Genomic DNA, 104,898 nt, shown 5'->3' on the forward strand with positions numbered 1-104,898 from the left:
TTGGTGGCCCTCTCACCCCTTTTCTTCTCCTCTTCCACTCTCATGAGCTGTCCATCACCTCTGGTTCTCCTCTTCATTCCCTTTATTCCAGAGTCCACTGTCCTCTCAATAAGATTCCACCTTCTTCAACCACTTAACTCTTCCACTTTTCATGACATAGCTTCTTACATCATTCCCTATTCTCCCCCCTCCCCTACCCACCAACCTTCCCCTTCACCCATCACCTGCAAGTTTGTAATCCTCCCCTTCTTATTCAGGCTTCTTTGCTTTCCTGTCCTGATGCAGGGTCTCAAACTGAAATGTTGACTGTTCATTTCCTTCCATTGACACTGCCTGATCTGCTGAATTCCTCCAGAATTTTGCAGGTCTTGCTCAAAATTTCCAGCATGTGCAGAATTTCTTGTGTCACCTCTGCATTACCGTGCCACATTTTTACAACTGTTCTTTGAAGGAACAGAATGTAATACTGGGAGTGCAAAGCTCAGACTCACTGGGTGTAACATATTAATGTAGAATTATATCTCACTCCAATAATAATCAGGGACCAAAGACTAAATCAAGTATTTTTGACTTATACCTGGAAAATCTATTTCTCATCTCTACTATAACTGGATAGTTAGCACAGCTGCATAATTCTTTCTGGAAAACAGTCCCTTATTTTCAACTCTCCTTTTAATGATTCCTATATCTCTCTGTGCAAACTTCACATTTAAGTTTTATAGGACAAATCTGAAAAATGCTTCAAACTTATTTTCAGTCTTCTCTTCAATTATACTACTATATAATAAAAATTCTTTATTTGGCACCAAGGAACATGATCAATATTTCTGTTTTTAGTTTTCATATCAACAAAAACATGGATCTTAATAATATGACCAGCAGGCTATATATCACTTCCAATTACTGTATTTAATTTTGCTTGAGAGTCATAGAGTCATACAGAACTGCAGCACACTTTCCTGAAGGTAGGTGACCAGAACTGCAAGTAACACTATAAATTAGGCCTCTCCAATTTCTTAAACAACTTCAACATAATATCTCAACTCCTTTACTCAATACATTGATTAATGAAGGCCAATATGCCAAAAGCAATGTTTACGGCCCTGTCTACCTATGACACTACTTTCAATGAGTTGTGGATCCGAATTCCAGATCGCTCTGTTCTACCGCACCCCCCTACTATTTACTGTGTAAGTCCTACACTGGTTTGTCCTCCCAAACTGCAACTCCTCATACTTAGGTTCATTATTTTTAGAAACAAAACTAAACACTCATAGTGTACTGCAAAAGGCTTCCAGAACTGATTTGTTTTGAAATAATTTGCAAAAATGTACACTTACTCCTATGAATACGCAGAAATGTTATTAACTGCCATTAGATGGCAGAATGTGTAAGTTATGATGTCTACATCTATGTGTCTGTAGTTTAGTTTCTTTTTTATTAATTCAAACCCTTTCTTCGTTATTTGTAATCTCAAAGCTTGGAGTTGTAACTGTTTTGCAGTTAGGAAGTTTGAACCAACCAATATAATAACACACTAATTCCAGTATCTATGCGGGTGGTACAGTTGAGTTTCTAGTCAATGGTGATGGGGATACAGTGATGAAACTGCAACTGAATGTCAGAGTTTTGTGACTGAACTCTGTGCTTCTGAAGAGATTATCTGCCCAGCTATGGGTATATAGCCCCACTGCCTTGTGGGCAGCTTCAGGAGAGACAAAGGCTAAGGGAGTAAACCCAGACAGCAAATTCGCAGTGGAGCCCTTAAAGTGTCTGGACGTCACTGAATATCTTTCCAGCAGCCCCTGAAGCTAAGCTGGTGCCAAACATAATGCTTCATAAGCTTTCCTTGGACTACACTGGTGAGGCCGAGAGGGGGATCTTGATGACTGGGCATCTCAGGATCTCCATACCTTCTGCCCAGGATTGTGATGATGATGATTATCATCACCCATTGCCCCTCAAGACAGATGGATGCCAACCATCTGTCCAGCACTGCTGGATTGTAACTTCTATTTGCAATGGAAGGAGAGAGTGGAAGAAGGAAAGTATACGCCTGAACATCATTTGTGGGAAATTAGCAGATTCAGCAACAGGACAACTTTTCATCTGAGCAATAGATAGAAGGAAATCATCAAGGACTTATAGGTCATGTTCAACCACTCAGACAACTTTTATTGGAGAGATTATTCACTAAGTGTCTATATATTTGAGATAATATCGTCTCCATGGATCTTTAGGAGGCACCTAATGAAGCTCAACAGAAGAAATCATTAGCAGAACTGCTTTTGTTGAACTGGAGTGAGTGAACCTTATGGCATGGCTTAATTTAACAGGAGACATGGTAGATAAGGATATTAACTGTTAGGATGAGATACATGGTGATGACACAGAATCTGTTCTGGGGTTTCAGAACTTTATCATTGACATTAATTAATGATTTGAATCAAGGAACTGAGAGTTCTATAGGGAAATGCACAAATGACATTGTTAGAGGACACAACAAATTGTGTGGAAATGAGCAGCAAGTTATAAAGGTACACCGATAGATGAAAGATAGAAACAAGTTATAGAAAAGATTACCAAAATTCTGTCTGGCTCTTTGTTGTGTTTCATTATGTAGCCCACACCTTTGGAGACGGTGATGAATCTCTGCAGTTGTGGAGTTAGATAATTCCTTGGAAGATCAGGGTGGAGTTAAAGCCAGTGTAGTTCGGCTATGATCATATTGAATGGCAAGACAGGTTTAAGGGGACCAGAGGCTTATTTCTACTCTTGTTTTTGCTGTGCTCTCAAGGAAAGATGTCAAATTCTTGGAGTGGATATAGAGTAGGGTGGAAGAGAAGCAAGAATGAAGGGCCACTTATGAAGACAATTAAGAAACTGTGGTTGTTCACATTAAAGAGAAAGTTAAAAAGATGCTTGATAAAGTAAATAACAGACACTTTCCAATAGCTTAAGGCACATTCAAGATGCTGGGCAAGAGAACCAGAACTGATGCAAATATCGAGTTTTAAACAGCAAATGGGGTGTGAGGGAATAGGAAGAACATTTGATAGCTACTTTCAAAGCAGAATAGTATAAATATTTGAAGGAAAAAAATGAAAAAAGCAATAAAGAAAGAGAAAGGGAGAAGGATCACTGGGAAAGCTCCTCTATAGAGGTGGGAAAGGCTGTTCTTTCTATGATTAACACACTTCCAAATTCTGTTCTCATGATGGTGTTATAGGGAAAGGTAAGGTCATATTTATAATAATTATGAGTAACTGGAGAGTGAAAACCTACTTTTACACAATTCCACCAGTCAAAACCTCAGTACTAGACTTCTACCTTGCCTTAGTAACTAATCATCATTTGCTTTCTATCGCTAAACCAATATTCAATCCATGGGATTATGTGTTAAGGATTAGACTAAGAAAGTTTTTATAGAAGGAGCTTCTCCTTATCACCTTAAAGAGAAATAGCTAAATGGGCAGTTGATTTAAACAGCCATGCAAATGTTTTGAAGACTATTAAGTTAATGGAGCGAATTAAGTATTTTTGTATCTATGGTCAAGATTATTTATTGTCACACTTAAAATCTACCCTTCCTTAAAAACCTCTGTAAGAAGTTCTCAACTCCCATCGTTGCAACTCACTTAAGCTCAACAATGAAAGAGTATCCCACTGTTAACTAATGTATTGAATTTAGCAACAAATCTGCACAAGAAGTTCTTTAAAAAGCACAGCACTAAACAAATATTTTCATTAATTTAAATATGTGCTCACCAGAGTTATCTTCCCATAAAGTCAGATACATTATATGAAACATGATGTAGAACAAACATGTGGTACTCAATAACTTTTCTTTTCTAATATGAAGTTCCAAGGCCATAGATATGTTCAGTGAGTCTTAGACTTGAATAATTTATAACAAGATGGTGAGCAGGCACAAAATTGATACGGAAGGCTTTCAGTATTAAAAGTCATCTTATATGGTCGGATCAGACGAAGTCCTGAACCAAACAGAGGTCCCTTGCAGCAGTCGCAAACTGAAGCACTATTTCACACATTAAAAAGAAAAATAAAATTAGATTTTAATATAATTTCTACAAAGGGGTGGGATTTACTTTCACTTTGTATGTGACTGTCATGAATAATAGATTTTTTTCATTTGTCTCCCTTCCTCAGTTGGCAAAATGTTTCAAAACACTTTTAAATCACAGCCACTATTTATGCCTAAGAACTGGGTAAATAACTCTAGAACTGAACAAAACGTGCAATCTGTGTAATATATTACATTTATATTTATTTCACTGATTATTATTTCTTTTTTTCACATTTTTATTAGTCAGCTAAAGAACTGAAAAGATGGACACCATACTGGAGCAATTTTGAACAGAAATCAGACAAATATTTTACTTGCAAATTATAATTATTAATTAAAGCTTCAAAAATTTCAAAAATTATGAAAGTGCAATGTACAGTTCTGACAGCAAAATATTATTGAGTTGTGTTCTTCAAAAATGTGATGTGCATCAAAGTGAACAATATTTTACTAAAGACCACAACCGTTTAGATCCAGAGACTGCTTTAAGAACCCTTGATTAGGAAACAATGTGGGAAACAAATGCATACTGTGGAGAGAAGTTGTTGAATGAAAAACTTTAGAAAGGGGTAGGGACACTACAATCTAGAAATAAAGTAAGGATGACCAACAGCTTAAAATGCTGAGACTTCCCCAAAATTTAACAATTCATACTGGAGATAACCTGATTCATGTTACCAAGATAGGACAATGGGAAGCCAGGAATACTGCAAACCATTCTTCTATCATTGCTGATTTGCTCACTGGAACTCTTGCAATAGGGATGACGTGTAGTTAAATCTATAGAGTACAATTTCTGGTCAAGGCAATTGCTACCTCAATGAATCAGTCACAGGGCTTGCACATAGAGAGATTCTCCTGCGTTATACATTGAACATTGCCCAAAGATTCACATAAAAGACTGGCAAACATTTCCAACCTTGCAGTTCATAGGACAACTCTCCCACCCTAAAAATCAATTTTGTCAATATCCATTGCTTCCTTTTTTAAGTGAATGCACCAAAGCCCTTCCCTAAACTTTTCCTCGTATGCAGCAAAACATCCTTGCTTTTGTAATCCCTTGCTGTCATTACATGTTGCAATTGCCTTATTAATTATTTTTTATCTTTGGACTTTAAATGCAAAAAGATGCAAAGTTCCTTGAAAATTAACAGCTAATAATTTCTCACACTTAAAAAATGTTTTTCAGCTTTTACTATTAAAACACTCAAATTTCTCCACTTTATGCTTACCTTCCACCTTCTTGCCCACCTCTTTATATCCCTCTATGGACTGCTTATATCCTCCTCAAAGTATATTCTCCCACCCACCTTTGTCTAAATGGCTGATGAAGGGAAAGGATAAAGGATTTGCTATTAGTATATACAGTACTGTACATTAATAATAGATTTTACATAGATAGGGGTAACCAGCACTGAACGTTTTGGCACTCATGTAAACTTAACCTTCTAACCTAACCTACTCTTGTTTTAGGCTTATTTAGCATTCAACAGTTCCCCTTAATAAGCCAGCTATTCAAAGGTTTGCCAAAGAATATTTTCCTTTCACAAAATCATTTTCACTGTGGATAACCTTATGATTTTAAAGCACCCTACTGTCACTTCTTTAACAATAGATTTCAATACTTTCCCAAATCTTTGAGATTGGAAGTTGCTGTCAAGGTCAACATTTATTAATCATCCCTAACTGTCCTCAAGAAGGTGGTGGAGAGTTGCTGCTTGAACTTAGTGCAATCCTTGAAGGGATTGGTTTCTCTTCTCAATAGCATTGTTAAACCCAGTGATGATGATGGAGCAGTGACATGTTTCCATGCAAGGCAAATATCTGACTTGATGATGTCCTGATATACCTGCTGTCCTTGTCCGTCCTGAGTCTCCTGACATTAGAATGTGTAGCCTCAGCTGATAATTAGTAATCATTAGATGGTATACACAGTGATCTGGTTGCTGAGGGAATGAATGTTTAGGGTGATTGAGAGGGTGCTAATCACTTCTCAACTGCACTGGCCAGAATTGTGCCATGCTTCTTGAATGTTGTTAGAGTCAAAGACATCCAAGAATGTGATGATGTTTCTATCACACGCCTCCTTTGCAACTCTCAGACAGTGGAAAGTTTTGGACTGTCAGGAGTATTTGCTTCTGATCTGCCCCTTTGGTCCGTAAGAACTTATGTAGTTGAATTTTTGGTCAATGACAAGGTCCAGAATATGGTGATGGAGGACACAGGCAGGATAAGTGATCATACTCCTTTTGTATTAGAGATGTTTATAGTCTGGAATGTGGAAGGAACAGTATCCCGACTGATTCACACACTATTAATGTCACTGTCCTTTCTGGTTACGTATTTTATCAAGAAAATGCAGACCCAGGCCACTCTATCTTCAACTTTTGATTGTGAACTGGATGTAGAATTGGCTGTGGAAATTGACACATTTGCATAATGGACACAAGTAAAAATAACTAGAGAATCCAGAATTCTAACAGACATCATTGCCCCATAAAAAACATCAAATGTTTTTGTAGAAAACTTAACCTGAAGTGTAGTTGGCAAGAGAACCCAGCTCATTATCTTAGTCCATTGAACAGTGAGATACTTACTTGTTCAGTATATGTTGTATCTCCTCGGGTACATTAAAGTGGTGCTGATGCAAATTGTTCTTAGTAAAAGAGAGAGCAGCTAGATCAGTCAGGTGCTGTGGTTGGTTCTGTATATTTTCTTCCCAAAACAAAGGATGCATGTAATTATTATACACGCGTATATGCTTCAGTGGGAGTTCAAGAAGGCCACATGGCAGTGAACCTAGCTCATTTCCTTCAATGTTTAGAAACCGAAGTTCTCTGGATAATGTCAAAATTAAAACAATAAATGCTCCATATATTTGATGTTAACGTAAAAATATAACTTCAATTTCAATTAATATTAGAGGTACAATATTATGTACAATTCTCTCTATCTCTCTCTCCATTCCACTTGCTTTCACAATTACTTCTTGAAATGTCAATTACAAGAACCAGTGCACCCAGACCTCACTGCATAGTAATATGTTGTGATCTTCAATGTTTTCTCAATATAATTTTGAAAGTTACTCGCATAAAGCTGCAGTTTCTCTCCCTTTCCTAATAGGCAAAACATTTCTACATTGTTTTTTAATATAAGAACCAGGCTGAGGACAATCCTCCAAGTGTGGTCTAACCACAGTTCTGTTCAGGATGTACAGAATTTATTTTCTGTTCAGTTCTATTTCTCTAAAAGTTACATCCAAGTACTCTGTTTGCATTTCCCTTTTATCATCAACATTAACTCACCTACCTGATATTTTTGTAAGCATTGTGTGGCACCATTCTTCTTACAAAAATGCTACCTCACAGCTATGAAGAAAATGATTTTCTTTATAAATGCATAGTACATATTTACTATTGCTTTCCAGCATTTTGGTACAAATCTTCTAAATTAATTTTATCAATTTCTCAAATCCCAATTTCTTTTCTCAATTGTAAATGAAATTTCCATGGCATTTAAAGTAACTGAAAATCAGATTCCTCACTGAAAACTAACCTCTATTAACATAATTAAAATCCTAAGAAAGGAAAAGTGGTGCAGTTAAGTCCAAAATTACTGATCACTAACCTGAGATTTCTAATATCATTGGGAATGAAAGAAATCTTGTTGTAGGCAACATTGAGTGACTGAAGATGTGGTAAGAGGAATAGTCTGTGAAGAAAAAGATCCACACTTTTTTTAAAGAATGAATCACTCTAAAAACAATATAAGATTGCTAGACTGGAGCTAGAGCAAGGTTAAGTACTATTTAAAGGAAGTAAAATCCCATTTGCAAACTGCTACATAGTGTGATGCAGTACTATTGCATTTAAGTTTTCACATTAGAATCCAGGATATAACAATGAATGAAGGCAGGAGGACAGAGAGCAGCGCGCCTGCGCGTGCGCACTCCTCCGGTGAAAAATGATATTGTATCTGTTAAATAGGGGCCATGGACAATTCTGATTTGATGGAGAATGGACGTGAAAGCACAGAGGAACATCTGGAGAAACTTCTGAAACACTCGTTCGCTGCTGTCGTTACTGCGTGGTCGGGAATCTTTCGGAGGGTAGGCCTCAAAATCCCCGGCTTTGCCTGCTGTTGGCAACCAAGGTTGAGGTCGAATTGTTCGGACAGAGATGGCACTCAGTACTCGGTGTTGTAGAGCTGATCAGAGCTCGAAGTTTTCGGATGACTCAGAGTCGGACTGTGGTCGGCATGGCAGGGAGAGTTTTTCTTCCTTCTCCCGTCTGCGTGAGATGTGGGACATTTGAGAGACTTTGAACTTCTACTGTGCTCATGGACTTCTTCAACAAGTTATGGTATTGTTACACTGTTTGTAACTATATGTTATAATTATGTGGTTTTGTCAGTTTTTTCAGTCTTGGTCTGTCCTGTGTTTTGTGATATCACACCGGAGGAAATATTGTATCATTTCTTAATGCATGCATTACTAAATGACAATAAAAGAGGACTACATGTCTTCATAATCTAAAATAAAATTTTGCTAATGATCTCTTTAGTATTACACTAACTGCCTTTTATGCATTCTCAGTTTTTAATATTATGATTATGATTATGACACGCAGTCCCCTTTTATTGTTATTTAGTAATGCATGCATCAAGAAATGATAAAAATGTTTTTCCAGAATGATATCATGAAAACACATAACAAATCGACTTAAAAACTAACAAAAACCACATAATTATAGCATACAGTTACAATAGTGCAAAGCAATACCGTAATTTGATAAGAACAGACCATGGCACAGTAAAAGTCTCAGAGTCTCTCGAAAGCCCCATCATCTCACGCAGACAGTAAACCTCCAGCGCCGCCAACTTGCTGATGCAGCATCCCGGAAGCATCCGACCACAGTCCGACTCCGAGTCCGTCCGAAAAACTGTGAGCCTCTGACCACCTATTCGGCACCGAGCACTATCTCTGCCGAGCGTTTCGACCCCGGCCCCGGCAACAGGTGATACGCAAAGCCAAGGATTTGGGGCCTCGTCTCCGGAGATTCTCGATCGCACAGTAGCAGTGGCAGCGAAGCAGGCATTTCAGAAGTTACTCCAGATGTTCCTCTGCGCTTCAAACGGCTGTCCCCATCAAATCCGATTGTGCACGGCCCCCTAGTTACACATATCGATATTCATTCAGAATGGCCGCGCGCGCTGCGTTGCGCCGCCATCTTCTCCTCCCTTCTTTCACTGTTAGCAATTGAGACTTCAAAGACTGAGGTCCAGATTCTCCAGATTTAACTCCAGAAACTCCAAATTTAGCTTTCTTAAGACTCTCCTTAGAGAGGTAATTTAAAGCTTTGACCAAGCTTTTTGCTACTTCCTCTAAAATCTTCATGTGGCTTATATGACAATAGACAATAGACAATAGGTGCAGGAGTAGGCCTTTCAGCCCTTCTAGCCAGCACCACCATTCACTGTGATCATGGCTGATCATCCACAATCAGTACCCTTTTCCTATCAATAGGAATGGAAAAGGATGACAGAGAATTAAAAGTGCACATAGAGTTCTATTTCAATGAGCTTAAAGGAGGTCTAGTCCAGGTAAATTGTAATCAACAATTAACATGTTACGTTATATATGCAGAACAGGAGGCTTTCAAAGAGGTTTGGATACAGATTAGACATATTCAACAAAGAGAAAAGATGCAAACAACAGGAATTCTGCAGATGCTGGAAATTCAAGCAACACACATCAAAGTTGCTGGTGAACGCAGCAGGCCAGGCAGCATCCCTAGGAAGAGGTGCAGTCGATGTTTCAGGCCGAGACCCTAGGGATGCTGCCTGGCCTGCTGCGTTCACCAGCAACTCTGATGTGTGTTGCTTAAAGAGAAAAGATAGACCTTTTCCTATGTTAGAGTTCCTGAGATGAATATTAATAATTATTTTCATCACAACCTTCTTTCTTGGCAGTCTCTTAAGGTTAAGGATGTCTTACTGGAATGAAAAGGGCAACTTGTCTCTGTGTGACTTAAAAAAATATGGGTGGTCATTGCACATTAATGCAATGGAAATAAGGTCCACAATGATTGGAGACCAGACTCTGATACATGGACTTAACTTACATAGAAATGCATGTACCACACATACGTCTATCCACAGATGTAGATGTACTTTACATGTACAAGGGTAGAGATAAATAAGGAATAAAAGCAGTGCAGGTAAAGAAACTTATGACAATCCTAAGGTTTAGACCAGGTGGGAATACAGTAAGTCTACTTAGGTATATGTTACAAGATCTGATAAAGAACATAGTACTGTATTAAGAATACAGTATATAGTGCCATTAATCTTTGATCCAGTGACACCTCAACTGGGAATTTTAAATTCAATTAAATAAATCTGGAATTAAAATCTTAACGGTAATTAATGTAACTGAGAAAGATTACTGGATTGTTGTAAAATAAATCCATCTAGTTCACTAAACTCCTTGAGGTAAGAAATCCTGTCATCTTTACACATCCGCCAGTATGTGACCATCCATTAAACTGCCTTAACCGCATCAGATAAAAGTTTACAGACCTATTTCACTCTCCTGATCTGCTATTTCCAGCATTTTGTGTTTTATTCTGACATCTATGGTATTATACTTATGTATCACATATTAATGATTAATAATTGTTATTAACTAAAGTGAAATTAAGTAATGAAATTAAAGTTGATGGTGGTTGTGTACAACAACATTAGCTAAAGGATAGAAGACACTGATTATAGGCTGTTTTTCAGAGTGGAACAAATTTGCAGTTATGTCCTCAGAGATGATGTTTTGAAATCACTCTTCATTCCGATGGAAAACTAAAAAGGTAGAGTGATCAACCCTTTGAGCCTGATCTGCTGTTCAAAATGATCTTGGATAAATACCATTTTGCTACACAGGGTAACTCCTCATCCCAGTCTTAGATGTCTTGTTCCATATTCAGAGACTTCTCGTTTTAGACCATCCAAGGCAGAAATATTCTCTTGGCATCTTTTTTGTCCAGGCCTGTCAGAAATGTGTACTTTCATTGAGGCCTCTTCTCATTCTTCTGCCGTATAGTGAATCTATGCCTAGTCAACCCAATTTCTCCCCGTATGACTGTCCTAAAATACCAGCTATCAGTCTGGTGACCCTTCACTGCACTCACTCAGCGGCAAATATGTCCTTTCTTAGATAAGGAGAACAAAACCTCACACAATACTCCAGGTTTAGTTTGATCAAATTCTTGTACGCTTGCAGCAAGACAAACTTATTGCTATATTCAAAATACTTTGCAGTGAAAGCCACTTGCCTTCTTAACTATCTGCTTGCTTTCAGTGACTTGTGCACAAGGACACCCAAGTCCCCTTTTACACCAACAGTTCCCTATCTTTCACCATTGAAATAACACCATATTTGTGCATTTTCTGCTTTAGTAGACAAGCTCACGTTTAATCAGGTTATACGACATCTGCCATGTACAGTGGATTCTGGTTAATTGGGCCATCGGTTTATCGGGGCTGCCACTTATTTGGGACAACTCTTAAAGAACAAAAATAAATTGAGCAAATAGCTAAGATTCCCCTTGTTTATTTGGGGCATTATGCCACTTAATTGGGATAGGAAATTGTTGCCCAACAGTTTCTAACTAGCTTCAGTCATGTGCACTTGCGTGGCTGTTAGACACAACATCGTGCTTCTAGTTTTGTGTTTTAAATAACATCAGTTGCGTGTGTCTGTTCAAAAAGCAACAATTTTTGTCACTGATATTTGGCAAGAAATAAGTCAATTCAGAACAGTTTTGTTCACTGTGGTTTCAAATATTCAAGGTTGGAGATGCCAGAAACAGCTGGGAGTGAAAATGAAATGATTTCACTATTTCAACAAGTCAGAAACTATAGAGAACTTGAAGATATCGACAATCATCTTGAATGTTACAATGAAAATTAAGATTTGAAGGATGCAATCATTGTCAGCATTGTATGAAAGCAATCCATTATGTCCAGCCGATATCTGTGCTGATTTTGTTAATTTACAGTCAAAAGAATTTGACGTGGATGAATTCTTCCATCATTAAGTATTAGGAACTAATACACAGTTCTATAGTACTGCAGTAGTATTGGAAGTGTTCAAATTTATTCTGTATATCATTTAAATACATAATTTGTTACTCAGTTTGTCTTTTTATACCTTTTTAACTATTTCCATGAAACTTTGGCTAATTGGGGCAGCCACTTAATTGGGCCAAAATGTACTGGTCCCAATGTGTCCTAATTAACCAGAATCTACTGTATTTGTTAAACTTACCCAAATGTCTTGAAGGCTCTTTATGACCTCCTCACAACTTCCTCTCTGACCCAGTTCCATGTCACTGGGAAACTTAGAAATAATGCATTTAGTGACCACATTAAATTATTGATGAATAATGCAAATATCTGGGGCCCAATACGGGTCCCTGCAGTACCTTAATAGTCACCACCTGCCACCCCAAGAAAGCCCCATTCATTCCTACGCTGAGTTTTCTGTCTGTCAACCCATTTCCAAATCATGAAAGTATACTACCTCCAATACCACATGCTCTAATTGTGCAAACCTATCTCCTATGTGTGACTTTATCAAAGGCCTTCTGAAAATCCAGATACAGTATGCACACTTACATCCTCAAAACACTCCAAGGGTTTGTCAAATAAAAATTCCTTTCATAAGTCTCTGTTGACTTTGTTTGATCCGTTAACATTTTCTCACACATAATAGAGACTAAATTTTACCAACTACTGATGTGAAACTAATCAGTTTAAAATTCCATTTTATTTCCCTCTTTTATAAACAGTGGAAGTACATTTGCCACAGTCCCATTATCTATAGAATTTTTGAAGCTGACAACCAAAGCCTTTTCCATGGCTGCTTCTTTTATTACTCTGAGATGCAGATCATTATGGTCGTTAATCAACTTTCAGTGCCACTTATTTCTCCAGCACTACTTTTCACTTTTATACTCATTTACTTTAATTCCTCCTTTTCATTGGGCTCTTAGTTCTCCAACATTTCTGGGAAGTTGTTAGTGCTCTTTTCTGTGAAGTGAGAACTGAAGTATTTACTATTGCTCTGCTACTTCTTTGTTCCTCATTCTCCCATTTCTGACTGGCATTAATGAAAATGGGTTGTATAAATAATGCACAATTTCTCTCAGATAGCACACGACAATATAGTAACTAATGAGGAAGACAGAAGCAAATTTCAGGAGAGATTGACTGATGAAATAAGTGGAAACATGGCAAGTTAAACTTAATGCAAGGAAGGCTGAAATAATTAAGTTTGATGAGGTAATGAAAGGCAATTTTAACTAAATAGTACAATTTTGTAGAGGAAATAGGAGAGAATTCATGGGGAAGGAAAGTTGAGAAGGCTATTTGAAAGGGTTCCCTAGATTTATTAACATAACAGCAATGAAGTTGCACTAAACTTTTATAAAACATTCCAGCAGTATTATTGTGGCCAAATTCAGGTGATACTGATGATACAGAAGAGATTTATTAAAATGGAATGTGGATGGGATTCTGTTACACAAGGATTAGAGAAACTGAGTGTTTACAGTAGACTAAAAAGTTAAGAGAGATTTGAAAATGTCTTCAAAACAAAGTAGGAAGGATAAATGTTTCCAGTGGCACTGGAGGAAGCAGATTTAATGCAACAGATGAAAGAAATGGAGGTGACATAAAGATTTACTTTGAGAGTTGTTACAATCTGGAAATTACAACCCAAATCTGTGTAGGAAATAGATTCGGTAGTCTATTTCAAATGAGAATTGAATAAATACCGTAAGGGAGCAAATTTATAGAGTAAGGGATTAATTTTGTTGATTTTTCCCAAGAGCCAGTGTAGGCAGAATGGTCAAATGGGTCGCCAAGGTGTTTAAATGAAAGATCATTGACCTGAAACATTAATCCATTTCTATTTTCACAAATGCTGCCCTACATGTTGAATTGTTCCAGTAAGCCTTGTTCTTATACAGCTGGAAGGAAGTTTTAATGAAATATTTGTAGATGTAAGAAAACTGCATCTGAAATTTCACAAGTAAGAAAATAATCTAAACCATATTATGCCTCCACTATCCTACAGCCACCTCTCTAATCATGGGAGCTGTTTATTTTTTCGCTTTAACCACTAATCTTGGAAATCCCACGGTTTTGTACAATGCACAGGATTCCAATTTCTCTTTTATACTTCTTACATTTATTTTTGTATCCACAGCATATTATTCTAAATTCCTTATTGATCAACATTTTACTTACAGTATGTCTATCCATCCCTGTCTAATACTAAGCACTTATCAATCCTCTTTGAAATCCTGCCTGCATTTGTTCTTTGTACTTCATCATACCAGACAGCAACCTAATAAATCTGCATTGCTCTCTATAGAAAATCTCAATAAGAACAACATAAGTTTTACTGAATGATGGCTTCTTTAACTTAGATATACGATAGGTATGAAGTACATATATGAAAGGATAAAGAATGAAGTATTTTAACCACTTAGAAACCAGTTCACAGTAAATATCTATTACAAAGCAACACACAGAATGTTGGAGGAACTCAGCAAGTCAGGCAGCATCTGTGGAAAAGAGTAAACAGTTGATGCTCTGGGCCGAGACCCTTCTTCAGGACCACGAACATCTATTACAATTGGTTTAGAAACCACAGCAGCTAAAATGCACGTTTGCATTAGGCTATGCTCTTTCCAAATTAAACTTGCAGAATGACATGCTTGGTTTCACTTCATTTCAAATACATTATGCACAAACGTTCTGTTTCCTCTTTAAAAGGCTATTGTTTGCGAACATAGGAACAGAAGTAGGAAACTCAGTTCCACCAAACTGTTCAAGTAAATTGTGGTTGTTCTTAACTCAACATTTTTAGAAGTCATTTTTTATTGCCATTGCAGCCCAAAGCCAGCATTTATTAGCATATTTTTGCCTTGATCAGATGGTGGTGTGTCTTCTCCTTCAACTACTGGCAATAGCCTATGTCAATCTGATACAACCAAGTTCCTACTGGGCCACTTTAGAGGGAAGTTAAAAGGCACTGAGACAAGAGTCACATGTAGACTCTACTCAGGCAAGGATATTAGATCCCTTTCTTGAAAGAACTAGAGTAATCAGCTGGATATTTATAGTCATCCCAAACCTTGATGCTCACATATATTATCAGTTTTTTATTTGCAGAAAAATTAAATTCAAATTCTCAAACAAAAAATACAGAATTATTCTATCCAACTATTTAGTGGCATGAAAAACATTTTTCTTGATAACTGTGTCAATCTAAATCTTGGAACCTCCAATGGTTGAGGCATTCACACCATTTTGAAAATTCTAGGAGTGGGGATATAAAAATCTGTCTCCAGACATTTACACAAAACTAACAGGTGTAGTGCTAGCTGTAACTTGACTTGGGCCTCTGAAGCTATGAGAGAGTTGCATTACCACATCCCCATTTATCCTCCAAAGACCTGCAAAGACATAGTATCCGGGACAAATCAGAACGGAGTTCACCTTAAAAATGCATTTCAAGGACAGCACCTCCAACGGTTCAATAGCAGGAGACGGAGGAACCCAACTATAATTTTAACCTAAACAAGACTCATAGCCATAAAGTTGTCATCAGAGTAAAATAAAGTAGTTCTTTCAAAATGAGACAGAAATGAAAATATTCTCTTGCAGATTGCCTTTGCAATGTTTGAGAAGTTCTCTGCAAATATAAGTTAAAAAGTTGTTTTGAGAAATTCTGTCTCCTATGTTTAACCCTACCTGGTTAATTACTGAACGTGACGTTGCCAAATAAGTCTGGGATTCAGAAATTTTATTATTGTGCAGGCAATTTCAACTCCTGTGAGTAGACAGGTTTGAGATTTGGCGGGAGGGCTTAATGCATAAAATCAACACTGTGCTAGGAACCTGATCCCCTCTGGCAAATTTAAACGTGATAATTGCTCATTAAGATTGATTTTAACAGCAATCTTCAAATTCGAAGATGAATAGATTGTTTAGGCTTTCTAGACTTAGCAGTACAACTGTAGCAAAACCTAATGATAATGGACAGGGAGGGCTGCTGAGTAAATCTGACAACAAACTCTATTGGCACAGCTATCCCTCATGTCTCTGTGAGTCCTCCACTTCGTCACAGACAAATCCCAATTAGTACGGATTGGCAACAATATCTCTTTCATGGCTGCGTGCTTAACTGCCTGCTCAACTCACTTTATATTTATGATTGTGTAGCTAAGTACAGCTTCAATGCCCATGGTCCATGAGCCAGTCCTTGCTAGTGGAATGGAGGTGGAGAGGGTCATTAGCTTTAAATTCTTTGGTGTTAACATATCAGAGGATTTTAATCATGGACAAGCAAGATAAAAGATCAGCTCTCAGCTTGGATGGTGCAACTCTCAATCCCCACCTAAGGCAACACCTGTCAAGGGCCTGTACTGGTAAAATGGGGAACTGGGCTTTCTGATGCACATTCTATTTTGAGTGGCCATGTAGACTTGAGATAGCGTAGGGTCTTTTCTGATTTGTCTTTGGATCATATCTGCCATAATAGGAAGATTTTTGATTTACATTAGGACAAATACGTCAAGAGGAGTCTCCTCTTTTATAAAGTTTCCGGGTATTTCCTTTTCCAAGGGTAAATGGGACAACCCATCAGCATTTCCACAATTAGTTGTCCTCTTGAATTCAATCTTGTAATTTTGTCTTCCAAAAAACAGAGCCAATCTCTCTATTCGTGCTGCTACTGTTAGTGGAATGCCCTTCTGTGGATGGAAAATGGACACTAGTGGTTGATGATCAGTAATGAGGGTAAACTCTCTCCCATCCTGGTACTGGTTGAAATGTTTTTCACCCCAAACCAGACTGAAGGTCTCTCTGTTAATCTGTGGAGTTAAGGGAACATGATGCAAAGCCTATGGGGCATTCACTTCCATCACTCATAACATGGCATGACTGCACCTAGGTGAAGCATCACAGGCAAGCTTCACTGGACGATGTGGATCATAATGTGTGAGTATAGAGTCTGACATCACCATTTTGTTTACCTTTTTGAAAGCCACCTTAGATTGCTTTGTCCTTTGCCATTTCTTCCTGATTTGCAGAAATGAGTTCAAGGGTGGAATACAGTAGCCAGGTTTGACAGGAACCTGTTATAGTAATTGACAAATTCTTAAAAGGACCACAATTGTGACATGTCCTTTGGTCTTGGGGCATCCATCATTGCTTGAATTTTCTCAACACACTTGTGTAATGCTTGTGTGTCATAGCTTCCTGCCAGAGTGCAGGTGCCGATCCTACTCTGAAAATCAGCCTATAAAAGTGATAAAACCCTGTGTGAGTGCTTACGGTGAGAAACACTTTGGACTCTTCTTTCATCTCCATCTGTAGGTAGGCCTCAGCTCAGTCAACTTTGCTGAAGTGTTTTCCTCCATAAAGGTTTGCAAAGATATCGTCTATCCTGGGCAGAGAGTATTGATCTACTTTCAGTACTGGATTAATGGTGACCTTAAAATCATGACAGATTCTGAAAGACCCATTCTTCTTGGCTACTGGGACCACTGCCATCGTCCATGGGCTCCACTCAACCTTGGAAAGAATTCCTCCAACCTCCATGCGATCAAGCTCACTGGCTACTTTATTACGGATGATATGAGGAACAGGACGAGGCTTTGTAACTTGGGTATGGCATTTTCATTTAGCACTATCTTACTCTTGAGTTTTCCAATCTCATCCATGAACACTGCTCTGGCATCATCCAGTACCTTTCTTAATTTGCTTTCAGTTGACTATTGCAGGGGATTCAGTATGCAAATGATGGATGAATCTCCAATCAAGTTGTACTTGTCTCAGCCAATCATGGCCCCACAATGCTGGCCTTCCTGTATTTAACACATACCCAATATGGCTTGTTGGATATTGTATTTCACTGTTAGGAATGTCATTCACAGAGGAGCTATCTTTTCTTCAGTGTAAGTTCTTAGCTGTATATCTTCAGTACCTTTGAAATGCCAAATTAATCTTGTGTAATGACTGAAAGAGCTGAGCCAGTGTCCAATTCCATTTTAATTAATTTGCCATTCACTTCTGGTGTAAGCCGTTTTGCTTGTCTCCTGTTAGTTTTCATGTAAGCTTTAAGGTTACCCAGTCCTATGTCACTCTCATCATTATCAGACTTTTCATCCTTCCAATGTACCCAGCCATTTCTGCTTTTTACTTTTATTTATTTACTATTATTATCACAATGAGTATATTATTATTATATTCAATGTTTATGAACCCATGAATTTTGTCCGGGTTCTGCAGTTCTTTTAACTTGATTATCTCTCTCCTTTTCCAAAGAAACACGAGCTGGCCTTTTTTTTAAACTTGATTGTTTCTCTCTCTCTCTCTCCCCTTGCGAAGAAGGAAAGTGACGTGCTGCGCTTCAACCAGTAAATAGGCATCTCGGGTTCATTTTAAAACTAACTCGTCACTACTTACGTTTTGTAACTTCAAAAATAACTAATCGAAAGAAAAACTGGGAGCCCAGGAATAAATATGTGTCGACTTTGTTTTTACTTTAGTGAGACTTGCACTTTTACTTATTACCTGTAATGAATTATCTAAACAAAGAATGCTTAAACAACTATTTACAGTATTACCAAAATATTTATTGCACAACAGCTGGCTGTCACTCAACTTCTATTTGCAACCATTATTTATGCCATTCCTAACAACCAATTAGCCAACAGAACTGACTAAATTCAGCAAGCTTACCCTATGGCATGCAGGGTAGTCATGTTCTTGACCCTCATGCACTCTGCTGTTGATATCAGCGCTACGTTTTAGACCCAAAAGTTTATTTTCCAACTTTCAACAAGCTTCTACAGTCAATTCTGTCCAATTTTATAACTAGAATAATTTAAATTGTAAGTTCTTAGGTGCAACCTAATCAACAAATCCCTCTGAAAAATCATCCACCAATGTACATCCAATGTAGAATTTGTAGTGGGAAATACATGTAGAAAACATTTAATTCCTTGGGAAGAATAACATTCAGAACCAACACATAAGTAAGATATGAAGGAGGAAGAATCAGACTGAAAAAGTGTATGGTTGCAGGATATCTTGAAGCAAGGTTAGTTATGGCCCATAGAAACAGAAAAACACAGAAAACCTACAGCACAATACAGGCCCTTCAGCCCACAAAGCTGTGCCGAACAGGTCCTTACCTTAGAACTACCTAGGTGTACCCATAGCCCTCTATTTTTCTAAGCTCCATACATCCATCCAGGAGTCTCTTAAAAGTCCCTATCATTTCCACCTCCACCACTACCGGCAACCCATTCTATGCACTCACCACTCTCTGCATAAAAAACTTACCCCTGACATCTCCTCTGTACCTGATTCTAAGCACCTTAAAACTGTGCCCTCTTGTGCTAGCCATTTCAGCCCTGGGAAAAAAACTTCTCACTATCCACACGATCAATGCCTCTCATTATCTTGTACACCTCTATCAGGTCACCTCTCATTCTTCATCGCTCCAAGGAGAAAAGGCCAAGTTCACACAACCTATTCTCATAAGGCATGCTCCCAATCCAGGCAACATCCTTGCAAATCTCCTCTGCACCTTTTCTATGGTTTCCATGTCCTTCTGGTAGTGAGGCGACCAGAACTGAGCACAGTACTCCAAGTGGGGTCTGGCCAGGGTCCTATATAGCTGCAACATTACCTCTCGGCTCTTAAATTCAATCCCAAGATTGATGAAGGCCAATGCTCCGTATGCCTCCTTAACCACAGAGTCAACCTGCGCAGCAGCTTTGAGTGTCCTATAGACTCGGACCCCAAGATCCCTCTGATCCTCCACACTGCCACAACTACAATTAATGATATATTCTGCCATCATATTTGACCTACCAAAATGAACCACCTCACACTTATCTGGGTTGAACTCCATCTGCTACTACTCAGCCCAGTTTTGCATCCTATCAATGTCCCACTGTAACCTCTGACAGCCCTCCACACTATCCACAACACCCCCAACCTTTGTGTCATCAGCAAATTTACTAACCCATCCCTCCACTTCCTCATCCAGGTCATTTATAAAAATCCCAAAGAGTAGAGGTCCCAGAACAGACCCCTGAGGCACACCACTGGTCACCAACCTCCATGCAGAATATGACCCGCCTACAACCACTCTTTGCCTTCTGTGGGCAAGCCAGTTCTGGATCCACCAAGCAATGTCCCCTTGGATCCCATGCCTCCTTACTTTCTTAGTAAGCCTTGCATGGGGTACCTTATCAAATGCCTTGCTAAAATCCATATACACTACATTTATGGCTCTACCTTCATCAATGTGTTTAGTCACATCTTCAAAAAATTCAATCAGGCTCGTAAGGCACGACCTGCCTTTGACAAAGCCTTGCTGACTATTCCTAATCATATTATGCCTCTACAAATGTTCATAAATCCTGCTTCTCAGAATCTTCTCTATCAACTTACCAACCACTGAAGTAAGTCTCACTGGTCTATAATTTCCTGGGCTATCTCTACTCCCTTTCTTGAATAAGGGAACAATATCCGCAACCTTCCAATCCTCTGGAACCTCTCCCGTCCTCATTGATGATGAAAAGATCATCGCTAGAGGCTCAGCAATCTCCTCCCTCACTTCCCACAGTAGCCTAGGGTACATCTCATCCGGTCCCGGTGACTTATCCAACTTGATGCTTTCCAAAAGCTCCAGCACATCCTCTTCCTTAATATCTATATGCTCAAACTTTTCAGTCTGCTGCAAGTCATCCTTACAATCGCCCAGATCCTTTTCCATGATCCACTCCAGGACTGTATTTGTTTTCAGCCATCCACTTCATATGTAGAGGTTCAACATATCTATGAATTTTATTAAATAACATCAGAAATAAAATCTTGTAATGAATAGTTCCAAGGAAAATGTAAATGATTCTAGTCATAAAATTAAAAACCTTTCACATTGCAAAGAAGTGTGGGTTGGTAGACATACAGCCTGTTACCATGCTATATCTCTAAATAACTAAATAAATAAAATAATATAGGCCAAGACTTGACTAATAATTATTCAATTAACCTTTACAATTTTTTGAGACTTGGCCACATTTTTTTTAAACAACGCAACCATCTAAGCACTAGAAAATAAGGCTGTTGTGCAAAGGTGAAAAATGTATTGTTATTATGCTATATATCCCTAGAGTCTTGCATAGACCTAGAAAGAAAAAATGCATCTTGAATCACGGTAAAAATCTTACTTATGTTAACTATGCCCTCAGCTCAAATCCCTCGCTAAATAATTAACTACAGAAAACCAGTTCAGATATTGTAAGCATTTGCTAGAATTATCTATCACCATCTTCAGCATACCAATTTTAGATAGCCCTCTATCTATGCTGAGACTTTGATTCCTTTAAAGCAAGCATTTCATATTTGGATGCTTTCTCAGAGGTGGGAGGAAGATATCAAAAAATCCTGATTGATGACAAAAATCTTATTTAACTATACTCTCGGTTCAAATACATTACTAAATAACCGCAAATTCAGTTAAACTATCAATTGATGACAAAATTGCACAGCTGAACAAAATACTTAACAGTTTGTGGAAATGGCCTTCAGCTATATCTTTTGCTCCTGACTTGGGTCCGTGATACAACAATATACAGTACACCATGTAATGAAACTCATTAGGATATTCCTTATTTTTGTGCTGAAGTGCAACGCCACTAAATTATAGTGTTAATGAGTCTCTAAATTATAGTGTTAATGAGTCCATGCAGTGTACTCAAAACCAGTCAGAATACAATTAGCATCTGCTCAACAAATTCAATGGCTAACAGATTTGCTCATACAGTACCAGCCTAATGACAGCATGGGCAAAGTTTACGAATCAAACATTGTCAGTAACATGGCAGAAAATTAATTTATTGTTGTAATTGCGTAAATAACAGAAAAAGGAATGCCCTGGAAAGATTGAAGGAAGAAAATCTGCCACATAAATGGAAAATGAGATCATCATTAAGGTTTTTGCAAAGTGGGGAACAGCACAAATACCCACCCCACCTCCAACAGCCACTTCAATATATCTTTAACACAAGATTATGAGTAAATTGGATTAAGGATGTTCACTTAACACCCCCCCCCCACCCCGAGATTATTGCAAGTCTAATTTCCTGTGCCCCAAACTTTATCAGTCAACAGATAACAGTTTACAGATTAAAAACTAAATGCTGCCCCAAGGACTGGAATTCCTGGAAGACCTGCAGTGTTTCCATATGCTTTCAGAATAGTAACCTTTGTATCTCAAGTTCATAAATCTATTGAAAATGCAAATGTAAATCATATTTTTGTAGTGAGAAATGCCTTTGGCCTGATATTTGGGGAAGTGAATGTTGGAAGTCTAATGCCACCCAAATACTTAAATTCAATCACACACTCAAAACTTAATTTTAATCATGACTCGTGCACTTTGAAATGTTAATATTAGATTCTGTAAGAAATTTGGATCTCCTTACCCAACAGGTAGAATTGAAACGATGCAGAAAGAAATGTTAAAAATTCTCAGGTTGGTCAATTTCTCAATATCAGGAGAAATTTCTGTAATTGGATTATCTCTTAAATTCAACATTTCAAGGCAGGAGAATTGACAAATCTTGAGGAAAAAACAGACAATATGAAAACATATTGCACATTTTTAAAATGTTTTGAAGTTCAACAACAGTTTCTGTCAAAATGGTAACACTTGGTAATAATCAAGCTATGAAATAAGCCAAGAGAGAGAAGTATAATAAATGCTGGGAATATGTCTGTAGAAGGTGGATTATTAGAATTAGATATAATAGTCTGCAAAACTCAATATAAAGAACGGAAAAGCCACAAGAGAACAGACATAAAATCATTATGGCCAAACATTTTCTCTTTCCAGGCATGATAAGTTTCACTTTCTGTGCATTCTGCTTTATTTTTCTTATCCTGCCAAAGCAAAGCAATGAAAGAGTGACCTCATCATGATGAAAATAACAAAATAATCAGTTATGAACAGAAACCTTCCACTTCTGGCAAAATGTTCTCTTGGAAAACCGAATAATTTAAAGCTAGTTTATAGCATGAGGTAACAAATTCTGTGAAACCAAAAATCTTCCAATCAACTACAATTTTTACTGATATTTTAACTGCTTAAATATCTTGCATAATCAGATGGGTGAGCATTTCGGAGACAGTGACCACAACTCCCTAACCTTTACTATAGCCTTGGACAGGAATCAAAGCAGACGGTATGGGAAAGGATTTAATTGGGGAGAATAAATTTTGATGCTGTTCAGTAGGAACTTGGGAGTGTAATTTGGAACGGATGCACTCAGAGAACTGTACAATAGAAAAGTGGAGGTTGTTTAGGGAGTACTTTGACAGGGGTCTGGATAGGTTTTTCCCATTGAGCCAAGGAAAGGATGGGAGAATTAAGGAATCATGATTGACAAGTGATATGGAACCTTTTAGTCAAGAGGGATAAAGAAAACTATTTAAGGTTAGGAAGCAAGGATCAAACAGGGCCACAAACAGTTACAAGGTAGTGAGAAAGGAGTTTAATAATAGAGTTAGGAGAGCTAGAAGGGGTCATGAGAAGGGGTTAAGGAAAACCTCAGGATATTCTACACGTACATGAAGAACAGCAGAATGACTAGAGTATGGGTAGAAACAATCAATGATAAAAACAGAAACATCTTCCTGGAGTTGAGGGAGGTAGGGTCGGCCCTTAATGAATACTTTGCTTCAGTATTCATGGAGGAGGGGGACCTTGATGAATATAAGGTCAGCATAGAACAAGCTGATATGCTGAAACATGTCAATGTTAGTGTCAAGCATGTGCTGAAAACTTTGAAAAACATTATGATAGATAAGTCCCCAGGGCTGGACAGGTTATACGGCTGTGCCTTTGGCAATAAATTTTACGCCCCACCCCCCACCCCCGGCCACAGGAGTAGCACTAGAAGATTGGAGGGCGGCAAATAATAATCCTTTTTCAAGAAAGATGATCGAGATAACTGTGGATTTATAGACTAGTGAGCCTTATGTGAGTGGTGGACAAACTACTGGATACGATTCTTAGAGATAGGACTTACAAGCATTTATAGAAACATAACCCAATTAGGAATAGTCAGCATGGTTTTGTAACAGGCAGGTCGTGCCTCATGAACTTGACTGATGTGACAAAACAATTTTATTAAGGTTCAGCAGTGGATGACGTGTATACTAATTTTAGTAAGGCGTTTGACATGGTTCCCCATGGTAGGCTCATTCAGAAAGTCAGGTTGCATGGGATCCAGGGTAACTTGACTGCTTGGATTCAGAATTGGCTTGCTCACTGAGCAGAGGCCGGAAGTAGATGGAGCATATTCTTCCTGGAAATCAGTGGCCAGTGGTGTTCTGCAGGGATCTATTCTGGAATCCCAGTTCTTTGTGATTTTTATTAAATGACAGATGAGGAAGTGAAAGCATGAGTAGTAAGTTTGAAGATGATACAAAGGCTGGTGGTGGTGTGGATAGTGTAAAAGGTTGTCGTTGGCTACAATGGGACATCGGTAGGATGCAGAGCTGGGCTAAGAAGTGGCAGATGGAGTTCAACATGGAAAAGTGTGAAGTGATTTACTTTGGAAGGTCAAACTTGAAGTCAGAATATGCAGAGCTGGGCTAAGAAGTGGCAGATGGAGTTCAACATGGAAAAGTGTGAAGTGATTTACTTTGGAAGGTCAAACTTGAAGTCAGAATATAGAGGTAATGGCAGGATTTTTAACAGTGTGGAGGAACAGAAGGATCTTGTGGTCTATGTTTACAGGTTCTTCAATGTTGTAGCACAAGTTTATAAAGGGTTAGGAAAAGTATAGTGTGTTGGCCTTCATTAGTCGGGGCACTGAGCTCAAGGGCCATGAAATGATGTTGCAGCTCTATAAAACTCTGGTCAGACTACACTTGGAGTATTGAATTCAGTTCTGTTCGCCTCATTATACTAAGTATGTGGAAGCTTTAGAGAGGATGCAGAGGAGATTTACCAGGATGATGCCTGGATTAGTGAGCATGTCTTTTGAAGATACATTGAGCATGGTAGGGTTTTTCTCTTTGGAGTGAAGGAGGATGAAATGTGACTTGATGGAGATGTGCAAGATGATAAGAGACATGGATAGGGTGGATAGCCAGAGACTTTTTCCAAAGGCGGAAATGGCTAGTGTGAGGGGGCATAACTTTGAGGTGTTTGGAGGAAAGTATAAGGGGGATGTCAAAGGTAAGTATTTTACACAGAGAGTCTTAGGTGCTTCGAATCTAATAAGTGCTATATATAGGTGATAGGTGCTAGGGATAGTAGTAGAGGCAGATATATTGGAGACATTTAAGAGACTCTTAGGCATATGGATGGAAGAAGAATGCAGAGTAATGTAGGAGGGAAGGATTAAAATGATCCTAGGCTAAAGGGTCGGCACAACATCATGGGCTATGGGGTCTGTACAGTGCTGTACTGTTCTATGTTCTATCATGTAATTTCTAATGTATCAGAAATATTTCATATCATCTTTCTCAAGCAAAATAGTTGAAAAGCTACTTCAGATTTGGATTATTAACAAAGAAAAGCAAAAACAGGTTACCTTAGGTCTTGTTAACACTTATTCCGGTCAGCTAACTTAAGTTGGGTAATTAACAGCACAAGTCCTAATTAATTCAAACTAGCAACTTAATCAACTTTTTTATATTAAATGCAAATCTCCACATAAATTATATTGAATATGGATCAACAATTCCGGAATGCTGTTTTTCCTTTGGACCAGTACCCCTCTCACAACACCAAACAGGGAATCTCCCACTGGCCGAATGATTGATCCTCTTCTCCTTGCCCCCGGCATGGGGGTCTTCCTTGCAATGTTGGTTTCCCCGGAGTTCTTACTTGTTAGTCCCCTAAGTTATCACTGTTCAACCTCTGAAAACCTTCATTATTATTCTTTTCCTTTAGCAGTTCTGCACCATTATATTTCGACCCTGTTGGCTTTGGTTCATCAGGCCTTCCTATGTCCACCCCTCACTCTGGCCCAAGGCTACATGGGGCACCAGCTCTCCCCTTTTCTCTCAAATGAGAACATGCCTCTGATGTCATTCCTTTGCTTTTGTTGCCATATCGGGTTATTTCACACCAATTATAGCCAGTTCAAGTCACACACTGAGCTTGGGCAACTCCATTTCTTGGACACAGACAATTTTTATAATCCTTTGTTGATTCTTCTGCCTTATCAAATAGTACTCTACAAATAACTTCTTATTTGGAAATAATCTCTGAATACCAGATTACACTGGACAACAAAGATTTTGCTTCCTGAATAACTTCAGGTGTATCTTACGAATTTTGGGCTACTGATCATGAAAATCATCATGAAATTTCCCTATCACGCACCATTTTTTAAATAAACTTCTGTTTATTATTTCAATTCATAATTCAAGTCAATTAAAATGTTGCCTACAATGTAAGCTGGAAAGTTTCCTATCTTGTCCAGGCACGTTTGAGCATGCTTAGGCGGTTCGGCTGCTGCATGGCAGGACAGGTTTTAGTAATAATTATTGGGTTCAGGACTGTAAGGATGGAATTTGCTATCACCAGGCACAAAAATATCTATGAAGGATTTTGATATTTGAGACAGATGCTTCCCAGAATAACTGATGCCAAGATTAAGGAAAGCATTTTTGTTGGTCCACAAATCAAACAGGTCATCAACGACAGGCAATTTGAAGAATTTCTGGTGGGACCAGAGAAAATCACATGGAAGGCATTCAAGGAAGTTGCTGAAATTTTTCTTGGCATCTACAGAGCACCAAATTACATGCAGCTGGTTGAAAGCATGCTTCAAGCATATAAAACCATGAAATGCAACATGTCACTAAAGATTCATTTTCTGCACTCCCATTTAGACTTCTTCACTGGAAATCTTGATGCTGTTAGTGATGAGCATGGTGAAAGGTTTCACCAGGACATTGCGGTCATGGAGAAAAGATACCAGGGCAACTGGAATCCATCAATGCCAGCAAATTATTGTTGGACACTTAAGCAAGAAGCCTCAGACACTGAGTACAAATGAAAATCATTAACAAAATATTTTTAACTGAGTTGAACTATTGCAAAGCATCAGCACCATTATGCAATTAAACACATTATTTTCAATAAAAGTTAATTCGTTGTTTCTCCAAATTCCTATGTGATACAAGTAGTCTGAAATTATATTTGTGTTCATCTTCAAGCAGTCTATCATAAACAAAAAAAATTCAGAGCAAGCAACACTTTTGAAAAAAATTGTTGTCCAGTGTTATCAGTGAGGCCTTTATTATGTCTACTTTTTAATTACTTCAGTCTAGTAAGAGTTAGTTCAGAAAATGACAGCCTCCACTTCCTCTCTGCCATGGCAAGATTTAAGACATTTGTTTTTTCTACTCATCCACTGACCTTGATGAGTTCCAGCTAGTTGTTTCTAAAGATTTTTTAAATTTCTTTGGGCCAAGAGTTTTATGTAGCTTTATTTTTGTTTTCAGTTTTATTCTTTGAAAAAGAGTTGGTATGTCAGCTAACATAACAATGTCAAAGGTTGACTACACTATAAACTCTTACCAAATTTGAAAGTACAGTACCTATTGTGTAATAAGACACTATTTGTTTTATTTCATTCATGTTTACAGCATCTTTAATGATGATATTTTGATTATTAATCTAGGCATGGCAATTAGCCAAGAGGAACTTTACTACAAAACTCATAACACTCAGACCTGAAAAATTCAATGTATGGATTACTTAGTAAATTGTTCTCACCTCATTTGGAATGACCCGAAAGTTATTGAATGACAGGTTCAGATACTTTAAGGTGAAAGTGAGCCTTGTCAGGTCGGGAAGCTGATGAATAAAAAATCCCTAAAATAAAACACATGAAGAAAAACGGATGAGAAAATTACGTTCAACAATTTAATAAAGTAATTACATTGTTGCAAAATGATACAGCTACTGTATTTTGAAAAAGACATTGTTATCAAACTTCATGTAGATGTTTTAGATATGCAGTATATTGCCTTAAGAAACGTTCTGAAGCATGGTTAAAAAGCTGCTGGAAAAGAAGTTTTTCTATTGTACATTATAACTAAAATATGAAGCTGTTGTGAATTGATGCACACGTCATTCAGATCAACCATTCTATCTGTGAATTATTCTTCTAGTAACAAAATGAAACGTGAGAATAGGGTTGGATAGGAAAATGTAGTGAACTTATGACTGAGCCTGATCACTAAGGACTGAATCGCATTTCAGTTAGAACAACTATAATACAACACTGGGTTTATTTTATGCAGTTTTATCAGAAATATTTCCATTCACCCATTATAAAACCTTAAGCCTGTTCAAGACTTTGATTATGCCAAGTTAAAAAAAATACTTGCGTGTGTCTGTAAAAGTGGCAATACAAGTATGTGAATTTACTCACCGAAAACAGAGGTCCAAATCATGAAAGATAAAAGCATATTACAAATGTGCAGCTCACACCTAACCTGCCTTCGATAAATGGAGATAGGATATGGACAAACAACCACCCAAGTGGCTTAGTTGCTTTGCCATATCCTAAGATAAATTGTAATATACAACCACCTTAATGTACTCTTGAAACTGCCACTGAAGTATTAAAATATGGATTGTACTGACTGTTTGCCAACAATTGACAACTATACTATGATGATTCATCAGCAAGCTGGTATTGCAGTCTACTTGTAATGCCCTAGAGCTTTGCTGCGTAAAGCACAATATATAGAGAGAAAAGTTTAATGTGCTTGTAACTGTCCATATTAAACCTTCTGAATACACTTGATCAAAGATATTTCCTTTGTTCTACTGATCCTTGCCCCACCTTCTCTCCTATTAAAAACTAATTTGTTGTTCTCTATTTCCTAGTTCCGAAGAAGGGTCTTTGACCTGGAATGTTAATCGTTTCACTTTCCACACATGCTGCTTGAGCATTTCCAGCATTTTCTATTTGTATTTCAGATTTCCAGCATTTTCAGGTTTTTTTAAATTTTAGATCATAAGACCATAAGATATGAGAGCAGAATTAGACCATTTGGCCCATTAAGACTGCTCCACCATTACATCAAACCTGATCCGCTTCTCCCTTTTCCTTTGATTGTAACCCTACTTATAGTGAACATATTTATCATTATTGATGATGGAGCAACATCAGATATTATCGGGCAAAACGTATGATTATGATTTACCTGGCAATAAAAAAAATCACTTACAAGAACATTTTATTTTGACAAGTTTCAAATCTAATTGTAATTAAAGTCAAATGTCATCACGTTCTATTTTAATTCCAGAGGGACTTCAGTTAACAATAACAGTGCTTCCAGAAGCATAAGCACAAGAGACATTTTATATATTGCTGAGATGCTCATAATCGTATCACTTCACGTATTTGTATTTTCTTTGAGTTTCTACATTAGTAATAGCTCTGAATTCACAACAAAGATGGTGGAACTCACAATAAGGTTTGAATATTTAATTTGCCTAAAAAATTGTAGAAGCCTTTGGAAATGGCCAACAGAAAATGAATTCTAGATTCAGATAAAAATATTAAATTTAAGGAGTACAATATTGCAGGTCTGTGACATTGTAAATTTATAACTAAAGATGGTGAAATGTTTCCAAATCCAATAGTTTGAGAAACACAATTTTTTGAAGTTTGGTGCAAGAAAGCCAGCTAACAGGAACAGAATTAAAGGCAACAAATTACATTTTAACAATGGTGTATTTCTGCAAGTTCCCTGTAGCAAGACCGTGTCATTGCAAAACCAGTATGGTGAATGCTTACTGCACTTTCCCAATAGCAAGTACATCATTCTTCAGCATCCTGAGACCAAAACTGTACTTAATGCTGCAGGTATGATCTCATAAGGTCCTATACGATTGCATTAAAACTTCCTTTATTTTGTTCACTCTTTAAAGATCATCCTCAAAATGCCAAATGGAAGCTGACAATAGAATGAGATTACAAGGCATATTCAAGTTAATTTAGAAGTACATATGTACATCATTTTGGAAAGCTGTAATTTCTATGAGAAATAGTAGGTAATAAACATTATACTGCATATATCCTTTTAATAAGCAACTCTGTATATGAGAGAACATTTGAAAGTGTGCAAGAACTAAGGGTCAATACGTTTAGGCTCGTGGAACAAAAGTGACTGTAAGTCAGAGGTATATTAATGATCAACAAAATTAAACAGCAGAAAAAATAGTCACACTACTTCATCCGCATATTAAGACAAAATGATTTTGAGATCAGAAGCCAACTCAGGGGAATTACATACAAGGTTGGAACAATTAGTTGTGGTGATTTACTACAATGACAACTGTGATGTTTTCTTCCACAGAAAGATAAGCTGATAGTTTTCAAAAAGAAGTGCTAATTTTGCAGATATTCATGATCTTAAGAATTGAAAACAGACTACTCTGCTGGAATTTTGCCATTTTGTGCTGATATTAGTATTCCTGGCAGCAAATCATAAACACAAGAGATTCTGCAGAAGCTGAAAATCCAGATTAACACACAAAAGTGCTGGAGGAACCCAGCAGATCAGGCAGGGTGAATGATCTCAGCCCAAAGCAACAATTCTCCATTTCTTTCCACAGATGCTGCCAGACCTGCTGAGTCCTTCCAGCATTTTGTGTGTGTTACATATCATTTCTGGCAGACAAACCATGATCCTAATCAACAAGAGAGTAAATTTCAGTTAAAACTGGGAGCAAACAGACTGAATATTGACTGATTGAGAGGGTTACACCATACATTTTTCCTAACTGTATGTGCAGGACATCCATTTCAAATGATCCTTACTCAAATGTGCCTGATATTGTGGTTCATCTTGTAAATGAAGTCAGTCTTTAACCAGTTTTCTTATTTTCTCTCTCTAGTGGTTCAGGATTGTCACAATTGTTTCATTTTATTTTTCCCTTCAGTATCATTTCTGGTACCAATGAAATTCCCAAAGGGATTAATGTGCTCACAAGTTTGGTTAGTGGAGGGGTGAATAACTGAGGTAAAACAATGACCTTATTGAATGGAGAAGCAGTCATAAGGGTCTTCTGCAGCATTTGTTGTTAAGGATTACTCTGGAGTAATGAAATAATGGATAGCATAATAGATACTCATTAAAGTGAGAATCAGTCTTCAGAAAGTGCAACCTTTTCACAATTTAACTTTTAACTGATGTTTCGGGATCACTGACATCAATCACTGGGTGTAGGACATTCAGATTCCGTACAACTGAAACCACATAATGAAAGATAAAGGTTCATGTTAATTGGTGGTATTGAAAACTTCAGGATGAAATTAGGGAAGGCTTTAAGTAGCCATCTTCTGTTTAAACACATTGTTAAAGGTGGATATCTGCCACTTAATGTATAGTTTAGGACAAGTCTGCTTTGTCACTTAATATTGTTCCTGGATGTATAGTCAGGGAGCCATCTATTTTTGGTGCTGGAACTTGTGCTCAGAAGCTTTCGGCCCAACCACCAGTATTAGAGTATTCAAAGGTTCTGTTAGGTGAGATGTGCTACTGTTGTAAATATGCAATTCTGCAAAATTACCTGTATTCAAAATGCTAAAATGATAGATGATTATTGAAACCATAGTTTATCATGTATTGTTGTCTTTGTGTTTAAAAAAGTATAAAATATACTGTGAGGTGAAGGGAACTAGATTCTCGCTTGAAGATCAGCTGTGTTGAATGAAGTTCAAAGTTCAAACTTCCCGTAAGATGACACTGCATTGCACGCAGTGGCCTCTCAGGGGCCAAACAAAGGTGCTTTTTCTTTTTTTAAATATGCTTTTTATGATTGCAGGACAATTCTACTTCAAGAACTTAGGGTACTGCAGGGCTACTCTATTAGTCAACTGTTTGTTGACTGGAGTAGCCAGACTGGTGTTAGCAGCAGAGTCAGCTGAGCTGTCGAAGGGGCCAGCTGGGATGTTGGAGAAGGAGCCAGTCGGGATGTCAAAGGAGCCAGATTGGAGTCGGAGGAACTGACCTGGCTGTAGACTGTGTTTCTGCATGCTACTTGAAGGCATCAGAGTTGGTGCATGAAGGCGACGTGCAGTATGACCATGTGAGTTTGTCTCAGACACTTCACTTGCAATCACAAGACTCGGTTGGACATTGATAATGTAAGTTGCAGCAGGCTTGTTACCCTTGTTTGATGGAATGACAGACGACATGGAAGCTGTGTAGCCTTGGTCGTATTGAGGACTAGGCCTCGAGCTATGGGCTTACCTGCTGCTGCAGACCAGGTGAGGGGACGCCGGAGATGGCACAGCATGACATCTGTGTTTGGCTGAGGGTTGGTCTCTCTCGTCAGTGCTGTCCTCCCATGTTCGAGCGGTGGAATGACAGGCTGGTTGCGTGCATCTGTGCACTGCTGGGAGACTGTACCATCGGTTGCAGGGTATGTCGCTCAGGGTCTTGGGCTATATATATACTTCTTTCCGCGTGAATATGCTCTTTGCTCGCTATTTTTAATGTGCTATTTTGTATGTTTTGCACCTAGACCCCAGAGAAACACTCCTTCCTTCGCTGTGTCTATGTAAGGTTGAATAATACTTAAACTTGATTTGATTTGATTTATTATCAAAGTATGTATAACCTTGAGATTTGTCTCCTTACAGAAAGCCACAACATAAAGAAAACCAAGAGAACCAAGATTTACAAGGATGTTGCCTGGATTGGGGAGCATGCCTTATGAGAATAGCTTGAGTGAACTCGGCCTTTTCTCCTTGAAGCAACGGAGGATGAGAGGTGACCTGATAGAGGTGTACAAGATGATGAGAGGCATTGATTGTGTGGATAGTCAGAGGCTTTTTCCCAGGGCTGAAATGGTTGCCACAAGAGGACACAGATTTAAGGTGCTGGGGAGTAGGTACAGAGGAGATATCAGGGCTAAGTTTTTTAGTCAGAGTGTGGTGAGTGCGTGGAATGGGCTGCTGGTAACGGTGGTGGAGGGGAATACGATAGGGTCTTTTAAGAGACTTCTGGATAGGTACATGGAGCTTAGAAAAATAGAGGGCTATAGGTAAGCCTAGTAATTTCTAAGGTAGGGACATGTTCAGCACAACTTTGAGGGTCTGAATTGTGCTGTAGGTTTTCTATGTTTCTATGTTTTTAACCCATTAAAAAAAGTCTGCCAAATACTCAATGTGCAGAGAGAAAAAAAAACAAATTGTGTAAATAATAAAAGTAAGCAAATAACATTGAGATCTGAAGTTCACAAAAGTGAGTACACAGCCACAGAGCCAGTCATCACTGCAGCTGACTCAGGAGTCCATTAGTTGCAGGCCACAGCCTCAGTTCTCCGCAGAGACAAGTAAACCTCGATCAGCAGCAAGCTGAACCGGCCTGTCCCTCGTCTCTGGCCCCGACACCCTGGCCTTTTCAACCTGGCCTGTGTTAGGACATATTCTGGAGCTACAGTATATAGCAAATACTAATTTCAACAGCAGCCAGTCTTTAGACCTGAACGCGGGTGTAGATTGAATTTTAAGTACAGCTCTGAACAATGGTCTTCTTGAAGCTGCAGATTGGGGTTGATTACAGACCAGGAAACACCATTTACTTGATGTCTGCATATCTATGATAGAAACAATGCTGAGTTCTGAAGGAGGGTCTCGACCCGAAACGTCGACTGTTTACTCTTTTCCATAGATACTGCTTGACCTGCTGAGTTCCTCTAGCATTTTGTGTGTGAATGCTGATTAACATTCATTTTGGGTGTCTGGAGTGTGGGTGTGAAGAAGAGGTGTTTGAAAATTATATGCAGTTTAAAGGAAGCATTGTAGATACATTGTAACTATAGAATTGTCCTGCTGTTACCTTTGATCTTTAGCATATGAAAATATCATGTAATAATGGGTCAGGCACTCTTAGGTCTTCTTCCAAGAGTGTCTTGAATGTGATACCTGCTGTGCATTTTGCTGAATAAAGGCTTCTGTATCCACTAGCTTCAGTGTTTCTCAGGTGACTTTGTTCATAGTCACACCAGCCCAGTGCTTACATCGGCTAAACAGCGGGTCAGTCCTCACTCTCAGATCTGGGTCCTGCCACTTTGATATACTCTCGGGCCTGGACCCCACCACCTCAACTCTGCCTCACCTCTGCTCGTCTTGCCTCTGTCCTGTGGCATTGAATCATCCCCAGTCCACTCCAGCAATGGCCAAACATTGGCTCATTCCCTGCTCTCCAGCCCAGGCCCTACTGCCCATACATGCCACGCCATAACCGTCCTGCAACTCCGAGATTTCAGTTCCCACTGCAAAAGTGCCAGGTTGTACAGGCAATTCAAAAGCTCAACTCCGAAAGGGATGTTACACGCTCTTGATGGCAGTAACCATGTGTGAGAGAAGGTGTGATTAATACAGTAATTTATAGTCTTCTTTGTTTTGTTTGCTACTAGCAAATTGTTGCTGTGCTTCACCAGCACCATCTTAAACAGGAATTATCCGGATAAAAAAGGCTTTTATATCACCAGCTTCAGTGTCTTTCTAGTATCTTAGTTCACAGTCACAATATTTCTTAAAGCTATGTTCAAGTACATTGCTTTTGCATGGGGTGTAGGGAGTGTCCAGGGAGGGGTAACACCTGTGGTGAAGAGGCTTGTCATGTCCATTCTAGGGAAGCTCACTCACCCTTGGTACCCACCAGACACTCAGCTCTCACCTGTGGCTCTAAATAACTGTTTGGATGTAACAGCAGGCAGATCCTAGAACACATGTTTCAATAGGCAGATTAAACCAGGCGAGGGAAGCCAGCAGGCCTCATGCCCGATGATACAGGGCTATGCCTACCCTAGCATGCAAAGTCAGTTCTGGTGAGCTGGAAGAATGAGATCCCCAGTGAGATCCAATGGAAGGTGGTTCTGCAAAGCTTCATATAGAGTGAAGGGCATACCAAGGCACAGAAGAAGTCATGGTTATCCACTACAACCAAGAAGACCCCAGCTGTGACGACCACTGCGACCACTGGACTTGGAATTCCAAGGTTGAGAGAGTGGATTAGCCCCAGTGTAACTGCTTTTTCACTTTAAAAACTTTCCTGCACAGATTTCCTTGTGCTGTCATCGGATATGACTGACAACCAGGCAATCAATCATCATCATAATAGTGTGGCTGATTGTGCTGCATTTTTTTCCAGTCAACTACAGGTTTTCTAGACTCTGCTTGCAACATACTCTGAAGTTTCCGTTCTTTCATCAGTTCCATGAATTGCCTGCAATTAAGTGGAATTGGTAATTCTGCAGTACTCACCTCAATTTATTATAGTGCAGAACGAACATTCGCTGGTAATTGCGATACTTCATGAAAATAGATTTTTACACCACTTACCCTCAGACTTAGAGACTTCCCTCCTGCTATAATTGATCTTACAATAACAATTTCAAATGGCTTTACTTGCTCCTCTTCTTCCTCCTCCATTGTGGATTCAGAGTCTGGGGATTCAAAACACTGGGCACTTTCTTCAAAATTCAGTTCGGCTCCTACAGTTAGAAAAATATGCATATTAGAACTGCTCTGCCCATGAACACAAGAAACTACAGGGAGCTGTGGACGCAGTTCAGCACATCATGGAAACAAGCCACCCCTCCACAGATCTTGCCTGTAGCCTCAGTCAAACAGCCAGCATATTCAGAGATTATACATACCCCAGTCATTCTCTCTTCTCGCCCCTCCCATCGGGTAGAAGATACAAAAGCCTGAAAACACATACCACCAGCCTCAAGGATATTTTCTATTCTGCTGTTATAAGATGATATCCTTGACCTCACAATTTTCCTGGTTATGATCCTTAGTATCTACCTGTACTGCACTTTCTCTGTACTGTAACATATTATTCTGCACTCTGTTATTGCTTTACTTTGTACTAGCTCAATGCACTGTTGTATTGATCTGTATGGAAAATATGCAAGACAAGTTTTTCACTGCTCCTCAGTACATGTGACAATAACAAACCAATTTACCGATTTAATTTACAAAAGACAAATTCTAATCATGTCTAATCACATTCAGCTGAGTTTTTGTAGTAAATGTTCTATCGATATTGTGAATCAGCATTACATAAATCTTATGTTACCTGGGTATATGGGCAATTCTGGGGAGATATGATAATTTCTGGAAGCAGCAATCATTTCTGGAAAAATAAAGTAATTAATGATTAGTGCACAGTAATATGAAGGCAGACTATGCATGTTACAGCCCTCAGATCCCAAACACAAATACAGCAATTTCAGATAATCACCTTTCAAATTAGCATCAGAACTGCTTTTTCTTCACTTCAACATAATTTATCTCCTGTTGATATCTCCCCTTGACTGATCAGTTGCACTGACCAGACATTTTCCACCCTCTTTCAGCTGGTATCATTTATAGCTATTACCCTCTAAAGCAGGCAGCATCTCAGAGGATATTAGCTATAACTAATACCCTCTAAGGTATTGGGACCTCTTTGGGGGCAGGCATGACCTGTACAATAAGGACTGGTTGCACTTGAATCTGAGGGGGACCAATATCCTGGCAGGGAAGTTTGCTAAGGCTACTGGGGAGAATTTAAACTAGAATTGATGGGGGTTGGGAACCAAACTGAAGAGATGGAGGAAGGGGAGGTTGGCTCACAAATAGAGAAAGCTTATAGGCGGTGTGAGAGGGAGGATAGGCAGGTGATAGGGAAGGGATGTGCTCAGATTGATGGTTTCAGATGTGTCTATTTTAATGCAAGGAGTATCATGAACAAAGTGGATGAGCTTTGGATCAGTACTTGGAGCTATGATGCTGTGGCCATTACAGAGACTTGGATGGCTCAGGGCAGGAATGGCTACTTAGAGTGCCAGGATGTTTCAGAAAGGACATGGGAGGAGGCAAAAGAGGTGGGGGCATGGCACTGCTGATCAGAGATAGTGTCACTGCTGCAGAAAAGGAAGAAATCATGAAGGGCTTGTCTACTGAGTCTCTTTGGGTGGAAGTTAGAAACAGGAAGGGGTCAATCACTCTACTGGGTGTTTTTTATAGACCACCCAATAGTAACAGGGACATCAAGGAGCAGATAGGGAGACAGATTCTGCAACGGTGCAATAATAACAGGGTTGTCGTGATGGGAGCTTTTAATTACCCCAATATTGATTGGCATCTCTCCAGAGTAAGGGGTTTAGATGGAGTGGAGTTTGTTAGGTGTGTTCCGGAAGGTTTTCTGACACAATATTTAGATAAGCCTACAAGAGGAGAGGCTTTACTTGATCTGGTATTGGGAAATGAACCTGGTCAAGTGTCAGGTCTCTCAGTGGGAGAGCATTTTGGAGATAGCGATCACAATTCTGTCTCCTTTACCATACCATTGGAAAGGGATAGTAGCAGACAAGTTAGGAGAACATTTAATTGGAGTAAGGTATCAGGCAGGAACTTAGAAACGTAAATTGGGAACAGATGCTCTCAGGGAAATATATGGCAGAAATGTGGCAAATGTTCAGAGGATATTTGCGTGGCATTCTGCATAGGTACGTTCCAATGAGACAGGGAAAGGATGGTAGGGTACAGGAACCATGGTGTATGAAGGCTGTAGAAAATCTAGTTAAGAAGAAAAGAAGAGCTTACGAAAGGTTCAAAAAACTAGGTAATGATAGAGATCTAGAAAATTATAGGGCTAGCAGAAAGGAGCTTAAGAATGAAATTAGGAGAGCCAGAAGGGGCCATAAGAAGTCCTTGGCAAGCAGGATTAACGAAAAGCCCAAGGCATTCTACCAGTATGTGAACAGCAAGAGGATAAGACGTGAGAGAATAGGACCAATCAAGTGTGACAGTGGAAAACTGTGTATGGAACTGGAGAACGTAGCGGAATACTTTGCTTTAGTACTCACTATGGAAAAGGACCTTGGCAATTTTAGGGATGACTTGTAGTGGACTGAAAAGCTTGAGCGTGTAGATATTACGAAAGAGGATCTTCTGGAGCTTTTGGAAAGCATCAAGTTGGATAAGTCACTGGGACCGGACGAGATATACCCCAGGCTGCAGTGGGAGGAGATTGCTGAACCTCTGGCAATGATCTTTGCATCATCAATGGGAACAGGAGAGGTTCTAGAGGATTGGAGAGTTGCAGATGTTGTCCCCTTATTCAAGAAAGGGAGTAGAGATAGCCCAGGAAATTATAGACCAGTGAGTCTTACTTCAGTGGTCAGTAAGTTGATGGAGAAGATCCTGAGAGACAGGATTTATGAACATTTGGAGAGGCATATTATGATTGGGAATAATCAGCATGGCTTTGTCAAAGGCAGATCATGCCTTATGAGCCTGATTGAATTTTTTGAGGATGTGACTAAACACGTTGATGAAGGTAGATGTAGCGAATATGGATTTCAGCAGGGCATTTGACAAGGTACCCCATGCAAGGCTTATTGAGAAAGTAAGGAGGTATGGGATCCAAAGGGACATTGCTTTGTGGATCCAGAATTGGCTTGCCCACAGAACTCAAAGAGTGGTTGTAGACCGGTCATATTCTGCATGCAGGTCGGTGACCAGTGGTGTGCCTCAGGGATCTGTTCCAGGACCCCTTCTATTCGTGATTTTTATAAATATCCTGGATGTGGAAGTGGAGGGATGGGTTAGTAAATTTACTGATGACACAAAGGTTGGATGTGTTGTGGATAGTGTGGAGGACTGTCAGAGGTTACAGCGGGACATCAATAGGATGCAAAACTGGGCTGAGAAGTGGCAGATGGAGTTCAACCCAGATAAGTGTGAGGTGGTTCATTTTGGTAGGTCAGATATGATGGCAGAATATAGTATTAGTGATGAAATGCTTTGAGAGGTTAGTCATGACTAGACTGAACTCCTGCCTCAGCAAGGACCTGGGCCCATTGCACTTTGCCTATCGCCACAATAGGTCAATGGCAGACGCAATCTCAATGGCTTTCCACAAAGCTTTAGATCACCTGGACAACACAAGCACCTACGTCAGGATGCTGTTCATCAACTATAGCTCCGCATTTAATAACATTATTCCCACAATCCTGATTGAGAAGTTGCAGAACCTGGACCTCTGTACCTTCCTCTGCAATTGGATCCTCGACTTCCTAACCAGAAGATCTCAATCTGTGCAGATTGGTGATAACATATCCTCCTCGCTGACGATCGACACTGGCGAACCTCAGGGGTGTGTGCTTAGCCCACTGCTCTACTCTTCATATACACATGACTGTGTGGCTAGGCATAACTCAAATACCATTTATAAATTTGCTGACGATACAACCATTGTTGGTAGAACCTCAGGTGGTGACAAGAGGGCGTACAGGAGTGAGATATGCCAACTAGTGGAGTAGGGCTGCAGCAACAACCTGGCACTCAATATCAGAAAGAGCTGATTGTGGACTTCAGGAAGGGTAAGACGAAGGAACACGTACCAATCCTCATACAGGGATCAGAAGTGGAGAGAGTGAGCAGCTTCAAGTTCCCGGGTGTCAAGATCTCTGAGGATCTAACCTGGTCCCAACATATCGGTGTTGTTATAAAGAAGTCAAGGCAGCGGCTATACTTTATTAGGAGTTTGAAGAGATTTGGCATGTCAACAAATACACTCCAAAACTTCTGTAGTTGTACCATGGAGAGCATTCTGACAGGCTGTATCACTGTCTGGATCACTGCACAGGACCAAAAGAAGGTTGTAAATCTAGTCAGCTCCATCTTGGGTACTAGCCTACAAATTACCCAGGACATCTTTAGGGAGTGGTGTCTCAGAAAGGCAGCGTCCATTATTAAGGACCTCCAGCACCCAGGGCATGCCCTTTTCTCACTGTTACTATCAGGTAAGAGGTACAGAAGCCTGAAGGCACACACTCCGCGATACAGGAACAGCTTCTTCCCCTCTGCCATCCGATTCCTAAATGGACATTGAATCTTTGAACACTACCTCACTTCTTTTTTAAATATACAGTATTTCTGTTTTTGGACGTTTTTTAAAATCTATTCAACATACGTAATTGATTTACTTGTTTATTTATTATTATTATTTTTTCTCTCTGCTAGACTATGTATTGCATTGAACTGCTGCTGCTAAGTTAACAAATTTTACGTTACATGCCAGTGATAATAAACCTGATTCTGATTCTAATGGTAAGACTCTTGGCAGTGTGGAGGATCAGAGGGACCTTGCAGTCTGAATCCATAGGACACTCAAAGCTGCTGCACAGGTTGACTGTGTGGTTAGGAAGGCATATGGTGTATTGGCCTTCATCAGCCATAGGATTGAGTCCAAGAGCTGAGAGGTAATGTTACAGCTATATAGGACACTGGTCAGATCCCACTTGGAGTACTGTGCTCAGTTCTGGTCACCTTACTACAAACTATAGAAAGGGCGCAGAGGAGATTTACAAGGATGGTGCCTAGATTGGGGAGCATGGCTTATGAGAACAGGTTGAGTGAACTTGGCCTTTTCTTCTTGGAGTGACGGAGGATGAGAGGTGACCTGATAGAGGTGTATAAGATGATGAGATCATGTGGCAGGTCAGAAGCTTTTTCCCAGGGCTGAAATGGCTAACATGAGAAGGCACAGTTTTAAGGTGTTTGGAAGTAGGTACAGAGGAGATGTCAGTCGGGGTAAGTTTTTTTTATGCAAAGAGTGGTGAGTGCGTGGAATGGGCTGCCAGCGACAGTGGTGGAGGTGGATACAATAGGGTCTTTTAAGAGACTCTTGGATAGGTACATGGAGCTTAGAAAACTAGAGGGCTATGGGTAACCCTAGGTAATTTCTAAAGTAAGTACATGTTTGGCACAGCATTGTGGGCCGATAGGCCTGTATTGTGCTGCAGGTTTTCTATGTTTCCATAACTGAAATATGAATGATGAAAAATAAAGTTAAATCAGCTATTAATATAAAAGTGGACATCAAAAGTTTTTTTTATCAGATATATAAAGAGTAAAAGAGAGGCAAAAGTGGATATTGGACCACTGGAAAATGAAAGTGGAGATGTAGTATTAGTAGGCAACAAAGAAATGGCAGATGAACTTAATAAGTATTTTGCATCAGTCTTGAATGTGGAAGACACTTGCAATGAGTCAGAAATTTGAGAGTGTCAGGGCAGAGATGAGTGAATCATAGACACAGGAAAGTCTGCAGATGCTGGATATCCAAAACAACACAAACAAAATGCTGGAGGAGCTCAGTAGGTCGGAGAGCATCTATAGAAATGAATAAACAATTGATGTTTTGGGCCGAGACCCTTCTTCAGGACTGAGAACTAATGGGGAAGATGCCAGAATAAAAAGGTGGGGGGAGGGGAAGAAGGCTAGCTAGAAAGTGACAGGTGAAGCCAGGTGATGGGAAAATGAAGGGCTGGAGAAGAAGGAATCTGACAGGAAAGGAGAGTAGACCATAGGAAAAAGGGAAGGAGGGGACTTGGGGGAAGAGGTAAAAGACTAGTGTGGGGAACAGAGGAAGTGGGGGGAAATTTTACTAGAAGGAGAAATCAATATTCATGCCATCAGGTTGGAGGCTACCTAGATGGAATATAAGGTGTTGCTCCTCCACCATGAGGGTGGCCTCATCATAGTACAAGAGAAGGCCATGAACCAACATGTCGGAACAGGAATGGGAATCAGAATTAAAATATTTGGCCCCCAGAAAGTTCTGATTGTTGTGGATGGAGCAGAGGAGCTCAATGAAGTAGTACCCCAATTTACAACAGGTCTCACCAATATAGAGGAGGCCACACTGGAAACACCAGACACAGTAGGTGACCCCAGCAGATTTGCAGGTGATGTACTGCCTCCCCCACCTGGAAGGACTGTTTGGGGTCCTGACTGGAGGTGAAAGAAGAGGTATATGGGCAGGTGTAGCACAGGCCACTTGCAGGGTTAACTGCTTGGAGGGAGATTAGTGTGGAAGGATGAATCGACAAGGGAATCGTGGAGGGAGCAACCCCTGTGGAAAATGGGGGGGGCGGTGGTGGAAGAGTTGGGGAGGTAAATATATGTTTAGTGGTGGGATCTCTTTGGAGATGGCAGAAGTTGCAGAGGATGATATGTTGGATGCAGAGGCTGATGGGGTGCTAGGTAAGGACAAGAAGAACTCTATCACTGTTAAGGTGGTGGGAAGATGTAGTGAGCGCAGATATTCAGGAAATGGAGGAGATGCAGGTGAAGGCAGCATCAACATTGGAGGGAGAGAAACCTCATTCTTTAAAGAAGGAGGAAATCTCTGACATCCTGGAATGGAAAGCTGTGTTATGGGAACAGATGTGGTGGAGATGAAGAAATTGAGAAAAGAGAATAGCATTTTTACAGGAGATAGAGTGGGAAGAAGTATAGTCAAGATAACCATGAGCATCAGTAAGTTTATAAAAGATGTTGGTTGACAGTTTGTCTCCAGAGATGGAGACAGAGAGATTGAGAAAGTGGAGGGAAGTGTCAGAAATGGACCAAGTGAATTTAAGGGCAGGGTTAAAGGTAAAGTTGATGAAATTGATGAGCTCAGCATGGGTGCATGAAGCAATGCCAATGCAGTCATCGATATATTGGAGGAATAGTTGGGGAATATTACCAGGAAGGCTTCGAACATGGACAGCTCTACATAGCCAACAAAGTGGCAGGCATATTTGAGGCCCATGCAGGTGCCAATGGCTACCCCTCGAGTTTGTAGAAAGTGGGATGAGATGAAGGAAAAATTGTTCAGGGTGAGGACCAGTTCTGCCCAATGGAGGAGTGTGGTGGAGGAGGGGAATTAGTTAGTTCTTTGTCAAGGAAGAAGTGACGAGCCTTAAGGTGATAGGGGTTAGAAGTGTATAGGGACTGGGCATCCGCGGTGAAAATGAGGTCATTATGGCCAGGGAGTTGAAAGTTACCGAGAAGACCAAGGGCATGAGGAGTGTAGTGGAGGTAGGTGGGAAGGGACTGAACCAAGGGGGATAGAATGGAATCGAGGTATGTGGACATGAGTTCAGTGGGCCAGGTGCAGGCAGAAACAATAGGTCTATCTGGACAGTCCAGTTTGTGGGTCTTGGGTAGGAGGTAGAAGTGAGCAAATGTGGGGTAAAGGAACTATGAGTTTGGTGGCAGTGGATGAGAGTTCTCCAGGATAGATGAGATCAGTGATAGTGTCAGAGACAGATTTCTGATGGGCTGGAGTGGGGTCCTCTTCAAGGGGTAGGTATGAGGAGGTGTCTGAGAGTAGCTGCCTGGCCTCAGCAAGGTAGAGGTCAGTGCGTCACACTACAACAGCACCCCCTTTGTCAATGGGTTTGAAGGTAAGGTTGGGATTAGTGCAGAGAGAGTGGAGGGCAGTGCATTCGAGGGTGTAAAGTTCAAGGAGACATGATGTGTGCTGAAGTTGAGCCAGTTGATGCCTCGTCGGCAATTCGAGATGAAAAGACCTGGAGCAGGCAGAGAACCAGAGTGAGATGTCCAAGAAGAAGAGGAGGGTTGAAGACAGGAGAAGGGGACATCCATCCAGGGTGTGGAATTCTTGCTAAAGAAGTAGGCTTGGAAATGGAGACAACGGAAGGACAGCTCAATGTTGTGGTAGGCATGGGACTCACTGAGGTGCGGGTGAAGAGAGCTAGAGATGAGTTGCTTGCTGAGGACAGAAAATTATGCCCCAGAGGGGGGAAGGTTAGAGGGAATGGTGGATACATGGCAAGGATTGGAGCTGGGATCAGAGGATGGAAGAGAGTTGGTGGTGCCAGTGGAGAGAAGAGGTTTGAGATGTTCAGAGAAGGTGGTGTGGGAGGATGATGGAGGTTCCGAGTACCCAAGAAGTGAAGGTGGGACCTGAGAGACACAGGGTCGGAGAGTGGTGATGGGAGAAGGCGAGAATGGGGTATCAGCCACAGCAAGTAAAACCACGGCCTGGAGGTGCTGGCAGTCAAGGTACAGGCTGAAGCTGGAGCTAGAAACAGCACAATTTGCAGTCTGAACATGTCCAGTGTCTGGGAGTGAAAGAAGTTGCTATTACTAGGGAGAAGATGCTTGGGAAATTGAATGGTCTGAAGGTAGGTAAGTCATCTGGACCAGATGGATTATACCTCAGGATTCTGAAAAAGGTAGCTAAGAGATTGTGGAGACATTAGTAGTGATCTTTCAAGTATCACCAGATTCAGGAATGGCTCCAGAGTACTAGAAAATTGCAGATGTATTCCATTCTTTAAGGAGGAAAGGAGGCAAAAAACAGAAAATTATAAGCCAGTTAGCCTGTCTTTAGTGGTAAGTAAGATGTTGAAGTCCATTATTAAGGATGTTTCGAGCTACTTGGAGGCACATGATAGAATAGGCCATATTCAGCATGCTTGCTTTAAGGGGAAATCTTGCTTGACAAATCTGTTGAAATTCTTTGAGGAAATAAACAGGCAGGATGGACAAAGGAGAGTCAATGGATGTTTATTTGGATTTTAAGAAGGTGTTTGTCAAGGCACTGCACATGAGACTGCTTAACAGCATAAGGGCCCATGGTATTACAGGAAAGATACTAGCATGTATAGTAGATTGGCTTTTCTGGCCGGCTGCCAGTGACTAGTGGTGTTCCATAGGGATCAGTGTAGTTCAAGTAAATTTATAACCAAAGTACGTATGTCACCAAATATTACCCTGAGATTCATTTTCTTGCAAGTATACAGAGTCAAACAAAGTAGTACAGCAGAATCAATGAAAACTACAAAGATTGACAAATTGAGCAAATACAAAAAGAAGCAAGTAATAATAATAATGAATAAGTAACTAAATAATACTGAGCAAAATGCTGGTCTCGGCCTGAAATGTCGATTGTTTGCTCATTTCCATCGATGCTGTCTGACCTGATGATTTCCTCCAGCATTTTGTGTATGTTGCTTTAGAATCCCAGCATCAGCAGAATTTCTTGTGTAAATAATACTGAGAACAGGATTTGTACAGTCCTTGAGAGTGAGCCCATAGGCAGTGTCGTGGTGAGTGAAGATGTCCATGCTGGTTCAGGAGCCTGATGGTTAAAGGGTAATAACTGTTCCTGAACCTGGTGCTTTGGGACCTAAGGCTCCTGTACCTCCTTCCTCAAGGTAGCAGTGAGAAAAGAGCATGGCCTGGATGGTAGGGGGTCCTTGATGATGGATGTTGCTTTCTTGTGGCAGCGCTCTTTGTAGATGATGAACTGGGCTGTATCTACCACTTTTCGTAGTCCTTCCTATTCTTGGACACTGGTGTTTCCTTACCAGACCATGATGCAACTAGTCAGGATATTCTCCACTGTGCATCTATAGAAGATTGCCAAAGTTTTAAATGATATGCCAATACTGAACAAACCTCTGAGAAAGTAGAGGTGCTGTATGACTTTCTTTGAAATGGTAATTATGTGCTAGTCCCAGGATAGATCCTCTGATAAGACAATGTTCAGGAATTTATCGTCACTGACCCTTGTTAGCTCCGATCCTCTAAGGATCACTGGCTCATTGACCCCCAATTTCTTCCTCCTATAATCAATAATCAGCTTTTTAGTTTTGTTGATGTTGAGTGAGAGGTTGTTGTTGTGGCACCACTCAACCAGATTTTCAATCTCTCTCCTATATGCCTATTCCTCACCACATTTGATTCAGCCAACAACAAGCGTGTTGTCAGCAAACTTAAATATTGCACTGGAGCTGTACTTAGCCTCAGTTAGAAGTATAAAGTATAAAAAACAGGGGGCTAAGCATATAGCCTTGTGGTGCACCTGTGCTAATGGTGATTGTGGAGGAGATGTTGCCAATCTGTACTGATTGGGGTCTGCAAGTGAGGAAATCAAAGGTCCAGTTACACATGGAGGTACTGAGGCCTAGGTCTTGGAGCTTGTTGATTACTTTTGAGGGGATGATAATGTTAAATATTGAGCTGTAGTCAGTGAATTTCAGTGGTGTCTTAGCACAACTTTGCACTCAACATTAGTAAGATTAAAGAGCTGATTGTGAAACAGAAAGGATAGAATGAGGGAACACAAACCAATCCTCATGGAGCAATCAGAAGTGGAGAGAGAGCAATTTCAAGCTTCCGGGTGTCAATAGCTCTGAGAACCTAACCTGGTCACAACATATTGATGCAGCTATAAAGTAGGTAAGACAGCAGCTATATTTCACTAGGAGTTTGAGGAGATTTTGTTTGTCACCTAAAACACTCGCAAACTCACAACAGATGTACCATGGAGAGCATTCTGACTGGGTGTGTTACTGTACAGTAAGGTGGAGGGCAGGGCTATTGCACAGGATCGAAGTAAGTTCCAGAAATTTGTAAAATTAGTCAGCTCCATCATGGGTACCGGCCTATGTAGTATCCAAAACATTTTCAAGGAGCTGTGCCTCAAGAAGGCAGCAACCATCATTAAGGACCCCTACCACCCAGAACATGCTCCCTCTTCTCATTGTTACCATCAGGTAAGAGGTACAGAAGCCTGAAGGTACACACTCAGTGATTCAGAAATAGCTTCTTCCCCTCTGCCATCCAATTTCTAAATTGACATTGAACCCATGAACACCACCTCACTAGATATTTTTTTATTTATTTCTGTTTTTTCACTACTTATTTTAACTTAACTATTTAAAATATATATATACTTACTGTAATTCTGTCCCCCCCTATATTTATCATGTATTGTATTGTACTGCTGCCGCAAACTTTAACAAATTTGATGACATATGCCGCTGCTATTAAACCAGATTCTGATTCTGAAGAGCATCTGATGTACACATCTTCACTGTCTAGTTGTTCCAGGGTTGAGTGGAGAACCAATGAAATGGCATCTGCTGTTGAACTGTTGTGACGGTATGCAATTTGGATGATGGAATTGATGGCTTTGTGGCCAAGATGGTAGACAATATGAAGTTAGGTGAAGGGGCACATAGTGTTGAGGAAGCAAGGAGTCTGCAGAAAGACTTAAATAGAAAAATGGGCAAAGAAGTAGCAGATGGAATACAGTTTAAGGAAGTGCATCATCATGCACTTCGGCAGAATGGAATAGCCTATTTTTGAACAGGGAGAAAATTCAGAAATCAGTGGTGAAAGGAACTTGGGAGTCCCCTGCAGGATTCCGTAAAGATTAACTTGCTGGGCTGAGTCAGTAGGAAGGACGGCAAATGTTATGAATATAAAAGCAAGGATGTAATTCTGAGGCTTTAAAGGGCATTGATCAAACTGCACCTTGGAGTATTGTGGCAACACACACAAAATGCTGGAAGAACTCAGCAAGCCAGGCAGCATCCATGGAAAAGAGTAAACAAACAGTTGACGTTTTGGGCTCAGAGTCCTGATGAAGACATCTTTTCCACAGATGCTGCCTGGCTTGCTGAGCTCTTCCAGCATTTTGTGTGTGTTGCTTGGATTTCCAGCAGTTGCAGATCTTCTCTTGTTCGTGATTGGAGTATTGTGTGCAGTTTTAGCCCTTTATGAAAACAAGGATGTGCTGGCATCGGAGAAGGTCCAGAGGAGGCTCATGAGAATGATCCCAGGAAGGAGAGAGGTAACGTATGAAGTGTGTTTGATGGCACTGGGCCTGAATGCGCTCGAGTTAGAATTTAGGGGTGGGGAGCGGCTTTTCTTTAAAAACTGTCAAATATTGCATGGACTAGATACAGTACATAGGGAGAGGATGTTCCTACAGTTGGGAGGTTTAGAACTAGAGGGCGCAGCCTCAGAATACAAGGCCACCTCTTTAGAACAGAGATGAAGAGGAATTTCTTTAGCCAGAAGGTGGTGAATCTGTGGAATTCATTGCCACAGATGGCTGTGGAGGCCAGGTCATTGGGTATATTCAAAGCAAAGGTTGGTAGGTTCTTAATTAGTAAGGTTGTCAAAGGTTGTGGGGTGAAAGCAGCAGAATAGGTTTGAGAGGGATAATAAGTCAGCAATCATGGAATGGCAGAGCAGACTCAATGGGCCAAATTGTCAAGTTCTGATCCTATGTCTTATAGTCTTATCCTGGTGAACCTCTTCTGTATTCTTTCCAATATCTCCATATCCTCCTCATAACAGAGTGACCAGAATTGGACATAATAGAGGCCAAACCAGAGTTTTCCATTGCTGTATCAAGACTTCCTTATCTCTTATACTCAAGCAAATGAAGTCGAGCATGCCATACACTTTCTTTACCAACCTATCTTTTAGTGTAGCCACTCTCAGGGAGCATGGACTTGGATCCCAAGGTTCCTCCACACATTAGTGCTGTACAGGGTCATGACACTGACTGTATACTTCCGTATTACATTTGACATCGCAAAATGCAGCAGCTCATGCTTCCCTGGATTAAACTCCATCTGCAATTTTTCCATCCAAATCTGTAACTGATCTATATCCTACAGCATCACTTGACAACCATCCTTCCTGTCTACAACTCCACCATTCTTTGAGTCATCTGCAACATACTAACCTACCCACTTTCATCCAAGTCATTTGTGGTCCCAGCACTGATTGCTGTGGAACACCACTAGTCATGGATCTCCTGCTGGAAAAACACATTTCTATTATTATCCTCTGTCTTCAAGAGGCATTCCAATTTTGAATCCAAACCAATGAAATATGGAACACATGCAGTTAATCTTCAGGGTTAGTTTACCATGAGGGACCTTGCCAAATACCCATGTAGACAATACCCACTGCTCTAACCTCATCAATCACCTTTGCCATCTCCTAAAAAATCTCAATCAAGATATGACCTGTCCTGCACAAAGCAATACTGCCTGTCCCTAATCAGTCCATGCTTTTTCTAATGTGCATTAGTCCTATCCGTAAGAATTCTTTCCAATAACTTCCCCATTACTGATGTGAGACTCATCAGCCTATATCAGTGAAGCCTACTCAACGGGCAAAATGACCTAATTCTGCTCCTATGTCTTGTATTTTATAATTTCCTGCATCATCCCTATTTTCTTTCTTGAACAAAGGGAACAACATTGAACAACATTAGCTATTCTCCAGTCCTCCGGGACCTCATCTGTTATTAGTGAGGATACAAAGATATTTATCAAGGCCCCAGCATTCTCTTCTCTTGCCTCTTTCAATAACAGGATATCCTATCAGGCCCTGGAAACTTAATTCTCTTCAAACACTACATTTTTTGAGATCTAAAAATGCAGGACCACACTGCTCTCACTATCCTCCATGACCTTCTCCTCAATAAATACTGATACAGATTTCTCATTTTACACCTTGCCCACATCCTCTGATTCCAAGTATAAAATCCCTCTTTTATCTTTGAGCAGTGCTACCTGAGTTATCCTCTTGTTTTTAATGTAGGTATAAAATGCTCTAGGATCATCTTCAATTCCATCTACTATGGACATTTCATTACTCCTTTTCATCTTCCTAATCCCCTACTTGAGTTCTTCACTGCTTTCCTTATATTCCTCAATACCTTATCTGATTTTAACTTGCAAAAGCTTATATATGCTTCTTTTTGCTTTATAACTAAATTCACAACCTATAAAGGCAGTCACGGATGAGTGTGTTCCACAAGATCATTTAGAGCCTTCCCCAACCAGAAGCCCTGGATGAACCAAGAGATCCACAATATGCTGAGGGCCAGACCAGTGGTATTCAGGTCTGGTGACCAAGCAAATTACAAGAGATCTAGATACAACCTCTGGAAATCTATCTTACATGCAAGGTGGAAATTCTGGACCAAACTGGAATAACAGAAGGTTGTTCAACAGCTGTGTCTGGAATTGAATGCTATCACCTCCTACAAAATAAAACCAAGCAACAAGGTTTTTCTCCCAGATGAGCTCAATGTCTTTATGCTCACTTTGACTGACAAAACATGGAGGCAACTTCACAAACTCCCACAGCTCCAAACGGCCCTGATTTCAGTCTTTAAAGCTGATGTGAGAGCATCCTTCAGGAGGGTGAACCCACAGAAAGCATCTGGCCTAGATGAGGTACCTGGCCAAATACTGAAGACCTGTGCTGATCAGCTGGCTAGTGTGTTCTCTTATATTTATAACCCTCATTTTGCAGTCTGAGGTACACACCTGCTTCAAGCAGGCTTCAATTATACTAGTACCTCCAGCATTTTGTGTGTGTTGCTTGGATTTCCAGCATCTGCAGATTTGCTCTTGTTTGTGACCTTTTATATCTCTTCGTGATTGGTCTATATATCTGTTCCAATATCTACAGTAGCTATTGGAAGGTGTGTAGTATAATCCTATCAGAGTGATTGCAACCTCCTTATTTTTGAGCTTTACTCTTAGACTCAATGGATGTGCCCTCCAGTAGGTCCTCTCTGAATGACATTCTCCTCGATTAGTAATGCAACTTCGCCATCGCTTTGATTGAGTTGACTTTCTGTAAAAGCACTTTCATCTTCACCTAGATACCTAGGTCAAGGTGGACCAAATTAGTGGTCATGCTTACCTCCTCCCTCATTCCAGCAAAGGCACAAATGGTTGCAATAAACATAGACTAGCTAACTTCGGAATTGAATAACAAACAGCTTGTTCTATGCCTAAAATGGACTGAAAAATGACATCTCCTATTTTGAGGAGAAGGTTAACAGTTTTCATGGTGAGAGTTATTTTGTTTATTTTATGGGATTACAGTAGTTTGTTGCCAGGCTAAGTTCAATCCATTTTCTATGTTCGCCTCACAGTTAGAACTGTGCTGCTTTTTACAGCATAGAGTGAAAGAAATCAACACAGTACAGGAATAAAGTAATTCTGATTAATGCTGTATTGTTCTATGTTAATGTGATTGACAGGCAAAATATAGATGTGGGTGTTTGAAAGTTTAGTGCTAGAAGCACTCAGAAGTGTGGGATAGCCAAAATTAATATGGGTATTATTTATTGGCAATCCTGACAGATAAAATTAGTGGATGAAGTATACTTGGACTTTCTGAAAACCTGTGATAATGTGACAAAGAGAAAACAAAATTACAATACAGAATTGAGGGTAGAATTCTGAAGTAGACTGATAATTGGTTAATGAACAGAAAACTCAATGAGCTAAATTTGTCCCTCCTATTCCCATTCAGTAGACAGAAACTTTTCAGTAGGATATCAGTGTGACTAGTATACTTCTTTAGAAAAAAAGCATTATTGAAATATTGTATTGCCCAGGAGACACCACAAAGTTCCCAACCATTATCCACACACTTGTATTAGTGATTAATGGAAAGCAATGAGGAATGAGAATGTCAGCGCTTGTCTTTTACACCATATCTCTATCTCCTAACTTTCATTTATATGAAATTCATTGAGAAGAGTTACCTTCAAAATCTTTGAAAACGTGAACTTCTTGATTTTAGAACATAGAATAATACAGAACAGTACTGGCCTGTAGGCCCATGATGTTATGACAAACTTTGAACCAACTTCAAAATCAATCTAACCCTTCCCTCTCACATAGCCCTCCATTTTCCTTTCATCCATGTGCCTCTCTTGACTCTCTTAAAGGCCCTTAACGTATTTGCTCTACGGTCCTCAGCAGTGCATTCCATTCACTTGCCACTCTCTGTGTGAAAAACCTACCTCTGACATCCCTCTGTACTTTCCTCCAATCACCTTAAAAGTATATCCTCTTATATTAGCTATTGCTATCCTGGGGAAAAAGCACTGGCCATCAACTCTATCAATGCCTCTTATCATCTTTTATACCTCTATCAAGTCTTCTCTCATCCTCTTCATTCCAAAGAGAAAAACCTTAGCTTGCTCAACATTTCCTCATAAGACATGTCCTCCAACCTAAGCAGCATCCTGGTAAATCTCTTTTGCATCCTCTCTAAAGCTTCCACATCCTTCCTATAATGAGGTAACCAGAACAGAACACAATATTCCAAGTGTGGTCTAACCTGGGTTTTACAGAGCTGCAACATGACCTTGCAGTTTTTGAACTCAATCTCCTGACTATTTGAAGGCCAACATACCATACGCCTTCTTAACCACCCTATCAACTTGCATGCCAACTTTGAGAATCTATGGACATAGACCTCAAGATCTCTCTCTGTTCCTCCACACGTTAAAACCCTGCCTTAATGTTGTACCTTCCAAAGTATATCACTTTGCATCATTCCAGATTGAACTTCACCTGCCAGCTTTCAGCCCATCTCTGAACTGTCAATGTCCTACTGTAACCTACAACAGCCATCTACACAATCAACAACATCACGAACTTTCATAATATCTGCTAACTTACTAACCTACCTTTCCACTTCCTCATCTAGGTCATTTATATAAAAAAAATCACAAAGAGCATGTGTCCTAGAACAGATCCCTGTGGAAAACACTATCACGCTCCTCCAGGCAGAATACACCCTTTTCTATTACCACCCTTTGCCTGCTGTGCACAAGCCAATTCTGAATCTATACACCTAGGTTTCCCTGGATCCCATGCATGTTGACTTTCTGAATGAGCCTACCATGAGCAACCATGTCAAATACCTTACTAAAATCCATATACACCACATCCACTGCTCTACATTCATCAATTTATTTTGTCACTTCCTCAAAGAAGTTAATCAGGTTCTTGAGGCGCGACCTGCCCCTCACAAACCCACGCTGACTATCCTAAATCGGACTATGTATCTTCAAATGCTTGTAAATCCTGTCTCTAAGGATCACCTCCAATAGTTTGTTCACAAATGATATAAGACTCACTGGACTATATTTCCCAGGATTATCCCCATTACCTTTCATGAACAAAGGAGTAACACTTGCCATTCTTCAGTCTCCTGTTAACTACTCCCGTGACCAGTAAGGACACCAAAATCATTGTCACGTTGCAACAACTTCTTCTCTCACTTCCCGTGGTAATCTGGGGTATATCCTGTCTAGCCCCAGGGACTTATCTATCCTAATGTTTTTCAAAGGTTCCAACACTGCTTTTTTCTTAACTTTGACATGTTCCAGCACATCAGCCTGTTCTACTCTGACCTCACATTCATCAGGGTTCCTCTCACTAGTGAATACTGAAGCAAAGTATTCATTAAGGCCCTTCCCTACCTCTTTCAATTCCAGGCACATATTCCTTCTTTTATCCCTGATCATTCCTACCCTCACTCTAGTCATCCTCCTGTTCTTCAAATATATGTAGAATGCCTTAGGGTTTTCCTTAATCCTATTCACCAAGCCTTCTCATGTCCCCTTCTAGCTCTACTAAGTCCATTCTTCATCTCCTTCCTGGCTGCCATGTAACTCTGTAGAGCCCTGTCTGATCCTTGCTTCCTAAACTTTAAGTAAGCTTCTTTCTTCTTCTTGACATGTTCTACCTTTCTTGTCAACCATGATTCCTTCACTCTTCCATCCTTTCTCTGACTCAGTGGGACAAACCTATTCACAACCCCATACAACCTTCAGCTCCCTAAATGGCCCTCATTTCCATTGTAAATTTCCCTGAGAACATCTGCTCCCAAATTCCTACCAAATGGCATAATGATTAGCCCTCCCCCAATTAAATACAGTCTCATACTGTCTGTGTCTATCCTTGTCCAAGGCCATGCTAAAGCTCCTGAAGATTTGGTGACTGTCTCCAAAATGTTCACCCACTGAGCGATCTGTCATCTGACCAGGTCCTTTGCCTAGTACTAGATCTAGTATAGTCTTTTTTTGAGTCGGCTTGTGCACATATTGTTTCAGGAATCCTTCCTGAACACACCTAACAAATTCTGCACTATCTAAACCTCTTGCACTCAGGAGGCCGCAATCAATATTAGGAAAGTTGAAGTCATGCATGACAACAACCTGTTATTTTTGCACCTTTCCAAAATCTGCCTGTTTGATCAGCTCCTCAGTGTCCCTGTTACTATTGCGGGGGCCCTATAGAATACTCCCAAAAGAACGATTTCTCCCTTCCTGTTTCTGACTACGACCCATACCAACTCAGTAAATGCTCCCTCCAAGACATCCTCCCTTTCTGCAGCTGTGACACTACCCCTGATTAGCAATAGCAGTCCCCACTCCCTTCCTGTCCAATTTGAAATATCTAAGCCTCTGAACATCCAGCAACCATTCCTGCCCTTGTGACAACCAAGTCTCTGTAATTCCCACAACACTGTAACTCCAGTATTGATCTATGCTCTAAGTTCATCACCCTTGTTCCTGATTCACAATGAAATAAATGCAATTCAACTCATCCAATTGATTGTATTTATGGCCTATCCACCTCCTTCATCACATTTTTCTACTCATTTCATCTACCCTTACACTAACTGCTCCATTATCTGACCCATCATAGATAGGGGAGAACCAGTGGATGTGGTATATTTGGATTTTCAAAAGGCTTTTGTCAAGGTCCCACACAGGAGATTAGTGTGCAAACTTAAAGCACACGGTATTGGGGGTATGGTATTGATGTGGATAGAGAATTGGTTGGCAGACAGGAAGCAAAGAGTGGGAATAAACGGGACCTTTTCAGAATGGCAGGCGGTGACTAGTGGGGTACCGCAAGGCTCAGTGCTGGGACCCCAGTTGTTTACAATATATATTAATGACTTGGATGAGGGAATTAAATGCAGCATCTCCAAGTTTGCGGATGACACGAAGCTGGGTGGCAGTGTTAGCTGTGAGGAGGTTGCTAAGAGGATGCAGGGTGACTTGGATAGGTTAGATGAGTGGGCAAATTCATGGCAGATGCAATTTAATGTGGATAAATGTGAGGTTATCCACTTTGGTGGCAAGAACAGGAAAACAGATTATTATCTGAATCGTGGCCGATTAGGAAAAGGGGAGGTGCAATGAGACCTGGGTGTCATTGTACACCAGTCATTGAAAGTGGGCATGCAGGTACAGCAGGCGGTGAAAAAGGCGAATGGTATGCTGGCATTTATAGCAAGAGGATTCGAGTACAGGAGCAGGGAGGTACTACTGCAGATATACAAGGCCTTGGTGAGACCACACCTAGAGTATTGTGTGCAGTTTTGCCATAGAGGGAGTACAAAGAAGGTTCACCAGATTGATTCCTGGGATGGCAGGACTTTCATATGATGAAAGACTGGATCGGCTAGGTTATACTCTCTGGAATTTAGAAGATTGAGGGGGGATCTTATTGAAACGTATAAAATTCTAAAGGGATTGGACAGGCTAGATGTAGGAAGATTGTTCCCGATGTTGGAGAAGTCCAGAACAAGGGGTCACAGTTTGAGGATAAAGGGGAAACCTTTTAGGACCGAGATAAGAAAAAACTTCTTCACACAGAGATTGGTGAATCTGTGGAATTCTCTGCCACAGGAAACAGTTGAGGCCAGTTCATTGGCTATATTTAAGAGGGAGTTAGATATGGCCCTTGTGGCTAAAGGGATTGGGGGTATGGACAGAAGGCAAGTACAGAGTTCTGAGTTGGATGATCAGCCATGATCGTACTGAATGGCGGTGCAGGCTCGAAGGGCCAAATGGCCTACTCCTGCACCTATTTTCTATGTTTCTATGTTTTTATCACTCTGGTTCCCATCCCCGTGCCATATTAGTTTAAACCTTCCCCAATGTCTCTAGCAAACCTGTCTGCAAGTACATTACTCTATTTCAAGTTCAGGTGTAACCCATGCTTTTTGTACAGGTCGTATCTTCCCCAGAAGAGATTACAATAATCCACAAATCAGAAACCCTGCCCCCTACACGAATTCTTCAGCTACACATTCATCTGCCATTTCTTCCTAGTCTTACCCTCACTGGCACATGACACAGGCAGCAGTCTCAAAATAATACCCTTGAGGTCCTGTTTTACCACTTTCTACCTGGATTCCTACATGCCCTCTTCAGGACCTCAACTCTTTTCCTAGCTACTGCATGCATATCTTTGGTACCAATATGTACCATGACTTCTGATTGCTCACCCTCCCCCATAAGAACGCTGTGGACTTGATCTGAGACACCTCTGATCCTGGTGCTTGGGAAGCAACATACCATACGCGAGTTTTCTTCACATCCACAGAATCTTCTGTCTGTTCTCCTAACTACTGAATCCCCTATCACCATTGCTCTCCTCTCTCCCCCTTACCCTTCTGAGCCACAGAGACAGACTCAGTACCAGAGTCATGGTTGCTAAAGCTATCCCCTGGATTTGTTTCCAATTAAAACATTTTTAGAATTTTAGCTGTGGTTTTCTTAGTAATAGTTGTAGAAATATCATACCAAGAATCTGTTGTCTCCAAGGGATTCGTTTCAATACCAGTGGAATGTCATCAATGGATAATTCTATTATGTGCAATTTTTCCTGGTTATGCTTCAGTAACTTGGGTTCAAGGAGCTTCAAAATCTTGTTAACGTTATGACGTGATAAAACAATCTTTTTCTTATCTGAAGGTGAAGGATTCACACAAGGTTTTTGAAGAAAATTGTCTGGAGTGAAAGCAGTTGGAATATGGTATCGAACATTATCCTCTGCAAAACATGGATCATCGTATCTCTGTACAGTAACACCACAAGAAGGAAATCCATTTAGACTAGAAGGTGTATAAGTCATAGAAAAATCCTCTATCTTGGGTTCACTGATCAAGTCACCTTCTTTCTTGGGCAGAGCAGCAAGGTCTGATACATTTTCTGTTGATGTTTTATCTGTAACATACGAAGTAGAAAGCACTGTAAAATAGTTTAAAAATTCTGTCCCTTTTCCAAGTTATTACATTGCTTTAGCAGAATATTTATCATAGACTGTCACTGCATGACAAACAGGTTCCAATTTCACAGAGGTTCACAAATCAATTTTGTCCCTATGTTTGGAAAACACTCAAAATCACTTAATATGATAATTACACTTCCACAGTAGTGTATGAATGGCACCAAAAGCACATAAGACTGATAAGTAAGAACAATTTCTAAAGGTGGATAGAGGGAATAAACTAGTTCCGATAATCATAGGAAGGAATATACTGTTTGTACGTACATCAAACTTCTAAATGTAATAACATTATGGGAACTCAGTCATTTCGAGGTGTCCATAAGTCAGACATTCTTAAGCCGGCGATGACCCGTATGCCTTATAAGCAGTAAAATCAGATACATAAGTACATTTGGACAAACCCCATCGGAATAGTTACTATTGGTTTCTGCAGCAACCTGAAATGTAAATTATACAGATGGAAAACACAGCTTATAGGTTTGCTTAATATTGTTATGAAGTTAAAGGTGCATTTCTGATGTAAAATAATATAGATTTAGATTTTACCATCAGTTTGGAGGAACTCAGCAGGCTAGGCAGCATCTATGGAAAAAAGTACAGTGGACATTTCAGGCCACGACCCTTCCGTAGGTAGTCGACTGTACTGTTTTCCATAGCTGTCGCCTGGCCTGCTGAGTTTCTCCAGCAATTTGTGTGTGTTGCTTTGACTTTCAGCATCTGCAGATTTTCTTTTGTTTGTGATAGGAAACATCATCTCTACATCCACTCCAACAAGGACTTTCAACGTTCAAAAGGTTTCAATGAAATCCCCCCTCATTCTTCTAAATTCTAGTGAGTACAAGCCCACAGCCATCAATCGGTCCTCATATGGTAACCCTTTTATTCCTGGAATCACTTTTATGAACCTTCCTTGAACCCTCTCCAATGTCATCACATCCTTTCTCAGATAAGGAGCCAAAAACTGCTCACAATACTCCAAATGAGGCCTACCAGTGCCTTATAAAGCCTCAACATTACATCCTTTCCTTTATATTCTAGTCCGCTCGAAATGAATGCTAACATTGCATTTGTCTTCCTCATCACTGACTCAACCTGCAAATTAATCTTTAGGGAATCCTGCACAAGGACTTCCAAGTCCCTTTGCGCCTCAGATTTTTGATTTTTTTCTCCATTTAGAAAATAGTCTATGCTTTTATTTCTTCTACCAGAGTGCATGACTATACACTTCCCGACACTGTATTCCATCTGCCATTTCTTTGCCCATTCTCCTAATCTAAGTCCTGCCCCTCCACCTATTTTCGTATCATCTACATCCTTGACAGCAAAGCCATCAATTCCGTCATCCAAATAACAAACTTTAGTCAAAAAGTATCACAACAAATCTAACAAAACTTCCTTCTCTACTGTACTCAAAAACAACCTTGCTTCGATTTATATTTAAGTACAAGTGGATGAATTGTGCTGGCTGTGTCTGGCAGCTCGCCATGCTCCAGTTTTTTTTTAAATCATTTCATATTATACTGAAACAAGCTGAGTAACAGATGCAAGTGTATCTGTTGCCAGACTCCATGGAGATTGCAGAACGCAGACTAGTCAAGATTCTCAGCATAACATTGGAAAAACTTGCCTCAAAACACCTTCATCAGCCTAGTAAAGGCTCAAATTCCCCTTTTTCTTTGAATGGAGGTTCCTAAACTGCAGAATATGAACAGAAGTATTAATTCAGTTATATAGTTTCTTTATTGTTTTCACGAGTTAAGAAATTTGATAAAAAATCTTTGATATTTGATCATTTAAAACAATTTCAGAAATTTAAATATCTCTGACTATTTGAAAGAGCCTCTAAATATCTCATGGACTTTGACAGAAAGTAAGGCTCCAGGGTTGGCCTTTCCTCTTGTCAAAGCCTGTTAGGTCATGACCAGCTCTAGTACATGTTACAAAAAACAGTTTATTTACCAGTACCTTTGAATTTCAATGACAACTTCTGCCTCTATCATTCTTTAGCTCAAAATGCACATTTGCTTGTTCAAAAAATAACTTTACACAACTTTCCTCTAATTTCCTACCAATTACTTTAAATCTGTGCCTCTTTGGTTTTGACCTGTGGTCAATGAAACAGAGGCTAAGGCACACACCACCAAGGGCTCTTACAAATCAAAACACCTCTGTTAAATTTCTTTTCAGAAACTCACCTTGGCCTAAAATTTTAGTCCAGCCAACATCCTTGAAAAATCTCACCATCCTTTCTACTGCATTCACATCCTTCCTACAGTGTATGGAGCCAGAACTGTGGGCAGTGCTCCTTTGGGTCAAGAACCTTCTTGTGGACTGAAGGATAGAGAGCAGATAGTGAGGGAATACTGAGACAGACTAGGAGGTGTAGTCCTTTGTTGCTTCCACCTATCACCTACAACCTTTTATTGCTATTTCCATTCTTCCCTCCACCATTTGGAAATCAGTCCTCTTCACCTGAATCCATCTATCATTTGTCAGTTCCTAATCCACCCTTTCCCTCATCTCTTTATACTGGCTATCTCTCCTCTGTCTTTCAGTCCAGATGAAAGTCTCTACTCAAACCATTGACTGTCCGTTCCCCTCCACAGATACTGCCTAACCTTTTGAGGTTCTGTTGCATTTTGCCTGTTGCTTCAGTCATCTTGATACAATTTGTAAACAATACTCGACTGCCTGCATGAATGAAAGTTGAACTTCAAATCAGTGGTGACTCATAAACAGAGGCATACAAGGTAATAGACTTACAAGTAACATCCATAAAACAAGGGTACTCCATCAACTTTCTCCAATTATACACCACCACCCTCTGACAATAATGGTCCATAATAAAATCATAGAAAATATGGGCCTCTGAAGATTAACATGAACTTTACATGAACTTTGACTATAATCTCAACTTTCCACTTGATGTTCAAGTTTTAGGTTATCTACCTTTTAACCTGATTCTATCTAGTTAATACTTCTTCTACATTTGTTCTGAAAGGAAATAATACAAGTAGATGCTGAAATTCTGTTTCACCAGCTGGAGAATGTTGAACACTGCTTCAAGATAAGGGGTCAGTAATTTAAAATTAAGAGAAGAAATTTATATATTATTAGTGAGTCTTTGGAATTTTCTACCTAAGAGGGAAATTAATGCTCCTTTGCTGAGAATATTCAAGAATGAGCTTGATACGTTTTTAAATAAAAGAATTGGTCAAGAAAACAGACATACAGAACTATGATCTTGCTGATATGTGCAAAATAGTCAGCATATACCCTACTTCTGCTTCTGTTTTTTAAAATTTATGATTAATATCAAGATTTTTAATGCTCCTATCTCAGCAGCTGATCTTCTATTCTGGACTTCAAACTTTTATTAAAAGCTATGATATCATACTAAGACATTTTATTGCTCATGTGTCTTATCATGAGACTTCTTAAGCACAGAGACAGCCCAAAAGAAGGGTCTCAGCCTAAAACATCAACTGTTTTCATTTCCATAGATGCTGCCTGACCTGCTAAGTTCCTCAAGTATTTTGCGTGTGTCGCTCCGTATTTCCAGCATCTGCAGAATCTCTTGTGTTTAGTGTTTTCAGCAGCATCTGTTTTTATTTTGGGTTTCTGGTTTCCATCCTCCACAGTTTTTGATTTGCTTTTTGAATTCTATCACCACCACCTCACCCACATCACCCTTCAGAACACATCCATACTCAGAATCAAATTCAAAACCACATTTATTACACTGACATATGTCATGAAATTTGTTGTTTTATGGCAGCAGAACAGTGCAAGACAAAAATTACTACGTTACAAAAATAAATAACAGTGCAAAAGAGGAATAATGAAATAATGTTCATGACCAATTCAGAAACTAATGGTGGAAACGAAGAAGCCTTGAGTGTAGGACTTCAGAGACCTGTACCTTGTTCCTGATAGCAGTAACAAGAAGAAGGCATGTTCAGATGATGAAGGTCCTTAATAATGGATGCTGCCTTCTTGAAGCACTGCCTCTTGAAGATGCCCTTGGTGGTGGGGAGGATGGTGTTTGAGCTGGCTGTGTCTACAACTCTCTACACCCTTTTTTGATCCTACACATTGGCGCTTTCATACCAGGCAGGGATACACCCAAAGTTCTCTCAACTGTACATATGTGTAAATCTGAGCACACACATAAAATTCTAGAAATACTCAGCAAGTCAGGCAGCAACTATGGCGAAGAATAAACAGTTAATGTATTGTGCTGAGATCCTTCATCAGGATTGGAAAGGAAGTGGGAAAAAGTCAGAATAAAAATGTGTGGATAGAGAAAGGAGCACAAGCTGGCAGGTGATAAGTGAGATAAGATGAGGAAGGGAAAATGAAGTAAGAAGCTAAGAGGTGATAGGTGGAAGAGGAAAAGAGTTGAAGAGAAGGAAGAAAATAAAAGGGAAGAGGAACCAGAGGGCAGTGATAGGCAGGTAGGAGAAGAGAAAGGGTAAAAAGGTAATCAGAATGGGGAATGGAAAATTGAGAAAGGAGAGGAGTGAGTAATTAACATAGGTCAGAGAAATTAATGGTAATGCCTTCAGGTTGAAGGTGACCCAGATGGAATATGAAGTGTTGCTCCTCCATCCTGAGTTTGGCTTCATCATACAACACATACAAAAAATGCTGGTGAATGCAGCAAGCCAGGCAGCATCTATAGGAAGAGGTATAGTCGACGTTTCAGGCCGAGAGCCTTCGTCAGGCCTAACTGAAAGAAGAGGTAGTAAGAGATTTGAAAGTGGGAGGGGGAGGGGAGATCCAAAATGATAGGAGAAGACAGGAGGGGGAGGGATGGAGCTAAGAGCTGGAAAGTTGATTGGCAAAAGGGATACGAGGCTGGAGAAGGGAGAGGATCATGGGATGGGAAGCCTGGGGAGAAAGAAAGGGGGAGGGGAGCCCAGGGAATGGAGAGCAGGCAAGGAGTTATAGTGAGAGGGACAGAGGGAGAAAAAAGAGAGAGAGAAAAAAAGGGAAAAGAAATAAAAATTAATAAATAAATAAATAGCTTCTTCATGGTAGTTAGAGGAGCCTCTGTTCAGATATGTCAGAATTGGAAGGGGAAACTGAATTGAACCGGATAGCTACTGGAAGATCCTGCCTTTAGCAGCGGACAGAGTGAAGGTGCTCGACAGAGTGGTTTACCAATCTGTGCCGGGTCTCACTGATGTAGAGAAGACCACATAGGGAGCAACGGATACATTAGATAATCCTGACAGACTCAAAGGTGAAGTATCACCTCACCAGGAAGATCTGTTTTTGGGCCCTAAATAGTGGTGAGGGAGGAGGTATAGGGCCGGTATAACACTTGTCATGCTTGCAGGGTTAAGTACCCAGAGGAAGATCAGTGGGAAAGGATGAGAGGACAAGGGGGTAACATAGGGAGTGGCCCCTATGGAAGATGAAGTGGTGAGGAGAGAGAAGGATGTGTTTACAGAGAATGATGTGCTGGATACAGAGACTTCTGGGGTTATAGGTAAGGGCAAATGGGACATTATCCCTGTTATGAAGACAGGCGTACAGGATGAAGGCAGATGTGCAGGAAATGGAGGAGATGCAGGTGAGTGCTGCTTCGATGCTGGCGGAAGGAAAACCCTGTTCTTTTTAAAAAAAAGGACACCTTAGATGTTCTAGAATAGAAAGCCTCATCCTGTGAACAGCTGTGGTGGAGATGGAGGAACTGAGGGAAGGGAACAGCACTTTTACATGTGACAAGTTGGGGAGAGGTATAGTCAAGATAACTGTGAGACAGTGGGTTTGTAAAATTATATTATATAGTCATTATATATTCTGTCTCCAGAGATTGAGAAAGGGGGGAGAGAGGTCATCAAGTAAACTTAACAGCAGTGTGGAAGTTGGAGGCCAAGTTGATGCAATTGACGAACACAGCATGGGTGCAGGAAGCAGTCATCTAAGTTGTGGAAACAAAGCTAAGGAGCATTACCAGTGTATTCTTGGATCATAGATATCATCGTTCCTGTATGCTGCATTGCTCATTTCAAATTCTTACCCAAGATCCACAAACCTAACATGATTGGAGGGTGGCAAATGTTATTCCTTTTTTAAGGAAGGTTCAAAATTCAAAGCAAATTTATTATCAAAGTATTTATGTCACCATATTCTATCCTGAGATTTATTTTCTTGCGGGCGTTCACAGTAGAATGAAGAAATATAATGGAATCAGTGAAAAATGCACAAACAACAAGAAAAACAACCAACGTGCTAAAGAAGACAAGCTGTGCAAATACAAGAAAAAACAAATAATAATACATCAGTAAGTAAATAAGTACTATTGTGAACATGAGATATAAGAGTCATTGAAAGTGATACAACCAGTCAGGATATTCTTCATTGTGCATTTATAGAAGTTTGTCAAAGTTTTAGGTCACATGCTGAATCTGAGCAAACTTCTAAGAAAGTAGAGGTGCTACTGTGCCTTCTTTGTCATGGCATTTATGTGCTGGTCTCAGGACAGATCCTCTGAATAGGTAATGCCAAGGAATTTAAAGATTCTGACCTTCTCCACCTCCAACCCCCTAATGAGGATCAGCTCCTGGACCTCTAATTTCCTCCTCTTGTAGTTAGTAATCAGCCCTTTGGGTTTGTGATGTTCAGTGAGAGGTTGTTGCTATGGCACTATTCAACCAGATTCTCAATGTCCTTCTGATTCCTCACCACCTTTGATTCGGCCAACAACAGTGATTTGTCAACAAACATAAATATGGCATTGGAGCTGTACTTAGCCTCAGTCGTAAGTATAAAGCCAATAGAAAAGGTGGTTAAGCACATGGCGTTTTGATGCACCTGCGCTGATGGTGATTGATGGTAATAGGGACAATCCTGGGAATTACAGATCACTATTCTTACACTAATGGAGATGATTCTTAGGGACAGGGTCTAAGAACATTTGGAGAACTATAGCCTCCTTAGCAATAGTCAGTATGGGTTTGTGAGGACCAGGTTGTGCCTCACAAGCCTGACTGACTTCTTTGAGAAAGTGACAAAACAAATTGATGAAGGCAGACTGTGGATGTGGTGTATATCGATTTTAGTAAGATGTCTGACAATGTTCCCCATGGTCGACTCATTCAAAAAGTCAGGAGGCATGGGAACCAAGGCAACTTGACCGTGTGGATTCAGAATTGGTTTGTCCACAGAAGGGAGAAGATAATAGTAACTGGAGCATATTCTGCCTGGAGGTCCACAGGAATCTGTTCTGAGACTCCTGTTCTTTATGATTGTTGTAGGTTATAATGAGACATTGATAAGATGCAGAGCTGGACAGATAAGAGGCAAATGCAGTTCAATCCGGCGAAGTGTAAAGTGATGCACTTAGCGTAGTGTATCAAATCAAATCAAAACCACTTAGAGATGTAATAAACATAATATATACACAACACAAAATACAATACAGATAGAAAATAAATACATGGCTCCTACATCCCAGCCTCTAATTATTACACTATTGTGAAGGGATCCTGAATTATCCCTATGAACTGTATTTTTAAAAGAGAGCGAGAAAGAGAGAGGTGTCCAACACAGACACTTTGTTATTAAGAGAGAGGCGAAGACTGCTTGAAGATGGTGTTATGGTCTCTCTGCAGCGCGTTTACACTTTTGCAAGGACACTTCCAGCTTCTGTGTTCCTACAGAGAGAGAAGGGAGGAGCTACTTGATGGGCAGCTGGTGTTCAGCACGACAGTATTTAAACCAGCATAATTGCATGCTTCAGGGAACACACAGACGCACAAGGGTGTGGTGAAGTTACCACTATCCTGTTCAGGTGCCCACGAGTGTGGGACTGGGGATCGATTGTGAGGGATTGATCTGTGATTATTAGTGTGTGAAAGAGCAACCCTGTGGAGTCTACTAGTGTGTCTAACCCTCGGCTGGGTTGGTAGACTATCACTCAAAGACAGTGCTCTTAAGTTGGTCAAGTTTGGCTAACTGGGAAGTTTCGGAGGACAACGGGAAGATCGATGGCATCAGCTCACCTGAAGAACTAAACACCTCTCTCTCTCTCCATCACTACTCAACTCAATACCATGAATTGAACTGAAATTTACTTATCACCGTAAGACTGTACCCATTTACCCCTAGGCTTGAAGAAGCTTGGTTTTCATATATTTCCAAACTTATATACATATAATCCTTGCTAACCTGTTTAATATATCTGAAATTATATTACTGTATTGTGTAGTTAATAATAAATAGTATTAGTGAATAGCAATACCAGACTCCAAAGTGTTTTCTATTTCTGCTGGTTCTTTAACCCGTCACGGGGTACGTGACGCTATAATAATTACAACAACATACTACTAAAGAAGTAGGAGATATGAAATCTTAACATTTGAACAAATGTCTTCTTTTTCTTTTCTTCTTCCAGACAAATCATGCAACAGTCATCTAGCCCAGAGGTTACCAGCATTTAGCCTGGTACAGAGTGATCTTTACCACCACTCTGTCAAGTCAAAATCATGCTGCTTCTAGATCTGTAACTCTCAAACCTCTGCCTCCTGTAGGAGACAGATCTTGGTTATAGGCCAATCCTGACATCCGGTCTTGGTCTTGACATGCTACTGTCGCACAAATACTCTTCTATCTGGAAAGACTTCAATGATTCTTCCCATGATCCTTGAGTTTCAGGCACTGTGCTGTCAACTATAAGCACACTATCTCCTGGGAGAAAATTGTGTCTTATACCTGACCATTTCTGATGTTCCTATGGCTATATCAGTAGTGATGATCAAGAAAGGAAGTGCAGGAGCACTACAGGACTGCTTTGAATCAGTGGACTGTATTGTATTCAGGGATTCACCTTCAAGTCTGAATAAATACACCACCACTGTCGCTGATTTCATTAAAACCTGAATGGATGAGTGTGTGCCTACAAGAACATACTGTACATACCAAATCAGAAGCCGTAGATGAACCAGGAGATTCATCTTCTGAGATTAGATTTGTAGGATTTAAGTCTGGCGACCCAAGTCAGTACAAGAAAACCAGGTATGACTTGAAGAGGGCTATCTCAAGAACAAAGGAACAATTCCAAATGAGCTTGGAGGTGGAAGCGGATGCATGTTAACTCTGGCAGGGTTTGTAGGCCATTACTTTCTACAAAGCGAAACCTAACATCATGAACGGCAGTGATGCTTCACTCCCAGATGAGCTCAATGCCTTTTATGCTAAAGCTACGAGGGTCCCTGCAGCACCTGGTGACCCTGTGATCTCTGTCTTGGAGACCAACGTCAGGCTGTCTTTCAAGAGGGTGAACCCTCGCAAGGTGACAGGCTCCAATGGAGTACCTGTTAGGGCTCTAAAAATCTGTGCCAACCAACTGGTGGGAGTGTTAAAAGACATTTTCAATTTCTTATTGCTACAGTTGCACTCACATCTACGGTGATGAAGTGCTTTGAGAGATTGGTTACAACTAGAAGTAACTCCTGTCTCAGCAAGGACTGGGACCCTCTGCAATTTGTCTACCACCACTACAAGTCTATGGTGGTTGTGATCTCATTGACTATGCATGCAGCCTTAGATCACCTTGATAATACAAATACCTATGTCAGGATGCTGTTTATTGACTATAGCTCAGTGTTTAACACAATCATTTCTACTGATCTGATCAAAAAGCTCCCAAATCTGGGTGTCTGTACCTTCCTCTGCAACTGGATCTTCGACTTCCTAACTGGAAGACCACAATCTGTGCGGATCAGAAATAACATCTCCACCTCTCTGACAATCAACACTGGTGCACCTCAGCGATGTGTGCTTAGCCCACTGCTCAACTGTCTCTACACCCATGACTGTGTGGCTAGGCACAGCTCTAATGCCATCTATAAGTTTGCTGGTGATACAACTATTGTTGGCAGATGCGAGATATATCAGCTAGTTGAGTGGTGTCACAGAAACAACCTTGCACTAAGTGTCAGTAAGACCAAAGAACTGATCATGGACTTTAGAAAAGGGTAAGAAGAGGGAACATACCAGTCCTCAAAGAGGGATCAGAAGTGGAAGGAGTGAGCGATTTCAAGTTCCTTGCACTTCTTGATGTATATTGATCTGAGATGTATAGATCCTTTGCCAGTATAACAAGATGGTTAGATGCTTCAGGCAAGGCTGACTTACTAAGCCATCCACCAACTCTTAAGACACTATCTTCTGTACTGGATTGAGCCTGAAAATATGACTGTTCCATTTCACACTATCTCCCTTTTGCAAACTTGAGAATTCATCTGGAAATCTCTTCCCTTGACAAAAATCCAACAATCTCCATTTCAGCCTTTCTGAGCTCCTCCACCAAGGTTTAATCTTGGCCAATCTAACCTTTGGTCTTCTTAATCTCTCTCCCCAAAGAATACCCTTGTTGTTCTTCATCCAAGTCAGTCTGAGCAAGAACGATATTCAAGTGCTTCCTCTTTCAACTAAGAAATAAAAGTATAATCTTAAAACCAAGAATCCAGACCACCGTCTTCCTCAAATGGATCCAAGATGAGAAGTGATGTTTTATACGTGTTGCTGCGTCCACCTCCTCCTCCTTAATCTGTATGACATTCATTGTAGCAATCCCCTTGACTTCTGTTTCATCTAGCAGAACTTCTCAAGAACAATCAGGATTCACAGGCCTTCACTTTCAGGCTGAAGAGGACATCAAGGACTTGACGCCTATGTCTTATTCTTCGGAAAAAGTCTTCACCATCAGCCCTGGAAAGGCCACATTTGCAGGGTTGCTTAAAGTGTTTACACACCTCCATCGAGATGCTTGTGAGACCTTCATAATTTCTGAAACTCTGTTTGCAACGAAGGTTTGGAATCCGTAAGTTTCATTCTTGATATGCTTCAGCAGAGAAATGTTATCAGTCCAAAAAACTGAGTCCTGAAGCTGTATGTGCAACTCAATGTATCCACACAGCTTGCCATCATAGCAGCAATAAGCTCCAAACGAGGAATGGACATTTCACTGGAGCTACCCTAGATTTTCCCATGATAAAAGCACTGTACACCTGAGAAAATGTGTCATGCAACTATAGGTAGGTGACTGCTTTATAGCCATTTTTGCTTGCACATGTAAAGTGGTGTAATGCTACAGCAGTAACTTCTCCAAAATCCTAGGGTTTCAAACATATAGTAATCTTGACGCCTTCCAACTGGCAGAATTCTTCCAGCCAGCTACTCCACTCATGAGCAACTGATGTTGGTATACTGTCATCCCAGCTACGCCCTTTCTTACATAGATCTTGTAGGAACTTAGCAGATAACACCACCAGACTCAACATTCATAAAGTACCATAGATGGAACTAACTGTGGAGAGGATCCCCCATCTAGTGGGTGGTCTATCTTGGATCATGATCTTAAACTTGAAAGTATCAGACTGAATGCACCATTGGACACCCAGTGTTGTCGCTATTGAAGAAATATCTTAATCCAAATCCTTCATGTTTTTCACTTTTTGCTCTTCTGGTATTATAGATATTACACTACATCTGTTGCTTATCCACTTTGTGACTTGAAAGCCACTTTTAGCACAAATGGATACAAAGTCATGTTAGGGAGACACCATTTCCTCCTCAGAGGACACTGACACAAGGCAGTCATCAACGTAGAAGCATTGCAAAAACTTATCCAATGTCTTGTGGCTGAACTGTTCTTCCTTGTTTTCTGCGCATTTCCTAAGAGTGAAATAGGCAGAACTCTGTGACGAAGTTGCTCCAAAGAGATGTAGCACCATTCTGAAGTCCACCATATCTTGGCTGAGGTCATCATCCGGCCACCAGAGAAACCTCAGCATATCTGCATCTTTTAGTGGTAATTTAATCTGATGGAACCTTGATTCAATAGCTGCCATAATCACCACTGGGTTTTTTTCTGAATCTGGTTATGACTCCAATCAGTGAACTATTAAGATCTGGTCCTTGTAAAAGCTGAGCATTAAGTGATATTCTCTGAAAAGTCGTTCCACAGTTAAACACAACACAGTTTCCTTTTCTGGGACGATAAACAGCATGATATGGAATACACCCATACTGTACTTATGGGAGTTTAGGAGAATCAATGGCGCCTAACAGCGACTCCTTTGCTTGAATCTTCAGAACCAGCTCTATTTCTATCTTTAATATTTCTATTTTTCCCTTTCAGGGTTCTTTCAAAGACCCTGACCTGGAGTTACATGCTGACTACAGTTCTTTGCGGGAATGGGACCCGCTCTCGGGGTTTCACAACTTACCATTATTCGGCACGCCAAGGGCGCAGCCTAAGAGCTTCACTCGCCTTTGGAGGACTGAGATTTCGTGGCTCTGGAAACTGGGGGATCGAAGGTCGGTGTCCAGGCAGGAGATCGGTGTGTCATGGGAGATGGAAGATCTAAGGCTGTGTGCCCAGAGACCCGAGATCTTTGGGCACAGAGCTTGGAAAAAGTGATGCAACGGACTTTTAACATTGTAAACCAACGAGTTGTTTATTATGTCTCCCCTCTCGCTGTGAAACGGAGACATCCCTTTCTCCCTTATTAGGGAGGGAGTGAGCCTGTGGTATGTTGAATACTAGGTGAACAAATAGTCTTTGGAGTACTAAAAGTCTGTGTCTTTGCTGTTGCTTTGCTCACTCTTGAGTGCTTGGTGGCAGGTGCCAATACTTTTTTTTGCCAGTGGGGGGAGGGGATATCGTTGCTTGCTACTGCTTATGCGCGGGAGGGAGGGGAGGTGGGGGGGGGACTTTGGAGTTCTAACATTTAACTGTCACTCATTCTTTGAGGTTACTCCTCTGTTTTTCATAGATGGTTGCGAAGAAAAAGCACTTCAGGATGTATATTGTATACATTTCTCTGACATTAAATGTACCTTTGAAACCTTTGAAATCTTTGAAACCCAACCTACCCATCACTGCATTTCAGATTCTCTGCTGGCACTCTTTTGGCATAAACTTTGGAGATGACATTGTGTGTAAGCTATGTAGTCAGTATGAAATAACAAATCCTTCTTAAACCCCTTCCTTAAATTCAGAGCATGCTGTTTAGCAATGTTCCTATTATTAGGTATTTTAATATCCTGCTTTCTTAAACATAAACTAATCTGGTAGTGACCAGTCACCAGTTTTACAGAATTTTCCACCAGCTCCATGAACTTGTGATCTTCTCTTCACAAACCAGGTTGTTCATCCTGATTGCATTCAGGAAAATCTGCCTTGAATTGCTGCTGCCAAAGCTCATCGAAGTCCAAATCTAAAATCCTGTTAACTGTCTGCTCTGGCTGAGTACAGTCACTGCCGTCACCATGGTCCCCTTTCAGTGGTGCATTTACAGTCCAACCCAACATCATTTTGATTGCATAGGGTCCAACATTAAGACTGTGAATCACTTGCAACAGCTTCAATGCTTAAAGAACATATGTTCCTATCACCAGCTCAATTACAGAATCAGTCTCTGGCAAATGGACATGTTTCAGGTGAGACAATTCCTGGAGATCCCTCTGACAACAAATGTTCCCTTTGTGGATGGGTATACTTTTCCGCATCTGGACGTTAGGTAGTTCACAACAGTTTTTATCATCTAATCAGCCACTTCCTGAAACAAATTGGCTATTCACAACCTTCTCTTGACCCATGGTGCATAAGAGAATGTGTGTCCTTTTTCCTGCTAGGTTGAGCTTGGTCATGAGGCTCACTCTGCTGAACACTGCTGTACTTCCTTGATCTAATAATCACTGTCTTATTACCCTTCTTAGATTTCACCTGTACTGGAATTATGCAAAGTTTACAATCATAATTGCCAGCCCCCGTAAGGCCATAAGATACCAGGGTACTACTCACTGATGTGTCTGATTCTTCCACAGCTTGTTTCAATTTTGCACCCTTTTTGTCAGAGTGAATATGAAGTACGCTGGGACACTTGCTAGTGCAATCTTTGCTGATGTGTCCCATACACAAACAATCAAATCATTTTCCTTTAGGAAGGTAATCCTCTCATGAGCCCTTTTCTCCAGCTGATGGCACGAATCCAATGTATGTTCACCCTGGCAGAACAGACAAGCTCTTTTGGCTTATGAGGCCATTTCCATTTCATAAGTTCCAGGCTCACTTTTAGCTTTAGTTCTCACAGTGGCCACGGGAAAGGCAAAGCTACTTCTTTTAGCTTAGAACGAACTTGTGACTTAGTTTTGTTTACACCTTTGCCTATTGCAGGTGATGTAGTATATAGTATTTTCCCAGTGTGTAGAAATCCTAACTTGTTGTTCAATAACATCAACAACGTCAGCAAAAGAAGCCTCATAGTTATGCTTAGCTAATAGCTCACAAACCATCCTTCTACATAGATCCCTAAGCATATAAGCCAGCTTCTTTACAACAATCAATATATTGGTGGGTCTGCCAGCTCTTGCATGTACTGAACATCTCCCATTGCACTATAACAGCCTTTAACAAAAAGACTGTAGTCTTGAGGAGTCTTCATGTCTTCAGATTTGATAGGTAGTCAAGAGAGAGCCTTTCACATGGAGGCTGATGCAATTTTCTGTTCATTGCCATAATGTCCCTTTAGTAAAGCCTTGGCCTTTGGATATCCTTCCTCAGGGTTAGCATGCTGGCAATTTCTGATAAGCTCTCTAGGGAGAACTCCAGCTTTCCTTCAAGGAAGCAGAGGCAGTCACCATAATTGTCAGTCTTACCTTCAACATTATTCTTAAAAGCCCTCATGAATGCGTGATATTGCAATGGATACCCATCGAAGATTTGAATTTCTTTTAGGCAGATATGCAATGCGTTGTTGTTGTACCAATAAAGTTGTTATTTCATTTTGCATCCTTTTGGCCTCCATAATACAATTCAGACCTCTATCATCTAAAACACGACAGTTTCCATACTGTAAGTTAATGTCCCATGAGCACCTTGAGCTGTTGGATATGACATAGATTCAGAGTGCCTCCTTAGTGTGGCTGGAGAATGATGAACTACCCCTTGAGGCCCTAAATCTTGTTTCATAGACATTCGAGGAACAAATGAATCACACTCATTGAAAGTGAGTGTGTTGGGTTTCCTCTGTGTCATATTAATACAGGAGCTCACACAATAGAACAGTCCTACTGGAGCACTTTTAGCACCCACTGCACTTTAGCTTTGGCCACCTGTGTTGCAATTTCTTCTTGTAACTTAAGCTGCTCAATGCTTCTTCGTAACTGCTCCTTTCCTTTCCAAAACTGTTCTTCCATCTGCTCCTCTTGCTCTTCCAACCCATGTTTATCCTTTAATGTTTGTTGTCGTGCAAATAATGCTGCTAAATTAGCCTCTGTTGTAATGCCTGCAGAGGAGGTACTAGATGCATAAACCACTCTGCTTGCAACAGAACATGGAGCATGCATATTTGATACACTGTCGCTTGGGTGTATGTCATCCTGTGGATCCTCAGCTTTATGCACAGTTAAAACATGCCTTGAAATTTGAGAAACATCTTCACTTGGTTCGACAACGTGACCTTCAACATCGCATGTTTGTTTCATCCATTGTTCAGCATCTGCTATGACTGTATTAATAAGAGTTCCAATATTTTCAAAATTTTCAATTTGCTTATCTCGCTCTGGGTTAGGAATTAAAGACAACAACACAAAATGTTGCTTAGCTACAGCTTCATGTAGATTATTCACATCTTTAAGACGAGACTGCACATGTGAGATATTTTATGTTCTCACATAGGACTTTTAATTGATGGTATTGAATTTTAAATTTTTCTCAATTTTTCTTATATTCCTTTTGAGAACTTTCGATTATATTCACTAAAATTTTCTCAGTAAGTTTAATTTCTCTTTTAGTCCCGACTTTAAAGTCACTGACATCAGTTCCACTCATGTTACTTTTTCTAGATGCGATCACACCAAACAAACATTTCAAATGTTGGCAACCAGAATAATTCAGCACTTCAATAAAACAAAGCAGCCAACCCTTAGGCGAACACCACACTATCGAGCATACAGCACTGCAAACCATTCCAAACTGTGTTCAAACCACAAACACACGGCATGGATCAACAAAAGGTCATTACTTGCTGTAAATTGCTTCTAGATTCTCAATGTTGCGATTGTAATCTTGCCAACAGTCCGATGCATTCTCTTGCCATAGACTGATGTTCATTTGGTATAACTATCCTTTTGTTGACAAAATGTAGCAGTTACTTGAAAACAAACCAAAACCACTTAGAGACTAAGGACAGGTGGGACTGATACTATATGGGGCACTATCCATCCAATGACAAAGTTCCAAAGTTGAAAAATATGTTCAATCCTTTAGAAACGATGAAAACTAATGAATCTAAAACTAGTGATATAACAAAATAAATAGTCTTAGCATATTAAATGTACTTAAGCCAAGCATTCTTAAATGTATTTATAAGTATTCAAGAATATTTAAGTGGTTAACAAAAAGATATCAGCTCTGGTCTACTCCTTAGCTCTACCCAAATTAGGCTGAACTCAAGGCAGAGCATGAATACATACCTAAACACTTCATTTCTACCATGCCCCAACACATGTGACTAACTACCCATAATAAACACGCAACACAAAATCCAATACAGATAGAAAATAGATACATGGCTCCCACAAAAGGTATAGATAGAGTTGATAGCCAGCACTCTTTTCCAGGGTGACAATGGCTAATATGAGAGGGCATATCTTTAAGGTGATTGGAGGAAAGTATAGAGGGATATCAGAGCAACACACACACAAAATGCTGGAGGAACTCATCAGGCCAGGCAGCATGAAGGGACCGCTAAAGGGTCTTGGCCCAAAATGTCGACTGTACTCCTTTCCATAGATGCTACCTGGGCTGTTGAGTTCCTCCAGCATTTTGTGTGTGTTGCTTGTATTTCCAGCATCTTCAAATTTTCTTTTGTTTGTGGAGGGATATCAGAGTTACGTTTTTTCACACAGAAAGCGATAAGTGAATGGAATGCACTGCCAGGCTTGATGGTAGAGTCTGGTACCTTAGCGATAATTATAAGACTCCTTGGTAGCCACATGGATGAAAGAACAATGGAGGGCTATTTTGATGTTGGAGTAGGTTAAAAGGTTGGGACAGCATTGTGAGCCAAAGGGCCTTTACTGTGCAGTGCTCTTTGATTTCCTATGTTCTAATGTCATGGTATTTTTCTGCTTGTTCTTGCCCAATGAACCCATGTCTGCATTCCCCAACATTTTGTCCCCCTTGGTTCAGTCCCTTCTGACCTACATCCGTGACATTTCACATGCTCTCCATCACTTCAATCACTTTCACCCTGGCCCTGATCACCTAATTTTCATTATGGACGTCTGGTCCCCATACACTTTCATTTCTCATCAGGAAGTTGTTAAAATTTTCTGCTTTCTTCTGGACAACAGACTTAACCAGTTCTCCACCATCACCAACCTCCTCCATCTGGTGGAAATGGTTCTCACCTTCAACATTTTTAGCTCCTCCACTTCTCCAAGCGTGGGCCCAGCTATGCCTGCCTTTTGTTGGCTACGTGGAACAGTCCATCTTTCAAGCCTTCATTGGTAACAATCCCAAATTTTTTCTACACCACATTGATGATTGCATTGGTGCTGCTTCTTGAGAGCCCTCTCATCGTTCTTGATCGCTCTGTGTCCATTTCTGGAGACTGAAAATCTACTGACCTCTTTTACAACCTACTGACTCTCACAGTGACCTTGACAACCCTCTCACCCTGTGACTTGTAAAAATGCTATTCCCTTCCCTCAGTTCATCCATCTTCACTACATCTTTACACAGGATGAGGCTTTCCATTCTAGAACATCTAAGTTGTCTTCTTTTTTTTTCAAACAATGGGTTTTCCCTTTCACCACCATAGATGTTGCCTTGACCCACATCTCCTCCATTTCTCACACATCTGTCCTCACCCCATCATCCTGCCATAACAGAGATAGGATTTCCCTTGCCCTTACCACCTCACGAGCCTCTTTATCCAGCACATCATTCCTTGTAACTTCCGCCATCTCCAATGGGATGCTACTACTAAGCGCATCTTTCCCTCCCCCTTCTGCATTCCACAGGATTGCTCCTTACATGACTCTCTTATCCACTTGTCCCTCCCCACTGATCTTCAAGGCCCTTAACTCTGCAAGTGCTACACCTGCCCCTACATCACCACCCTCATTACCATGCAGGGTCCTAAACAGTCCTTCCAGTTGAGGCGAGACTTCACCTGTGAGTCTGTAAGGGTCATCTATTGTATCTGGTGCTCCATGTCTAGCCTCCTCTATTTCAGTGAGATCCAACATAGTTTGGAAGGGACCGCTTTGTTGAGCACCTCAGTGGCTACCCTTTCAATTCAACTTCCCGCTCCCATTCTGACATGTCTGTCTTATGGCCTCCTCTACTGCTGCAATGTGGCCAAACTCAGGTTCAAGGAGCAATACCTCATATTCTTTAACCCAATGGCATAAATATTTATTATTTTAACTTCTGGTAATTACTCTCCCCATCATTTCTCTTTTTTCTGTTCTTCTTTCTGGTTACCCTCTCAACCCTTCGCTGCTCCTTACCTGCCCATCACCCCCTCAGGTTTCCCTCCTCTTTCCCTTTCTTCCATGGTCCAGTATCCTCTTTTATTAGGTTCCTGCTTCTTCAGCCCTTTATCTTTTCCACCTATCCCTCCCAGCTTCTTACTTCAGTCCCCTACCTCACTGACCTATCATCCACTCAACTGACTCACCTTTCACTTGCCAGTTTGTACTCCTTCCCCCTCCCTGCACCTTATTTTGAATTCTGCCTCCTTCCTTTCCAGTCCTGATGAACGGTCATAGCCCGAAACGTTGATTGTTTATTTCCCTCCATAAATGCTCCATAGATTTGCTGAGTTCCTCCAGCACTTTGTGTGTGTTGCTCAAGATTCCTAGCATCTGCAGAACTCCTTGTGTTTTTGTTATCTGTAAACATTTGCTAGAGTCGTTGGAAACATACCAAATTTCCTCAAACTCCTAATGAAGCAAAGCTGCTCACGTGCCTTCTTCATGATTGCATCAATATCTCAGGCCCCAAATAGATCTTCCAAGGTGTTGAAGCCCAGGAATGTGAAGCTGCTTACCTTTTCCACCATGAGGAAAGGTGTGCTTCTCCGGACTTTCCCTTCCTGAAGTCCACAAGCAATTCCTTGGTCAGCTGACACTGAATGTGAAGTGTTGTTGTAAAACCACTCAACCAGCCAATCTATCTCACTCCTGTAGGCCTCCTCATCACCATCTGAGACTCTGCCAACAACAGTGTTGTCATTGGTGAATTTCTAGACAGTGTTTGAGCTGTGCCGAGCCACACAGTAATGGATGTATACAGAGTACAGCAGTGGGCTAAACATGCATCCTTGAGGTGCTCCTGTGTTCACTATCAGTAGAAAGAAGACATTATTACCAATCCGACCTGACCCTGTCTTCCAATGAGGAATGTGAGGATCCAGTTGCAGAGGGAGGTACAGAGGCTTAGGTTTTGAGGTTGGTGATTAATATTGAGAGGATGATGGTGTTGAACACCGAGCTGTAAACAGCAGCCTGACAAATGTTTTGCTATAATCTAGGTGCTCCAAAGCCAGGTAGAGAGTTAGTAAGGTTGCATTTGCTGTAGTTCTGTTGTGGTAGCAGACAAATTGCAGCAGGTTCAGGACATTGCTCAGACAGATATTAATTCTAGCCATGACCAACCTCTTAAAGCACTTCAACTCAGTAGGTGTGAGGACTACTGGGCAATAGTCATTAGGCAGTTCACCTTGCTCTTCTAGGGCACTGGTATGATTGTCAGGTGAGAACCTCTGACTGCAGTAGTGAGGGATTGAAAATGTTCTTGCACACTACAGCCAGTTGGGCAGCACAAATATTCAGTATCCTGCCAGGTACACCACCGGGGCCTGATGCCTTGTGAGGAATCCCCCCTTGAAAGATATTCTAACACTTCTGAGACAGTGATCACAATGTTATCAAATGCTGTGGGTATTAGCACAGACATAATGTTACTTTCCTTTCTAAAGCATGCATAAAAACATTGATTTTATCAGAAGTACAGATTACTGGCAATTATGTTGTCAAGTTTTGCTTTATAACAATAATCCAGAGAAAGCAGTAATCTGAAAGTCTGCAGATTCTCTTGGGTATTTCATGAGTTCCTTTTTAAGTGCTGGTCAACTTTTCATCATTAATAGATGCCCAAAGTTCCATAGAAGTATCAATGTAGAAAATAAAATTGGTCTCATTAAAATCCATAGCTGTGCAAACAGTTACACATGGTGCTCGTAATTATCGACCTAAAATTATGGCTTCACTTTAATTTGATAAGGAAGTTGTAAGGTTGAAACATAATTTAAATGAAGTAGAAACAACATTTGTTTCAAATATCTCACAATGAAAGTGTATTGTTGAACTAGCCCAATGACAACCCTAATTGTGGTCACGCAAATCAAGTGTCTAATGCACAGAAGTATTAGAAAAAGACATCGCACCATATAAGGCAAATATTTAAAAGTACACCTGTATTCAATTAAATATCCTGCAATTACTAGCATTGTACAATTAATCCCAATGTTAATTTCAGTGAAAATAATGCACTTACCAAAAGGAAGAGCATCTCTTGGTGGCAATGGTCTACGAAGTAGTGGTGGATATTTGGACATGCTGCTCCTGAATCGGATATCCTAGGTTTATTTCAACCACAAACAATAAGCTGATTGAAATCAAATGAAAACTTTTATATTAATAACACAAAAAAGTTACTGAGAGCAAGAAATGGCAAAGTTTTACTACATCTTTCCAATAGTAACTCCTTTTGTCTTTATTTACTTTATTTACCTCTTTTTATACCTCAGAGTTTTGCACATTCAAGCATTTATAAAATGTTAAAGTAAATAAATGAGAAAGGTAATTTCCAATCTTTACCAGATCCAATTAACTATGTACAGAATTACTTTATAAATGTAGCCACTTTTACAAGTAAACACATTTGTCAAATGTCATACAGCAAGTCTCCTCATATATCACTAAGAATAACAAGCAGTTCGAAGACTGCCTTGGTGAGGCTGCACCTGGAGTACTGGCTAAAAAGCAGACATGTGTCACAAGAGATTGCAGTAGACGGTTACTAGATTGGTTTGTCATACGAGTGATCATGTAGAATGGGACTGTACTTTTTCAGAGTTAAGAAAAATGATAGCTAAATGAGGAGAATAAACTTACAAAATTCTAAGAGGACCTGACAGGCTGCATACATGTAATATATACATACAATACATAATATATGTATATACACATGTAATACATACATGTATTATTTGATTAATTGCAACACCCCTATTCGTTCTGGGTAGCCTCCCAGATGGCATGAACATGGATCTTTCTAACTTTGGATAATTACTCCCCTTTCCACCTCTCTTTTTCCATTTCCCATTTTGGTTACCCTCTCATCCCTTAGCTTCTCCTCACAGGTCTATCACCTCCCTTTGGTTCCCTTCCTCCTTCCCTTTCTTCCATATCCTCCCCTATTAGATTCCTTCTTCTTCAGCCCTTTACCTCTTTCACCTATCACCTTCCAGCTTCTTACTTCATACCCCCTCCCTCACCCACCCACCTTCCCCCTCACCTGGTCTCACTTATCACTTGCCAGCTTTGCACTCCTCCCCTCCCACTAACTTCTTATTCTGACTTCTGCCCTCTTCCTTTTCAGTCCTGATGAAGGGTCTCGGCCCAAAACGTCAACCATTTATTCCCTTTGTCAACCATTTATTCCCAAAACATTGACCCTTCCCTAGACGTTGCCTGACTTTCTGAGTCTCTCCGACATTTTGTGTGTGTTGCTCAAGATCTCCAGCATCTGCATTATCAGTCGTGTCTATGGATACAGGGAGGATGTTTTCCTTGACTGAGGAGTGTAGAGTCAAGGAAACTGTTTGAGAGTAAGGGATAGGGAGTTCCAGACCGAGATGAAGAGAAAGTTCTTCACTCAGAAGGTGGTGTGCCCTTGAAAGTCTCTACCTGGATGGCAGTGGAAGCTCAATGTTCTGCTCACTCCGGGGCACTAAGAAAATTATGGGACATGGGGAGTGTCATGCTTTCAATGAATGGGCTAGGCTACAGAAACCAGGTGTTTGCTCTGTTTTTATTATGATGTTCCTATTCTTGAACTATGGTGCTTGGTGTTAATTAAACTATATTGATGAAGAAAAATTAAGAAATATTGGATATGATAACAATGCAAGAAAAAGAAAATATTAAAAGTTTTGGCTTCTTTAGAGTTCTTAAATGACTAAACAGATTTTTAATGGAGGCAAAACAGAAAACAGCAGAGGTCTTATCGATCAGTTTCTAATCCCTCGTGAGCGCACAAGAGGACTGGAATTTACTAATATTTAAGAAGAGTTATAACTGCTAGACTTTTTTTGTGGAAAAATAGTGGAAAAATTCTGTCTAAATTATCATTTGGGATTAATTAAGAGAAACCAAAATGCATTTGTAACAGGGAGTGCAATTAGTGAGTTTACAATGCCCCTGTGGTTGTTAGTGAGGAAGAAAATAGTGGGCTGTCGGAGGGCAATGCATTAGTTAAACAGAAAAATGGCAAATAGGAATGAAGCCCTTCGTTGATCGGGATCGACCATGGATATAGCATCCTAGCTGTCAATAAGCAAGCCAGGGCATGATAGTGAGAGCAAACTGTTGCCCATCCAGCAGGCTCCCCCATTTCACGCAGCTGATGAATCCAAAGGAATGGCAGAAGCCAATACAGTTTGGCACCAGCGGTGTCACAGGAGTTGTTAGTCAGTGTTAAGTTCAGTGTAGGACTGCCTTAGGGACTCCAGCTCTGGATTTTTCCTCGGGGTCTAATTCCAAAGCCTTCCCCATGAATGGGTATAGCCGCAAGGCAGCAAGTCTATGACTGACCACTGAATAGTCTGAGGCCAAGGAAGGCCAAATTCAAAAATTTGTATTAAAGGCCAAATTCAAAAATTTGTATTAAAGCATTTGACAAAGTACAGAAAGCCAGATTGCTGAGAAATTAAAAGGTCAATGCAATCCACAGAACGGTAATATTTTCTATATTAAGAGGCATAGATCGATTGGACAGCCAGGGCCGAGGAAGAAATGGCTAATATGAGGGGGCATAATTTGAAGGAGATTGGAGGAAAATATAGAGGGATATCAGAGGTAGTTTTTTTTCTACATAGAGAGAGGTGGGTGTGTGGAATGCTCTGCCGGGGTGGTGGGATACATTCAGGATATTTAAGAATCTCTTAGATGGGCACATAGGTGATGATAGGCACATGGAAAATGAAGGGCTTTGCAGGAGGGAAGGGTTCAATTGATCTTAGAGTAGGGCCTGTACTGTGCTAAAATGTTCTATGATCTACAAATCATCCCAAAGAAGAAAGAGAAGATGTGCTAGGGAGGGTACACACAGGCTACAACTTGCGTATGTAACAGCACCCAAAAGATGTGGAAGGGATTCATGAGGATGTTACCATAGATGGGCATATAATTATGAAGAAAAATTGTCAGAGCTAGGGTTGAGGGACATGTAATTAACACAAATAAATTTATGAGAAGTCATAAGAGGTTTAATAGGGAAACCTGACATCCCTCAACAGAAAAATTAATAACTGAACTTGTGCCATTCTGGATTACATGGTCAAATGTTGGTAAGTAGCTCTTAATCAATAATCATGGATTAGAAAAGCCATTTACAAAATGTCCATTTGAACATAAACCATTAGCAATATTTTATACTTAGGGAGTAGGAGAATAACCAGGGGCTAAAAACGATTCAGCCAATTGTCAGCAGTTGTGAAATTGTGTGAAAAGTCAGTAACTTAAGTTTCCTGGCATTATATCAGACGATCTGCCCTGGGACCAGCACTTAAGTGCCTTCTCAAAGAAGGTAAGACAGCACCTCTACTTTTCTTAGAAGTTTGTGCAGGCTTGGAATGTCATCTAAAACTTTGACAGACTTCTATAGATGCACAGTATCCTGGCTGGTGGCATCTTTACCTGGTATGGGAATACCAATACCCAAGAATGGGAAAGCCTACAAAAAAGTAATGAAGCAGCCAGTTCATCACAGGTAAAGTCCTCTGCATTACAGTGTATATCTACAAAGAGCTTTGATAATAAATTTATTTTGAAATTTGACAAAGAAAATACAAATTGATAAATAGAAAAAGAAACAGTCTAAAATCCAACCCAAATACATTCAATGCTGCTGTCCATAAAATGAAGAACACCAAATGACAGCAGCGTGGTAATCCACATCAGAAAGAAGTCAACAAATGTGGACAAGCAAAGGCTGCTGGTGTACTGTTACTGTATTATTATCTGGGCTTCTTGATCATTCTAACGTAAAAGATTGAGGGTTCTTCAATAGCACTGCCCAAACCCAGTACCAAAATAGCTAGGGGACAAAAGGAAACATCCCAAGCAACACACACAAAATACTGGAGCAACTTAGCAGGTCAGGTAGCATCTATGGAACTTAATAAACAGTTGACGTTTCGGGTTCTTCTTCTTCTTCAGGACTGAAAAGGAAGAGGGAAGACACCAGAATAAAAAGGAGAGGGGAGGGGAAGGCGGATAGCTAGGTGATAGGTGCAGCCAGATGGGTGGGAAAGGTAAAGGGCTTGAGAAGGAGGAATCTGGTAGAAGTGGAAAGTGAACCATAGGAGAAACAGAAGGAGGAGGGGACCCAGGGGGAGATGATAGGTAGGTGAGAAGAGGTAGCAGGCCAAATTGGGGAAAAGAAGAAGAGGGGAGGGAATTTTTTTTAACCAGAAGGAGAAATCAATATTCATGCCATCAGGATGGAGGCTACCCAGAAGGAATATAAGGTGTTGCTCCTCCACCCTGAAGGTGGCTTCATCTTGGCATGGACTGGCATGCCAGGCATGTTTGTGCTAGGATCCTTTTGGAGATGGCGGAAGTTGCAGAGGATGGTATGTTGGGTGCAGAGGCTCATGGGGTGGTAGGTAAGGATAAGAAACCCCATTCTTAGAAGTAGCACATTTCTAGTGTCCTGGAAAGGAAAGCCACATCCTGGGAACACATGCACTAGAGGCAAAGGAACTGAGAAAAGGGAATAGCGTTTCTATAAGGGTGGGAAGAGGCATTGTCAAGATAACCGTGGGAATTGGTAGGTTGATAAAAGATGTTGGTTGACAGTTTGGCTCCAGAGATTGACATTCCCACCTGTAAGTTCAATTCATACACTGCCTACTAAGACCTACATACATCCTGACGAAAGGTCTCGGCCCGAAACGTCGACTGTACCTCTTCCTAGAGATGCTGCCTGGCCTGCTGCGTTCACCAGCAACCTTGATGTGTGTTGCTTGAATTTCCAGCATCTGCAGAATTCCTTGTGTTTGTGTCCTACGTACATCGCTGGATCTAAATTCTGGAATTCAATGCCCATCTCGCCTCATCTCCTATCTTGCTCAGCCTGGTCTGGTTCTCCAGCCATGGCCTTGTTCACTTTATCTCACAACTGTTTTGCCTTTTCACCTTACTCCAGCCCTTTCACACCGCTCCTGCTGAGAATTTCTGGTGTTTCCATCAATGCTGCCTGACCTGCTGAGTTCCTCCAGCATTTTGTGTGTGTTGCTTTGGATTTCCAAATTCTGCAGAATTTCTGGTGTTTATGATTTTCTGCCTACCTCATCCCACTTTATCCCACCCCATCTAAACTCTCACCTTACCACAACCCAGCCCACCCAACTCACTTTGCCCTGTCCACAGTCCATCCCACCGGGCCCTGTCCATCTCACTCCAGACCCCCGTCCCGCCTCACACTTGACAACTTCATCTTATCTGACCTACCTAACCCATCGACCCAGTCCTGTTCCCCCACCCCCGTTTCATTGCAGTTGTGCTCACCTTATCCCTGCCAATTCCACCCGACCCAGCCCACTTCACAACGGCTCGGCTCCACCCACCTCCGTACTTATCCCACCCCCACTTCCCCATGCCCGTGTACCTCCCACCTTCAACCGGCTCGTTTAAAATCAGACCGCCACCCTTTCTCACCGTTGCAAGCGTCGGCAAGCTCCGCGCCCTACCAGCGCGCTTCCATCGCCAGTCAACCGGGCCCAGCCTGGCAACGGCCCTGGCAACCATCACAGCCCACAGCCTCGCTCTGAGGCGCGGCGGGAGAGCCGCGCGCTCTGCGGCTGCTGTCGGCACCTCTCTGCGCTCTCTCGTATCGTGACTCTTTCACTAAAGGAAAAAAGAGCCCGCGTGTGTGTGAAAGATTGCCTGAAACAGAGCCGGCACAATGGCTAGTAACGATTTATTAACCCAGGAGGGGTGGGTCTGTGGCGGCCCGGACGTCACTCAGATCCGATCGATCGAGTACGTGATTTCTGAGGGTAGAAGGGCTGTTTGGTACCGGCTGTCGCAATGGACTGGCGGAAAAGTTGCATCCAGAAGGGTCGGCAAGGGGTAGCGTAGGAAGCTAGAGCTCAGAACACTTCATCAGGTGCAGGTACTGATTAGTTTTTAGATCACTTAATGCTTTTTAAATGTAGGATGTAATATAGTGCTGTGAATGCTCTGACATGACAACGAAAAAGGTAAAGAAAACAAATTGGAGATGTTATTGAATGTTATGGACTGCATTGGCGTGAATCATTGGTCCCAGGGTGGAAGAAAGCTTGTGAAGGAGGTTTATACAAGTTGCATTTTAAAGGAAGGGCAGACTGCGGACAAGGATGTATGCTGTTATTCTCCATTCTCTGCAGTAAAATAAAGCAGGGTTATCACAAGCATGTCACAGGCTGAATTGATTTCCTATTCATCGACTATGCTGTCAGATGAAAATGAGTTCTAAGAGCATTTATTAGTATGTGGCTCTGATCGAGTAACACTAAGTCGAATTTTAGTTGGTATTTTGCCCACATGAATATTTTGCTGAAGCTGCAAAGATTTGTTTAATTTAATAGGATTTATAATGTCAGGCTTTGGTTTCTTTGGTGCAGGTTTCTGCACCATTTACTAAAATGCTAGGGTTATTCAATTGCTGCATTGCTACGCTATATATGAATACGCTGGGTGCAGAGGAATGAGAGGAGGCCATCCACTAACATTGATTAGGAGGGGCGCAAGGAGTCAGTTATTTACTAATTGTTATTAGATTCTTTTCTGCCTTGTGACAAGGAGTGAACAGATCATCTTCTAGGGGAGAATAGGACTGAGAAATGATGGGAAGACAGGAAATGCGATTAATTTTTTTGGCTGACGAGTGAAATATAATGCGTGACACGATCAGCCACTTCATAAAATTTGCAAATATGTAATATAATACATACATATATCACCATTCATAGTAAGAGAGATCATTCAAGCTACTTATAAGATTCATATAATTCATCACTGTATCAATATTTCTTTTCTGTATAGTTCTAGCCTGTCAGTGTCAATTGGTGATTTTTCTCTTTAAAATCTTAGCAGTGGTTATGATAAGCTAATTGTATCCTGAAGCAGAGCCCTGCACATTGCTGTCTGTCAGTCCACAAACTTGGATATGGACAGCGCCTTGCACAGGAACAAACAGACCAAAAGGTATATTTCACCTAAATGGTTATTTTCCAGTATGCCCTTGGGGACAACCCATAGAGCATGCGGTCCTATGTTACACTGCTGTACAGAATATAGTAAATAGCGATCAAGGTCATTTCAAACTTTTCCTGAATGCTTGGCAAACACACATTCCAGAAGAAGAGGGATGATAGCCTAACCCTCAATATTGCCTTCTCATGGGCAACGTGCAGAGGAGATTGAGACACAGGCTGTGCATGAAGGATCAGACAAGGTAAAACCACTTCAACACGAACCACACAATAGCATGTTGTACTTTCAGAGTAATGTTAAGTGAGAATTTTTTTACCAACAATCTGACATAAAAAACAGAAAACGTTGGAAGTATCAGCAGGTCAGGCAGCATCTGTAAGAGAGAAATTGAATTAATATTTTAGGTTGATGACCTTTCATCAGAACTGAGAAGAGGATGGGGTGTAGAGAATAATGGGAATGTCTGCAATGGGATGGAGACCAAGAGAGACTGAATGATATAAGTGTAGGTGATGCTGACTGGGAGAGGAGGATGAAGGCAGGTTAGGTGCAGTTGATCTATCAGGGGAGAAAGAAGAAATGCTGGATCTGTGAGATGTAAAGAAACTGAAGAAATACTAGGCAGATGGATGGCATCTGCAGAGAAAAGAAAATGGAATGGTCATTACAGAAGCAGAATGGAAAGGCTGCTTATGTGAAATTGTTGAATTCAGTTTGAACCATGAGGACTATAATGTAGCTAGGTAGAAGAAGAAAAGCTGCCCATGAGCTTGCATTAGGCTTTGAGTTAGTGTGAGTAATGGAGAAGGAATAGAGAAGGGAAATGACAGGAAACTGGACACTAAGGTCACCTTTTGAACTGAGTAGAGGTGAAAAAGAACCTAGTGCTTTCCCAGTGTATATGACGAATAAATTCTTCTTGGGCTTCCAGGTAGGTATGGGTATCGATTTTAACTGATGTTTCATTGGCAAACTCTGCTATCTTCATCAGGGATGATGCCTAGGCATATCTAGTCCAGTGGTATATCTACCCCTGTTGTCCGTCCCTCCAGACTGGTTAGTCCTCATCCAATCAGGTTTTTGATCTCCCACCTTGTTTACAATCGAATTCCAGTTCTTACTTAGAGCAAGACCTTCGTTTTTATTAAAATCCTTTTCCTCTAGTTTTATATCAATGGCTTCCTTCACCAAGTGGTCCAAAGCCCATTGATGCAGCACAGTAGTCCTTTGCTGCTAGGGAACCCATAACGAAGCTCAAATTGCAACTTATGCAAGTCAAAGGTGACCTGGGACTCAGGACAGCTGGCGTTCACAGAATTCCCTGTGAGTGTGGAGCAACGTATATCGGCCAGAAGGCAGTGGAAACCCACATCAAGGAGTATAGGAGGTGTATCCGTTTGGGTTACCCGGAGAAATTGCCAATAGCAGAACTTTGCATTTGAAATGCCCTTAGGATGGATGTTGGTGGCGGAAAACTACAGTGCCATGCCAATAGCTTTTGGGGCCGCCCGGTAAAGGAAGCCACTGAAATAAAACTAGATGAAAAGAATTGTAGCAAAGATGAAGGTCTCGCTCTAAGTAAGAACTAGAATTCAAATGTAAACAAGGTGGGAGAGCAGAAACCCGATTGGACTAATCAGTCAGGAGCAACGGAGGACAGGGGTATGTGTACCACTGAACTAGAAATGCCTAGGCGTCATCCCTGATGAAGATGGCAGAATTTGTCATCAAAACCTTTATTAAAATCAAGACCTGTACCTAGTTGAATGCCCAAGAAGAGTTTATTCGTAAGTAGAGATGTTTTAGAAAGTGGTTACCCAATTTGAATTTGTTTTTTCAAACGTAGGGGAAACCACATTATGAGCATTGGATGCAGTACTCTAAATGATAAAAATACAAGTAAATTACTGCTTTATCTGATAGGACTGGTCGGGTCTCTGCATAGTGGAAAGAGGCAAAAGGACAAATGTAGAATCTAGGACATAGAACAGTACAGCACAGTATGGGGCTAAAGGCCCCACAATATTGTGCTAACCAATACAGACCTACTCCACGATCTAAGGATCTCTTAAATGTCCCTGTTGTGTCGGCCTCGACCAGCAATCCTGGCAATGCATTCCAGGCACCTCCCCCTCACTCTATAATAAACCTACTGTACCTCTGACCTCGCTTTTAAACTTTCCTCTTCTTTCCTAAATTTTCTTGTAGTTGTACAGGAAGATGACTTGAGCAGGGAAGTGGGTGTTCTGAAGATGGAAGAGTGAATTAGAGAGTCTGTTTGGAATGCTGAAAGCAGAGTTGAGACAGTGGAGGGGGGCCACAAAGATGAATCCGTGGTGGTGTTATGTAGCTTTAATTAAGGGGGAAGATCCATTAAATGTAGAAGCAAATGTTGTGCAGGGTGAAGATAAGAGAAACTCTATCCTTGCTCAGCATAGGGGTAGAGAGGGTTGAATGTAGAAGTAGAGGAAATGCAACAGGTACAGTTGTAGGCCTCTGTTAAGGGAAAAGGAAAACATCTCAGAGGCAGTGGTGCTGCAGACATCATTATTTAAAAAGATATGATGGAATTGGAGGAACCAGGAGAATGAAATGGAGAAAGGTGGGAGGTGATGTCGCCAAAGTGGCTGTGGGGTCTGTGGGCTTGCAGTGGATATTAGCCATTAACTTATCCACTGAAATGGAAGTAAGAAGTCAAGGAAGGAAAGAGTCAAATAGAAATTGGCTGTAAAAGTGGTGACATTTTCAAGTTCTACATGAGAACAGGAAGCACCATCTATATAGTCATCAATGTATTGGAAAAGGAGATATACAACGTGCCCTGACTAGGACTGAAATGAGGACTGTTCCACATTTGCATTACAGAAACAGGCATAATTTGGGCCAATGTGGGTTCTCAGATCTACGCGTTTGATCTGTTGAAAGTGAGTGGAGTTGGAGAAGTTGTTCTGTGTGAGAATGAATTCAGCCAGGGTGGTGATGGTGGATGACAGGTTGGGTGCAGAGGGCCTCAGACCTTGGTGTAGAATGGAGATGTAGGGACATTGGAAGTTATAGAATCATACAATATGGAAAGTGGCCCTCGGCCCAACTCTCCCATATCAACCAAGATTTCCATATAGCCTAGTCCCATTGGTGTGTTTCCCCAAACTCCTCTAAACTGATAGAGGTGTATAAGATGATAAGAGGCATTGATCATGTGGATAGACAGAGGCTTTTTCCCAGGGCTGAAATGGCTAACAGGAGAGGGCACAGTTTTAAGGTGCTTGGAAGTAGGTACAGAGGAGATGTCAGGGCTAAGTTTTTTTACGCGGAGAGTGGTGAGTGCATGGAATGGGCTGCCAGCGACAGTGGTGAAGACGGATACAATAGGGTCTTTCAAGAGACTCCTGGACAGGTACATGGAGCTTAGAAAAATAAAGGGTTACGGGTAACCCTAGGTAATTTCTAAAGTAAGTACATGTTTGGCACAGCATTGTGGGCCGAAGGGCCTGTATTGTGCTGCAGGTTTTCTATGTTTTTTTCTAAACAATTCCTATCTATGTTCCTGTCCAAGCACCTTGAAAGGTAAGCAATGACTAGTTTTAATATAGCATGTACAGCCATAAAATCAAGCTGCCCATCCAACAATCATCATCTTTATCCTTATCCTTGGTGTTTGATACAGATTCATGTTAGCAATTTAGAATCAGTTCTACTTCACCAGACTTGCACCAGCAGGACACAACCTATGGATTTTCATTCCTTGCATCGAAATTAAGCACATTTTTGCTCACTGTAGAGAATGTAAGGGTACATGGAAGAAGCAGATTTTGGAGACTAATTCGATAGCACTTCATGGTGCTGAATGGCTTCCAGTTGGACTGTCTGATTCTGCATCCTGAGATGAACCTCCAGCCACACCATCACCAAGACAACTACTTATCTAACAGTGCTCAACTCTACTTCTATCTCAGCCCATTTGCTATTGTTATCCCTTGACTTGTGCTTTTTAATAACCTTGGTGCAGATTTGCTTGGAATATTCTTTGAATTCATGGTGTAGTTTTTGCCAGGATACTGACTGACTAGCAGTTGGGCCTTCCAGATACATGTGCATTTTTTCCACAATCAATTGAAACTGCACATAGGTCTCCAAAAACAGATCTCCATTTAACTACAAACAAGAGAAAATCTACAGTATATCTGTAGTTGTACTGTTGAACGTATCCTGTCTGGTTGTATCATGGTTTGGTATGGCAATTCGAATGCAAAGGAATGTAAAAAGTTGCAGGGAGAAGTAGATTCAGCCTAGTATGTTATAGGCACATCCATCCCCATCATCAGTAGTATTGATATGAGCCACTGCCTCAAGAAGACAACATCCAGCATCAAAGATTCCCACTATCCGGACCATACCCTCTTCTTGCAGCTACTATCAGGCAGGAGGTACAGAAGTGTAAAGTCCCACACCACCAGGTTGAAAAACAGCTACTTCTCTTCAACCATTTGGTTCTTGAACTCACCTGCACAACAGTGAAGCAACATTTAAGACTTTGCTCTGTAACAGACTTTGTTTTTTTTTTGTTGTTTTATATGTGTTCTTTCTTGTAAAAATATTGTATGATTTATGTTTAAGTTTTCCTTGAGAATGCTGCTTATGTATCTGATCCCATGTGCCTGTGATGCTGCTGCAGATAGCTTTTCATTGCACTTGTGCATACATACACTTGGCAATGATTTAAACCTTGACTTTTTACCTTGTTTTGGTGATAGTGGTGGGTTGGTCCTGTATGAGAAAAGCACTGCAAATTCATTGGAACTGGTGTAAAGGCAATAGGAGAAGTGAAATAGTCAGCACTGAGACATTTAGAATGGATAAGAGGCTGAAAGGAAGTGTTCTGGTAGATTGGTAGTTCTGAGATGATGAAAGGGGTCTGCAAAGAAATACTAACTAAATATTTCTAACATTTTCTGGTTCTACTTCAGATTTACAGCTTCTGTAGTCTCTTGTTTTTCCAGACTTTGACCTAGGTGGCTCCACTGTCTGAATCATTACCCTTTTAATGCCTCTGCCCATCCTGATGGACTTGGCCACAGTTTTATTACAAAACACAAACAAAGCAGAGGGGGCAGATTTGATTGGGAAGTTTTCCTTCAATTGATTTAGGCTACCCTTCTGATTCTATGTAAAGCCATTGTAGCTGATTGCAGGTTCTCTCTACAATCTCCATTTTGGAAAATATGTTCATCATGTCCTGTCAAAGGCCTTCCCCTAGTCTAAGCTGACTAGTCACACTCTCACCCACACTGCCTTACAAGTTGACTATGGTATCCCTAAGTTGTGCACGTTTGTCAGAGATATTCCTGCTATGTCTAGTACAGGTTTGGTCTGTATGAAACACCAGCCCCAGAACAGGCAAGAGTCAATTGGCAACAACCTTATACAAAATATTGTGATCCTTGTCAAATGGTAGGATATAGTGCCAATTTCTGATCTCTTCCCTTGACTCCTCTGGCTTGTGAGAGAGTGATGATGCCTCCCACATGGGTTCTGACATGCTCTCAGGTGGAAGCATAGTTCTGTACATTTCAGAAGGTCTGGGCTGATCCAGTTCTTCAGAGCCAAGTATCTGGTTCATCACTGACCCATTTAGCCATTATGATTCAAATGGTACATGCCTGCTTATCAGACATCAATCTACAGATGAATTTAACATTTTCATCATCTTAATACAAGACTTGGAGGCATCCTGCTTTCTTCTTGTAGAGTAATTTTCACTCACTTCTCTTAATTATATTCTCCCTGCTTCAGAGTGTACTCAGTAGCCAGTCTGACTCAGCTGAGTTTGAAACTCCATATCCTAATTAACATTCTGCTGCTGTGCTGGTAAATTGTAAGAATTTGTTTGATCAGTTGTCCATGGGTATTACTTCAACTGCATAAGTACAGGAGATAGAAGATACCAGACATACTCAATCCTAAAGCTGTGGATAAACCAGGAGATTTGTAGTAAGGACTAGATCTGTAGCATTCAAAACTGATGATCCAGAATTATGCCATAGCTCTAGATACGACCTACAGAAGGCTACTTTAAGAGCGAGAAAACAATTCACTAGAATTTGACGAATGTCAGCTCTGGCAAGTTTTGAGGCCATTAGATCTTACAAGGTGAAATCTAATGTCATAAATAGCTGTAATGTTTCACTCCCAGATGAGCTCAATGCCTTTTATGCGTGCTTTGAAAGGGAGAATAATATTACACCAATTGGGTGAGTGTTTAAGGACATGTTCAATCTCTCACTGCTGCAGTCAGGAGGATCCCACTTGCTTCAAAAGGATGACAATCATACCAGTGCCCAAGAAGAGCAAGGAGAGCTGCTTCAATGACTATTGCCTAGTTGTACTCACACCTACTGTGATGAAATGCTTTGAGAGGTTGGTCATAACCAGAATTAACTCTTGCTTAAGCAGGGATCTGGACCCAATGCAATTTGCCTTTCGCCACAATAAGTCTACAGTGGATACAATCTCACTGGCTCTCCACTTAGCTTTAGATCACCTGGACAATAGCAATGCCTATGTCAGGCTGGTATTTATTGATTACAGCTCAGCATTCAACACAATCATACCCTCAGTGCTAATCAGCAAGCTCCATAACCTGGGCCTCCACATCTCCCTCTACAACTGGGTACTTCACTTCCTCACTGGGAGACCACAGTCAGTGTGGATCAGGAGTAACATCTCCTCCTTGTTGACAATCAACACTGGCGCACCTCAAGGATGTGAGCTTAGCCTAGTGCTGTACTCTCTCTATACCCACGAATGTATAGCCAGGCACAGCTCAAATGCCATCTATAAATTTGTTGACAACACAACTATTGTTGGCAGAATTTCAGATGGTAATGAGGAGGCAAACAGGAGTGAGGTAGGTCAGCTGGTTGAGCAGTGTTGCGACAACAACTCTGCGCTCAGCATCAGTAAGACCAAGGAACTGATTGTGGACTTCAGGAAAGGGAGATCGAGGGAACACACGCCAGTCCTCATCGAGGGATCAGCAGTGGAAAGAGTGAGCAGTTTCAGGTTCCTGGGTGTGAATCTCTCTGAAGATCTATCAGGGGTCCAACATATTGATGCAGTTACAAAGACACGGCAACAGCTATATTTGATTGGTAGTTTAGGGACACTTGGTATGTCATTAAAGGATTCCACAAATTTCTACAGGTGTACCATGAAGAGCATTCTAACCAGATGCATCACCGTTTGGTATGGTGGGGTCACTGCACACAATTGGAAAGGGCTGCAGAAAGCTGTAAACTCAGCCAACTCTATCATGGGCACCAACCTCCCCAGAATCAAGGACATCTTCAAAAAGTAATGCCTCAGAAAGGCAGCCTACATCATTAGGGTCCCCCATCACCCAGGACATTCCCTCTTCTCATTGCTACCATCAAGGGGGAGGTACGGGAGCTTGAAGGCACACATTCAATGTTTTAGGAACAGCTTCTTTGCCTCCAACATCAGATTACTGAGTGAACAATGAACCCATGTACACTACCTCACTATTTTTTCTATACTTCTGATTGTAATTTTTAGTTTTTTGTTATTATGTATTGTAATGTACTGCTTTGCAAGGCAACAAATTTCATGACAGCTGCCAGTGATTTTAAATCTGATTCTAGTTCTGATTTCTTTAGGCAAGGTGTTCCTCTACAACTGCTTAAAAATACATTAAGCACTTTATTTAAAGAATTTAAACATTCTGATAAAAAGAATTGGAAAGGCTTCAGATTTTACTTTCAAATCAAACAATGTGGTAAATTAATCAGTAAATAACATTCTTAAACATGTTGAGTACCATTTATCCGAAATTTTAATGAGTGCTGACAGGACATGATAAATGGTAAATTGCATAGGGTTCTGTGAAGGATCCAGGACACAGGTCTGAGTGCACGACAGACAGTTCTGAGAAGTAACCTCACATATGTAATGAACGGAAGTTAATGAAAAACAGAAAAACACTCATAAAGCGAAAATTAAAATCTTGACATATATTGAAAGAGTGGTTCATCATCATCGAGTGAACATTTGCTGATTATGAAGTAAGCAAAGATCTATTACGACAAACAAAAAATTGAAGGTAATTGTGAATTTTCAACAGGTTGGTTGCAGAAATTTAAGAAAAGACAGGGCATTACATTTCTAAAGATTTGTGATGAGAAAGCAATAGATGATCATGAAGCTGCAGGGAAATATATTGATGAGTTTCCCCAAGATCTTTGCTAATGGAAAATCTAACACACTGGACAGCTGCATCAGTACATATGTGTGATGAACAAGTCTAAGACAAAGACTGTTTCCCTATAGCACATACTGTAAATTCAGTCAGAAATGATGGTGGATCCCAAGCTGTCTCATTATATATTCCAAAACCCGAAAAGATCTGAAATCCAAATATCTTCTGGCCCCATGCATTTTGGATAAAGAGTACTCAACTTTTAATTGGTGCCTCAAAGAAACATAGGAACATAGAAAACCTATAACACAATTCAGGTCCTTCGGCCCACAGTGCTGTACTGAACATGTACTTACCTTAGAAATTACCTGGGGTTACCCATAGACCTCTATTTTTCTAAGCTCCATGTACCTATCCAGGAATCTCCTAAAAGACCCTATCGTATCCACCTCCACAACTGTCACTGGCAGCCCATTCCACGCACTCATCACTCTCTGCGTTAAAAAAAAATTTACCTGACATCTCCTTTGTACCTACTTCCAAGCACCTTAAAACTGTCCCCTCTCCTGTTAGCCATTTCAACCCTGGGAAAAAGCCTCTGACTATCTACAAGATTAATGCCTCTCATCATCTTGTACACCTCTATCAGGTCACCTCTTATCCTCCGTCGCTCCAAGGAGAAAAGGCCAAGTTCACTCAACCTGTTCTCATAAGGCATGCTCCCCAATCCAGGAAATATCCTTGTAAATCTCCTCTGTGCCCTTTCTATAGTTTTCACATCCTTCCTGTAGTGAGGTGACCAGAACTGAACACAGTACTCCAAGTGGGGTCTGACCAGGGTCCTATATAGCTGTAACATTACCTCTCGGCTCTTGAACTCAGTACCATGGTTGATGAAGGCCAATAAACCGTATGCCTTCTTAACCACACAGGCAACCTACTCAGCAGCTTTGAGTGTCCTATGGACTCAGACCCTAGATCCCTCTGATCCTCCACACTGCCAAGAGTCTTACCATTGATACTATATTCTGCCATCATATTTGACCTACCAAAATGAACTACCTCCCACTTATCTGCATTGAACTCCATCTGCCACTTCTCGGTCCAGTTTTGCATCCTATCGATGTCCCGCTGTAACCTCTGACAGCCCTCCACACTATCCACAACACTCCCAACCTTTGTGTCATCAGCAAATTTACTAACCCATCCCTCCACTTCCTCATCCAGGTTATCAATAAAAATCACAAAGAGAAGGGGTCCCAGAACAGATCCCTGAGGCACACCACTGGTCACCAACCTCCATGCAGAATATGACCCATCTACGGCCACTCTTTGCTCCAGGCAAGCCAATTCTGGAGCCACAAAGCAAGGTCCCCTTGGATCCTATACCTCCTTATTTTTTCAATAAACCTTGCTCTTCTTCATCCAGGTCATTTATAAAAAATCACAAAGAGTAAGGGGTCCCAGAACAGGTCCCTGAGGCACACCAGTGGTGACCGACCTCCATTCAGGATAGGGCCCATCTAGAACCACTCTTTGCCTTCCGTGGCAAGCCAGTTCTGGATCCACAAAGCAATGTCCCCTTGGATCCCATGCCTCCTTACTTTCTCATAAGCTTTGCATGGGGTACCTTGTCAAATGCCTTGCTGAAATCCATATACACTACATCTACTGCTCTATCTTCATCAATGTGTTTAGTCACATCCTCAAAAAATTCAATCAGGCTCGTAAGGCATGACCTGCCTTTGACAAAGTCATGCTGACTATTCCTTATCATATTATGCCTCTCCAAATGTTCATAAATCCTGCCTCTCAGGATCTTCTGCATCAACTTACCAACCACTGAAGTAAGACTCACTGGTGTATAATTTCCTGGGCTATCTCTACTCCCTTTCTTGAATAAGGGAACAACATCTGCCTCCTCTAAGTCTAATACATAGTTCCTGAGATTTAAGGATCCAGAACTGCAGCACAAAAGGAATTCAGTGCATGATTATTTTCACTCTTTGAGATTAATGAGATGTCACCATTCTGCTGTAGGTTTTGGTTTTCCAGGTTTTGATCCGACGTAGAGCCTAAAGGAGAGGGTCAGGCTACAGAACACATCTCTGCAGGTATTGAAGAGTATGGAAAGTTCCTAGGATCATCTGCTCCAGAGCATGTCCACTGTCAGATAGATAAAGTTCAAAGTTCAAAATACATTTATTATTTTAGTATGTGTACCATATATAGCCTTGAGATTCATTTTCTTGCAGATGTCCACAGGATAACAAAGTTATACAATAGAATTGACAAAAAAACACATAACAAAGAACAAACATTCAGTGTGCAAAAGAGGACAAATAGTGCAAATACTAAAAACAAGTGATACATAGAACGTGAGCTGCAGAGTCCCCGAAAGTGATACCACGGGTGAAAGTGGGACAAGTATTTAAACAGATAACAATATAGGCTATGAACTGATAAAGGGGAAACATTAGAAAGGCTGGCAGTTATTAAAGTCACTACGTCTGAGTGGAAAACATTCTATTTTGCTGAGAGAAATACGAACTGAATCCTCCTTAGACTCAAGGATAGGCACAGAGAAATTCACACTATTGATTAAGCATATATATAGAGGTAAATCCCGCACTTATAGTTTAACTCCATTAGTATGAAGGCTGCTTGATAATCAGCAAAGTTAATAGCCATTTGGATAAATATAGATAAAAGAAAGTCACATGAGTGTATGAAAGGTGAGTTGTCATTAACTGAGTTTCTTTTGATAAGACAGTGTTGAAGGTTGATGACTATGCACAAATTGGAGAAAGTGATTGAAGTTTAGAATGATATCCTGAGCAGGGAGGCAAAGAGTACAAAAGCAAGGATGTTGTACGGTGCCACTAAGAAAACCACTGGATTAGCCCCAACAGGAGTATTGTGTCTAACTTTGGTCACTTTGTTAGAGGAACGAAAGAAAGGCCCTGGAGTGGAAGCAAAAAAGAATCCTTCCGAGAAATAAACAGTTTAAGTTCTGTGGACAGGCTGAAGAAAATGGGATCGTGCTCAAGATCCAAGAAGGCAGGGAAGTGATGGATAGAAATGTTTAGATCCATCAAGGGCCCATACCATAAGTCAGGTGGTGGTAACCTGCATCAGCCTGCACCTGTGGGTACCCTATACCAAGTCTAATCCAGCAACTACCACTTTATGAGACCCTGGTTCTTAATCTCATTCTTAACTCCCAAGATCCCTTTTTGTAATTCTATTCTCCTGTTGCTTCCCTCCCTTCCCCTCAGTATGTTCTGTAGCTCTTCACTGACATGCTTCACTCACCCACCAGAGAGGCAGCATATGGTTCTGTAATCTCTTCTGTAGCTGCAGAAATGTCCATCTGCTCCCCTAAGTATAAACTTTCCCATAATGATGCACCTTCAATTACTCCAAAAGACTGGAAGTAGGGTAAATACTGAAAGGCTTTTATTCGTAGTAAAATGTGACCTCCATGCTGAGTGTCTGCCCCTGGACTGAGGAGGAGGAACAATGGCGAAATCGCCTTTATTTAGGGATCTGTGGGAGGAGCCACAGGGGCAGTCAGCAGAGGGGCGTGTCCAGACAGGTAACCCAGTTACAACATATATATATGGTTTACCACACATAATTACTGCTTTCTTTATCTTTTCCCTTCCTCCCTGTGTACCCATTAAGACCTGGGTCTGGCTTCACTCCCCAGAGGCGATCTCTCCCCCTTCTGTATCAAGAAATGAATACTAGTTAAAAAGTAAGACGCCCTCAGAAGTTTTCTGAATTACCTCCCCGCATTTATTTTTCTCCATATGGCAGTTATCCATTTCATCTCTGCTTGCACCCTCAAGCTCTACGGTGACCACATCCTGGAATGTGCTGTTCACAAACCCTCAGCCATGCCCATGGACTGCAGTGATGATATCTGTGGCTCAAACTCTTAGAGCTTGAGTCCTCTAGCCATGTTCCTGCAGCTGTGTTTGTCCAGGCCACTGGAAACATCCTGGAGTTCCCACATCATACAGACAGTGCATTCCATGAGTACCTGTCATAGCCCTGCAAGTAAAATTAACTCAATTAACACTAAAAATCTTTTCGCCATCAGTATGTTAATTAACTTACTCATCACGAACTTTTTAATTCCCCGGACTTTGTTTTAACCAAATGCTTGTTTAGTCTCTGGGTCCCTGTTTCTTGCATCCCTTTTCCTCACTGAGACTCTATTTCCTGTGCCTCAACCTTGCCCTAAGCTGTTACGAGCACAACTTTAAAACTTACCTCTTTAAATCTGCTGGTTTCCATTCTTAGCTCTACTTCCTAAAATTATGGCATTGAATGTTACTTACGTGGATTTTAGTAAGGCATTTGATAAAGTCCTTCATGGTAGGCTGATCCAGAAGATTCAGATGTATGGGTCAATGGTGACTTGATAGTTTGGATTCACAACTGGTTTGCCCATGGAAAACAGAGAGTAGTGCTGGAATGGTGTTCTGGCTGGAGGTCTGTGATCCAGAGGGATCAGTTTTGGGACCTCTGTTGTTTCTGATATGTATAAATAACTTGAATGAAAATGTAGATGGGTGAGTTAGTAAGTTTGGAGATGACACAAAGACTGATGGAGTTGTGGTCAATGGAGAGGCCTGTGAAGGGATACAGCAGAATATAATTAGTTCCAGACATGAGCAGAGAAACGGTAGATGGCGTTTAATCAAAGCACTGGAAGTGACATATAAGTGAATTTGGCCTCCCAAATTACAACAATTAATACAGTTATTGGTAGGACCTGTAACAATTCTGTCAGATCTGAACTTAGCAACTTCGATGAAAATGAATATTTCTGTGGAATTTCCAAAGCAAATCATGAATTAATCAGTGCAAAATTTGTTGTATGAGAATCTGTGTATCATAAACTTTAGTGGTAAGTACCTTATAGTGGTGAACAGGGAGCACTGACAGTCCATCTTCTGGTTGAGTAAGTTCAGTTTTTTAAACATCACAAAGGAGTAACACTTCAGACATCGACCCACCAACTATGGCACTTGCATCCTGAAAATCTGCAGGTGCACTGTTGTGCTTCTGGTCTGATAAACAGAGTGTGTAGGTTCAAATCCCATCATGACAATTTGATCTTAATTCAATGCAAGTAGCCTTAAACCCATTGATCTATAAAACCCAGTAGCGACGCATCTGCTTTTTCAAGGATGAAAGCCTGTAGTTCTGCCCAGAGGTCTGGAGAGTTTAAACAAGTACTTAGTATGCACAGAGCTGTCTAAATGTGCGTTTGTACTCAGTCGGCATTATACGTGACCCAGTCTCACGGTTGCCATTTGAAGTCCCTAGCAAGTCACTTATTTCCACCAACCTACATGGAATAACGCACTGGCCCAAGAATGCCAGCCTTTTTGGAAGGCCAGTTTGGTAGAACTGACAACCTGCACCATCCATTACTACCGTCAGTGAAGGTCACATTCTCATCTTTTAAGCTTGCTGAAGCCCGGGGAGACAGATAGGTGGGTAACAGTCAGGAGAAGGAAGGGCAGGGCGGGAGTCTGAGGCTGGAGAGCACCCCTATGGCTGTAACCCTTGATAATAAGTACTCCTGCTTGAGTACTGTTGGGGGGTGACGGCCAATCTGGGGGAAGCAACAGTGACTGCGCCTCTGGCACAGAGTCTGGCCCTGTGGCCCAGAAGGATAGGAAAAGGAAAAGGATGGCAGCAATGATAGGGGACTCTACAGGTAGGAGGTCAGACAGGTGATTCTGTGGACGCAGGAAAGAAGTACGGATGGTAGTTTGCCTCCCAGGTGCCAGGATCGGGATGTTTCGGATTGCATCCGCCATATCCTGAAGTGGGAAGGAGAACAGCCGGAGGTCGTGGTACATATTAGTACCAACAATATAGGCAGGAAAAGGGAGGAGGTCCTGAAAGCAGACTACAGGGAGTTAGGAAGGAAGTTGAAAAGCAGGACCACAAAGGTAGTTATCTCGGGATTACTGCCTGTGCCACGTGACAGTGAGTATAGGAACAGAGTGAAGTGGAGGATAAATGCGTGGCTGAGAGATTGCAGCAGGGGGCAGGGATTCAGATTTCTGGATCATTGGAACCTCTTTTGGGGCAGGAGTGACCTGTACTTGAATCCCAGGGGACCAATATCCTGGCAGGGAGGTTTGCTAAGGCCGAGGCCTAGGATTGCTGAGGGGTTGTGGGGTGGGAACCAAACTGCAGAGACGGAGGAAGAGGTGGTTGGCTCACAAATAGAGAAAGCTCGGAGACAATGCATGAGGGAGGATAGGCAGGTGATAGAGAAAGGATGCACTCAGACCGATGGTTTGAAATGTGTCTATTTTAATGCAAGGAGTATTATGAACAAAGCGGATGAGCTTAGAGCGTGGATCAGTACTTGGAGCTATAATGTTGTGGCCATTACAGAGACCTGGATGGCTCGGGGCAGGAATGGTTGCTTTGAGTGCCAGGCTTTAGATGTTTCAGAAAGGACAGGGAGGGAGGCAAAAGAGGTGGGGGCATGGCACAGCTGCAGAAAAGGAGGAAGACAGAGAGGGATTGTCTACGGAGTCTCTGTGGGTGGAAGTTAGGAACAGGAAGGGGTCAATAACTCTACTGGGTGTTTTTTATAAACCACCCAGTAGCAACAGGGACATCAAGGAGCAGATAGGGAGACAGATTCTGGAAAGGTGCAATAATAACAGGGTTGTCATAATGTGGGATTTTAATTTCCCAAATATCGATTGGCATGTCCCTAGAGTGAAGGGTTTAAATGGGGTGGAGTTTGTTAGGTGTGTTCAAGAAGATTTCTTGACACAATATGTAGATAAGCCTACAAGAGGAGAGGCTGTACTTGATCTGGTATTGGGCAATGAACCTGGTCAGGTGTCAGATCTCTCAGTGGGAGAGCATTTTGGAGATAGTGATCATAATTCTATCTCCTTTACCATAGCATTGGAGAGGGATAGGAACAGACAAGTTAGGAAAGCGTTTAATTAGAATAAGGGAAAATATGAGGCTATCAGGCAGGAGCTTGGAAGCATAAATTGGGAACAGTTGTTCTCAGAGAAATGTACGGAAGAAATGTGGCAAATGCTTAGGGGATATTTGCTTGGAGTTCTGCATAGGTACGTTCCAATGAGACAGGGAAAGGATGGTAGGGTACAGGAATCATGGTGTACAAAGGCTGTTGTAAATCTAGTCAAGAAGAAAAGAAGAGCTTACGAAAGGTTCAAAAAGCTAGGTAATGATAGCGATCTAGAAGATTATAAGAAATTAGGAGAGGCAGAGGGACCACGAGAAGTCCTTGGTGATCAGGATTAAGGAAAATCCCAAAGCATTCTACAAGTATGTGAAGAGCAAGAGGATAAGACGTTAGAGAATAGGACCAATCAAGTGCGACAGTGGAAAAGTGTGTATGGGACTGGAGGAGATGGCAGAGGTACTTAATGAATACTTTGCTTCAGTATTCACTATGGAAAAGGATCTTGGCGATTGTAAGGATAGCTTACAGCGGACTGAAAAGCTTGAGCATGTAGATACTAAGAAAGAGGATGTGCAGGAGCTTTTGGAAAGCATCAAGTTGGATAGGTTACCAGGACTGGACGAGATGTACCCTAGACTGCTGTGGAAGGCGAGGGAGGAGATTGCTGAGTCTCTGGCAATGATGTTTGCATCATCAATGGGACAGGAGAGGTTCTGAATAATTGGAGGGTTGCGGATGTTGTTCCATTATTCAAGAAAGGGAGTAGAGATAGCCCAGGAAATTATAGACCAGTGAGTCTTACTTCAGTGGTTGGTAAGTTGATGGAGAAGATCCTGAGAGGCAGGATTTATGAACATTTGGAGAGGCATGATATGATTAGGAATAGTCAGCATGGCTTTATGAAAGGCAGGTCGTGGCTTATGAGCCTGATTGAATTTTTTGAGGATGTGACTGAACACATTGATGAAGATAGAGCAGTAGATGTAGTGTATATGGATTTCAGCAAGGCATTTGACAAGGTACGCCATGCAAATCTTATGAGAAAGTAAGGAGGCATGGGATCCAAGGGGACATTGCTTTGTGGATCCAGTACTGGCTTAAACACAGAAGGCAAAGAGTGCTTCTAGATAGGTCATATTCTGAAATGAGGTCAGTCACCAGTGGTGTGCCTCAGGGACATGTTCTGGGACCCCCTACTCTTCGTGATTTTTTATAAATGACCTGGATGAAGAAGTGGAGGGATGGGCTAGTAAATTTGCTGATGACACAAAGGTTGGAGGTATTGTGGATAGTGTGGAGCGCTGTCAGAGGTTACAGTGGGACATTGATAGGATGCAAAACTGAGCTGAGAAGTGGCAGATGGAGTTCAACCATCTGTAAGTGTGAGGTGGTTAATTTTGGTAGGTCAAATATGATGACAGAATAGAGTATTAATGGTAAGATTCTTTGCAGTGTGGAGGATCAGAGGGATCTTTATATCCGAGTCCATAGGACACTCAAAGCTGCTGCGCAGGTTGACTCTGTGGTTAAGAAAGCATACGGTGAATTGGCCTTCATCAATCATGGGGTTGAGTTTAAGAGCCGAGAGGTAATGTTGCAGCTATATAGGACCCTTGTTAGACCCCACTTGGAGTACTGTGCTCATTTCTGGTCGTCTCAGTACAGGAAGGATGTGGAAACTATAGAAAGGGTGCAGAGGAGATTTACAAGGATGTTGCCTGGATTGGGGAGCATACCTTATGAGAATAGGTTGAGTGAACTCGGTCTTTTTTCCTTGGAGCGATGGAGGATGAGAGGTGACCTGATAGAGGTGTATAAGATGATGAGCAGCATTGACTGTGTAGATAGTCAGAGGCTTTTTCCCAGGGCTGAAATGGCTAGCATGAGAAAGTACAGTTTTAAGGTGCTTGGAAGTAGGTACAGAGGAGATGTCAAGGATAAGTTTTTTACACAGAGAGTGATGAGTGCGTGGAATGGGCTGCCGATGATGGTGGTGCAGGCAGATATGATAGGGTCTTTTAAGATACTCTTGGACAGATATATGGAGCTCAGAAAAATAGAGGCCCGTGGTAAGGACATGTTCTGCCAGCTTTGTGGGCCGAAGGGCCTGTAATGTGCTATAGGTTTTCTCCGTTTTTATGTTTCTAAGCCTGAAGAGCCTGCAGGGATAATCACTGGAATCAGCCACTGAATTTTATTTTTAGATAGCTGAAACTTTATCCACTTAGAAAGGTAACAGTCTGAGGTAAAGAAAACAGTATAAAATTAATTAACTTATGTGTTTTTGCTGAGGAACATGTTCATTGTTCATAAAACCCACTTTAAAGTATTCCTGGTGGGATTACACCAGCACTTTGTGTCGCCTTACTGCAGCCACCTCTGGCTTTCTGAGCAGAACAGTTGTCTCTGGCCTGAATGTCAGAGACTGCTGCATTGTTACCTCATATCCATCCTGCTATAAGGCATCTTCAGACAGAACAGTGAGCACCAGGGAATTTTCAGCATCAGTTCCTGTCAGTATTACCTGAGCATAATGAAGCATTTTCTCCATTTTATGGCTATCTGGAGAAGACAAATCTCAGAGCTGTAGTCTGCATACATACTTCGATAATAAAATTAATCTTTGACCCTTTGAACCTTTTAAACTTTTTCAATGTTTGTATCATTGCAGTTGATCAAGTAATTGTGATTGTGTGTGTGGGCTGCTGGGTTGAGATTTCATTGACACTTACCTTGTCTGACATTTTCATTGTCAGAGTGACAAGCAAGCCAATGGTTGACAATGTGAAGCTGAGAGCCTCGATTGTATTAAATGCAGAGCAGACTCAAAAGGTCATTGGTTAATCTTGTTCCTAATTCTTTTATTTGTAAGCAAGCCACTGTAAATATATTATTGAAGATAAATGGAGTTCATACTTGATACAATAGGATTCTTAGATCTTTTCTGACATTGATCTTCAGATGAATCAAAGAGAAAATATGAAACTCTTCAGTTGCTGGATGTATGAAGTCCCAACAACACTTGTGAAAGCTAATATTCCACATGTAAAGCCATCTGTCTAATCATTAGACATTTACTCTCTGTTCTATCGTATGATATGTGAGCTGTGGCATATAGATAATGCAACTTGGACTTTAATTTAAATTAGCGCCTATTAAATTTATCATTCTGCAGCAGACTTAGTAAAGTAACATATGCATAGAAATGCCCTGAGTACTGCTCTGTTTTGAATTGGAGATATATTACTATTCCTTCATTTCCTGTTTCCTCCTAACAACAGAAAGCATTTTCGCACATGGACCTCAACAAGAGGGATTCTAGCCATCATCTTTGCAGTAAAAATGGATAAATACTGTCCTTGTGAGCAATACCCACAATTAAAAAAATTAATTCCCATCCATTTGTTATAAAGGAGGTTGGTCAAGAAGAAAATGGCTTTAAGAAACTACCTTAGCTATAATTTACCAAGAAAGAGATTAATGGTATCATTAAAATAGTCATGAAAATGTGATATTAATGAACAATCTATACTTCTACAACAACATAGTTCAGAGGTTGGGTTGCCATGGGAGATCATGACCAGATTGACGGAAGGCTTCCAGCAATTCAAGAAGGAAGCTCACGACTGCCTTCTCAAGGGCACCTACGGATAGACAATTAAATAATGGCTCAGCCTACGAACCCCACATCCCTTGAAAGAAAAACAAATCTTTCTGTTTATTTAAATCTAAATCTAAAAATTTATTCACAATTTATTTTCTACAATTTACTGTTACATTGTAAAGTTAAATTGTTAAATAAGGTGCCGTGTACAATCCTGATTTGATGGAGACAGACGTGAGAAGCGCAGAGGAACATCTGGAGAAACTTCGGAAATGCCCGCTTCGCTGCCGCTGCTACTGTGTGATCGAGAATCTCCGGAGGGGAAGGCCTCAAATCCTCGGCTTTGCCTATTGCCTGTTGCCGGGGCCGGGATCGAAGCGTTCGGCAGAGATAGTGCTCGGTGCTCGGTGTCGGAGAGCTGGTCGGAGCCTTGAAGTTTTCGGACGGACTCAAGAGTCGGCTGTGGTCGGGTGCTTCCAGGGTGCTGCAACGGCAAGTTTGCGGCGCTGGAGGTTCATGGCAGGAAGAGAGTTTCTCCCTTCTACCGTCTGAGTGAGATGATGGGACTTTTGAGAGACTTTGAGACTTTTTTTACCGTGCCCATGGTCTGTTCTTCATCAAATTACGGTATTGCTTTGCACGGTTGTAACTCTATGTTATAATTATGTGGTTTTTGTCAGTTTTTTTAAGTCTTGGTTTGTCTTGTGTTTCTGTGATATCACACTGGAGGAACATTGTATCATTTCTTAATGCATGCATTACTAAATGACAATAAAAGAGGACTGCGTATCCTCATAATCTAACCTAATCTAAAGTGAATAAACCACAGTGATTCCATAACAATGCAGACAATTTGTTGCTGAAGTAACACAGATTTCTCAGTCTCCCATGTTGTTGCACATGGGAGTCAAGACCAAGTATAGTGTTTGGATGAGGTGCTGCTCTGGATAAGGATCAGTCAGGCAGGTGTAGTTCAGTCTCCATTTAAAATTCATACATTCTGCCTTGTTTTTATATCACTGCTATAAATTCTTGGTTTCACTGTTCTAGCTCTAAATTAAACTTCAAAGTACATCTATTATCAAAGTACATATATGTCACTATATAATACCCTGAGATTCACTTTCTTGTGGGCATACTCAATAAATCCATAATAAAATAACAACCAAAATAGAATCGATGAAAGACCGCACCAACTTGGGCATTCAACCAGTATGCAAATAAACAACAAACTGCAAATCCAGAAAGAAAATAATAATAATAATAATAATAAATAAATATCAAGAACATGAGATGAAGAGTCCTTGAAAGTGAGTCCATAGGTTGTGGGAATATTTCAATGATGGAGCAATTGAAGTTGAGTGGTTATCCCCTTTAGTTCAAGAGGCTGATGGTTGAGGTGGTGTGAGTTCTGAGGTTCCTGTGCCTTCTGATGGCCGTACCGAGAAGGGAGCATGGCCTGTGTCATGGGGCCCATGATGATGCTTTCCTGTGACAATGTTTCATGTAGATGTGCTCAATGATGGGAGGGCTTTACCCATGATGGACTGGGCCCTATCTATTAGTTTTTAATGGATCATCAGTTCAAGGGCATTGGTGTTTCCATACCAGACTGTGATGTAGCCAGTCAATATACTCTCTACTACACAACTATAGAAGTTTGTCGAAGTTTTAGATGTCATGCTGAATCTTCGCAAACTCCTAAGGCAGTAGAGGCGCTGCCGTGTTTTCTTTGTAATTGCTT

At 40.9% G+C, this 104,898-nt stretch overlaps 1 protein-coding gene and 1 long non-coding RNA gene across 4 annotated transcripts; one reads left to right on the top strand and one right to left on the bottom strand.

Annotated features, from left to right (window-relative positions):
* Nucleotides 1-220: 220 nt before the first annotated feature.
* Nucleotides 221-83,038, bottom strand: LOC140199171 (leucine-rich repeat-containing protein 63-like). Of its 3 annotated transcripts, none has more exons than XM_072260799.1 (10): nucleotides 82,803-83,038; nucleotides 77,353-77,434; nucleotides 56,273-56,695; nucleotides 36,323-36,379; nucleotides 35,578-35,729; nucleotides 27,978-28,076; nucleotides 22,660-22,796; nucleotides 7,715-7,798; nucleotides 6,685-6,924; nucleotides 221-4,039 (listed from the first exon to the last, which is right to left on the bottom strand). In XM_072260799.1, the coding sequence occupies exons 1-10, from the start codon at nucleotides 82,890-82,892 to the stop codon at nucleotides 3,883-3,885; spliced, it is 1,521 nt and encodes a 506-aa protein (XP_072116900.1). In that variant the 5' UTR covers nucleotides 82,893-83,038; the 3' UTR covers nucleotides 221-3,882. The 3 variants fall into 3 exon arrangements, with proteins under 3 accessions (XP_072116900.1, XP_072116901.1, XP_072116902.1); XM_072260800.1 differs by having other exon boundaries at nucleotides 77,353-77,463; nucleotides 82,803-82,857; XM_072260801.1 differs by lacking the exons at nucleotides 6,685-6,924; nucleotides 7,715-7,798.
* LOC140199172 (uncharacterized) lies at nucleotides 17,485-34,175 on the top strand. The gene is made up of 3 exons (XR_011886366.1): nucleotides 17,485-17,822; nucleotides 32,049-32,312; nucleotides 32,869-34,175. It is a non-coding gene; the product is annotated as an uncharacterized lncRNA (long non-coding RNA).
* Nucleotides 83,039-104,898: the final 21,860 nt, after the last annotated feature.

This window comes from Mobula birostris, chromosome 6, assembly GCF_030028105.1.
Source record: "Mobula birostris isolate sMobBir1 chromosome 6, sMobBir1.hap1, whole genome shotgun sequence".
Classification (NCBI taxonomy): Eukaryota; Metazoa; Chordata; class Chondrichthyes; order Myliobatiformes; family Myliobatidae; genus Mobula; species Mobula birostris.

What these genes read in the sequence shown, in the direction of transcription:
- LOC140199171 (XM_072260799.1), bottom strand. Translation starts at nt 82,892, where the DNA reads ATGGTTGCCAGGGCCGTTGCCAGGCTGGGCCCGGTTGACTGGCGATGG. An exon ending in AGAATTGCCCATATACCCAG is followed by an intron (nt 35,730 to 36,322) that starts GTAACATAAGAT and finishes TTCTAACTGTAG; the next exon opens with GAGCCGAACTGAATTTTGAA. An exon ending in ATACAACATATACTGAACAA is followed by an intron (nt 4,040 to 6,684) that starts GTAAGTATCTCA and finishes TGTGTGAAATAG; the next exon opens with TGCTTCAGTTTGCGACTGCT.